The sequence below is a fragment of the Thalassophryne amazonica genome, chromosome 7 (assembly GCF_902500255.1).
Source record: "Thalassophryne amazonica chromosome 7, fThaAma1.1, whole genome shotgun sequence".
Classification (NCBI taxonomy): Eukaryota; Metazoa; Chordata; class Actinopteri; order Batrachoidiformes; family Batrachoididae; genus Thalassophryne; species Thalassophryne amazonica.
Genome location: NC_047109.1, coordinates 78,007,473 through 78,122,419, shown reverse-complemented (window position 1 = coordinate 78,122,419; position 114,947 = coordinate 78,007,473). Strand labels below are relative to the sequence as shown.

The following is a 114,947-nucleotide window of genomic DNA, read 5'->3' as shown; positions in this document are numbered from 1 at the left end:
TTATGCATTCATGAGTTTATTGTGAATCAGTGTGGGCAGAGATTTCAACATGGTGACACCCAGACAAGGGTGTCATTTCGGGGAAGGGTTCACTAGTCCAAAGATTCAGTAGTCTGTGTGCATAAAAAAAAAAAAAGTCCTTTCGGCTGCTCCCTTGTTTGCACTCAGGGTCGCCACAGCAAATCCAAGGTGGATCTGCATGTTGAATTGGCACAGGTTTTACGCTGGATGCCCTTCCTGACGCAACTCCACATTACATGGAGAAATGTGGCAGGGGTGGGATTTGAACCCGGAACCTTCTGCCCTGAAACCAAGCATTAACCTCTTGGCCACCAGCCCTGCAAATTAAACCAAACATCGCAATTCACAGAGTCACTCGTGAAGGTTGGATAATTGCCATTTGAATTAAATGCCAAAGTCTTAATTACGGAATATTATGTATGACATTTTCATTGTACGGTACATCTTTATAACCATCGAAGTTAAAAACAAAGTGACATGATCCATCCATCCATTTTCTGCTGCTTCATCCGAGGTCAGGTCACGGGGGCAGCAGCTCGAGCAAAGCCGCCCAGTCCTCCCGATCCACACACACCTCCCCCAGCTCCTCCAGGGGAACCCCGAGGCATTCCCAAGCCAGCTGCGAGACGTAGTCCCTCCAGCGTGTCCTGGGTCTTCCCCGGGGCCTCCTCCCGATGGGACGTGCCCGGAACACCTCTCCAGCGAGGCATCCAGGGTGCATCCAAAAAAGATGCCCGAGCCAACTCAACTGGCTCCTTTCGATGTGGAGGTGCAGCGGCTCGCTCCTCCCGAGTGACCGAGCTCCTCACCCTATCTCTAAGGGAGTGCCCAGCCACCCTGCGGAGGAAACTCATCTCGGCCACTTGTACTCACAATCTTTTTCTTTCGGTCATGAGCCAAATCTCATGACCATAGGTGAGGGTCGGAATGTAGATCAATCGGTAAATCGAGAGCTTTGCCCCCCTGCTCAGCTCTCTCTTCACCACGACGGTCCAATACAGTGACCGCATCACTGCAGATGCTGCACCGATCCGTCTGTCAATCTCACGCTCCATCCGTCCCTCTCTAGTGAGCAAGACCCCGAGATACTTAAACTCCTCCACTTGAGGCAAAGTGACATGATTATTTTTTTTAATCACAGTGACATTCACTCTCACATCACAGATGAAAAAACATGTTTTAACTGAAATGATAAACACATGTAAGTATACAGCTACTAGTAGTGTAGCCTACTGAAATTTGGCATCAAAATATATTCATTTATTTACCTGAATCTTCAGACTAGTGGGCTGTTCCCCCATTTTAGCTGCATCATGCTCTTTGAGTTGAGAAGTTCCATATAGCGGTAAACAAGACTGTATGTGTAGAAGCTGAAGGCTCAAGGCATAAAAGCTGTTGTTTATTCAAACTGATCCATTTTAATAAGTACTTTTGCTTAAGTGCCATTTTTTTTCTCCTCTGTACTTGTTCCAGGATGAGCCTGGGGCCCTTTTAGATCCTCCTGCTGGTTTGGAGGAGGATCATCCTAATGGTGTTTCGAGCTTCACAGCGTCTGCTACATTATATCACGGAGCTGGACCAAAGAAGAAGAGGCATCGTATTCCAAAGCCAGAAAAAGATAAAGACCAGCTGGTGAGAAAAGGATTTAGTGAAAATTCTCGATTGCTACTTTTTTGGTCAGTTGCTGTAATAACACACAGCTGTGTCTTGTAATGCGATTTTGAATACAAACAGCAAAATGCAAGGAAGAATGCACAGTTTTTAAATGCGTAAAAGTTTGGACAATGTGTGTCCAAAATTCTGACTGGTCCTGTATGTGTCCTTGCAGTAAATAGTAAGTTCTAGCAGCTTCTCCTTTTTCCACTTGAGGTGGCCGCAGCAGATCCTTGCAGTAAATGTCTTAATATTTAAATACCTGCAGAGCAGAGAAACTGTCTTCAGTTTATTCCATTTCTACTTCTTTCCTCAGGTTGAACCAGACATGTCCACACTGACAGATGCACATTTTGCAGAACTGCCCAGCCCAGCATCTCTGTCTCACTAACCACTGTCCTGCCTGGATATGATGAACTACATTAATTTATGTGTAGTAAAACCACAGCAATATTATTAGCATAGTATAAACATATGGTATTTGCAATGTTGATACTTATAGTCTGTGTAAGTGACTTTATGGTCAGTGGGAAAGTGTGCACATTAATGGATACCTTTTGATGGACAGTAAACTTGTATTAGTAATGATTTTTATGACCCATTTCTGAATATTATTGAATTTATATTGTGTAGTTTTAAAGTATGCAAAGAGAAAATATTTCTCAGTTGTGTTTCAGTTTTGTAAACTGTTAATTGTGACTGTACTGTAATTAAACAAATTTGAATCTTTGCAAGTATGTGTACAATTTGTGTGTGTTTGTGTGTGTTGAGCATATCACAAATATGACTCCTACTATGACATCCTAGTACAGTGTTCATGCCTCAATTTTGTAACTTCTGTAGCTTATTTGTGTTAGCATCTGAACATACATCATATGTGGTATACCAATAATCAAAATGGGGGTAAAACTAGAGTGTTGTACATGATAATGCTAATTGACAGGGGGCAAATTGATTGCATCTTTTCAAACTTTCTAGAGATCTGCTGATTTTGATAACTTTATTGATATGAACATCAAACGAAAGATCTTGGTCAATAGTAACCCCGAGGTATTTTATTCCATCGACCTGTTCTATTGATTGATTACACAGAGATAAAATGAGTGAAGATTAGGTTAAATGTAGTCTTTTCTGCGTTGTTTCTGTGAAGGTTCTCAGTTGTCCAGGTGGTTTCAATAGTGGAGTAGCTTGAATCTTCGACTGGACTGGGTTGCTTGACGCGGGGACATTTTGCTTCTAATCGCTGAAGCTCCTCAGCGAAAATTCTTGCTCTGGTAGTCTGACTTGTCTTGACTCTTGCAGAGAAGAATAATAGAAGCCAGCAAAAGCTGGAGTTTAAACCTAACCAGACCCCTCCTACCGAGAGGCAGACTACTATTTGCTAGTAGTGACTAACAATTGCTCTAATTAGCACTTATTGTGCTCAGTCAGCACCCTCCTAAAGACGGCAGCTGTCCATCCTAACGATAGGACTGACGCCTCTCCTGACGACGTGAACGACTCATTACCAGGAACAAAAGACTGGAACTGCTTTGACCTGAGTACCCCATTGTAAACATGGGACAAAGCATGTCTCAGACCCCCTCCCCGGTTAAGGCTGGGTTTCAACTGTTTCACATACAATGCTTCTTTCACTCCCCTCTCAAACCATTTCTTTTCTCTGGCTCCAGGTTTTACTGGCTTCTGTTATTCTTCTCTACAAGAGTCAAGACAGAAGTCAGACTACCAGAGCAAGAATTTTAGCTGAGGAAGCTTCTGCAATTAGAAGCGAAACGTCCTCATGTCAAGCAACCCAGTCCAGTCGAAGATTCAAGCTTCTCTACTTTCTTTTCTGCTTTGTACCTAGCAGCATACAAGATGTTTTGCCAATATGTACCGTGCATCTGGAAAGTATTCACAGTGCTTCACTTATTCTACACCTGGTTATGTTACAGCCTTACTCCAAAATGGATTAAATTCTACACACAATACACCGTGGGGAAAAAAATGTTTTTTGAGATTTTTGCAAATTTATTACTCATTTTATTGTCATTCAGTAAAAAACATTATAGAGTTTGTCACAGAACGAAATATCGATGCACTGCATAAATAAAAAAAACAAAAATCCAAGGTGTGATAGTTGTGATTTTCAAACCCAATTTATCACTATCGATAACTGTCTCTGAATCTGTATATACACAGCATACAATAAATAAATAAAGGACATGTGACGTACATATGACAATGCTACAAGAATAAAGCTGCTATACCCAGTGCTACAGTGTATTCTATATCTTACATTCTGTATCAGTGGCAGTTCTACACTGAATTACTCCCCGGGTGAGACCCCCTCCAAGCTCCCCCCCCCCCCCCCCCCCAAAAGAAGAAGGTCAGAATTGTGAAGAAACAGCCAGTTTTTCTTATTTTATTATTATTTAATATTTTAGAAGTGCCCCTGAAATTGCAATTGACATCAAGACTGCAGGCTACAATATAACTCTAATACAAATATCCATGAATTGGAAATTTGAATAAATGCACCCTCACATGCTAAATGTCTGTCATTAGACACTATATTAATGTCTTTTAGGGAGAAACGATTAGCTCTTTTATTAAGGTGCATATTTGTCTCAACATTCAGCTCAGTATTTAGTTTGATGTTTGTAAAACCACATAAAACAGTTCTACATTTTTAAAGGTTTAAAGTGGTCTCACCATTTTCTTACTTATTTATATTTGTTGTCAACCATCAGTCATATTGACTATGGTGTAGCACCAAAAGGATCATCTTATTTGACTGTGTGGATCAATCTTAAATTTACATCCTCTGTTGGACATTTCTGACATATGAAGACAGACGCCTGTTGTAGATGCCAGTGATTCTGCAGTGCTGACTTCTGCCCTTGGTTTCATCATTATAATTTCTGATGACAGTCCGTCCATTTATGATTCTTTGTGATATTTGTTCCTGAATCTTTTTTGTTTTTTCATCTTTGTAAGTGACTTATCTGATTTCACAGCAGTCATATCACCAGTGATGAAATAGAAAGCAGAATGAAATCAGAACTGAAACTGATCTCTGAGCACATACACAAAGGAAGGTAACAGGACAAACACATAAATCAAACTTGAGATGTTCAGAAGGCTCATAAAACAGTAAGGAGCTCAAATCTCAAATCAAATAATTTGATTTGGCACATTCACACTCTCACCTAATCTAGTTCTGTAAACAACATACCTCGGTTGTTTAAATATTAAACTGAATATACTGTAACATACAATACAATTAATTATTCAAGTCACTTCAGCTAGTAATGTGAATGCAGCTCAATTCCCTGTGTGTCGAAAAAATGCACCCCGGGCAGCTGCCCGCTTCGCCCACATCAAAAACCGCGTCTGTTCTGTATTGCACAGTTCTTTCTATTGATTTGTATTTAACTGTTTTATGGCAGTTGGGTAAAAGCTGTCCCTGAATCTGCTACGGTACCGTCTACCTGAGGGCAGGAGAGAAAATGTTTTGTTAAAGGGATGGGAAGTGTCCCTGATTATCCTTGCCCTGGACCAGCAGCGCTGTTCTGCCAGTTCACCAATGGTTGGCAGCCTAGCCTGAATAATCTTCTGTGCTGCCCTCACAGCCCTCCCCAGTGCCTTCCTGTCTGCAAGGCTGCTACTGTCATGCCACAGACAGATACTACTGGTTAGAACACTCTCTATTATTCCTCTACATAAGGAGATGAGGACAGCTGGGCTCAGATGGGCACTCTTTAACCTCCAGAGAAAGTGCAGTCTTTCAGATTAAAAATAAACTAAGAAATCACATGTGCATAAGTATTCACAGCCTTTGCCATGAAGCTCAAAATTGAGGTGCATCCTGTTTCCACTGATCATCCTTGAGACATTTCTACAGTTTAATTGGAGTCCACCTGGGATAAATTCAGTTGATTGGACATGATTTGGAAAAGCACACACCTGTCTACATATAAGGTCCCACAGTTGACAGTGCATATCAGAGCAGAAACCAAGTATGAAGTCAAAGGAATTGTCTGTAGACCTCCAAGACAGGATTGTCTCGAGGCACAAATCTGGGGAAGGGTACAGAAACATTTCTGCTGCTTTGAAGGTCCCAATGAGCACAGTGGCCTCCATCATTGTAAATGGAACAAGTTCAGATCCATCAGGAGTTTTCCTAGAGGTGGCCACCCGTCTAAACTGAGCAATCAGGGGAGAAGGGCCTTAGTCATGGAGCTGACCAAGAATTTGATGGTCACCCTGCAGAGATGAACCCTACACAGAGATGGCTGCATCTCTGCAGCAATCCACCAATCAGGCCTGTATGGTAGAGTGCCAGACAGAAGCCACTCCTTAGTAAACTGCATGGCAGCCCACCCAGCGTTTGCTAAAGGGCACCCGAATGGCTCTCAGACCATGAGAAATGAAATTCTCTGTTCTGATGAGGTAAAGATTGAATTATTTGGCGTGAATGCCAGATGTCACATTTGAAGGAAACCAGGCACCAACCCTACAGTGAAGCATGGTGGTGGCAGCATCATGCTGTGGGGATGTTGTTTAGCAGCAGGAACTGGGAGACTAGTCAGGATTGAGGGAAAGATGAATCCAGCAATGTACAGAGACATGCTGGATGTAAACTTGCTCCAGTGCGCTTTTGACCTCAGACTGGGGTGACGGTTCATCTTTCAGCAGGACAATGACCCTAAGCACACAGCCAAGATATCAAAGGAGTGGCTCCAAGACAACTCTGTCAGTGTCCTTGAGTGGCCCAGCCAGAGCCCAAACCTGAATCCGATTGAACATCTCTGGAGAGAACTGAAAATGGCTGTGCACTGATGCTCCCCATCCAACCTGATGGAGCTTGAGAGGTGCTGCAAAGAGGAATGGGCAAAATTATCCAAAGAAAGGTGCGCAAAGTTTGTGGCATCACATTCAAGAAGACTTGAGGCTGTAATTGCTGCCAAAGGTGCATCAACAAAGTATTGAGCAAAAGGTGTGAATACTTATGTACGCGTGATTTGTTATTTTTAATAAATCTGCAAAAAAAAAAAAAAAAAACTTTTTTCATGTTGTCATTTTCAGAATTCTGGCTAGAATGTTATCTAGTCCTGTAACTTTGATAGTATGCAGGTTGGAAAGAAGATTGAGAACTTCAGCATCTGTTATACTGTAATACTGAAGGAGAATCTGTTGGATGGAGATTTTACTTTCTGAAGGAATATACTGAAGTCACATGAGGATGTAATTTTGTCAGCCAGTGATTTAACAATATTCACAAAGAAAGAGTTTATATTCATATTCCATTTTTCAGCTGTTGTTATTATTCTGTCACCGATCTTGAGCCCACTGATGTCACTGTTGGGTTTCTGTGGTTGTAAGTTTTTGAGAACAGTCAACATATCCTTGGATTTGTCACCTGCTGATTTTATTTTCTCTTCAAAGTAATTCTTCTTAGCATCGCCGCAGAGACTGTTCATGTGATTTCACATTTTCTTATAAATTTGCCAGTAATGAGAGTCTTGAGTGTCAATAACTTGAGAGTGATATTCATTTCTGATCGTTTTTGAGACATTCAATATCCTCTGAGAGCCACAGGCATATTTGAGATTTGGCACGGAATTTCCTAATAGGAGTATGTGTGTATTGAAAGTTTGGTGAACACGGTGAACATGCTTTTCCAGGTGGATCAGATATCTTCAATATCGTCAAAGATTTCTTCAACAGACCATGCCATTTTAGATCTTCACAAAGCATCTCACAGTTCATACGTTTGTAGTTTCTAGATGATGCATATTTGTGCTGTTGAACAGGTTCCCTCTTCATGTGTATCACAAGATAGTTCATTAAATGGTCAGCTACGGTTACAACTGCTACACCATTTGAAAATTTGCTCTCTTATATTGGTGAATGTCAGATTAACGATGGTGCTGGAACGATCACCGATACAAGTTGGTTCATTGATGATCTGTTTCAGGTTGTCGGAAGATGCTATATTGTTCAGTTGACATGTCAACGAGCCTGGTGTACTTGGCTTGCGATAATTGCAGTTGAAATCACCGGTGGCTCATGTTGGTCTGGTCCATGTTATAATAAGGAAGCTCTCAAATTTGTTCATAAATTCCACTGTGAATGTGGGATGACGATAAATAACAGTTAGTAGCACTGGTTTTCTGTGCATGTTAGTGTGATGCTTAGAGTCATGAGATTGGCAGGGTTAAGATCAGGTTGGCATCCATAAGACCATTTGTTATGGCTGAAAATTGCAACACCTTGTTTACCTACGGAGTCTCAGTTGTCTATTTGCTCAAGTTGGTATCTATGTCTGTATCTTTGTTCAGTTCAGTTATATGGACACTATCACCACAGCGCTCCACACCACGCTGAGCCACCTGGAGCACCAGGGGAGTGAGGATGCTCTTCCTGGACTGCAGCTCAGCCTTCAGCCACATCATCCCAGAGATCCTGGTCCAGAAACTGACACATCTGGGCATCTCCCCCACAACTGCCAATGGATCAAGGACTTCCTCATGAACCGCCCACAGTCTGTGAAACGTGGCCCCCACCTTTCCTCCACCATCACACTCAGCACCGGTTCCCCTCAAGGCTGTGTATTGAGCCCCCTCCTGTTCACCCTTTACACTCACGACTGCTCTCCGACCTATCTCTCAAACACCAGCATCCTGATGTACTGCATTACAGTGTGGTACATGGGGTCATCAGCAGCAGACAGGAGAGAGTTGCAGAGGGTGATCAAAACGGCCCACAGGATCACTGGCTGCTCTCTGCCCAGCCTGGAGGACATTGCCAGGTCTCACTGCCTCAGCAGAGCTGCCAGCATCATCAAAGACACATCCCACCCCAGCAACCACCTGTTTGACCTACTACCCTCGGGCCAATCAAAACTTGGACAAACACTCAGGGACAGCTTTCTACCCAGAGCGATCACTGCGCTGAACAAAAACAAATCACTTTAATCTGCACTTTCCAAAGTTTCTTCTGCAATATCTGTACCCATGTGCAATATTTTCCAGTGCAATATCATTCCACAGTTATACATAATTCTCATTTTACATTTTACTTTTTATCCACATTTTATTTTAGTTGTACATATATTTAAATAATTTATTTTGTTAAATGTCATTATCTTTTATTTAGCTAACAATTACTTGCACCTTGGAAAAGCACCTTTTGGAGTTGCACTCAGATCTTGTTGTAATGTAAATTACAATGACAATAAAGGCGATTCTGATTCTGATATATCATGTGTCTGGTCTATCAAAGTTTGAGAAACACACAATAGACAACACCCTTTTCAATTCATGATGATGGTATAGTACACCTCCATTTCCAGTATTGTTGTGAGTTGTTCGTATTAATTTTAAGTCCTTGATATCCACTTTAGACAGGCCAGGACGACTGAATTTGACATTGTAGGAAAGCAGCAGTAGAATGTAATGCTTCTATTTCACGTTTGACAGCTCTTAATGCAGAAAAAAGATTGAGTTATAGTTACAGAAAGAGAGAGAGAGAGAGAAATGAAAATAGTGTGCATTTGATCTACTCAGTCAAGTCCCTTCAATTCAGCACACATTTCACACTGGATGATCTTCCTGACACAACCCCACATTATGTGTAGAATGGACAGGGGGTGGCCTTGAACCTGGAACCTTCCGCTCTTGAAAGAAGTACACTAAACCATTTGGACTACCCCTGCCCAAATTTATCCCTAATTTTAATTATTATTATCATTTTATTAGTATTTGAAGCACATATTTTTAAATCCTGTGAGTGTCCGGGCCTCATTCAAGCGGATGTTTCGCCGTGACAAGCGTGAAACCTGCCCAATCACATCTGGTAGATTGGGTTGAGGGGCGGGGTCGAATGTGGAGGTGGGATTTCAGCTACCGTCCATCTTCAGCGTTGGTTGCCAACCTCTGTAAAAAGCCAAGAAGAAGAAATTGCTGTTACAGTGAGCGAGCTAGTCGAAAAGAAAACACAATTTGGAAGTAAAGAAGACCTTTTTTGGAATTAGTTGTGGCTTTAATTGAAAAAAGATAAACGAAAGCCCAGACCCTAGGTAAATGTCGTAAACATGTATGAATATACTTGCTTGGGTTGACCCTGTTTCCCCATATCTTAAATTTGGCTAACTAAGCTGCTAGCTAGCATTTTATGCATTAGCTAGATAGTTAACGCTAGCCACATTAGCTAGAAGGCTAATGATTAGAACGGCTTCTGATAATTTTGCGGCTTTCACAACGTAACAACCACAATATATCAGCTATACTGGACCCCTAAATAGTGATGCATGAATATGAACTCGATTCAGCTAGACGCTCCGGAGTACTTGTTTTGAAATGGGTCGGTTATCGTGCGAGGTGGACGAGCTAAACAGCTGTCTGCTATCCATGTTAGCTTGGCTATGAGCTAATTTTAGCTGACAACTCTGTCGCTTAAGTCGGTAACGTTAGCGCGATAAGATGCATTTACGTGTGTGTAATGACAGACGGTCAGGCAAGAGTGAGGTGAGGTTAACATTTGTGCAGCTGACATTAACGGGCCAGCTAGCTGGAGCTAACATCAGTTACACTAGCTGGAACCTATACAAAGATTTCTGTCTGACCTGTCTGTTGATCAGCGTTATGTTTGTTTGTTTTACTCAGCTCCCTTTGTGACAGACGGAATGTGGACAGTGTCGTAGTTGGAGCCATGGCTGACAAGAGAAAATTACAAGGTAAGAAGAGATGGTCAGGCTGCCCTAAGTACTGTGGCATTGAAATCGGCATGCAATTCCTATCTGATATCTATTCTAACACACAAACTCTTTAACGCTTGGCATTATGTTGGTAGGACGATGCACGAAAGGCAGGTATTTATGTAATGTTTCATCTCCTCAGGTGAAATTGATAGATGTTTGAAAAAGGTAGCTGAAGGTGTAGAACAGTTTGAAGATATTTGGCAAAAGGTGAGGTGTCTTTATCTCCTCTGTTTGCATCATACCTAATTAAAAATCTGTGCAAGAAAAACGTAAAGCATCCTGTTACCTACATTACAGCTCCACAATGCAGCCAATGCAAATCAGAAGGAGAAATATGAGGCTGATCTCAAAAAAGAGATTAAAAAATTACAGGTAAGATAAATTAGGCCATAAAGTGAGCTATTCTTTTGTTTTTACTACACTTTTTGACTTTTGCTGTGTGCATTTGAATCTGTTTAACATATCACCATATATATTCTTCCCAGCGATTGAGAGATCAAATAAAGACGTGGGTTGCTTCTAATGAGATCAAAGACAAAAGGCAACTAATTGAGAATCGCAAACTTATCGAAACGGTATGTTCTCTACAGTTTAAGAAATATATTTTGTGTTGTGTCTGTAAAATTATACTTGAGGGAATTGTCACATTTAAATTGTTAGCCTAAAAAGTTATTGGACTTTGTAGCAAATGGAGCGGTTCAAGGTGGTGGAGCGTGAAACAAAAACGAAGGCCTACTCTAAAGAAGGTTTGGGGTTGGCACAGAAAGTTGATCCAGCTCAAAGGGAAAAAGAAGAAACGGGACAGTGGTTAACAGTAAGCTGTTAATTGTTATTTATGCCTACTTATTTTTGTTGGTTATGTTTCTCTTAATAGCCATTTCAGTGTTTGAACACAAGGAAAAAAAATGAGCAGATGGTTTAATTTTGCAATTAAGCAATCTGTAATTTGGTCAAACCTGAATAAATATTTAGACAGTGGGACTTATTAACCACAACAGTTTAATGGAGGTCTTTTAAATATTAAATTCAAAAGACGAATTGATAGTAATTCAGTCTCTCTCTTTCTGACTCCCAGAGTACAATAGACACTCTAAATATGCAGGTGGATCAGTTTGAAAGTGAGGTTGAGTCTCTTTCAGTGCAAACGAGAAAGAAGAAGGGTGATAAGGAGGTAAGTTTAGTGTCGCATCCTGATTATGCAATTACCATATAAACCATGTATAATGTTCACTATTACTGTGTTGTGACAAAGGCTAACATTTTCTGTATAAATCATGTTGTTTTTCTTCCCTGTCTTGTAGAAGCAAGATCGTATTGATGAGCTCAAACGGTTGATTGAGAGACATAGGTTTCATATTCGTATGTTGGAGACCATTTTACGAATGCTGGATAATGACTCTGTGCCAGTAGATGCAATCCAAAAGATCAAGGATGATGTTGAGTACTACATTGATTCCTCTCAAGACCCAGACTTTGAAGAGAATGAGTTCCTGTATGATGACTTAGACCTGGAAGACATCCGTGAGTAGAACGTGAAGGCCTGTGAGAGCATCTGAGTGGTGTTCGTATTCAGTGGTACAGTGGACATCATAAGTGTTAATTTTCAACACCTGAACCCCGGTTACTAATGACATCTGAGTTTAGCATTTGCCTGTCTTGTCTTTCTGTTGTAGCTGCAGCATTAGTTGCCACATCACCATCAGGTCAGGGTAACATGGAAGATGAGATGTATCTTCACTCGAGCAGCACTCCCACTTCCACCACCTCTTCTTCACCTATTCCCCCATCTCCAGCTACATGCACTGCTGTAAGTTTAGCCAATTCGTATGTTGTCTTGTATCATAAAATCATTGGTCATGGTGTTAAAGGGATACTGCATACTAAAAGTGTATTCTGACACAACCTTGCACATACCCCTCTCTCAAATTTACAATGTAGTCAACCCTTAGTCAAGACACATTGTTTTAATCCGCTGGCTCATGTAATGAATTAGCATTTCAAAGGTGGATTGTCATATTAAGGTATCTCCTCCTATAGGAGAACTCGGAAGACGATAAGAAAAGGGGACGGTCGGCAGACAGTGAAGTTAGACAGGTGAGAGGCTCTCTCTGCTGTGTCAGTAGACGAACAGTTTAGTGCCGTACTCTTCATCTGTGGTCCTGGAGAATCACAGTGGATGGAGGGTTTTTGCCACTCAGACACTGAAAGAGGATGAGCCTTTTCTCTGTGGGACCATGGTTGGAGACGTCTGATGTAGTTGTACCACCTTCTGCACTTCTGGGCCTCCATAGCTTACTGTACACTGCTTCTCATATTGGCTTGATTGTCCTCATCAGTTTTATTCAGAAATGTCATTTATGCTTTTTCATTTGCAGTCACCGGTGAAGAACGGCACCCCATCCTTGCTATCTTCCTTCTCTTCTTCAACCGCCTCGGGGTCATCCTCATCTTCCTCCTTAGTGTCCATGGCAAGTGTTGTTGGAGGCATTCCTGTAGTTCCTACGAGCAGCAGTCTTATAGGAAGCTTCAGCAGCGCAGTGCAGCAACACCAACATCAACCTCCACAACAGCAACAACAACCTCAGTCAGCAAATCAATCACAGCAGCAGCAGCCACCTCAAACAAAGTCTTCTGTCCCCTCTAACAACACCCCCAGTCCACCCAGCAACTCCCTTCTCCCAGCTTCCACTGCACCTTCTCTTCAAACAACCAGCACACCCAGCTCATCGGCTTCCAACTCTCAGTCTCAGTCCACACCGGGACCCACCCCACCGTCCAATTTGGGACTTGGGTTGGGGCTGGGATTGAACAAAGGTGGCTTGACAGGAACCAGCAGTGCCAACCAAATGTCTGGTTTAGGCCTGGGCGGCCACTCCACTCCTTTAAACACAATGGCAGGGCTCATTTCAGGGTCCACACCTGCTCCTTACGCTCAGGCTGCAGCATCAGGAGGCCTGGGTTTGAGCAGTACCACCCAGTCAAGCATTTCAGTGGAGAACAACACTATCATCCCCACCTCTGGCTCCAGTGGAGTCACCACCAATGGCGCAGCAACAGGGCTGGGTTTGCTGGGTTCAAGCCCAGCTCACAGCTCTCTTAGTGGGAGCATACTGAGTCTGGTTCCTGGGCAAAATGTAGCCTCTGGTGCTTCTCAGGTGCCCCCAAGTTCTGTCAGCTCTGCCATTGGAGGGGTAGTTAGCATGATGGGAAACAACGGAGGGAATGTCGGTATCGTTGGAGGAGTAGGGGTGAATGCTGCTCCTGCTAGACCACCAAGTGGACTTAAGCAAAATGGAAGCACAAGTACGTTGTTACGTTTGACCTTCTTTGGCCATTCAGTTTCTATTTAACAAAAAAAAGTTCAGCAGTGGTATTGGTTTAGGAGTAGGCTTACTTTTCAACCTTTGTCCTCCTCTACCTCTAGGTTATAGTGCTGTAGTGGCAGAGAGTTCCACAGACTCAGTTCTAAGCACACCAAGCCAGTCACAAAGCAGCCAACCATCATCTCTTAGTTCTTCAACCAGCCAGCCGTAAGTTGTCCACATTATCTGAAGTGCTTCACACATTATATTGGTTTAATCTGTTTAATTTTAGGGTTCTACATCACCACAGAAGATGACAGAAATGCCAACATAAAAATCTTCAATACCTGTATTCTCAAATGTGAACAGTTCAACAATGAAAGAAATATTACAGTAAATATATAAACAAATATATTTCTGTGAAACAACCACAGTAGTGTGCCAAATAACTATGTAGAACAAAATTTAAATGCTCATTTCAGTCAATATTCCAAGAATCGGAGCCCATAAAATAAAATGACATTTTCCCCAGTTCATCGCAGAGGTGAGATAGTTACGCTTCTCTTTCCACCAACAACTTTGTCCTACTTTTAGTTTTCGTCCAAAATGCATCAAAAAAGTGTTCACCTGTAAGCTGTAATCTAAATATGAAATAAAATGTGCTCAGTTTGTAGAGTCTTACTAGATTTGCTCTGCAAAAAGTATAAACATCTAGCATCTTTCAGTCTTATTTACATTTGAGGAAGCACTCAGAATCCAGTTAATTTTAATTTAGGGCCCTTTGTAATTTTTTGCTCTGACCGTGCTTTGTGGTCTCAGGTCCACCACTTTAAACCACTGGCAACCACAGTAATTATTTTAAACAATTTAGGTTTGGAGAGCTTAAGGAGGATTTAAAAAAAAAGGGTTAGCATTGCATTCTTCTGAAATGTATGGTAGTTTCAGAAGTCTTGTGATGCTGTAGAATTCTGATATGGTTCAATTCCAATTCTGGAGTATTTCTGATTCACATGCAACAAGTTGAAGCAGCTGTTGTCCTCAGTACACCCAAGTAACGCTGATGTTTCTGTGCCTGAGAGCAGACACCAAGGGGAGGGTCTTGTTGCTGTTGTCTTCTTGTCTTGTTCATTTACTGCTTTTCAATAAATAAAGCCTAAGCTGCATGATGGATGGAGGAGCTAATAAAGTGTAATTTGAAGTTCACTGGAGTAAATTATACTGATTTGATCTGGAGCAATATGAGCAAAAAAGCTGACACGGCCCATCTGATTGAGGTTTTAAGGGTTTTTCTCTCTCTCTCTCTCTCTCTCTCTCTCTCTCTCTCTCTCTCTCTCTCTCTCTCTCTCTCTCTCTCTCTCTCTCTCTCTCTCTCGTGGTATGTGATCACAGCTGTTGCAACTGTTATCCTACTTTAGAGAGCAAGTGAGAATAGGGGGCTGAGAGAACACTCCTGTGGAAGTGATTTAAAGCTGTAGTACAGCTACCACTTCACATATTCCTTTTTTTATACACCCTGCAAACAAAAATTGGGGGGGTTCATATGGCATGTCTCAATAATGGTGGCACACCATATGAAGATGTACATGATGGAAAGTAATTTTTGTCTGGCATCTTTAAGGGGAAGTGATTCAGATCTTGTTTAATTGATGCATGTAATATTGACTTTTTTGTGTCAGTTACATGGACAGCAGTTGATCACTTTATTCATTCAGCCGCTCCGTCATCAATGAGTAATCCCACAATATATAATGTATGATGTAGTATTGGCTGTGACTGGGTATTGTTTTGTGAGCTTGCTCGCAGCTCCCTAGTTCACCACATTAACTTTGGCTCTCTGTTATTTCCACTGTGACTGGTGTAGGATGGACAATGGGCCCAGTTTAATCAGCTCCATCACCCTGCCTCCCAGTTCTCCGTCCCCATCATTTTCGGACAGCACACCCGTAGGAGGGAGTCTTCTCAACGGGCCCCACTCCTACACACAGGCCTCCGAGGGCCTCAAGGTGAGCAGAACTGTGATAACATTCAGCTAGAGCTGGTTGTCTGTGTTTGTCAGTCTTTTAGTGGTCTAATAAGGATTTGTCATCAGTTAAGCAGATATTCTTTTTTTTTTTTTTTTTTTTAAAAAGCCAGTTTTTAATATGTAAGCAGCAGCTTCTTTTGTGATTCTACATGAAGAAGTTGAGAGGTGTAAGACATAGCTGGTTGAAATTGTAAAGTAAAAGGATTTCTCTACAAATTACATGAATAGGAATGATCTACCTTCATACTGTGAAGAAGTAGAACCACAAACCTCTTTCTTGAGTAAATATCCCCTTGGTTGCTAATATGGAAGCTACTCCATGTGATAGTTTGTTTTTTAACTGCAGTTATCATACAAGAAGATGCAAATTAATGAAGAAACAACAGCAAAGTTGCTTGAGTGGAGTGTTGATACTGAGCAGAATTATACCATTAAAGGATGTAAATCTTGTATCAAGGTATGTTTGTTTGCTACACTGTCAGTGTTAGCTTGTAAAATATGCAACTCATTTATCAATGGCCGGCCTCAAAGTTCTGCTGTTGGTGGCCATATTTTCAGTTAAGTCTATAAATATTTGTAAATTTTTGATCTGGACAGTATAGTGTTGGTGAAAGTGAGCTGGTGAATGGTGTAATTCCATACTTTTTTATGCAGTTTCCTCTTATATAAGTGAGCAATTGTTTGCTCAGATGTTTCGTGACCAGGTGTGTGTCGTTTGCTTATTTAATTTATTAGTTAGCAAATACAAGGTGTAGAGTTTTGTTCAAGTGTTGCATGTGTCTTTGGAATCATGTTTAATGCTAATATGAAGTGTAAATAGCTGCTACTGCTAGCTAAGTGAAGTAAGGCATCATGAGGTTGAGAAATCCAAACACCGCCGTCAGGGTGGCAGTTATATTTGCTATTATTTATTTGCAATTTGTGGCTGACAGTAAAAACTGACAGTTTATTCCCAACCTTTGAATCAGTGATTCCTGTTTAAGGGTAATTTGCTGCTGTCATAATTCCACATAAAATGGTTGAGACATTAAAATGTATTTACATTTGTCAGTTTGTGTTTTTTGCACAGTCAGGTATAAACTAAAAATCTGCACTTTGAGCTTGTATTCATTATTTGCGTTCCACTCCAATATGCTGAGGTTTTAGACGGCTAACCTTGTACACATTTGTGGACCTACCATAACAAATACAGTGGTGCTCAAAAGTTTGTGAACCTTTGACCTGTTACTTGTCTGAATTTTATAATGACATTATATATATATATATAAAAAAAAAACCCAACATAATTTGGCCTTCTTTATATAAAAAAATTTGATCAGAGAAATTCTAGAGACTGTAACATTTAAGTGTTGTGTTACCAGATAAACAGCTTCATAGTGGACTGGCATAGAGAAAGATTTTCTTAAAACCATGTGAAATTTCAGCAACAGTTTGCCTGTAGGCACATGGGTGATGCAAGTGTAAGATTTGATCAGTTTTGTTGGATGGAAATCATTCTCTTTCACTCCACTGTGAAGCTGTGATACACAGACAAAAGTTACACCCTCAACAATTTCTCCAGTCACAGCCGCAGAAGCCTGTAACTCCTACACAGAGCTGATTAGGTGTTTTAGTGGCTTTCCTTGCTATTCTCTTTTAGTTTATTTATGTCATGTTGTAAAGATTAGTTTTCACTGTGAGTTTAAAGGGCATCATTTTTGAAAGTTTAACATAAAGAAGCCTGAATTATGTTTGGAAAATTTGATGTCATTAAAAAATTGAGATATGTAAAAGCTCAGGGGTTCACAAACGTACATGCACTTTAACAGTGGTCCATGTATCACTTTCTAATGTGGTTATCTGTGCTGGAAAACACGCAGTCAAATGCTTAATATGGTCGAATGTGTTTATGTTGTTATATTATAAAACAGATTAAGCGTTCGTTGTGTTGGCATCAGGTGCAGTTTGCTAACTTAAACTACTCTGACATAGAAGGCGTGGTATGATAGTGGCAACCAATTAGTATGTTACACTCGCCATGTACACACCTGCACTTACTGCCAATACGGTGACTGCCGGTGTGTGCATGGCATGTGATCATGGATTTGGAGTTTCTGAACAACCTGATGCTGTCCAGCTTGTCACACAGACTGTGTGTGTGTGTGTGTGTGTGTGCGTGCGTGCGTGCGTGCGTGCGTGTGTGCGTGCATGTGTGCTGAGTTAGTGGCATGTAAGTGGAGACCGCACAATGAGTCTAGTTAAATGGCGAGCGTTTTGAACATGACCAAAACACTCGCCACACCCTGGTGAGTGCCGCCAACCGTGTGACGTGTTTGTGGCGAGTAGTGACATGTTAGTGGCCAATACTGGAGAGTTGGGTGGCGAGTGTTAGCACGTGCCTCTAAACACCACGTATGTGCTTTCTGTGTGAGAGAGGCTTTAGAGGTGATGGCATTGATGATTCTGATGCTTTTCTTTGTTGCTGGAAACATTGTCTTTAACACTGCTGTTATTTTCCCTTGGTAACAAGTGTCTGGTTTCACTGAACTAAAGTTTACTTTGGCTTTAACATTGTCTTGTTTCCCTGTCAGGCTCCTGAGCCTCTGAGCTCTCTGAAGGCGATGGCTGAGAGGGCAGCACTGGGATCAGGCCTGGATGGAGAGCTTCCCAGCCTGCACCTAACAGACAGAGGTGGGAATCTTCACACATTTGTTGAACTGACTTACAAAGGAGTAATCTGTTCATGCTTTTATTCTTTAAATTCATCATCTGTAGACTGACTAGTTAGTGAGTTCCATAAATTCTGGTGAAAGATGGTATCATAGTGCAGCAGATAACAGAATATTTACAGAGGAGTCTTTCAAATAGTGAAATACTACTCAGACATTACACTTTTGAAATAACTGACTGGCCACTTGAATTTTCAATAGGCAGCCAGTTAGGGGTCAACTGAAGAATTACACAAGGGTCAAAACTTAAAAAAGCTCCAATCATATTGAAAGCTATACCACATTATTTGTTTGATTATAAAGATTCCAAAAAGTTATAGTTTGGACTATCTTTGAAGTATGGAGTTATGGGGTAAAGACAGCAAGAATGGTGACAAAGGTGAATTTCAGTTTGTACAGTTATAAAGTTGCTCCAATTTTGATAAAAAGTGATCCAAATTATTGGTTAATAGGGTTTTTAAAGGAATAGTTTGGACCATGTGTCATGCTTAGTTGTCACGTTACAGGGTAACATATATCACGTCATAGAATCCAGTGGATGGTGGCATTGTTTGACCTTTACTTTTCAGACCAAGCACTCAACACAGTCAAAACTATTCAATTTAGTAATCCTAATAAATTAGTGTTAGTGTTGATTGGTTCACTGTCACTGTGTGCTCCTTTACATGCACACGCTTAGTGGAAAAGGGGAAAAGTGAGAGATAGCTATGTCACTGTTTGTTAATATGTGTAAAACCTTTAGAAAATACTAACTGCAATGTTTAAAAATGAGCAGCAGCGGCCACCAGGATCCTGTGATTAGCAACAAGGCTTCAAAAGCAACTTTATAGACCTCTTTACTTTATTTGGCATGTTCAAAGATGAAAACATGTCCCAACATAGGCGGTTGACCGATCCTCACCTGTATACGTAGCTGAATATGCTGTAGTTTTACAATTGGTTACTGAAAATCCATGAACTTCTTGACTGACTTCATTAATCCTCTGCATGTTCTTTTAATGAATTGTTTTTCCAAATTGTAAAATTTGGGTTCAACAGAGCTCTTCACTTATCTCTGTCCTTTTCTTTCTAACCATGTGCTCCAGAATGTAACGTGTGATCGTCAGACCTCATTGTTTTGAGTCTGTGTTTGTGTTTTGTCATGTGACTGAGTCCATTGTGATTAGGGTTGGGTATTGAGAACCGGTTATTTTCGGGTATCGTTAAGAAATGATTCGATCCACCGATATCAATAGCCTTTTTGCTTAACGATTCCATTATCGGTCCTTCATAGTGGCCGTTGTTTTTGAGGGGGTTTGTCAGGAAAATGATCATTTCTCTACGTTGATTACAGACCCTGCAGCGGCTCTGTAATCAACAGCTTCTGCAGCGTGACTCCGCTTTGAAGCGTGAACCAATGAAGCAGTGCTTTGATCCGCTGTTTCGTTGGTTCTTTGATTCGCTGCTCTTCAGAAGTGGAAAGTTCTTAACCCCTCTCAAAGCCATTAAAATATGTTAATCGTGAGTCACTTTTGTGTAGGTTAAAGTCACTAACTGGGGACTCTTGTCTTGTTGCCGACAAGCAACGATAATCGTCCTCCGTTCCGTTGGCACAGCTCCAAACACTGCGCCGCTCTTTGCCGAGACAGTCTGGTTGGAATTAATAACTTCAAAGTGAATCACTGTTTTAAATAAATGACACCTCTTTCCAAATGCTGTAATACAGACAATAAACTACAATCAACTAAAATGTTTTTTCCTACCAAAATAAGACATCCTGCATTCTTTATGAATTACATCCTGACGTGCAGCACAGCCAGCTGCAAGAGTTCAGCTCAGATGTATGGAAAGACATTCATGCCAATAATGTCTGAACAGAAATGCTTTTGACAAAAACTACAGATTTTTTTTTTATTTCTATTTATGTCCAGAGATCAAGGATTTGGCATCACTGGTGTGGAATTTTGAAAATTGATCTTTTCTCCAGTGCACAAGTTGCAACAGCAGAGGTCCACTGTGATCTGTAATGCAGAACATCAGCCAGTAGAAAACAGGCAGGAGATGTCTGAAAGCCGACAGGCTGTATTTGTGTAACTGACCACATCATCTGTTTTGGGTGCTGTAGATATTTCTTCTGGGTCATCTGCAGCCCCGGGCACACCTGCTGCCCCCCAGCCGTCTGTGTCAGAAGTCAGCATTCCCCCCTCACTAGGTGTTTGTCCGCTGGGTCCAACTCCTCTCCCAAAGGACCAGCTCCACCAGCAGGCCATGCAGGAGGCTGCGTGGACTCACATGCCACACCCCTCTGACTCTGAGAGGATCAGGTGAATGTACCCCTCATTTTCTAACCCGCTTCTTCCAGTTAAGGGGGGGTGTGGGGTAGGTAGCCTATCCCAGTGGTCAGTGGGCGAGAAACGGGGTACACCTTTGATGGACCACCAGTCTATCACAGGGCCATATATAGACAAAAACACATTCACACGCTCACCTCACTCACAGCTACGGTCAGAGTTTCCAGTTTACCTTAACTGCTTGTATTTGGATGTGGGAGGAAGACAGCACGCGGAGGGGACGCAGACAAAGAAAGCACCAGGCAGGAAATAATCCCAGGACATTCTAGTTGAGGCTACAGTACTAACCACTCAGACACTGTGCTGCCTGTGAATGTACCATGTTTAATTTTTGCATTTTATTGATAGTACTTTTAAAAGTTTTACACACATTCACACACAATTTCATGCAACTGATGTAAATTGCTAAGCACCAAGCTAGTACAGACTGTTAACCGTTAACAAAATGCACTTGAAGATGGTGTATTATTATCATATGATCAGTTGCAGCAGCAATATAATCTGATGGGTAGAGATAACTTCTGGAAATATTTACAAATTAGGAGCTGCATTTGTTCAGTACCATGCAGTCTCAGTGATAATCAAATTATACATTTTGAAGCTCCCATTGATAAAGCATAGGGCCTCTCAATTCTATAAAGTTGCTAATCTTGCCATTAGTAACAATACTAATAGCCTCAAAGGAAGCTGGCGAAAAGACTTGGGTCATGAATATCAACCTGATAAGTGGGGAAAAAATAGTGTCAGAGTTTGGTAAATATGTGAGAGAGGCCAGGAGTAAAATTACACATTACAAAGTCTTGCACAGGTATTATTTTACTCCATCGAGATTGTTTAGAATGAAACTGTTGGGTGATGATTTGTGCTGGAAATGTAGAAGGGAAAGGGGAACTTTATTCATTGTATTTGGGATTGCTCGCTCATCACACCTCTTTGGGAGAGGGTCATATATATTTTAAATAGCTGGCTTGGTTTAGATATACCACTCCATCCAGAGATTTGTCTATTGGGAGACAAAGCTATCTTCCAAATGTCTCAAAAAATATTTTTCAGTGGTTTCTGTAAGCTTGATTACAACTTGTCGAATTATTTTGAGACACTGGAAGACATTGACTGTACCCAGTATTCGAGAATGAGCCAGTGTAATGATTGAAACTGCTTCATAAGAATGTATGCTAAGAAGGTTAGCTGAGGGTGTGAATGAAAGAGACTGTCTCATTCTGGGACAGGTTTTGGGACTATCTGAAAGTAGAAGAGCCACATGATTAAAAACATTGTCCCCTAGATCAGACTATGTATTCTTGTATTTATTTTTTTTCTATATGTAATGCATCTTTGTGCGAGCACCATGTACCATGATTGTGAAAAGATAATAAATATTTGAATAAATAAAAACAAAATGCCTTTTAAAGATGATTAAATCTGCCTCATTTCTGTTCTGTAGTTTTAAAGTGAATGTCAGAGTGATCATTACATCAGTTTGGTACTGATCAGTAGCATATCGTAATCACGTTTTTTATATATTATATATATATATATATATAATATATATATATGTGTGTGTGTGTGTGTTTTAAAATGCATTAGTCAAGTCCATAAGTATTTAGACAGTGAAATATATTGAAATTTGTCCCTGTACAATTGTCACAATGGAGTTGAAATGAAACAGTTGCGATGTGCTTGTAGTGACAACTTTTAGTTTTTCCCCCACAGAGCTGTTAATTACTTTAAATGTGTTATTCAGCTGAGTAGACAAACCCTTTGATTCTGAACACAGCTAGTTTGTCTCCACAACAGAAAAAAAAAATAGAGGGCACCTTTAAAAGAGGTCAAATTTCAGCACGTGTCTGCCGGACACCTGGGTTTCTAACACCTGAAGGGAACACCATGGGTGTGCTTACAATGCATTTGTAACCTTTTGTGTTTTGTCTTAAAGACAATACCTGATGAGGAATCCGTGTCCCACACTACCCTTCCATCATCAGGTCCCACCGCATCACTCTGACTCCTAGAGAGTTTTACCAGAGACTGTCCACAGAAACTCTCTTTTTCATCTTCTACTACCTAGAGGTAATAATGCAGTCATTCAGCTCTCCCTGCTGCCTCCAGTATTTTGTTCATGCTGTGAAAACATTTTTTTTTTTTGCCTCCCTCAGGGCACAAAGGCTCAGTATCTATCTGCGAAAGCTCTGAAGAAACAATCCTGGAGGTTTCACACAAAGTATATGATGTGGTTCCAGAGGCACGAGGAGCCCAAAACCATCACTGACGAGGTTTGAACAGGTGCCCCTACGCCACACTTTAATTACGATGAATGATTTTGAGGTAGAAACTAACATGAAAACATGCATGTTTTACTTTGTGCAAAAAAAATAAATAAATTCCACGACAACATTGGTTAGATGATTCATGGCTGTTCCCTCCTCCAGGGCACTTACATTTACTTTGACTATGAGAAATGGGGGCCAGAGGAAGAAGGAGGGGTTCACCTTCGAGTACAGGTACCTTGAAGACAGAGACCTGCAGTGACGGACCGAGAAAAGCGCAAGGACAGAGACATAATGTGCTGCTGTTGACATTCCGAGACTGAACTCCAAACTGTGGATAGAGATTGATGTGTAGTAGAAACCCTCTCCTAAAATGGAGACTGGCGTCTGTATAGGCTGCATCTCACGTGAAGCCCCCTTGCTCCTCAGTAGCACATTGCGTTTGATCAAGACACCCCGTGGGTGTGGTCAGACGCGTTGCACTGCGTGAGCTGAGAGGGCTATCATTAGAGATCTGCGTCTGTGCCTGTCTGTGTGCACACTCAGTATGTGGCATTAGGAAAGCCAACCCCATGCATGTTTCTCATGTTTTTTTTTTTTTTTTATTTCTTTTTCCGTTTCAACAAGAATCTGCACCGCCCACCCAACGTGAGCCTGGAAGCCTTCGACTGGACATAAAACTATATGTCAACTGCCCATCGTGTATTTACTGTAATTTGCCACTTTAGAATGGTGGACATACAGTGAACATTTAGTTATGGTGTGTAGGAACGGCTTCTTTTCAGATCCTACAATGCCTGTTAAATGTGGTCACTGTTGGAGACGGTGAGTGGTTATCGATAGTTTTATTGTTATTGTCGTGATCAATCAAACACTGATTGAGCGTGACCACAGGGCCTCTCCCTGTGCCAGGGAAAGAGTCCTTATTGGACATGGATTAAATTGCTATGCAATTGAACTGGTCTCTGACTCCCTCTCTTTACAAATATTTTTTTTTAAGTTAAACTTGTTGAAGATGCAATATTACAGCATATTCCTGTTTGTGACAAATTAATAAACTTGTAAATTAAAAAAGAACTTCAAGAAGTAAGCTTTGAGACATTGAGTTTTACATTATCTGAATTACAGCAGCTCTCTGCAGTGAATGAACCTGTACCAGATTTACCCAGAAAACTTGGATAAAACTGAATTGGTGTTGCAAAATTAAGGTATTCTTTTTGATCTTATAGCTCTGCTCTTCATTTTACCATCTTTCAAGTGAAAACCTGGTGAATGTTGCACCTGAACCTGTTTACATGTAGAGTAAAACAATAGAATCAAAGTTCTGGTGGTGTGTTTAAGTCATGGGCTGACTGTATCTAAATGTCTCACCTGCTGTTGTCCGTATGCTGCCCAGAAGAGTCACAGGTTGAATGGGGAGCACATTAAACTGAATCAGATCCCACAAAAACATAAGAACTGGTATTACAGCTCAAGTTTTTATGTGTAAATGCAGCTGACTGGAAAGCAGAGATGCAACAGGAAAATGTGATCATGAAAGCTGCCTTTTATTATAGATTCTATTTTTTTGGGCTTTTCAGAAAGAAAAAGGTCAGAAAAAGTGCTACAATGTGAATTTCCAGATACATTTACAGTTTTCTCAGTACTGCATGGGAGATGTGAGTAAATGGGTGTGATTATATATAATAAGATTGTAAAATTTCAATAAATACTTTTAAGAAATTACAAGTCAGTGCTGTCATCCTATTTGGAAAATGTGTCTACTGCATTTCTGGCAGAGTGGAGATAAAATGTTAAAATTAAATCTGTCTATAGGCATCATTACGTGACAAGTTATTGTAACCTGATGCTGACCTTCGGGCTCTTGACTATTATCTGATTTGTCAGACAAATAAGTATCACTCTCCATTGAAAAAGTCTAGCGATAAATATGTCTTCTGTATGAACTTCGAGCCCTTAAAACTTTCACGCCAGAAAACATACAACTAAGGTGGACCCTAAAAGCTACAACACATCTCAGAAACTTTGCTTATTATGCATTTTATGACATTTGGGTGTACAAATTACAAGTCATGTCAAAGATGTTTAAAGTGGGGTTATTCTGACCACAACCCAGTCCAAAAATGGTGGATCATAAGACTCGGTGTCACAGACCGACCGGTCCCCCCTAAAAATCGGTCCGCCCTGCCTCTACTGCACATCTACTGCACGTCAGCAGCCGTGGTTCACCAACTATCACCCTCGTTTCTGCTTAAAACTGCACTCGAGTCATCATCTGTCTCAGTAACAGATAGCTGAAGGGTTTGTACAACAATCATTTCCACATAAATTCATCATTATTCATCGTAAAAGATGAAGTAATGTTTCAGTCTCCTGAATGTTTCCGGGTTTTAGGCTCTCCACCTACAATTAATGATTGAGTAACAAAAATAGCTTTTATGTTGCTCCATCAAGCTGTAGTATTACACCCCCCGCCCCCCGGTGACAGAATGCTACATGAAACAAGTACATCATGCTTTATTAAAATGAGAAAAGGAAAAAAAAAAAAAAAAAAAAACTACAACCTGAAAGTATGACAAATGTGAGCTGCTCACATCTTTGCTTCCTTTTTGACTTTGAGGACCTGCCATGTTAGAGAAATATTGTCTGGTGGCTTCAGCCACTTTTTTCTCTGCAGCCTGTGGGTTTACAATCTCCAACCCCTGTAGATTAAAAAAATAAAAACTGTCAGCTGAATACTCTGCCACATACAGAGGACATTCAGAAAAAGTACACATTTTTACCTGTAGAGGAGTGAAGGCCACACTGGAGCTGGTTCCCGAGGAGCGGTCTCTGACGGTGGACTTGCCCCCGACGTCATGCTCTGCTTCTGTAAAGTCCTCTGTTGTGAGAAACACAGCATAAGATGATAAAGAGACAAGTGATTCCTCAGCAGTGTGATAGAGGAAATGTCCACCATTAATGTGTTTACCTTGAGAGATTTAGAGATCCTGGCTTTGGTGGCCTCGTTGACCTGAGCCTGCCTGACACGCCCGCTGCCACTCTTCCCCAGCTGACCCAAACTAAAGCCCAGGTCCTCCTGGTACGCATCATCTTCAATCTGCAACACCATATCACAAATTATGATCCAAGACTGCTCACGCTCTCCATTGCAGAGAATAAAAAACAGCGCAACAATATAAAATAGTAAGTGAAATCACAAACCCAAAAATGTAAGCATTTCTACTCACTTTACCGGACTGTAACAACAGCAGCTGATTTTGCCATCAATAAATGAATCAATGGAGCAAACCAACAGACATTAATAAAGGCCCCATTGCACTTAATATGAATGAGCAAGAGTCCAGACGAATCAGCTAGAATGGGGAAAAAGGCCAAGCTTCGAGACACATTTGGGAGAGACAGATATTCCGACAGCTGTGTACGAATGCCAAATATCCAGAATGTGGGCAGAAGCCACCTCGAATGATTCGCACACATTCCATGTGCTGCAGCACCCGAATGCAGCCGAAAAACAGCACGAATACCCAGAGTGAAGAATGCATGCAGCCAGAACACAGTACGAATCCCCACAATGCCAGCAGAATCCAGCAGGAATATGCAGAATGCATCCCGGATGCTGTAGGACAAGAGGCCTGAATGCAGGCCAAATAACACCCAAGAGCCGCTCGGAAGGTGCCCCGAATGCTGTACGAATGCACCTCAAAGGCGGACAGAACGCCCCTGGAATGTGCGCCAAATATGTAGGACCCAAAGGGAATGCATCCCAAATAACAGGAATGTACCCAGAATGCGACACGAATGTCCCAGGTGTCCCGGATGGCGGCGGAAACGTCTCCACCACAGTATAAAAGCCCGCCTGATATATACCGACATACTAGATGAAACGGACACATAACCAATAATGATATGGGTGAGATAGATCCACTATCAGTCAATAACTGGGTGACAAATACATGGACAACATACCTGCATGACATCGGGGTGAATTAGATCACAAAAGTAATATATCCACACATATTCTTGCACCAAAGTCCCTCGGCTGCCCCTTGTTTGGTCTTGGGGATGACACAGCGGATCCAATGTCACCCTGCATGTCCATCCTGTCGCAATACTGCCGCTGGGTGCCCCCCGACACACCTCCACATAAAATGCTGATGTGTAGCAGGGGTGGGGTTTGAACCAGGAACCTCCCGCACCAAAACCATACGCGCTACCCACTCGCCCACCACCCCAGCCCCGACCCATATGCTACACTGTTGTCCACATGCATCAGGCAAACCCAATATCCTGACCACATACAGTAGTGTTCAGAATAATAGTAGTGCTATGTGACTAAAAAGTTTAATCCAGGTTTTGAGTATATTTCTTACTGTTACATGGGAAACACAGTACCAGTAGATTCAGTAGATTCTCACAAATCCAACAAGACCAAGCATTCATGATATGCACACTCTTAAGGCTATGAAATTGGGCTATTAGTAAGAAAAGTAGAAAAGGGGTGTTCACAATAATAGTAGTGTGGCATTCAGTCAGTGAGTTTGTCAATTTTGTGGAACAAATAGGTGTGAATCAGGTGTCCCTATGTAAGGATGAAGCCAGCACCTGTTGAACATGCTTTTCTCTTTGAAAGCCTGAGGAAAATGGGACGTTCAAGACATTGTTCAGAAGAACAGCGTAGTTTGATTAAAAAGTTGATTGGAGAGGGGAAAACTTATACGCAGGTGCAAAAAATTATAGGCTGTTCATCTACAACGATCTCCAATGCTTTAAAATGGACAAAAAAAAAAAAAAAAAAAAGATGCGTGGAAGAAAATGGAAAACCATCAAAATGGATAGAAGAATAACTAGAATGGCAAAGGCTCACCCATTGATCAGCTCCAGGATGATCAAAGACAGTCTGGAGTTACCTGTAAGTGCTGTGACAGTTAGAAGACGCCTGTGTGAAGCTAATTTATTTGCAAGAATCTCCCGCAAAGTCCCTGTTAAATAAAAGACGTGCAGAAGAGGTTGCAATTTGCCGAACACACATCAACTGGCCTAAAGAGAAATGGAGGAATATTTTGTGGACTGATGAGAGTAAAATTGTTCTTTTTGGATCCAAGGGCAGACAGTTTGTGAGACGAACTTGAGATGTTCAGAAGGCTCATAAAACAGTAAGGAGCTCAAATCTCAAATCAAATAATTTGATTTGGCACATTCACACTCTCACCTAATCTAGTTCTGTAAACAACATACCTCGGTTGTTTAAATATTAAACTGAATATACTGTAACATACAATACAATTAATTATTCAAGTCACTTCAGCTAGTAATGTGAATGCAGCTCAATTCCCTGTGTGTCGAAAAAATGCACCCCGGGCAGCTGCCCGCTTCGCCCACATCAAAAACCGCGTCTGTTCTGTATTGCACAGTTCTTTCTATTGATTTGTATTTAACTGTTTTATGGCAGTTGGGTAAAAGCTGTCCCTGAATCTGCTACGGTACCGTCTACCTGAGGGCAGGAGAGAAAATGTTTTGTTAAAGGGATGGGAAGTGTCCCTGATTATCCTTGCCCTGGACCAGCAGCGCTGTTCTGCCAGTTCACCAATGGTTGGCAGCCTAGCCTGAATAATCTTCTGTGCTGCCCTCACAGCCCTCCCCAGTGCCTTCCTGTCTGCAAGGCTGCTACTGTCATGCCACAGACAGATACTACTGGTTAGAACACTCTCTATTATTCCTCTACATAAGGAGATGAGGACAGCTGGGCTCAGATGGGCACTCTTTAACCTCCAGAGAAAGTGCAGTCTTTCAGATTAAAAATAAACTAAGAAATCACATGTGCATAAGTATTCACAGCCTTTGCCATGAAGCTCAAAATTGAGGTGCATCCTGTTTCCACTGATCATCCTTGAGACATTTCTACAGTTTAATTGGAGTCCACCTGGGATAAATTCAGTTGATTGGACATGATTTGGAAAAGCACACACCTGTCTACATATAAGGTCCCACAGTTGACAGTGCATATCAGAGCAGAAACCAAGTATGAAGTCAAAGGAATTGTCTGTAGACCTCCAAGACAGGATTGTCTCGAGGCACAAATCTGGGGAAGGGTACAGAACATTTCTGCTGCTTTGAAGGTCCCAATGAGCACAGTGGCCTCCATCATTGTAAATGGAACAAGTTCAGATCCATCAGGAGTTTTCCTAGAGGTGGCCACCCGTCTAAACTGAGCAATCAGGGGAGAAGGGCCTTAGTCATGGAGCTGACCAAGAATTTGATGGTCACCCTGCAGAGATGAACCCTACACAGAGATGGCTGCATCTCTGCAGCAATCCACCAATCAGGCCTGTATGGTAGAGTGCCAGACAGAAGCCACTCCTTAGTAAACTGCATGGCAGCCCACCCAGCGTTTGCTAAAGGGCACCCGAATGGCTCTCAGACCATGAGAAATGAAATTCTCTGTTCTGATGAGTAAAGATTGAATTATTTGGCGTGAATGCCAGATGTCACATTTGAAGGAAACCAGGCACCAACCCTACAGTGAAGCATGGTGGTGGCAGCATCATGCTGTGGGGATGTTGTTTAGCAGCAGGAACTGGGAGACTAGTCAGGATTGAGGGAAAGATGAATCCAGCAATGTACAGAGACATGCTGGATGTAAACTTGCTCCAGTGCGCTTTTGACCTCAGACTGGGGTGACGGTTCATCTTTCAGCAGGACAATGACCCTAAGCACACAGCCAAGATATCAAAGGAGTGGCTCCAAGACAACTCTGTCAGTGTCCTTGAGTGGCCCAGCCAGAGCCCAAACCTGAATCCGATTGAACATCTCTGGAGAGAACTGAAAATGGCTGTGCACTGATGCTCCCCATCCAACCTGATGGAGCTTGAGAGGTGCTGCAAAGAGGAATGGGCAAAATTATCCAAAGAAAGGTGCGCAAAGTTTGTGGCATCACATTCAAGAAGACTTGAGGCTGTAATTGCTGCCAAAGGTGCATCAACAAAGTATTGAGCAAAAGGTGTGAATACTTATGTACGCGTGATTTGTTATTTTTAATAAATCTGCAAAAAAAAAAAAAAAAAAAAAAACTTTTTTCATGTTGTCATTTTCAGAATTCTGGCTAGAATGTTATCTAGTCCTGTAACTTTGATAGTGCAGGTTGGAAAGAAGATTGAGAACTTCAGCATCTGTTATACTGTAATACTGAAGGAGAATCTGTTGGATGGAGATTTTACTTTCTGAAGGAATATACTGAAGTCACATGAGGATGTAATTTTGTCAGCCAGTGATTTAACAATTCACAAAGAAAGAGTTTATATTCATATTCCATTTTTCAGCTGTTGTTATTATTCTGTCACCGATCTTGAGCCCACTGATGTCACTGTTGGGTTTCTGTGGTTGTAAGTTTTTGAGAACAGTCAACATATCCTTGGATTTGTCACCTGCTGATTTTATTTTCTCTTCAAAGTAATTCTTCTTAGCATCGCCGCAGAGACTGTTCATGTGATTTCACATTTCTTATAAATTTGCCAGTAATGAGAGTCTTGAGTGTCAATAACTTGAGAGTGATATTCATTTCTGATCGTTTTTGAGACATTCAATATCCTCTGAGAGCCACAGGCATATTTGAGATTTGGCACGGAATTTCCTAATAGGAGTATGTGTGTATTGAAAGTTTTGGTGAACACGGTGAACATGCTTTTCCAGGTGGATCAGATATCTTCAATATCGTCAAAGATTTCTTCAACAGACCATGCCATTTTAGATCTTCACAAAGCATCTCACAGTTCATACGTTTGTAGTTTCTAGATGATGCATATTTGTGCTGTTGAACAGGTTCCTTCTTCATGTGTATCACAAGATAGTTCATTAAATGGTCAGCTACGGTTACAACTGCTACACCATTTGAAAATTTGCTCTCTTATATTGGTGAATGTCAGATTAACGATGGTGCTGGAACGATCACCGATACAAGTTGGTTCATTGATGATCTGTTTCAGGTTGTCGGAAGATGCTATATTGTTCAGTTGACATGTCAACGAGCCTGGTGTACTTGGCTTGCGATAATTGCAGTTGAAATCACCGGTGGCTCATGTTGGTCTGGTCCATGTTATAATAAGGAAGCTCTCAAATTTGTTCATAAATTCCACTGTGAATGTGGGATGACGATAAATAACAGTTAGTAGCACTGGTTTTCTGTGCATGTTAGTGTGATGCTTAGAGTCATGAGATTGGCAGGGTTAAGATCAGGTTGGCATCCATAAGACCATTTGTTATGGCTGAAAATTGCAACACCTTGTTTACCTACGGAGTCTCAGTTGTCTATTTGCTCAAGTTGGTATCTATGTCTGTATCTTTGTTCAGTTCAGTTATATGGACACTATCACCACAGCGCTCCACACCACGCTGAGCCACCTGGAGCACCAGGGGAGTGAGGATGCTCTTCCTGGACTGCAGCTCAGCCTTCAGCCACATCATCCCAGAGATCCTGGTCCAGAAACTGACACATCTGGGCATCTCCCCACAACTGCCAATGGATCAAGGACTTCCTCATGAACCGCCCACAGTCTGTGAAACGTGGCCCCACCTTTCCTCCACCATCACACTCAGCACCGGTTCCCTCAAGGCTGTGTATTGAGCCCCTCCTGTTCACCCTTTACACTCACGACTGCTCTCCGACCTATCTCTCAAACACCAGCATCCTGATGTACTGCATTACAGTGTGGTACATGGGGTCATCAGCAGCAGACAGGAGAGAGTTGCAGAGGGTGATCAAAACGGCCCACAGGATCACTGGCTGCTCTCTGCCCAGCCTGGAGGACATTGCAGGTCTCACTGCCTCAGCAGAGCTGCCAGCATCATCAAAGACACATCCCACCCCAGCAACCACCTGTTTGACCTACTACCCTCGGGCCAATCAAACTTGGACAAACACTCAGGGACAGCTTTCTACCCAGAGCGATCACTGCGCTGAACAAAAAACAAATCACTTTAATCTGCACTTTCCAAAGTTTCTTCTGCAATATCTGTACCCATGTGCAATATTTTCCAGTGCAATATCATTCCACAGTTATACATAATTCTCATTTTACATTTTACTTTTTATCCACATTTTATTTTAGTTGTACATATATTTAAATAATTTATTTTGTTAAATGTCATTATCTTTTATTTAGCTAACAATTACTTGCACCTTGGAAAAGCACCTTTTGGAGTTGCACTCAGATCTTGTTGTAATGTAAATTACAATGACAATAAAGGCGATTCTGATTCTGATATATCATGTGTCTGGTCTATCAAAGTTTGAGAAACACACAATAGACAACACCCTTTTCAATTCATGATGATGGTATAGTACACCTCCATTTCCAGTATTGTTGTGAGTTGTTCGTATTAATTTTAAGTCCTTGATATCCACTTTAGACAGGCCAGCGACTGAATTTGACATTGTAGGAAAGCAGCAGTAGAATGTAATGCTTCTATTTCACGTTTGACAGCTCTTAATGCAGAAAAAAGATTGAGTTATAGTTACAGAAAGAGAGAGAGAGAGAGAAATGAAAATAGTGTGCATTTGATCTACTCAGTCAAGTCCCTTCAATTCAGCACACATTTCACACTGGATGATCTTCCTGACACAACCCCACATTATGTGTAGAATGGACAGGGGGTGGCCTTGAACCTGGAACCTTCCGCTCTTGAAAGAAGTACACTAAACCATTTGGACTACCCCTGCCCAAATTTATCCCTAATTTTAATTATTATTATCATTTATTAGTATTTGAAGCACATATTTTTAAATCCTGTGAGTGTCCGGGCCTCATTCAAGCGGATGTTTCGCCGTGACAAGCGTGAAACCTGCCCAATCACATCTGGTAGATTGGGTTGAGGGGCGGGGTCGAATGTGGAGGTGGGATTTCAGCTACCGTCCATCTTCAGCGTTGGTTGCCAACCTCTGTAAAAAGCCAAGAAGAAGAAATTGCTGTTACAGTGAGCGAGCTAGTCGAAAAGAAAACACAATTTGGAAGTAAAGAAGACCTTTTTTGGAATTAGTTTGGCTTTAATTGAAAAAAGATAAACGAAAGCCCAGACCCCTAGGGTAAATGTCGTAACATGTATGAATATACTTGCTTGGGTTTGACCCTGTTTCCCCATATCTTAAATTTGGCTAACTAAGCTGCTAGCTAGCATTTTATGCATTAGCTAGATAGTTAACGCTAGCCACATTAGCTAGAAGGCTAATGATTAGAACGGCTTCTGATAATTTTGCGGGGCTTTCACAACGTAACAACCCACAATATATCAGCTATACTGGACCCCTAAATAGTGATGCATGAATATGAACTCGATTCAGCTAGACGCTCCGGAAGTACTGTTTTTGAAATGGGTCGGTTATCGTGCGAGGTGGACGAGCTAAACAGCTGTCTGCTATCCATGTTAGCTTGGCTATGAGCTAATTTTAGCTGACAACTCTGTCGCTTAAGTCGGGTAACGTTAGCGCGATAAGAGGCATTTACGTGTGTGTAATGACAAGACGGTCAGGCAAGAGTGAGGTGAGGTTAACATTTGTGCAGCTGACATTAACGGGCCAGCTAGCTGGAGCTAACATCAGTTACACTAGCTGGAACCTATACAAAGATTTCTGTCTGACCTGTCTGTTGATCAGCGTTATGTTTGTTTGTTTTACTCAGCTCCCTTTGTGACAGACGGAATGTGGACAGTGTCGTAGTTGGAGCCATGGCTGACAAGAGAAAATTACAAGGTAAGAAGAGATGGTCAGGCTGCCCTAAGTACGTGGCATTGAAATCGGCATGCAATTCCTATCTGATATCTATTCTAACACACAAACTCTTTAACGCTTGGCATTATGTTGGTAGGACGATGCACGAAAGGCAGGTATTTATGTAATGTTTCATCTCCTCAGGTGAAATTGATAGATTGTTTGAAAAAGGTAGCTGAAGGTGTAGAACAGTTTTGAAGATATTGGCAAAGGTGAGGTGTCTTTATCTCCTCTGTTGCATCATACCTAATTAAAAATCTGTGCAAGAAAACGTAAAGCATCCTGTTACCTACATTACAGCTCCACAATGCAGCCAATGCAAATCAGAAGGAGAAATATGAGGCTGATCTCAAAAAAGAGATTAAAAAATTACAGGTAAGATAAATTAGGCCATAAAGTGAGCTATTCTTTTGTTGTTTACTACACTTTTGACTTTTGCTGTGTGCATTTGAATCTGTTTAACATATCACCATATATATTCTTCCCAGCGATTGAGAGATCAAATAAAGGACGTGGGTTGCTTCTAATGAGATCAAAGACAAAAGGCAACTAATTGAGAATCGCAAACTTATCGAAACGGTATGTTCTCTACAGTTTAAGAAATATATTTTGTGTTGTGTCTGTAAAATTATACTTGAGGGAATTGTCACATTTAAATTGTTAGCCTAAAAAGTTATTGGACTTTGTAGCAAATGGAGCGGTTCAAGGTGGTGGAGCGTGAAACAAAAACGAAGGCCTACTCTAAAGAAGGTTTGGGGTTGGCCCGAAAGTTTGATCCAGCCAAGGGAAAAAGAAGAACGGGAACAGTGGTTAACAGTAAGCTGTTAATTGTTATTTATGCCTACTTAATTTTTGTTGGTTATGTTTCTCTTAATAGCCATTTCAGTGTTTGAACACAAGGAAAAAAAAATGAGCAGATGGTTAATTTTGCAATTAAGCAATCTGTAATTGGTCAAACCGGAATAAATATTTAGACAGGTGGGACTTATTAACCACACAACAGTTTAATGGAGGTCTTTTAAATATTAAATTCAAAGACGAATTGATAGTAATTCAGTCTCTCTCTGTCTGACTCCCAGAGTACAATAGACACTCTAAATAGCAGGTGGATCAGTTTGAAAGTGAGGTTGAGTCTCTTCAGTGCAAACGAGAAAGAAGAAGGGATAAGAGGTAAGTTAGTGTCGCATCCTGATTATGCAATTACCATATAAACCATTATAATGTTCACTATTACTGTGTTGTGACAAAGGCTAACATTTTCTGTATAAATCATGTTGTTTTTCTTCCTGTCTTGTAGAGCAAGATCGTATTGATGAGCTCAAACGGTTGATTGAGAGACATAGGTTCATATCGTATGTTGGAGACCATTTTACGAATGCTGGATAATGACTCTGTGCCAGTAGATGCAATCCAAAGATCAAGGATGATGTTGAGTACTACATTGATTCCTCTCAAGACCCCAGACTTTGAAGAGAATGAGTTCCTGTATGATGACTTAGACCTGGAAGACATCCGTGAGTAGAACGTGAAGGCCTGTGAGAGCATCTGAGTGGTGTTCGTATTCAGTGGTACAGTGGACATCATAAGTGTTAATTTTCAACACCTGAACCCGGTTACTAATGACATCTGAGTTAGCATTTGCCTGTCTTGTCTTTCTGTTGTAGCTGCAGCATTAGTTGCCACATCACCATCAGGTCAGGGTAACATGGAAGATGAGATGTATCTTCACTCGAGCAGCACTCCCACTTCCACCACCTCTTCTTCACCTATTCCCCCATCTCCAGCTACATGCACTGCTGTAAGTTTAGCCAATTCGTATGTTGTCTTGTATCATAAATCATTGGTCATGGTGTTAAAGGGATACTGCATACTAAAAGTGTATTCTGACACAACCTTGCACATACCCCTCTCTCAAATTTACAATGTAGTCAACCCTTAGTCAAGACACATTGTTTTAATCCGCTGGCTCATGTAATGAATTAGCATTTCAAAGGTGGATTGTCATATTAAGGTATCTCCTCCTATAGGAGAACTCGGAAGACGATAAGAAAAGGGGACGGTCGGCAGACAGTGAAGTTAGACAGGTGAGAGGCTCTCTCTGCTGTGTCAGTAGACGAACAGTTTAGTGCCGTACTCTTCATCTGTGGTCCTGGAGAATCACAGTGGATGGAGGGTTTTTGCCACTCAGACACTGAAAGAGGATGAGCCTTTTCTCTGTGGGACCATGGTTGGAGACGTCTGATGTAGTTGTACCACCTTCTGCACTTCTGGGCCTCCATAGCTTACTGTACACTGCTTCTCATATTGGCTTGATTGTCCTCATCAGTTTTTATTCAGAAATGTCATTTATGCTTTTTCATTTGCAGTCACCGGTGAAGAACGGCACCCCATCCTTGCTATCTTCCTTCTCTTCTTCAACCGCCTCGGGGTCATCCTCATCTTCCTCCTTAGTGTCCATGGCAAGTGTTGTTGGAGGCTTCCTGTAGTTCCTACGAGCAGCAGTCTTATAGGAAGCTTCAGCAGCGCAGTGCAGCAACACCAACATCAACCTCCACAACAGCAACAACAACCTCAGTCAGCAAATCAATCACAGCAGCAGCAGCCACCTCAAACAAAGTCTTCTGTCCCCTCTAACAACACCCCCAGTCCACCCAGCAACTCCCTTCTCCCAGCTTCCACTGCACCTTCTCTTCAAACAACCAGCACACCCAGCTCATCGGCTTCCAACTCTCAGTCTCAGTCCACACCGGGACCCACCCCACCGTCCAATTTGGGACTTGGTTGGGGCTGGGATTGAACAAAGGTGGCTTGACAGGAACCAGCAGTGCCAACCAAATGTCTGGTTTAGGCCTGGGCGGCCACTCCACTCCTTTAAACACAATGGCAGGGCTCATTTCAGGGTCCACACCTGCTCCTTACGCTCAGGCTGCAGCATCAGGAGGCCTGGGTTTGAGCAGTACCACCCAGTCAAGCATTTCAGTGGAGAACAACACTATCATCACCCACCTCTGGCTCCAGTGGAGTCACCACCCAATGGCGCAGCAACAGGGCTGGGTTTGCTGGGTTCAAGCCCAGCTCACAGCTCTCTTAGTGGGAGCATACTGAGTCTGGTTCCTGGGCAAAATGTAGCCTCTGGGTGCTTCTCAGGTGCCCCCAAGTTCTGTCAGCTCTGCCATTGGAGGGGTAGTTAGCATGATGGGAAACAACGGAGGGAATGTCGGTATCGTTTGGAGGAGTAGGGGTGAATGCTGCTCTGCTAGACCACCAAGTGGACTAAGCAAAATGGAAGCACAAGTACGTTGTTACGTTTGACCTTCTTTGGCCATTCAGTTTCTATTTAACAAAAAAAAGTTCAGCAGTGGTATTGGTTTAGGAGTAGGCTTACTTTTCAACCTTTGTCCTCCTCTACCTCTAGGTTATAGTGCTGGTAGTGGCAGAGAGTTCCACAGACTCAGTTCTAAGCACACCAAGCCAGTCACAAAGCAGCCAACCATCATCTCTTAGTTCTTCAACCAGCCAGCCGTAAGTTGTCCACATTATCTGAAAGTGCTTCACACATTATATTGGTTTAATCTGTTTAATTTTAGGGTTCTACATCACCACAGAAGATGACAGAAATGCCAACATAAAAATCTTCAATACCTGTATTCTCAAATGTGAACAGTTCAACAATGAAAGAAATATACAGTAAATATATAAAACAAATATATTTCTGTGAAACAACCACAGTAGTGTGCCAAATAACTATGTAGAACAAAATTTAAATGCTCATTTCAGTCAATATTCCAAGAATCGGAGCCCATAAAATAAAATGACATTTTCCCCAGTTCATCGCAGAGGTGAGATAGTTACGCTTCTCTTTCCACCAACAACTTTGTCCTACTTTTAGTTTTCGTCCAAAATGCATCAAAAAAGTGTTCACCTGTAAGCTGTAATCTAAATATGAAATAAAATGTGCTCAGTTTGTAGAGTCTTACTAGATTTGCTCTGCAAAAAGTATAAACATCTAGCATCTTCAGTCTTATTTACATTGAGGAAGCACTCAGAATCCAGTTAATTTTAATTTAGGGCCTTTGTAATTTTTTGCTCTGACCGTGCTTTGTGGTCTCAGGTCCACCACTTTAAACCACTGGCAACCACAGTAATTATTTTAAACAATTTAGGTTTGGAGAGCTTAAGGAGGATTTAAAAAAAAAGGGTTAGCATTGCATTCTTCTGAAATGTATGGTAGTTTCAGAAGTCTTGTGATGCTGTAGAATTCTGATATGGTTCAATTCCAATTCTGGAGTATTCTGATTCACATGCAACAAGTTGAAGCAGCTGTTGTCCTCAGTACACCCAAGTAACGCTGATGTTTCTGTGCCTGAGAGCAGACACCAAGGGGAGGGTCTTGTTGCTGTTGTCTTCTTGTCTTGTTCATTTACTGCTTTTCAATAAATAAAGCCTAAGCTGCATGATGGATGGAGGAGCTAATAAAGTGTAATTTGAAGTTCACTGGAGTAAATTATACTGATTTGATCTGGAGCAATTATGAGCAAAAAAAGCTGACACGGCCCATCTGATTGAGGTTGTTAAGGGTTTTTCTTCTCTCTCTCTCTCTCTCTCTCCTCCTCTTCTCTCTCTCCTCTCTCTCTCTCTCTCTCTCTCCTCTCTCCCTCTCTCTCTCTCTCTCGTGGTATGTGATCACAGCTGTTGCAACTGTTATCCTACTTTAGAGAGCAAGTGAGAATAGGGGGCTGAGAGAACACTCCTGTGGAAGTGATTTAAAGCTGTAGTACAGCTACCACTTCACATATTCCTTTTTTTATACACCCTGCAAACAAAAATTGGGGGGGTTCATATGGCATGTCTCAATAATGGTGGCACACCATATGAAGATGTACATGATGGAAAGTAATTTTTGTCTGGCATCTTTAAGGGGAAGTGATTCAGATCTTGTTTAATTGATGCATGTAATATTGACTTTTTTGTGTCAGTTACATGGACAGCAGTTGATCACTTTATTCATTCAGCCGCTCCGTCATCAATGAGTAATCCCACAATATATAATGTATGATGTAGTATTGGCTGTGACTGGGTATTGTTTTGTGAGCTTGCTCGCAGCTCCCTAGTTCACCACATTAACTTTGGCTCTCTGTATTTCCACTGTGACTGGTGTAGGATGGACAATGGGCCCAGTTTAATCAGCTCCATCACCCTGCCTCCCAGTTCTCCGTCCCCATCATTTTCGGACAGCACACCGTAGGAGGGAGTCTTCTCAACGGGCCCCACTCCTACACACAGGCCTCCGAGGGCCTCAAGGTGAGCAGAACTGTGATAACATTCAGCTAGAGCTGGTTGTCTGTGTTTGTCAGTCTTTTAGTGGTCTAATAAGGATTTGTCATCAGTTAAGCAGATATTCTTTTTTTTTTTTTTTTTTTTTTTAAAAAGCCAGTTTTTAATATGTAAGCAGCAGCTTCTTTTGTGATTCTACATGAAGAAGTTGAGAGGTGTAAGACATAGCTGGTTGAAATTGTAAAGTAAAAGGATTTCTCTACAAATTACATGAATAGGAATGATCTACCTCATACTGTGAAGAAGTAGAACCACAAACCTCTTTCTTGAGTAAATATCCCCTTGGTTGCTAATATGGAAGCTACTCCATGTGATAGTTTGTTTTTTAACTGCAGTTATCATACAAGAAGATGCAAATTAATGAAGAAACAACAGCAAAGTTGCTTGAGTGGAGTGTTGATACTGAGCAGAATTATACCATTAAAGGATGTAAATCTTGTATCAAGGTATGTTTGTTTGCTACACTGTCAGTGTTAGCTTGTAAAATATGCAACTCATTTATCAATGGCCGGCCTCAAAGTTCTGCTGTTGGTGGCCATATTTTCAGTTAAGTCTATAAATATTTGTAAATTTTTGATCTGGACAGTATAGTGTTGGTGAAAGTGAGCTGGTGAATGGTGTAATTCCATACTTTTTTATGCAGTTTCCTCTTATATAAGTGAGCAATTGTTTGCTCAGATGTTTCGTGACCAGGTGTGTGTCGTTTGCTTATTTAATTTATTAGTTAGCAAATACAAGGTGTAGAGTTTTGTTCAAGTGTTGCATGTGTCTTTGGAATCATGTTTAATGCTAATATGAAGTGTAAATAGCTGCTACTGCTAGCTAAGTGAAGTAAGGCATCATGAGGTTGAGAAATCCAAACACCGCCGTCAGGGTGGCAGTTATATTTGCTATTATTTATTTGCAATTTGTGGCTGACAGTAAAAACTGACAGTTTATTCCCAACCTTTGAATCAGTGATTCCTGTTAAGGGTAATTTGCTGCTGTCATAATTCCACATAAATGGTTGAGACATTAAATGTATTTACATTTGTCAGTTTGTGTTTTTTGCACAGTCAGTATAAACTAAAAATCTGCACTTTGAGCTTGTATTCATTATTTGCGTTCCACTCCAATATGCTGAGGTTTTAGACGGCTAACCTTGTACACATTTGTGGACCTACCATAACAAATACAGTGGTGCTCAAAAGTTTGTGAACCTTTGACCTGTTACTTGTCTGAATTTTATAATGACATTATATATATATATAAAAAAAAACCCAACATAATTTGGCCTTCTTATATAAAAAAATTTGATCAGAGAAATTCTAGAGACTGTAACATTTAAGTGTTGTGTTACCAGATAAACAGCTTCATAGTGGACTGGCATAGAGAAAGATTTTCTTAAAACCATGTGAAATTTCAGCAACAGTTTGCCTGTAGGCACATGGGTGATGCAAGTGTAAGATTTGATCAGTTTTGTTGGATGGAAATCATTCTCTTTCACTCCACTGTGAAGCTGTGATACACAGACAAAGTTACACCCTCAACAATTTCTCCAGTCACAGCCGCAGAAGCCTGTAACTCCTACACAGAGCTGATTAGGTGTTTTAGTGGCTTTCCTTGCTATTCTCTTTTAGTTTATTTATGTCATGTTGTAAAGATTAGTTTTCACTGTGAGTTTAAAGGGCATCATTTTTGAAAGTTTAACATAAAGAAGCCTGAATTATGTTTGGAAAATTTGATGTCATTAAAAAAATTGAGATATGTAAAAGCTCAGGGGTTCACAAACGTACATGCACTTTAACAGTGGTCCATGTATCACTTTCTAATGTGGTTATCTGTGCTGGAAAACACGCAGTCAAATGCTTAATATGGTCGAATGTGTTTATGTTGTTATATTATAAAACAGATTAAGCGTTCGTTGTGTTGGCATCAGGTGCAGTTTGCTAACTTAAACTACTCTGACATAGAAGGCGTGGTATGATAGTGGCAACCAATTAGTATGTTACACTCGCCATGTACACACCTGCACTTACTGCCAATACGGTGACTGCCGGTGTGTGCATGGCATGTGATCATGGATTTGGAGTTTCTGAACAACCTGATGCTGTCCAGCTTGTCACACAGACTGTGTGTGTGTGTGTGTGTGTGCGTGCGTGCGTGCGTGCGTGCGTGTGTGCGTGCATGTGTGCTGAGTTAGTGGCATGTAAGTGGAGACCGCACAATGAGTCTAGTTAAATGGCGAGTGTTTTGAACATGACCAAAACACTCGCCACACCCTGGTGAGTGCCGCCAACCGTGTGACGTGTTTGTGGCGAGTAGTGACATGTTAGTGGCCAATACTGGAGAGTTGGGTGGCGAGTGTTAGCACGTGCCTCTAAACACCACGTATGTGCTTTCTGTGTGAGAGAGGCTTTAGAGGTGATGGCATTGATGATTCTGATGCTTTTCTTTGTTGCTGGAAACATTGTCTTTAACACTGCTGTTATTTTCCCTTGGTAACAAGTGTCTGGTTTCACTGAACTAAAGTTTACTTTGGCTTTAACATTGTCTTGTTTCCCTGTCAGGCTCCTGAGCCTCTGAGCTCTCTGAAGGCGATGGCTGAGAGGGCAGCACTGGGATCAGGCCTGGATGGAGAGCTTCCCAGCCTGCACCTAACAGACAGAGGTGGGAATCTTCACACATTTGTTGAACTGACTTACAAGGAGTAATCTGTTCATGCTTTTATTCTTTAAATCATCATCTGTAGACTGACTAGTTAGTGAGTTCCATAAATTCTGGTGAAAGATGGTATCATAGTGCAGCAGATAACAGAATATTTACAGAGGAGTCTTTCAAATAGTGAAATACTACTCAGACATTACACTTTTGAAATAACTGACTGGCCACTTGAATTTTCAATAGGCAGCCAGTTAGGGGTCAACTGAAGAATTACACAAGGGTCAAAACTTAAAAAAGCTCCAATCATATTGAAAGCTATACCACATTATTTGTTTGATTATAAAGATTCCAAAAAGTTATAGTTTGGACTATCTTTGAAGTATGGAGTTATGGGGTAAAGACAGCAAGAATGGTGACAAAGGTGAATTTCAGTTTGTACAGTTATAAAGTTGCTCCAATTTTGATAAAAAGTGATCCAAATTATTGGTTAATAGGGTTTTTTAAAGGAATAGTTTGGACCATGTGTCATGCTTAGTTGTCACGTTACAGGGTAACATATATCACGTCATAGAATCCAGTGGATGGTGGCATTGTTTGACCTTTACTTTTCAGACCAAGCACTCAACACAGTCAAAACTATTCAATTTAGTAATCCTAATAAATTAGTGTTAGTGTTGATTGGTTCACTGTCACTGTGTGCTCCTTTACATGCACACGCTTAGTGGAAAAGGGGAAAAGTGAGAGATAGCTATGTCACTGTTTGTTAATATGTGTAAAACCTTTAGAAAATACTAACTGCAATGTTTAAAAATGAGCAGCAGCGGCCACCAGGATCCTGTGATTAGCAACAAGGCTTCAAAAGCAACTTTATAGACCTCTTTACTTTATTTGGCATGTTCAAAGATGAAAACATGTCCCAACATAGGCGGTTGACCGATCCTCACCTGTATACGTAGCTGAATATGCTGTAGTTTTACAATTGGTTACTGAAAATCCATGAACTTCTTGACTGACTTCATTAATCCTCTGCATGTTCTTTTAATGAATTGTTTTTTCCAAATTGTAAAATTTGGGTTCAACAGAGCTCTTCACTTATCTCTGTCCTTTTCTTTCTAACCATGTGCTCCAGAATGTAACGTGTGATCGTCAGACCTCATTGTTTTGAGTCTGTGTTTGTGTTTTGTCATGTGACTGAGTCCATTGTGATTAGGGTTGGGTATTGAGAACCGGTTATTTTCGGGTATCGTTAAGAAATGATTCGATCCACCGATATCAATAGCCTTTTTGCTTAACGATTCCATTATCGGTCCTTCATAGTGGCCGTTGTTTTTGAGGGGGTTTGTCAGGAAATGATCATTTCTCTACGTTGATTACAGACCCTGCAGCGGCTCTGTAATCAACAGCTTCTGCAGCGTGACTCCGCTTTGAAGCGTGAACCAATGAAGCAGTGCTTTGATCCGCTGTTTCGTTGGTTCTTTGATTCGCTGCTCTTCAGAAGTGGAAAGTTCTTAACCCCTCTCAAAGCCATTAAAATATGTTAATCGTGAGTCACTTTTGTGTAGGTTAAAGTCACTAACTGGGGACTCTTGTCTTGTTGCCGACAAGCAACGATAATCGTCCTCCGTTCCGTTGGCACAGCTCCAAACACTGCGCCGCTCTTTGCCGAGACAGTCTGGTTGGAATTAATAACTTCAAAGTGAATCACTGTTTTAAATAAAATGACACCTCTTTCCAAATGCTGTAATACAGACAATAAACTACAATCAACTAAAATGTTTTTTCCTACCAAAATAAGACATCCTGCATTCTTTATGAATTACATCCTGACGTGCAGCACAGCCAGCTGCAAGAGTTCAGCTCAGATGTATGGAAAGACATTCATGCCAATAATGTCTGAACAGAAATGCTTTTGACAAAAACTACAGATTTTTTTTTTTATTTCTATTTATGTCCAGAGATCAAGGATTTGGCATCACTGGTGTGGAATTTTGAAAATTGATCTTTTCTCCAGTGCACAAGTTGCAACAGCAGAGGTCCACTGTGATCTGTAATGCAGAACATCAGCCAGTAGAAAACAGGCAGGAGATGTCTGAAGCCGACAGGCTGTATTTGTGTAACTGACCACATCATCTGTTTTGGTGCTGTAGATATTTTCTCTGGGTCATCTGCAGCCCCGGGCACACCTGCTGCCCCCCAGCCGTCTGTGTCAGAAGTCAGCATTCCCCCCTCACTAGGTGTTTGTCCGCTGGGTCCAACTCCTCTCCCAAAGGACCAGCTCCACCAGCAGGCCATGCAGGAGGCTGCGTGGACTCACATGCCACACCCCTCTGACTCTGAGAGGATCAGGTGAATGTACCCCTCATTTTCTAAACCCGCTTCTTCCAGTTAAGGGGGGGTGTGGGGTAGGTAGCCTATCCCAGTGGTCAGTGGGCGAGAAACGGGGTACACCTTTGATGGACCACCAGTCTATCACAGGGCCATATATAGACAAAAACACATTCACACGCTCACTCACTCACAGCTACGGTCAGAGTTTCCAGTTTACCTTAACTGCTTGTATTTGGATGTGGGAGGAAGACAGCACGCGGAGGGGACGCAGACAAAGAAAGCACCAGGCAGGAAATAATCCCAGGACATTCTAGTTGAGGCTACAGTACTAACCACTCAGACACTGTGCTGCCTGTGAATGTACCATGTTTAATTTTTGCATTTTATTTGATAGTACTTTTAAAAGTTTTACACACATTCACACACAATTTCATGCAACTGATGTAAATTTGCTAAGCACCAAGCTAGTACAGACTGTTAACCGTTAACAAAATGCACTTGAAGATGGTGTATTATTATCATATGATCAGTTGCAGCAGCAATATAATCTGATGGGTAGAGATAACTTCTGGAAATATTTACAAATTAGGAGCTGCATTTGTTCAGTACCATGCAGTCTCAGTGATAATCAAATTATACATTTTTGAAGCTCCCATTGATAAAGCATAGGGCCTCTCAATTCTATAAAGTTGCTAATCTTGCCATTAGTAACAATACTAATAGCCTCAAAGGAAGCTGGCGAAAAGACTTGGGTCATGAATATCAACCTGATAAGTGGGGAAAAAATAGTGTCAGAGTTTGGTAAATATGTGAGAGAGGCCAGGAGTAAAATTACACATTACAAAGTCTTGCACAGGTATTATTTTACTCCATCGAGATTGTTTAGAATGAAACTGTTGGGTGATGATTTGTGCTGGAAATGTAGAAGGGAAAGGGGAACTTTTATTCATTGTATTTGGGATTGCTCGCTCATCACACCTCTTTGGGAGAGGGTCATATATATTTTAAATAGCTGGCTTGGTTTAGATATACCACTCCATCCAGAGATTTGTCTATTGGGAGACAAAAGCTATCTTCCAAATGTCTCAAAAAATATTTTTCAGTGGTTTCTGTAAGCTTGATTACAACTTGTCGAATTATTTTGAGACACTGGAAGACATTGACTGTACCCAGTATTCGAGAATGAGCCAGTGTAATGATTGAAACTGCTTCATAAGAATGTATGCTAAGAAGGTTAGCTGAGGGTGTGAATGAAAGAGACTGTCTCATTCTGGGACAGGTTTTGGGACTATCTGAAAGTAGAAGAGCCACATGATTAAAAACATTGTCCCCTAGATCAGACTATGTATTCTTGTATTTTATTTTTTTTCTATATGTAATGCATCTTTGTGCGAGCACCATGTACCATGATTGTGAAAAGATAATAAATATTTGAATAAATAAAAACAAAATGCCTTTTAAAGATGATTAAATCTGCCTCATTTCTGTTCTGTAGTTTTAAAGTGAATGTCAGAGTGATCATTACATCAGTTTGGTACTGATCAGTAGCATATCGTAATCACGTTTTTTATATATATATATATATATATATATATATATATATATATATGTGTGTGTGTGTGTGTGTTTTAAAATGCATTAGTCAAGTCCATAAGTATTTAGACAGTGAAATATATTGAAATTTTGTCCCTGTACAATGTCACAATGGAGTTGAAATGAAACAGTTGCGATGTGCTTGTAGTGACAACTTTTAGTTTTCCCCCACAGAGCTGTTAATTACTTTAAATGTGTTATTCAGCTGAGTAGACAAACCCTTTGATTCTGAACACAGCTAGTTTGTCTCACAACAGAAAAAAAAATAGAGGGCACCTTTAAAAGAGGTCAAATTTCAGCACGTGTCTGCCGGACACCTGGGTTTCTAACACCTGAAGGGAACACCATGGGTGTGCTTACAAATGCATTTGTAACCTTTTGTGTTTTTGTCTTAAAGACAATACCTGATGAGGAATCCGTGTCCCACACTACCCTTCCATCATCAGGTCCCACCGCATCACTCTGACTCCATAGAGTTTTACCAGAGACTGTCCACAGAAACTCTCTTTTTCATCTTCTACTACCTAGAGGTAATAATGCAGTCATTCAGCTCTCCCTGCTGCCTCCAGTATTTTGTTCATGCTGTGAAAACATTTTTTTTTTTGCCTCCCTCAGGGCACAAAGGCTCAGTATCTATCTGCGAAAGCTCTGAAGAAACAATCCTGGAGGTTTCACACAAAGTATATGATGTGGTTCCAGAGGCACGAGGAGCCCAAAACCATCACTGACGAGTTTGAACAGGTGCCCCTACGCCACACTTTAATTACGATGAATGATTTTGAGGTAGAAACTAACATGAAAACATGCATGTTTTACTTTGTGCAAAAAAATAAATAAATTCCACGACAACATTGGTTAGATGATTCATGGCTGTTCCCTCCTCCAGGGCACTTACATTTACTTTGACTATGAGAAATGGGGCCAGAGGAAGAAGGAGGGGTTCACCTTCGAGTACAGGTACCTTGAAGACAGAGACCTGCAGTGACGGACCGAGAAAAGCGCAAGGACAGAGACATAATGTGCTGCTGTTGACATTCCGAGACTGAACTCCAAACTGTGGATAGAGATTGATGTGTAGTAGAAACCCTCTCCTAAAATGGAGACTGGCGTCTGTATAGGCTGCATCTCACGTGAAGCCCCCTTGCTCCTCAAGTAGCACATTGCGTTTGATCAAGACACCCCGTGGGTGTGGTCAGACGCGTTGCACTGCGTGAGCTGAGAGGGCTATCATTAGAGATCTGCGTCTGTGCCTGTCTGTGTGCACACTCAGTATGTGGCATTAGGAAAGCCAACCCCATGCATGTTTCTCATGTTTTTTTTTTTTTTTTATTTCTTTTTCCGTTTCAACAAGAATCTGCACCGCCCACCCAACGTGAGCCTGGAAGCCTTCGACTGGACATAAAACTAATATGTCAACTGCCCATCGTGTATTTACTGTAATTTGCCACTTTAGAATGGTGGACATACAGTGAACATTTAGTTATGGTGTGTAGGAACGGCTTCTTTTCAGATCCTACAATGCCTGTTAAATGTGGTCACTGTTGGAGACGGTGAGTGGTTATCGATAGTTTTATTGTTATTGTCGTGATCAATCAAACACTGATTGAGCGTGACCACAGGGCCTCTCCCTGTGCCAGGGAAAGAGTCCTTATTGGACATGGATTAAATTGCTATGCAATTGAACTGGTCTCTGACTCCCTCTCTTTACAAATATTTTTTTTTAAGTTAAACTTGTTGAAGATGCAATATTACAGCATATTCCTGTTTGTGACAAATTAATAAACTTGTAAATTAAAAAAGAACTTCAAGAAGTAAGCTTTGAGACATTGAGTTTTACATTATCTGAATTACAGCAGCTCTCTGCAGTGAATGAACCTGTACCAGATTTACCCAGAAAACATTGGATAAAACTGAATTGGTGTTGCAAATTTAAGGTATTCTTTTTGATCTTATAGCTCTGCTCTTCATTTTACCATCTTTCAAGTGAAAACCTGGTGAATGTGCACTGAACCTGTTTACATGTAGAGTAAAAACAATAGAATCAAAGTTCTGGTGGTGTGTTTAAGTCATGGGCTGACTGTATCTAAATGTCTCACCTGCTGTTGTCCGTATGCTGCCCAGAAGAGTCACAGGTTGAATGGGGAGCACATTAAACTGAATCAGATCCACAAAAACATAAGAACTGTATTACAGCTCAAGTTTTATGTGTAAATGCAGCTGACTGGAAAGCAGAGATGCAACAGGAAAATGTGATCATGAAAGCTGCCTTTTATTATAGATTCTATTTTTTGGGCTTTTCAGAAAGAAAAAGGTCAGAAAAAGTGCTACAATGTGAATTTCCAGATACATTTACAGTTTTCTCAGTACTGCATGGGAGATGTGATAAAATGGGGTGTGATTATATATAATAAGATTGTAAAATTTCAATAAATACTTTTAAGAAATTACAAGTCAGTGCTGTCATTCCTATTTGGAAAATGTGTCTACTGCATTTCTGGCAGAGTGGAGATAAAATGTTAAAATTAAATCTGTCTATAGGCATCATTACGTGACAAGTTATTGTAACCTGATGCTGACCTTCGGGCTCTTGACTATTATCTGATTTGTCAGACAAAATAAGTATCACTCTCCATTGAAAAAGTCTAGCGATAAAATATGTCTTCTGTATGAACTTCGAGCCCTTAAAACTTTCACGCCAGAAAACATACAACTAAGGTGGACCCTAAAAGCTAAACACATCTCAGAAACTTTGCTTATTATGCATTTTATGACATTTGGGTGTACAATTACAAGTCATGTCAAAGATGTTTAAAGTGGGGTTATTCTGACCACAACCCAGTCAAAAATGGTGGATCATAAGACTCGGTGTCACAGACCGAACGGTCCCCCCTAAAAATCGGTCCGCCCTGCCTCTACTGCACATCTACTGCACGTCAGCAGCCGTGGTTCACCAACTATCACCCTCGTTTCTGCTTAAAACTGCACTCGAGTCATCATCTGTCTCAGTAACAGATAGCTGAAGTGTTTGTACAACAATCATTTCCACATAAATTCATCATTATTTCATCGTAAAAGATGAAGTAATGTTTCAGTCTCCGAATGTTTCCGGGTTTTAGGCTCCACCTACAATTAATGATTGAGTAACAAAAATAGCTTTTATGTTGCTCCATCAAGCTGTAGTATTACACCCCCGCCCCCCGGTGACAGAATGCTACATGAAACAAGTACATCATGCTTTATTAAAATGAGAAAAGGAAAAAAAAAAAAAAAAAAAAACTACAACCCTGAAAGTATGACAAATGTGAGCTGCTCACATCTTTGCTTCCTTTTTGACTTTGAGGAACTCTGCCATGTTAGAGAAATATTTCTGGTTGGCTTCAGCCACTTTTTTCTCTGCAGCCTGTGGGTTTACAATCTCCAACCCCTGTAGATTAAAAAAATAAAACTGTCAGCTGAATACTCTGCCACATACAGAGGACATTCAGAAAAAGTTACACATTTTTACCTGTAGAGGAGTGAAGGCCACACTGGAGCTGGTTCCCGAGGAGCGGTCTCTGACGGTGGACTTGCCCCCGTACGTCATGCTCTGCTTCTGTAAAGTCCTCTGTTGTGAGAAACACAAGCATAAGATGATAAAGAGAAAAGTGATTCCTCAGCAGTGTGATAGAGGAAATGTCCACCATTAATGTGTTTACCTGGAGAGATTTAGAGATCCTGGCTTTGGTGGCCTCGTTGACCTGAGCCTGCCTGACACGCCCGCTGCCACTCTTCCCCAGCTGACCCAAACTAAAGCCCAGGTCCTCCTGGTACGCATCATCTTCAATCTGCAACACCATATCACAAATTATGATCCAAGACTGCTCACGCTCTCCATTGCAGAGAATAAAAAACAGCGCAACAATATAAAATAGTAAGTGAAATCACAAACCCAAAAATGTAAGCATTTCTACTCACTTTACCGGACTGTAACAACAGCAGCTGATTTTGCCATCAATAAATGAATCAATGGAGCAAACCAACAGACATTAATAAAGGCCCCATTGCACTTAATATGAATGAGCAAGAGTCCAGACGAATCAGCTAGAATGGGGAAAAAGGCCAAGCTTCGAGACACATTTGGGAGAGACAGATATTCCGACAGCTGTGTACGAATGCCAAATATCCAGAATGTGGGCAGAAGCCACCTCGAATGATTCGCACACATTCCATGTGCTGCAGCACCCGAATGCAGCCGAAAAACAGCACGAATACCCAGAGTGAAGAATGCATGCAGCCAGAACACAGTACGAATCCCCACAATGCCAGCAGAATCCAGCAGGAATATGCAGAATGCATCCCGGATGCTGTAGGACAAGAGGCCTGAATGCAGGCCAAATAACACCCAAGAGCCGCTCGGAAGGTGCCCCGAATGCTGTACGAATGCACCTCAAAGGCGGACAGAACGCCCCTGGAATGTGCGCCAAATATGTAGGACCCAAAGGGAATGCATCCCAAATAACAGGAATGTACCCAGAATGCGACACGAATGTCCCAGGTGTCCCGGATGGCGGCGGAAACGTCTCCACCACAGTATAAAAGCCCGCCTGATATATACCGACATACTAGATGAAACGGACACATAACCAATAATGATATGGGTGAGATAGATCCACTATCAGTCAATAACTGGGTGACAAATACATGGACAACATACCTGCATGACATCGGGGTGAATTAGATCACAAAAGTAATATATCCACACATATTCTTGCACCAAAGTCCCTCGGCTGCCCCCTTGTTTGGTCTTGGGGATGACACAGCGGATCCAATGTCACCCTGCATGTCCATCCTGTCGCAATACTGCCGCTGGGTGCCCCCCGACACACCTCCACATAAAATGCTGATGTGTAGCAGGGGTGGGGTTTGAACCAGGAACCTCCCGCACCAAAACCATACGCGCTACCCACTCGCCCACCACCCCAGCCCCGACCCATATGCTACACTGTTGTCCACATGCATCAGGCAAACCCAATATCCTGACCACATACAGTAGTGTTCAGAATAATAGTAGTGCTATGTGACTAAAAAGTTTAATCCAGGTTTTGAGTATATTTCTTACTGTTACATGGGAAACACAGTACCAGTAGATTCAGTAGATTCTCACAAATCCAACAAGACCAAGCATTCATGATATGCACACTCTTAAGGCTATGAAATTGGGCTATTAGTAAGAAAAGTAGAAAAGGGGTGTTCACAATAATAGTAGTGTGGCATTCAGTCAGTGAGTTTGTCAATTTTGTGGAACAAATAGGTGTGAATCAGGTGTCCCTATGTAAGGATGAAGCCAGCACCTGTTGAACATGCTTTTCTCTTTGAAAGCCTGAGGAAAATGGGACGTTCAAGACATTGTTCAGAAGAACAGCGTAGTTTGATTAAAAAGTTGATTGGAGAGGGGAAAACTTATACGCAGGTGCAAAAAATTATAGGCTGTTCATCTACAACGATCTCCAATGCTTTAAAATGGACAAAAAAAAAAAAAAAAAAAAAGATGCGTGGAAGAAAATGGAAAACCATCAAAATGGATAGAAGAATAACTAGAATGGCAAAGGCTCACCCATTGATCAGCTCCAGGATGATCAAAGACAGTCTGGAGTTACCTGTAAGTGCTGTGACAGTTAGAAGACGCCTGTGTGAAGCTAATTTATTTGCAAGAATCTCCCGCAAAGTCCCTGTTAAATAAAAGACGTGCAGAAGAGGTTGCAATTTGCCGAACACCACATCAACTGGCCTAAAGAGAAATGGAGGAATATTTTGTGGACTGATGAGAGTAAAATTGTTCTTTTTGGATCCAAGGGCTGCAGACAGTTTGTGAGACGACCCCCAAACTCTGAATTCAAGCCACGGTTCACAGTGAAGACAGTGAAGCATGGTGGTGCAAACATCATGATATGGGCATGTTTATATCGCATACCAGGTATCATGGACCAGTTTGGATATGTTAAAATACTTGAAGAGGTCATGTTGCCTTATGCTGAAGAGGACATGCCCTTGACATGGGTGTTTTAACAAGACAATGACCCCAAACACACTAGTAAATGAGCAAAATCATGGTTCCAAAGCAACAAAATTAATGCCTCACAGATGTGAAGAAATCATGAAAAACTGTGATTATACAACTAAATACTAGTTTAGTGATTCACAGGATTGCTAAAAAAGCAGTTTGAACATAATAGTTTTGAGTTTGTAGTGTCAACAGCAGATGCTACTATTATTGTGAACACCTTTTCTACTTTTTTTTTTTTACTAATAGCCCAATTTCATAGCCTTAAGAGTGTGCATATCATGAATGCTTGGTCTTGTTGGATTTGTGAGAATCTACTGGTACCTTGTTTCCCATGTAACAATAAGAAATGTACTCAAAAGCTGGATTAATCTTTTTAGTCACATAGCACTACTATTATTCTGAACACTACTGTATGGGTGAGATGCAGTGGACCCATGTATGGGCTGTAGCACCTCAGCTCCGTCCACGGCCGCGGACCAGGGGTGGGCAATCATGTGACATGAAGGACCTGCAGAACTCTGCAGGTTTTCCTTACTACTAATCACCCCAGCAGGTGATTTCATAAATGATCAGTTTTTCTCAGCAGGTGAATTCACTGACGACCAGGTGTTTATGTTTAGGGGAGAAGCTCAACAACCCACCTGCCGAGGTGATTGGTTGCAAGGAAAACCTGCAGTGTCTCGGCCCTCGCTGCCAACCCCTGGTGTAGATGTTGTGTTGATATCACTTGAACAATCACTCGCTGTGTTGATCTGGATCTTGCGATCGTCAATGCGGGCACTGGTTTGCGTGCCAGCTACAACCCCGGCAATAATTATGGAATCACCGGCCTCGGAGGATGTTCATTCTGTTGTTTAATTTTGTAGAAAAAAAGCAGATCACAGACATGACACAAAACTAAAGTCATTTCAAATGGCAACTTTCTGGCTTTAAGAAACACTAAGAAATCAGGAAAAATAATTGTGGCAGTCAGTAACGGTTACTTTTTTAGACCAAGCAGAGGGAAAAAATATGGACTCACTCAATTCTGAGGAATAAATTATGGAATCACCCTGTAAATTTTCATCCCCAAAACTAACACCTGTATCAAATCAGATCTGCTCGTTAGTCTGCATCTAAAAAGGAGTGATCACACCTTGGAGAGCTGTTGCACCAAGTGGACTGACATGAATCATGGCTCCAACACGAGATGTCAATTGAAACAAAGGAGAGGATTATCAAACTCTTAAAAGAGGGTAAATCATCACGCAATGTTGCAAAAGATGTTGGTTGTTCACAGCTGTGTATAAACTCTGGACCAAATACAAACAACATGGGAAGGTTGTTAAAGGCAAACATACTGGTAGACCAAGGACATCAAAACGTCAAGACAGAAAACTTAAAGCAATATGTCTCAAAAATCGAAAATGCACAACAAAACAAATGAGGAACGAAAGTCATATTCAGTGATGAATCTCAAATCTTCATTGGGCAAGGTGATGATGCTGGAACTTTTATTTGGTGCCGTTCCAATGAGATTTATAAAGATGACTGCCTGAAGAGAACATGTAAATTTCCACAGTCATTGATGATATGGGGCTGCATGTCAGGTAAAGGCACTGGGGAGATGGCTGTCATTACATCATCAATAAATGCACAAGTTTACGTTGATATTTTGGACACTTTTCTTATCCCATCAATTGAAAGGATGTTTGGGGATGATGAAATCATTTTTCAAGATGATAATGCATCTTGCCATAGAGCAAAAACTGTGAAAACATTCCTTGCAAAAAGACACATAGGGTCAATGTCATGGCCTGCAAATAGTCCGGCTCTTAATCCAATTGAAAATCTTTGGTGGAAGTTGAAGAAAATGGTCCATGACAAGGCTCCAACCTGCAAAGCTGATCTGGCAACAGCAATCAGAGAAAGTTGGAGCCAGATTGATGAAGAGTACTGTTTGTCACTCAATAAGTCCATGCCTCAGAGACTGCAAGCTGTTATAAAAGCCAGAGGTGGTGCAACAAAATACTAGTGATGTGTTGGAGCGTTCTTTTGTTTTTCATGATTCCATAATTTTTTCCTCAGAATTGAGTGAGTCCATATTTCTTTCCCTGTGCTTGGTCTAAAAAAGTAACTGTTACTGACTGCCACAAATTTTTTTTACTGATTTCTTATAGTGTTTCTTAAAGCCAGAAAGTTGCCATTTGAAATGACTTTAGTTTTGTATCATGTCTGTGATCTGCTTTTTTTTCTACAAAATTAAACAACTGAATGAACATCCTCCGAGGCCGGAGATTCCATAATTTTTGCCAGGGGTTGTACCTGCGTTCTTATGCTATCCGGTGTTGCTTTCAATTTGGTCCGACCACATTCGCGTTGCATGTGGGTGACACTCGGGGCATTTGGATTCGTGATGCATTCGTGTCCCACTGGAGACATTCTTGGGGCATTCCAAGTGCATTCCAGCTCATTCATGCCACATCTGGGCATTCTGGCAGCTTCTGTGTTCACTGGCCATTGCGGTATGTCGCTCGATCCCGTTCAGAGCATTTCAAAAGCTGTTGGGATGCCGTGTGAATGTTTAGACTACAGTCAGACTGCGCTTCAAACGCCTTTTGACATTTTTCCACCTCGAATGTTGTGAACATGTGCTCTCCATTCAGACCGGCCAAGGGAATGTGTCCAACTGTTTAGAATGCAATTTGATGTTTTCGAATGCACCTTGACTGTTCCCGAATATGGGTTGAATTTTCATTCCGACGGCATTCTGGCTCATTCGCCCTCTACTGTGACAGTGGTATAATAATACTGAACAAGCTTGCAAATGAATGTTTCTAGCTAATCACTTCAGACAATACATCAGATTAAGACTACTGAAAACAGAATAAAGAGGTTAATGGGGAAGGAGCTATTTCCCAAGAAGTTGGCAAAGATGCCCTTCAGCATCCTGGAGTTCAGCTCCAACAAAAATCTCAGAAAAGTGTGGGATGACACTTATATAATCCATACTTTTGAAAACATTCCACATTTTGCTTTTGTGTGATGTGAAATTTGTGTCATTTATGAAATGTGCTCCAAAATAAACTGCACAATAGCACTTTTCATACTACTGAGTAAAAAAATAACTGCACTGCTCTACAAGCAATGAAATATAAATGACAGGTGAAGGGGGGGGGGAAAACCTCTGCGAAGGTCATCCTGTTGGCATGTTTCCTGATCTCAGTGAGTCCAAGACGCTCCTTCATCTTGCGATACCTTCAGGAGGGCAGAAAGCAAAGAGGTCCGTTAACGCTGCACATGTATCTCGAACGTGGCCAATAAAAGCTTACAGTTTAATGGTTTCATTGGTGTATAACATGACATGTTTTTCCTCAACCGAGTCGCACCTCTGTCACAGTGGTTACTGGATTACTGCTGGATGATGGAGAAAAAAACAAAAAAAAAAACAAAAAAAAAAACTGCCTTATTTAAGTATATTTTTTAAACAGATCCCCTTAGTGGAACAGAGCCAGGAACTGTTAGCAACAGTATGTGCTCTAATAAGATCCCTTAAAATCTGTTTGATTTAGGTTAAAATCTTTTTAAGACATCAGCTTGGGACTCCGACGAGGGCGGTCGCATCTCCTCCACTCTCCCTTATCTCTGCTCTCTGCTTTAACCTTCAAGTCCCTACTTCACCAGACTGTGAATTCCTCAAATTATATTGGATACTGGTTCTACTGGACTACTACTGGATTAACCATGGAATTGATCAGCTGGTCTCTGAACGCTATTGACACCATCTTTTCTACAAGGTCAGGACCGGGGGATCCTACCTGTCCAGATGGAATGCATCCTGCGAGCTATTTTCTCGACTCCTGGGGGTCTTGGCGTATTGCATGCTTGGCGAATTTCTCGAGGATTTATTCATATTTGGGCTTATGGTAGCAGGGCTGGTACTTTCTGGCTTAGGTGCTGCCCTGAGCTATCGGAAAACTGGCAAGACGGCGGCATCAAGAACCACGGCCCCTCGATTGTCTGTCATGATTAACGAGGTGGGCAAGGTGTCGCATTCTCAGACTGCGATGAATCTTGAACTCAGACGCAAATTGGATGATATCTTGAAGAAGATGCGTGCCTTGCAGATGAAGTTGAAGATTTCGGAGGCCGGTGAATATTCTTAATTCATAATTGGGATTTGGTTGTTTAAGTGGACCTGTAAAAAGTGTTTTTCACTGCTCAAACCACAACACAGCAGGCTTATCAAGCCTGAATGACAAATTGCCCGACTGTTTTCCTCCAGAGGAATGTCTTCAGGCCTCAGTGATTATTTGGCTCCTTTCTTATCTCAACCCACAAAGACAAACTGCTATTCATAGGACTGAAGCATGCTCCACTCCCTCTCCCTACCCCCCTCCTACCCCCCATCACACACACCTCACTCCGGCTTCTGCTCACTTCACCCCCCTTCCCTTCTGTGGAGGTGGCGCGGTTTTAGCTGCTGCTGATCCCCATCCCCCCCCCAACCTGACGGTGGTGCAACTCAGGGTTGCTGTGCGACCCTTCACCCACTTGCCTCAATTTGGATAACGGACTTCTTCAAATTTAGTGCACATAAACAATGTCAAATGTGTATGTGCTGTCCTTAATTCCGATGTAGGCCATTATTATGGTAAACAAGTAATAATTGTGGACTAATTGCTGTCTGAGGTAACTGGAGTAGAAACATAATTTCTCCACTGTGAGATCAATAATCTCTCTCATATATATATATATATAGCACTTAACTAGTGATTTCATTATTCACTAGGTTTTTTAAATAAATCATTGAAGTGCATATTTTCAAATGGCTTCCACCATCAATGAACAGAAAGGATCAACAAGACAAACCATCAGATAAAAGACCGAGATAAAACAGTGAACTTGAAGATCAAATGTCTCCAAATGACATTCTTCTTCTCTAAATGTGTGGCCTGTTTTGGTCAGCTGATGGGTTCTGCACCTCCTTCCTCCTCTCTTCTTCCTCTGTCCATCCAGCGGAGCCGGCAGTGGTTTGACTTGCTTCACTGGCGGAGGCTCCTGCCATTTATCAAACTTCCTTTCGATCTCTTCTTTTAGATCATAGCCAAACTGCACAAACAACACAAAATTTAGTAACTACCAAAAAAATAAATGACACTTTGATTTAGTTCAAAGGTAAAGGTCTGTCCTTTGGCCTATTAAAACCATTTGTATTTCAATCTAAAGCCCCTTTCACACCGGGCCCACTTCGAGTTGCGTCGTGCAGCATCATGACGACGCCACGTAGAAGCAACCCAGTGCAGAAATGATGTAGCTCAATACCACAACAGCGCGAGGGATGCAAAGGACGAAGCGAATCGGACGCCAAAAATTAAACATGTTTAATTTTTTTTTTTTCCCCTATGCTTGACGCAGAAATTAAGTGGTTTCAGCACAAGTCAGGGCAAAGTGACGGTACTCAACGTGACTGGAAGCCACACCCTCACAATACAACGTTGCCCAACACCAATTTATGATTCCTGCTGTGTTCCATTGTTCCCGAAGTATAACGCACTCTCTGTGCAGAGAACCTGCAGGCTGCATCTTCACCTCCTCTCTGCCCCCAGCTGCTCGCACCAGACGCAGACATTCCTGCGTCATGACGCCACCACATGAAGCAACTCAAAGCAGCGTTGGTGCGAAAGGGGCTTTAGTATCTCTTCTGTTTTTCTTGTTACTTAATGCTGACAAATTACACTGTATTTGTTGTCTTTATGGTGCTTGATTCTGCTTTTTTTTTTTTTCTTTTTTCTCTGTTGGAGGTGCAGCTCCATCCAGAGATGGGTGCGGTGTCTGTTCCAGAAACCGTCCTGTACACCGGCAACATTTCCTGTATGCTCGTTTTGTGAATCGTTTTGTAATTTGTGTCTGTAGCATGGCCCAAGCAGAGGGTCACCCCTTTGAGTCTGGTCTGCTTGAGGTTTCTTCCTCAGAGGACAATTTTCCTTACCACTGTTGCTCTGAGGGTTGGTAAAGTTAGACCTTACTTGTGTGAAGCGCCTTAAGGCAACCTTGTTGTGAAATGAAATAACAAGATGTCAGCGCTCTACTGGGTTCTATTCTTGTTGTTAACATGCTGTCAGAAAAATTCATGTAATCATGCAGAAGCTCCTGTCGAGTGGACATGCACATAAATGATAGAACTGTTTGTCACATCTTCATCCTTTTGTATCGGCAAATTGAAGACAGCGGGGTATTGTTTACACAAGCACGTGCGTGTGTGGAGAAGATAACTCAAAAACAGATGGATTTTCTTTAAATCGTGGGCATATTAAGGTACTTGGATATATACATATCTAGAAGTGATTAGATTTTTGAGTAGTTTGGTCAAAGGACAAGAACATGGTCTGAAAATCACCTGCTTTTTGTACACTTCAACAACCAAAAGGCCTCGATGGATGATCCAAAGCACATATTGATCAGGAAAATTTGTGAATAATTGGTATTAATTACTTCATAATGAAGTCACGTGATTACATGACAGTCAAAAACACCATTACAGAATAAAGTATATTTACATCGTGGTATATATGTAAAGCGCTCAGGGTATGTTCATCCCTCTGATGCCTTTCATATAACTGAGTTTTACCTTCAGATATTTTCTGTAATCCAACACAATCTGAACACACTGATAATAATCACAACACTGTTGACAGGTGGTTTCTACCCACAGTTTCACTTTCTCCCGGGTTAATCCTGGTTCATCTGACTCTGTTGGTTTGTTGCAGAGAATTTACACAAAACTTCATTACGTGATTATTACAGAACTTGATCTAAAACACAACATTTTAGAAAGGCTTCAAATAAACAGGACTATTAAAAAGTGAAATGATTTGTTTTGGAGCTTGGTGGTTAAATGGGCTTTAGCGAGCTCTATTCTCATGTTGTCACATCTCTTGCTTAAACAGTCCATATACCAGAGGATCATGATGTTCTTGACTGTGTTTATGCGTGGTTTAGTACAACCACAAAACTACAGTCATGACATATTTACTCTGAATGCATGCACTGTGTGCTCCTTTTGTCACCTTTCCATCGGAACTCTCATGGAAACTGTCCACTCGGGCAGCCAGTGTGCACTTAGCAGAAACCAGGCGAGCCGCTTTCCTCCTGAGGTCCTGAGGACAAATGTGAATGTTAGCTGCAGTGGTCAGTTAAAATCTATCTACTGCAAAGCACGACTTTATGCTTCCATCGCCTGTAAGTAGCTGTATTTACTGACAGGGGGCAGCGACTGCACTACATCGCAGTGATAGATGAAGCCAGTGTGGGGAAGCAGGGACGTGCTGCTGAATCCAGACAGTGTTCTCCTCTGAGCCCCGAGCAGCATCAGGTTACAGGCAGGCATCTTGGACAGGTTGGTGAGGCCTCCAGCAATACCTGCAGCCACAGCAAAGAAAAGGAAATGGAAACAACAGCAAAAGAGTTGACGTGTGTACTCTCAAAGCGCCGCACAGTGGCAGTTACAGGCTCTGTGTGCATCTCACCCATTATCTTGGCAGCCGTCGACGCTCCGACAATGATGGACAGATTAGGAGCAATAAAAGACATTCTGGACTCTACATATTCATATATCCGATGTTTAGACTGGTTCAGCTCTAAGGCCATGTCACACGCCTCCTCCAGCTGCTTCAGTTCATCATCACTGAGCAATGACCTAAACTCAAAAGACACAAAGTTCACTTTCACTCCACAGGACGCAGCTTGTAATCAGCAGACACAGTGAGTGCCCATCTACAGTTGAGGCCAGATGTTTACATGCAGCCTGGCGAAAAATGTAATTTTCTCCCACCGCAACGTACAAAGTCAATCAGACCACATTTCCAAACAAAATGATTTAAAAAGAATATTATGAGTGAAGCGTCACGCAGCGTCACGAAGCTTACTCATGGCACAGGGCGTCAGGAAGTGGAAGGAAGGAAGTGGCAATTTTCAAATCCACAGTAAAACAGGAAATGTTCAAATGTCAAACACTTCCTGGCATGGGTGGAGCTAGAGCAGAGGCCAGGGTTTCACTGGACTCCCCTGAACTCTGACTGGACACAGATGATTGACATGTCACAGCACCACACGTCCGGTTGAAAGAGCTGCATTTTCAAATTAGTGAGTTACATTGACTGCTAGATTCCTCCTGTCCAGTTGTTAGTGCTGTGTACCACAAAAAGTTCTAATCCACCTTAGTAGAAGAAGAAAAATGTTTGCTCCAGATTTGAACTGAACACGTCATTTAAACTATGGACTTTTAATCACACCAAACTTATATTGGTGAGTAAATGACCGTATTTTATGTCAGAAATGAGGTCCAAGTTGTTAAAAGCAGCATTTCTCCTTTAATTCGGGTTGCCTTATATACACATTTAAATTAACAGACAGCAGCTGGTTCTGTTAGCTTATTAGTGTAGCAGATAACTGAAACAATCCTTCAAATGGTGATACAAGCATCAAATTCAGCACAAATACAGCTGGAGCAAAATTAATGGAGCAACTTTAACTTTTGACCCCTGTACAAACTGAAACTGCCCTTTTGTCACCATTCTTTCTGCTTTTACCTCATAACTCCATAAGATTCAGTCACAGATTGTCCAAACTATAACTTTTTGGAATCTTTATTATCAGGCAAATAATGTGGTGTAGTTTTCTATATGATTGGAGCATCTTTTAATTTCAACCAGGGGTGGGCAACTTGTTGCAGAAAGGGCCAAGAGTGTGCAGATTTTCTTTGCAGCCACTGATTCCACCAGGTGATTTTACTGATTAATATCACTTTGAGCACATGGAATCAGTTAATCAGTGAAATCACCCGGTGGAGTCAGTGGCTGCAAAAAAACCTGCACCCTCTTGGCCCTTTCTGCAACAAGTTGCCCACCCCTGTTTTAGACCCCTGTGTAATTCTTCAACTGATCCCTACCTGGCTGCCTTTTGAAAATTCAAGTGGCCAATCAGTTTATATATATATATAAAAAAAAAAAAAAAGAAAAAAAAAGAGTTAATGTCTATGGATTATTTGTGCTAAATTTGATGCTTGCAATCACCATTTGCAGGATTCATCTCTAAATATTCTCTTACCTGCTGCACTATATATATGAGATGTAAGATGCTGCTCCTCAGTGTTTCTCAAATGCCCTCAAAAGTACTTGAACACTTGGTATTTCACACATTTTAATTTGTTTATTCCATTTCAAATACATTTTTTTCTCAAATTATGTTCCTTAACTCAAACTGGAAGTAAATCTCTACAACCTGATATAAATTAATAAAAATATAAAATCCAGCTTCCTGATGAAGTGGTGTAGAGGAGGATTTTCTTAAAAAGAAGACCTGAAAGTTCAGCTACAATTTGACAGAAAGTACATTGGAGATTAAAGCCAAGATTTGATGTTTTGGTGAAAGAAACTTTTGTATTTCTTCATAATTGATGTAAATAAAGTCCAAGACATATTGTTCATGTTTCCATCCCCTGACTTGTCTAAAGAAAACTGGCAATAAAACTGATAATTATTTACAGGTTTCATCAAATTTTAGAGATTTTCTTTCAGTTTGAGTTCTAAGGTGGAACTCTACTATTGTTTACTAAGGTACACCTAAATATCTAAAAAAAAACAAAAAAGAGAGAGAGTTGAGCCGCTTAGGTGCCTGGTCTTGAGAACCAGGGATGGTAGGTTGAAAAGCTTCTTTAACTCTCCCTGCCCACCAAAGCGGCTCAAGAATATGGACAATATTGAGATACGAAAATTTGGCCATATTGTACAGCCCTACTGTCAACTCGATGAAAACACTGAAAATTAATTTAAATCTACATTTAAAAAATGCTTAAAGTGGCAGGAAGTTAAGAGAGCTGTCATGGGGGGGGGGGGGGGGGTGTCAGCTGAAAAGCAAAAAAAGCAAAAAGCTTAAAAAGGTGGGGAGTATGGGGGGCAGAGCCCCTCCAGAAGATAAAAGGCAAAATAAGGAAAATGCTTAAAAAGGCGGAGATTCTGGGGAAGCGGAGCCCCCCAGAAGCTAAAAGGTTTTTGCCATGCTAATGCTCCCCTGAAGCATTTACTCAAAATAAAGCCCGAAGAACCTAAATGACATGGTGAGATGCTGACGAGCTTCGCTCGTTCATGTCCGCGACATATGCATATTAGTTACACAGATGACAGTGCAGCACGGAGGCCAGTGGTTCAAGCAGTTAGTGCACATGCTTCCAAAGCAGGAGATTCTTGGATTAAGACCATCTGTGCCTAATTCTCCATGAACAAGTGAATTTCATCCTGAGGACACTTGATGCCTCTGCCCCGAATGATCAAATTCGTGATCAGCGTTGAATAAGTAGGAAGTCCTGTGCAGGACTCAAGGCCGACTCATGCCGTTGCTTATCTGCAGATACTGTAGTGTGAAGTGAACGAGAGTCTGCGACTCCCACTGGACAGGTTGCTTCTCCAACCAAGGGGAAGCTGTTTTTGAAAGTGCAGTGTCCCTCAGGCGAGTGTGAATTATCCAGATCAACCCACAAATAGCATCTGCTGTCAAAATCTGACACGTACTCTGCGTCACTTTGTCTGTTCTTCACTAAAAATGCCATCAACCTCCAACACTACAGCATCATAAAAGCTGCACCTGTCCTCCAATTCCACAAAAAGTTCTCCCTGCTTCTCAAGAGAGTCGCCGCAGATGAAGTTTTGTTTGTGGTTAACACTTTTCCACTCTACACATTTACAGCTGGGTGGACTGGGACAATGCAGATGAAGTGTGTGTGTGGTCCAAGGAAACAGATTAGCAACATGACCAAGATTCAAGTCCAGGTCAACATATTGGTAGCCAGACTCCTAACCCACTGAGCTACCTCCTGTGCAAGTGGGGAACCCACAAGAAGTAAGCCAAGGCATCTAGAATGTTTTGGACCTCCACAAGGTTCTTCCTTCAGAACAACAGTATATTCTATTACACCAGATCCTCAATTTAATAACTAATGACCTTAGGGAAAAGTGACATCATCCATCTTTAAGAGGGCACTGCATCATCATCATCGCCTAAAAAGCTTGTTGGAGAAGGAGGAAATTATTAATACAAGAGCTACATAAAAAAGCAAATTTTTCAAAATAATTCCAGCAACCTTTTGAAATGCCTATGCTGTTTAAACTGACAATCACCTCCATGTATGTCAACCTTTAACCCACTGAAAATCTGACAACAACAACAACAACAAAAAATAAATAAATCTATTTTGTAACTTATTTTTAAATATTTTTTTATGGAAATAAAATAAACATAAATGCCTTAACACAAACATACTTTGATAAAATGGAACAGGTGCCAAGGTGTATGCAAACGTATGGCTTATAAACTGGAAACAGAAGCAGACTCTTTACGTCTGTTGACTCACCCCTGTGTGGTGGAGGCTGTGACGCTGACAACCATGATGGTGGCATTCGTGAGGATTTGCTGTAGAGTTTCATTATTCTTGCACTTGTCAAGATTGTTTCCTAGTTCCTGAGTGGGAGCCACACAAAACATTAAATTATGCTCAAACCAAACAACACATTTCAAGAAAACTAAAGATTCTTCTAGTGTAGCAGTTGTGACCTCAATCAGTTTTTAAGACTGAGTCAGAAATACCATTATAGACGTGCAATGTTAGTATAGTGAAAAATAAATAAATAAATAAATCACACCAATATTTAAGTGGAAATGCAAGAGATTAAGGCAGTAAGACAAGGTTAGACCTTACTCGTGTGAAGCGCCTTGAGGCAGCATTGTTATGATTTGATGCTATACAAATAAAATGAGCAATTAAAATTGAGTGTATGCATCAGGTGAAAAATACCCCTACAGTCCAGCTGACGTTCAGTGTGCCAAACATAGGAATTTATAAGCATGTAATTGGTCATATTGGTGCAGAAAATCTATGAGTCTATTAGCCTTTTTAAAACAACTGATATCTACAAACATGCCTTAATTCAATACGGGGAAAAAAACAAACAAACAAACAAAAAAAACAAACGGCACCAAGACATCCTGTGCTGAAAAGCCTTTTATGCTACAAAGACAGAACAAACAGCATTAAATCATCTCACTTTCACAGTGCGAATGTAGTCTAGAGAATCTGGAACCAGTGACTCAAGCTCTGGAAACCTCTTTGAGTACTTATCCCGGGTAAACTTGTGAATAATATCTGAAAGCAAGACAGGAGGAAAAAAAAATACAGGATCAAAAAACAAAAACTCAGGTGATGCAGAACAGAACTTTAAATAGATCACCAAGCAAGAACAGCCAACTCACTGAGTTCATTGTCAATCTCTACTGTGAGGTTATTGGCTGCTACAATCAGTCTGTATTCTGGGTCAGCCTCCACTGGGCCTGAAACTGGAACGGAGAGAAGACATAGAAGCTCAACAAAGAGTTCTTACCAAACACTGGAAAACGCACATGCAGACCACAAGACAAGTGGATCATTCACACTTACCATCCGAATTTTTGCGCTGCTTTCCAATATATCCTGAAATCTTGTCCATGATCTCTGAAAACTGTAAACAGTCATGTTAGTCAGACACGATCAGATTAAATGCACTGCTGTAAATAAATAACAACTAACCTGTTTACTATTGCGGAGCTTGGCAATGGCTGCAACGCTTTCAGCTTTACTGTAGTCCACTTCCATCTCCTCTGGGATATCTTCCAGTCCTCCATCTGTCCTACCCTGGGCGAGCTCTCCATCACTGTCCCCCTCCTCTCCTTCTGTATACAGCCCGTCCTCCCCTTCATCTCCAGCCTCCTCCAGGTCAGCCAGGAGCTCATCTGCCAGAGACATCTGCAATAACCAGCAGAACGTGTGCAAACAGGGAGGAAAAAATGGCTTCATTATGGCTTTTTATCTTTAGACTCTAATTCGATTTTGTTTTTGTGGCTTTTGAAGCAGCTTTGAGGCTCGCCTCAGCCATAGGAAGCTTTAAAAACATCTTTAATTTCAGTGGGGCCCTTCTAGATTTATACTGGGGACATTTAATGAAAAAAGGATGCATCAAATGCAGGCTGACGACTGTTCAAGCGTGGATGCCACAACTATACTGGATCTGGAAGTACTGTGGACATAGGAGTAAAAACACAGTATTTCACATTAGATTCTCCCCCCAAATATATATTTATTTTTTAAAGCCAGAATGCCTGAAGATACAAAGGGTTTTCATTAGTTACCTGCAAGGAGCGCCTTGGGGCAACTGTTTGTTGTGATTTGGCGCCTTATCATACACAAGAGTTTGTTGCAGTTGATTCTCTCAAGGCATTTGAATCTTTCTGAAAATCAGGCAACTTTGTGACAAATCCTGAGAATTGGAGGGATTCTGACTAACCTGCTGCACATGATGGCCAGTCTGTACACAGGTACTGTTAGTGCTGTGCAGAATACAGAAAGAGTCTCAGACATCTCCCCCCATACGTTCTGGGGTTCAGCAGGGATGTTATCTGGTCCTTACTCTGTTCAGTTAGTCTAGTAGATTAATTAAAATATTGGAGGAATTGTAAATTTTTTGGAAGGAAAAAAAAAAAAATCACCAAAAATCTGTTACTAGTAGTTTTTGGGTATTCTTTTCAATAAGATGAAGAAACACTTGAGCCAAGTACCTAACTCTGCCAAAAATTACTTTTTTTTGTATATCTCACCAATCAAGAAGCTGAGACAGATCACATTTGGTGGAAATATTACTTGGATAGATATCTAGAGGTGATTAGATTTTAGAGTAATTTGGTCAAAGGTTAAGGAAAACATGGGACAAAAAAAAAACAAAAAAAAAAACACCTTTTTTATATCTCAACAAAAACAAAGCCTAGATCGATGATCAAAATCATATATTGATCAACAAAATATTTGTGACTGATTAGTGTGAATGAGTTCATGATGAAGTTACACAGACATCATATGGTGAAATCATACAAAGTCAGAAATACCATTACAGACATATGCAATATATACACTTGTACATTTATACTGTGGTGTTTTGAGCGCGCAGAGTATGTATCAGCTCTCACATGCTTTTTATTGGTGATGTTTTAATACAAGATTTGTGTAAAAAAGTGAACACACACACACACATATATATATATATATATATATATATATATATATACACACACACATACATACATACATACATATGTGTGTGTGTGTCTCAGACAGCCATTTAAAAAAAAAAGTGCAATTTAGCACTGATAATACAATTAAAAGATTTGTTCTCTATTTTTTAATCAGAATTTCTAGCCAAAAACAAACAATTTTGACACCAAGGTCAACATTATGCCTTAAGTACTGCCAAAATTACATAATTTTACAGAATAATGCCTGTCATCTTGAAAACAACATATTCAGACCTTTAATGTCACATATTTATAATATCCATTTGACATTAAAATGTATTTGAAAATACATTTTTATGTAACTAAAACATAACTTGGTGTAAACTATGGAAAATGTCTATTTGCAGGTGGCCACTTAGAAAAAAAGTCCTTTTTAACTGGGCTAGAGTGCTCGGAACAAGCGTTTCATCAAAGAACATCCAGAAATCTACTATGAACCAAATATTTTTGATTGGTTCCAAAACTGCACAATTTTTTTCCTAATCTACTTGACTAAGTCATTCCATGGCCTGGGAGATGGGTCAGGCCAGGAAGACCAGTGACTTTGCCAGTGAAGAAAGGTTATACTACTTTGACTTCAGAGATGATGCTGTGATCTTAGTGGAATTAGTGGGTGACCTGACTGCAGAGCTCAAGATCCTTGAAGCTCATCCTATGAACTTCAGAAACACATGGGAAGACCTTATTGAGTAATGACATCGCCCAACAGTCAGTGGACAAAGTATAAGGTGATGCCAATTTTACAGTAACACGAAGGTTCAAGTCTTCTGAAAAATGAAGCTTCTGGTGTATGATTGTGAAACCTGAATATTAACCAAAGGCCTAAAACGATTAAACTACAACCCCTGGCAAAAATTATGGAATCACCGGCCTTGGATGATGTTCATTCAGTTGTTTAATTTTGTAGAAAAAAAGCAGATCACAGACATGACACAAAACTAAAGTCATTTCAAATGGCAACTTTCTGGCTTTAAGAAACACTATAAGAAATCAGGAAAAAAAAATTGTGGCAGTCAGTAACGGTTACTTTTTTAGACCAAGCAGAGGGGAAAAAATATGGACTCACTCAATTCTGAGGAAAAAATTATGGAATCATGAAAAACAAAAGAACGCTCCAACACATCACTAGTATTTTGTTGCACCACCTCTGGCTTTTATAACAGCTTGCAGTCTCTGAGGCATGGACTTAATGAGTGACAAACAGTACTCATCATCAATCTGGCTCCAACTTTCTCTGATTGCTGTTGCCAGATCAGCTTTGCAGGTTGGAGCCTTGTCATGGACCGTTTTCTTCAACTTCCACCAAAGATTTTCAATTGGATTAAGATCCGAACTATTTGCAGGCCATGGCATTGACCCTATGTGTCTTTTTGCAAGGAATGTTTTCACAGTTTTTGCTCTATGGCAAGATGCATTATCATCTTGAAAAATGATTTCATCATCGCCAAACATCCTTTCAATTGATGGGATAAGAAAAGTGTCCAAAATATCAATGTAAACTTGTGCATTTATTGATGATGTAATGACTGCCATCTCCCCAGTGCCTTTACCTGACATGCAGCCCCATATCATCAATGACTGTGGAAATTTACATGTTCTCTTCAGGCAGTCATCTTTATAAATCTCATTGGAACGGCACCAAACAAAAGTTCCAGCATCATCACCTTGCCCAATGCAGATTCGAGATTCATCACTGAATATGACTTTCATCCAGTCATCCACAGTCCACGATTGCTTTTCCTTAGCCCATTGTAACCTTGTTTTTTTTTCTGTTTAGGCGTTCACCCACCCAGGTGTTCTGTTCACCCACGACCAGCTAAAAAGAGATCTCTTCCCATTTAGCCCTATTTTAAACTACATAAATGCCATGAACCTACTGTCAGAGACGTGCTGAACAACACTTTTTTTTTTACCCTTTACATTGTTGCTACGGTGTTATGGTAGGAGACAATTTACTCACTTGCTCATGGTCATGATATGAAAATGTATTACCATATAAGGCACATTCTAATAGATTACAAAATAAAAATCTGGTTTTGTGGACCCTCTTTAAGGACTACTTACTACTTCATGAATCTTAACGGGGGTGAAAGTGTTTTTGGTCCAACTCGTTCCAATATTTTCCTTAAACCAGCGAACTAAACAGCTCCACGGGATGCCAACAAAAATTGACTTCAGCTGATGGGCGAATTTACAGCATCAGACCAACACAATGCACTTCTTTTGTTTATCCGCTCGAAACGACAGCCACATAAGCACGAAGATTTTAGCGACGTTTGTATATATGCTGTAGTCAAAACGCAAATGAATCGGTATCAAACTAACGTGTATACTAACGTTAGCTAGCTAGCATTATGATACAAAATTGTTAGAATAACTTACATCGAAGGCTAAAACTCCTGTCGAGTATAGCAACAAAGATGCAAGCGTTACATAGGCGTCAGAGTATACACAAACTCCTTCGTCAACGATATTTTCCTCTTCTATTTCTGCTCGACTACGCCGTCGTACCGTTTGAAATTGTGGCGCACATTAATTACGCAAGTGCCAAAGGTCTTTCGCAAGGTATGTTGGGTAACTGAGTAAAACAACGTATGCATTGACTCATGGTTTGCCCCGGAAGCGTCTTCTGAATACAAAATAAAACGATTTATTGTCATGAAACAGTTCAGTAAGAGGTTCACATTTTCTTGTTTTTATTATTCCCTGTTATACATGGTTACCCCTTGAAAACCGTACTTTAAACAATACAGGTTTGAAACAAACGTTTAAACAGACTAAACATATGGACCTCGATTGCATGATGAACTGTTATTAGTAGAAAATTAGATAAATGAACAGATACACAAACAAATGGGAGATATTTACTGACGTGAAGCTTAATTTGTTCCATGCTAAGCTACATTAACTGTCATCAAACAAGATAAAAGAATGACAAGATAGCTAAAAGCCATAATGAGAAAATAATGAAACATTACAGGACGTAGTTCCATACATAATGGCATAATATTAACAAGTAAAATTATACAAAATACACTTTTTTGTAGCAATTAAGATGTGTGGGAAAATATTTAATTTATTTGTTAAGAGGAGCCGTCAAAGGTATGACCTAGATACATTTTACCCCAAACAAATTGCAGTTGTTCTTTGTTAATATATGTAAATTACACAAAAACAACAAACAAATAAACAGACAGATAAATAAATAAATAAATGTCAATTATTCAAATATAAGACAGTATTCCAGAACTAAAAGTGTAAAGAAACAGCTTAATTGTTCGTGCATTCTAAGAATACATCTAAAAGTAAATGGCTCTAAAATAACATTGTGTACACTTGTATTATTATGTCTGTACAAATGTCAATGATTTTATTTATTTATTTATTTTATCAAATACAGGAGTCAAGCAATTTCTCTTCCACACTGCCGCCTACAAGAACAAGTGATTGACTGCAGTGAAAAGTTTTAAGAGAGGACTAGAATCCAAGCGTTTACAGACAGAAGAATGAGTAAAGAAAGTGCTGCACACCTGGGGAATAATACAGGAGAAATACACAAAAAGAGCTGGTACACAGCAAAACTCCCACTGCATAGCTGTCAAATCTGTTTCAGATTTTACAAAGCTCCAAGCTCCTCTTCCCCTCGCATATGCTGCTGTTTTGCAAAGACATTTGCAGCCAAACGCTGTGAATACATTCTGTAAACAGTGGCAAGCAGGAGCTCAACAACCCCTGTCATACAAAATCCTGCCGCTGGTAAAACCTGGAAGTGTGTCCAGCTTTTCGAATGGGCATCTTTCGGTTGCCTGTGGAATAAAAAAATAGCCTCTGAGTGAGTGGCTGGGGTTATTGGCGTTAATTCGGTGGCCAGTCTCAGAGCGTTTCAGCTCTAAAGGTTCTAATGATGACGTGTATCATCACACCAAGTGGGGGTCGTCAGCGGGACTAACGGTAAAACGTGATGATGTCACTGGACTGACCCCTACAGGCGTCCTTGGTTTGACTGGTAAATCCTCTTTCCGCTTCGACTCCTTACTTTTGGCGTTTGCTCCTGATGGGAAAAACAAACACAATCCAGTAATGTGAAACACATCAATGCTAAGACATACAAGTATTAAAAACTGACATTTAGTGATGCTCTCGTAACAAATGCAACATATGACAGAGAATAAACTGCTAAACTGTTAAGCAACATATATCTATTAATATAATCTTGCTGCAGCACTGCAAAGTAGCTTTGGACTAAAAATACCACTCTTTCAAAGGGAGCGATGCTGCCTGTTCTTTCAGGACTTTGACGCTTCAGCTAAGGACTATAAAAGATGGTGAAAGCATCTAATTTTGGAGTCAGTGCATTTCTTCATAGGCACAACCTAACCCCATTCTGTAAATGAAGTGATCAGTGTGTGAGACGGAGACCAAGAGACCAAATGTAAGTGTATTGGGAAACACAGCTTAGGCTTTTATTGTTCGGCGCAGGATTTATGTCCCCACTCCATTCCACGTGTCACAGTGCAGGGGGATAGTTATGGGAGATTAATTCTGGCTGCACATTTGGAAATGAGCTCAGCGAACTGAGGGTTTTGGTGGGTGGACTCTGTCAGCTTTTATTACATCACTCACCACGTTAGAATGGCACGTTAGCTCTGGTTTGTTCCTCTAAAGGGAATGAGCTAACCCCTTAGCAGCTAGGGATGTGTATCGAGAACTGGTTCCTTTTGGGTATCGTTAAGAAATGACTCGATCTACCGACATCAATAAGCTTTGTGCTTAACGATTATGTTAACGGTCCTTCAGAGTGGGGGGTGTTTGTCAGGAAAATGATAATTTCTGTATTGATTACAGACCCTGCAGCGGGTCCGTAAACAACTTTTCTGCAGCGCGACTTTGCTTTGAACCTTGAACCAATCGAAGCAGTGCTTCGCAGATTGAAGCAATGCTTCGATTATTCTTTCTTTCTTTTGCTTAATTTTCTCCTGCTAAAACCCTAAAGAGCATACGTCTGTGAGTATTATTTACCTTTTCTATGTTAAACCGACCTGTTATGTTCTTCGGAAACAGTTGATAGATGTATTTTATAACTTAAAAACGGGAGCGATGCTAATGCGTTAGCATGTCTATGGCATTTTCAATGTTAAAAGTTAGCATTGCAGCTGTCATCACATTCGGGTGCATTGTTTTCAAATTATAATATTTCTTAAATTTATTTTTGTTTATATATTAATAATCTAATGATTATTATATACAATTTTAGAGAAAGAGCAAAAAAAAAACCTGAATAGAAACACAACAGAAAATATAAAAGCAATGAAAATAAATAAATAATGCTTTCTTTTCAGTGAGAGCAAGGGCAGCCAATCAAACAACGGCAACCGATCAGCGCCACCTACTTGCATTTCATAATGAGGTTGCCAAATAAGCTCCGAAACGATGCCATTAAGGCAAACGAGGCATTCTAAACCGAGCATAGTAACATAGCTGTTTCAGAGAGCCTTTTAGGAAGGTTCTGAGCCATTACAGACCCAACCAATTTTTTTGGGGGGGCTATATATCACATCACAGAACAAGGATTAATGCCCCATTCAACCTCTCTCTATCACCTTTAACTTACCATGCAAATCCAACTTAGCGTTTTTCACAGAGACTGAGGCTGGACTGGTGGGTGCTGAAGTGCTTAACTCATTAGTTGGAGTTTCCTGTTGCATTGAAATATAATAATCAGGACTTCCTGTATTTTATCTCTTGTGATCGATTATGAATTGAATGGGGAATGTATTAGAAATACCTGATCAAAAAGATAGATGGTGACATCATCAAAAAAGGAGACATTTCTCCCTCTGTCCTTTCCTCTGTCCATTGGTTCCTTGGGTGATTTAAGGAGACTCCTCAGGCCCACACGTTTGTCAATGTCTGTTTCTGTGACAACAATCACCCTTCGGGAGTTTTCGTCCTCTTGGTCATCCTCCTCCTCATCATCAGGGTCACTTCCCGATGACAGACCTCTCCGCCTGCCTAGCCGACTTCCAATGACCCCGTCCCCAAATCCTCCTTTACCGCTGGGGTTGAGGGGAAGAGTCAGAGCGAGAGGAGGCAGGTCAAGAGAGAGGCGAGCTAGTTTTGCTATGAAAATGAGAGCGGGGACAGATTATTAGATGTGGAGAATCCTGAAACATCGCCATTAGTTCCTGTTCTGTTCAGTAAAAGGCTTCAGGAGCAACTCAACATGATCTTATTCACACTGTATCAATCTGCATAAAGAAGTCACATATTTGCCCATTAAGTTTCCATTCATGCCTATAAGAAATTAGAAACAGCAAAAAAAAAAAAAAAAATGGGGGAGGGGGCTGGGGGAGTATTCTACCACAGTACATTGAAGTTGAAAACAAATAAACTTCAACTCAAAGTGCAGACTTTAATTTTAGGGTATTTATATTCAAATTATTTGCACAAGTTTTATATTTGCCTGCTGAAGTGTTTCACTGTCAGATGCTTCTCATTCTCCTAGTTAATTTAGGAGTAAGCTGAAAAAAGATTAATAAAAGATTTAAAGATGACTTTATTTAGATATGGAATCTGTTGCTATTAACTGTGAAATGTGAAGTCTAAATACCTGCCACTGCAAATCAACCATGTGAACACTGGACTGAACTACTAAAACAATCCCATCAGGCACAGAAAAAACATTAGGTGCAGCTAAATCAACAGTTTAATACGTTCATAGAAGGTATTACAGCGGTGAACTCAATAAAACCACAGAGTAAATAAATAAATAAACGAGGACAATCAGGGGGGCGGGGGCGCGCGAAACACACGCACACGTGTTGTGGGGGAGCCGACACTCTGGCACGCCACGAGTACTCGGCAACTTCACAATTGTGGGGGCACTTAGACAAATTTCACATCCAGCTCGAAACAGCGCAAATGGCTACACATTTTCTAAGTGCCAAGTGAGCGGTGTTAGATGTTCATGTGTGTCACCTGGAATTTGGCCGCCACCTGCCGCAGAGGCGTTGGAGGCAGCTCTGATTTTTCACAACTGATATGCAATTCCTCCTTCGTGCACTAGTCGACTTAAATCGTGTTATGTGTGAAGGGGCCGTTAACAATACAATCAATAATACTTTTAACCAAAAACATATTAAAATTGTCACTATCAGTTGATTATTTTTCCCTTAAGTTTATGAACTTTGTCAATAATCTCTTTTTCATCTGTTCCTTTAATGAACATTGAATCCAGAACTGTTTTAATTGTTTTGCTGTAATCCAAAGAGCACGTTTTAGAAAATACAATTAAATTTGCTAAATTTTTTACCCACGTTAACAAAATAACTATTAAAATGATCTGCTAAAGCTTTGTTTTCTTTAACAACTATGTAAGTATTTGTATAAAAATAATCAGGATATTCTTTAACAACTTTTTTCTTATTAATGATTTCATTTAAAAATTTCCAAGTACTCTTTATATTTGTTTAATTTTTTCCAATAAATCACTGTACTGCCTTTTACACAATCGTATTATGTTAATTAATTTGTTTTTATATGTCTTATATCTTCCCTCAGCTTCATTTGTTCTAAATTTTAGAAACTGCTTGTACAAAAAAAATCTTTTTACATGCATTCTGAAGTTCCTTAGTGATCCAAGGTTTATCAATATTTTCTTATTTCCAACTTTTGACACAAGAGGGCAATGTTTATCATATAACTTGGAAATAATAGAAATTAATTATTCCTTAGATTGATCTACATCCTCAATATAAATATCACTCCAGTTTTGCTGTATTAAATCTGTTGTAAGATTTTCCATAGTTACTTATTTATTTTCCTTGTGAAGTTTGTAATGTTAATATGGTCAATTTTATTGACTAATTAGATGGATGAGTAATCACTGGGTACAATCCCATACAAAACACAGAATTTATAGATTCATCTATACGTAAATGACTATGAGGATTTAGGAAATCTATATTAAAGTTTCCACAGATAAACAAAAGCTTATTTTTTAAAAAAGTATTGTACATATCTGTCAATTTATCCACAAAAAATTTTTAGATCCAGGTGCTTTATAAACGCAGTTTATATTATGTTTTTGATTTTTCACACTTAATTTCCACTGTAACACATTCCATGATATTTTCAAGAGAAAAAGACATATTGTTAACAATTTCACAATGATAACTAGAACCAACGTAAAGTGTCACACCACCGCCCCATTTCGTCACCATATTTATAGCAAAAAAAATCTTAAAATTAATCTTAATCTTAATCCAACATGCCCCAATCAGTCTCATATTTGAAAGTGAGGTGCAGACTGGCACTTGCTATCGCCTGGCAAAGTTTGATCCGGATCTGATCCGAATTGTGGATTTTGTGGACATTTGAATTTAATAATGAAAAGCCCATTTGGTGAACTTTTTGCATTATATCTCAATCAAAAGTGCCTCAATCACTCTCATTTATGACAATGAGGTGCAAACTGTCACTCTCAATGAATAGACTAAGTTTGATCTTCATCTGATCCGTATTATGGATTTAGCGGATATTTGATTTTACGTAACATAGAAAAGCCCTTTTGAACTACATTTTGTATTATATTTTAGCTTATGAAACGCCACTTCTAACAGGACTTTCACCTTGAAATTTTTTTTTTCAAGGTAAAAAATTGTGGAATTGGAAACTGGTGTTGGCGGAGGATGGCGCTCTATGAGTGCGGTGCTCTAGTTTTTAAACTAAACATTTTAAGATGATGTCAACTCCAATACGACAATGAGCTGCAAAAATCATCATCAGTGACTTCTTAGCTTAAAATAACAGATACTCATAAAGGTACCTTTCATTGCCTGATTTGCAGTAGGTTGCGATGTCATAAATTCAGGCTGCTCGATCACAGTGATTGGCTCAGTTTTAATTTCATTGGCGTGGTGGTGCAGCTCGGTGTCAGTGATACTTTCCTCCTCGTCTGGGCTACGAAACAAACAAGAAAAAGGTTTAAAATATGAACACGAACACGGACTCTGTTATATTATTCAAAGTCTCACCTTTCATCCTGTTTTTGTTCATTAACTGCCGCCGGCTCCTTGCTGCTCTCTGTGATTTGTTCGCCCCAGGGCTGGAGCTTCGAAGTGTCTTTCACCGTTGACCCCCACAGCAAGTTTGTTTGTACGTTTTCACTGAGTGAGAACTGCAACCTCTCCTCACAAACCTCAAGCAACAAAACAATGAACATAACTTAATGACTTCTTTCAGAAAATGTCATATTTTAAAGAGTCTACAACAACACACACACACCTGCATCATTAAGCCGTCCTTAGTTGGCATCTTAGAAAGCGACCCCTGGTCCTTGACGTCAGACGTGTGGCACGACAACGACTGTGAGCTTTGCACATCACGCCGCTCCTCTTGAGGTGACACTTCAGCTTGGGATTCCGATACTTTATCAGAGTTATTGTCATCCCTCACATCCACGCCGCTCTCCTCTGGCGCGGAGGAGCCGCATGCCTCCTCATGTAAATCACCAGCACCGCTCCCATTCTGCTCAGGTTTCTTCTTCAAAGACTCCAGGAGCTCTAGGTTCCCTAAGAAAAGCTCCCCCAGCGTGTCCTCCTCGTCAGCTGATATGCAACAAAGTTTTTCCAGTTTTTCAAAATCCTCCAGCGGCTCCTCTTCCAAATCTTTCCACTCAGAAATCAATAATTCTGGGAGAGCATTGAGAGGATACTGGGGTGGAGATGAATTGGCAGATGGTGTTTTCTGGAACAGGCTGCTCTCTTCATCCTGATTCCTGATGTTGGTTGTAATGTTGTGCCCGTTGTCGGGCATTATACGCACGGTCGATGGCTTCAGATTGGCAGTAATCCCTTTGTTCTGAGTTGTAGCAGGTGGTGCCTCTTGCAGGTGTGTCTCTGGGACACTTGAGTTGTGAGTTGAGGACATTTGTTGCTCTGTGTTATAGCATGGTGAAATATACGGCTGCGTCTCAGCACTAGCAATAAAATCTTCTAGATTAATGTGACTAATAAACTCCTCTGCCTCTATAACAGATGGCGGTGGGCTTGGAAAGGAGTCATCTAAACTTTCTAATTTATCGTCTTGAACATCAAGGTCTATGCTTGGTGGAGGACTAGGAAAATCGACAGAGCTGAAATTGTCTACCTGTGGGTATGACTGATCCATTTCTTCCTGCAGCCTGACTCCAGGGTCACTGGAAGAAGATGTAGGGTCAGAAGGAAGAGATATCTCTCTGCAATCATCCTGCATGTTCACAATGCTTACAGTTTGATCTACATAATCCCTCACAAGCCACTGGCTCATTTCAGACTCTGAATCAATGCCTGATTCGATACCTTCCAAGCCCTTAAAATTCACTTGAGGAGTTTGAGTAATGCAAACAGATATGTGTGGGCTTTCGCTATCCAAAGTGTGACTGAAGCAGTTTTCTAAACGTGAGCCTGTTCCTTTGCCAACATCTTCCTCCGAGGACTGCTCCTCTTTTTGGACCTTGCAGAGGTCATTTTGAGGCCACCTGTTAAAATTTTGATTTTCTCCCACATCTGTTGGATCTAGCCAACCGTCTGTGTGCATGGTTGCCTCTGGAAGTGATGAAATATGGTTTTCTGATTGGCACAACATCTCTTGCTCTGGAATTTCTATATTCTCTACCTCAATATCTAATTCTATTTTAAGATCTCCATTAAAACTGCCAATTTGTCCGAGGTCCTCAATGTTTTCTTCCTGCTGTATATTAGCTGTCTGTTGGTTATCAGTGTCCTTTGAATCCCACTTCTCCTTCAGAGCCTGTCCCTGGGTCTCATCATTCCAGGATTCTTCACAACCTTCTAAGACTGCAGGATGAGGTTCCCTTCCTGCAAGCTCATCGTTTTCACCCATCTCACAGAACTCTTGACCTACAACAAATCGTTCCTCAACCTCCCGTGTCTTATTGTTGAACCCAGACAACAATTCTGATCCAAGTTCAACATTTTGACATCTCTTTTCTGGAGAAGCCCATTGGTCATTTTCATTAAGCCACAAATCCTTTTGTACAAAACGGTGGCAGTCAAACTCTCCCTGAACCACAACACATCCTCCCCTAGTTTCTTCTTGTTCCAAAACACTCAGTAATTCTTTCGTTGATACATCCAGCCCCTCGGGTGAGTTCTCATCCAAACTGTAATCCATCCCTCTCTGGCCTTCTGCTGGAGCTTCTCTCACAGGTGACTTTTGCTTCATGGCATTACTCAGCTCTGCAGCAGCTAGTTGCTTTTCTCTTTCTGATGTCACCTCAGATTTCTTGTCTTCACCGCTTAAGTTTCTCAAACCCAATTCATTTTGGTCTGCGTGTAGGAGGTCCAGTCCTGAGCTCTCTTCAGGCTTTTCAACACCCTCTCCTGCCCAAATGGGACACGTCAGATTGCTTGCTTTGTCATCTCCCAACTTCTCATCTCTTGGCTTGGTTTCTGACACAGTATTGTCACAAAATGTGACATCACTGCTGTGAATGATGTAAACCTTAGCTAATTTGGACTCTCTGTCATCAACTTGGAATGGTGTTGTGGATTCCCCGGCATCATTTCCACAGCGAAGAGCATTTAGGGCAACAATATCCTTACTGGTCTCGCTAACAGTTGTATAGTCGTTGCTGCTGGGTCTCAACGTGCAATCCTTTGACTGTAATTCAGCTACAGATTCAATCAAAATATCTGTCTCAGCATGATTCTTGGAATTTAAATCCTGGAATTTGCAGTCAGCTATATGAGAGATGATGCCATCTGTGTAGTGGTTGTCTATGGGACACCCTCCACCATGTGGAAGCCCTTTCACTGGCTCACCATCTAAGTTTGAGAACAACTTATCAATTAATTGAGCACAGTCCTTGGCCTGAGGATCATCAGACAATAGTGTTGACTTGACTAACCCATTTTTGTCCTTTTCCTTGCTCTCATTGCAGAAAATACCAGAATCGTTTCTTTGTGCAGATTTTAGTCCTTTGATTAGAATATCTTTACCATCCTCTAAATGAGAGCTATCATTCTCAGAAGGATCCTGATATGGAATAATCTTTTCCTTGCACATCTCAATAACTTTTCTGTCTTCAGGCACCTGTATACTGTTTCTTATCAGGAGCTTGTCTCCAGGTTCTCCATCCTCTTCACTTTCAGTTTTTTCCTCTATGCCTGTCAGCGTTCCCCTATCACCTCCTCGACCGCTGTTTGGTCTGGATACACTTAATCCATCAATGGTCCTCCTGTTCATCCCTTCCCCCTCCAAGTCACTGTCTGAAAAATAGGCAGAATCTCGATGTGGAGTTTCATTTCCAAGAGCACGCCAAGGCCCGCCTCCTACTCCTCCCCCTGTGAATGAATCACTGGGTGTGAGGCAGTCAGCTGAGCTGGAAGTCATCGGTGACAGGACGGAGTCAGTGGGGGTGATTAGTGAGATCTCAGAGGATGGGTCCCAGTCTGGAGTGGTTGGGGTTGCAGCAGGAATTGCTGCATTCTTGGCATTATGATTGTATTTTTCTTGGCTGATGTTAATGTGCTGCAGTAAAATTTCACTTTTTGTCTCTAAAAATGTTTCATCATGACACGAAACCACAGTTTTGGCGCTCTCTGGTTCACCTGTTGTGATGCTTTCTGAGTGCAATGCAGGAGCTTTATCTGCAAAGCAGTGCTCTTTCTCAAGATCACATGATGTCCTGTCAGTCTTTCCAAATGTTTGATCATCTCTCTCAGGGCTGCCAGCTTCAGCATCATCTTTAACTATCTCACCATTCCTTATAACAGCTCCATCACATTTGTTTTCATGCATTACCACAGTGTTGGATTCTTCACCACCTTCAGGGGACTCCATCAGTGAAGAATGTACTGAAAGATATCCATCTGCTTGCTCTCCTCTGGCAGGTAAAGCAGGTCCATCTGACCAGCCTTCTTCTTCTTTCTGGCATGCCAGTGTTTGGCTGTGTAATATGCCATTTTTGGGCATGATTTCTGAAAACACAATCTCACCAGATTGGCAGTGGGAAGCTGAGTTGTCAGCAACATTTCCTTGGCTGACCAAATTAAGAGGATGTTTATTTGATCCTATATGAAAGACTGGAATCTCAGGTTTCATTAAGACCTTTATTTCACTCTTTTTTGCACGTTTAGTCACTTGAGCATATATAGCCTCTGTCTGTGTGTCATCTTTGCCTTTGTTGGATGCTTGTATGGAACTCATTTTCTGAAATCTGATGGTCTGAGCTGAAGTTGGGTCTATGCATATTGATTCATATTCAGGGGTCAGCGGAGTGGGAGAATGAGAAGGTTCTCCTTCCTTTCTGGTTGCAGCAGCATTTTGTCTTGATATGATTTCAGTCAGAAAGGTCTCTGCTGACTGGATTTCCTTCATGAACTCCTCCCTGGTCATCTCCGCTTTCCTTGGCTCTTTCAGACTCTGCTGTGGTTCAGACTCCTGCTTATCCACAGTGACCTCAGAGAGGAGGGACTGGGACCTTCGTATGCCCTTTGAATAGACTTCGTCAGGCTCATTATATGACGGGGCGCTGACGTAGGGCCGCTGTCTGGATCCGGCAGGGTACAGGTATTTTACAGAGTCACTTACAGATCCACCATCCAAATCTGCATCTACCCTGCCTGTGTCAATTTCGGTAAGAAAAAGATCCCTCTGGAAAGATTCATCATTGTTTTCATTTGCCTCCTCTGACGGCGCTATTGATCCGAGCTCAGTGATGAGTGACTGGGAGCGGCGCATCCCTCTGTTTGGCTGGATAAAGTTCCCCCATTTTTCTCCATCTCTTTTCTCCTCACTTGGCTCCCACAAGGTTCCCGACTTGGACTCATTAGATTCGGCCACACTTGATATCTCTGTTAAAAATAGATGCATGGGGGATTTCATGGCATTAGCCACTCGCTCTGCCTGAAGTTCAGCATCTTCTTTCCAAATGGCAGGCAGGATGGTGTCGAGACGGGACTGCGTCCTTCTCATTCCCCTGGAAAATAGCTCTGCCGCAGCTGGATCTGCATCTTCAGACAAGCTAGAATGAGCGACATTAGTTCCACAACTATGCCTCTCAGGAGACATGAAGGGATAGTCATCCTCATCGGAATACGTGGGACTGGACGATGATTGCCTTTCAATCTCTGTGTCGGGCTGGGAGTAGGGTACATTGCGGTAGATCGGTCGCAAGGGGTTTTCTCGACGCACAGGTGATTCAAAGTCTTTTCTACGTGAATGAGACATTTCTTTGGAGGTTTGCATTGTAGCCCCTTGGTTGGTCCCACTTGCTGTGTCACAGGATAACGAGTCTCTATTGGATTGCTGCATCTTACTGTGTTTTGAGTAGGTGTCATTTGTTTTATAGGTGGCGCAGGTTTTCTGAGGTTTGGAGTGGGGAGGGCACATTTGCGGTAGAGGGTAAATGGGATGGCTTGCTGGGGGCAAGGAGGGGGAGAGTGATGGGGATGGGGGAAGAGTCTGTCGGGATCGATGGAGTCCCAGATGATTAAAGGTTGAGGGTGGGCAGCTGCTCATATGATGGGGGTCTGTCTCAACTTTTCCCGACACGGTGTAGTGAGGCAGTCCTCTGTGATATCCTAATGGAGGGGCGGGGAGAGGGCGGGAGTGAAGGTGGTTGGTTGATGACATGGACATAGAACAAGGTTTCGGAGGGAGGACTGGGGCTTCGGAATTTGTGCAGGATTTTGTATCTGCTTCACTACTTCTCTTCTTCTCCTCTTCATCATCATCACCTAAATCAACCACTGAGAAAACAGTCATTCTGCTCGATGTATCTCTGAATTCTGCCACACCAATGTTGGGCACCTGGAGCCGAACCTCACTTGATCGGACGGTCCGAATGCCCTTCCCACCTGTACCTCCACACCCTTCAGAGCAATAAGGGACACGTTCTTTTCCCAACATTCCACTGCGAATCTCCACCAACTCCATATCGCCAGGACAAACTGAATCTGAACAAAAAGATGTCTGTGCCTTCCCTTTAAGAGTTGGCGACTTATCCTGGGGAGTGTGCTCCTCTAACCTGATGTAATACTCACTGGCAAGAGAGGGGCTGCGTGCACTTATCACCGGCACCACAGTGGGAGTATCCAAGGACTGTCTGTGGTTATTGTTCACTGTTGGGATTTGCTGGGGAGGAGGAAGAGGTTTGTAGCCTCGTCGTGCATGGGCCTTCTCCCAAAAATACTCAAAGTTCAAGCCTTTGCTAGTTTCAGTAACTGTCAAAATGTCATCCAGCTCAGAAGAGGACGGAGTGATACAGTTTCCCACAGAGTCCAGTAGGGGATAAGAGTTGTCTCTGTCCTCTCTTCCACGCTCGATCTCTCTGTGCCGCTCATTTGCTGCCGCCTGGAAGGCAGGTGGACGGAGTAAGTCCCAACGTCTTTCAAATGACTCCTCGCTCTCCCCTCTCCTTCCTCTACCTTCTTTGTACACTTCATCCTCTTCATCCTCTTCGCCAACACTCCCCCTTGCCATTGCCTGCTCAGCAGCCAAGAGGGAGGAGAGGAGAAGGAAGACGTCAGCGACAGAAGGACGTTGAGAGGAAGGGAGCCAGCAGGACTGCATGATCTCATACCTAAAGAGAAGAAAGGAGGGAGGACAGGAGGGACATAACTGTAGCATTATCCCTTCTCGTTAACATAACGATGGACTTCATGCATGTATTTCATGTACTTGAGAGAAGTTACTGACCAATAGTCTGCATGGGAGAGTTTGAGTCTCGGCTGAGCCAGTGTGATCCGTCTCTCTCTAATGACGAAAGTGAGCACCTCTTCATCACTCAGGTGTCTGTGGGGATGAGAGCCAAACTCAAACAGCTCCCAGATAACCACACCCAAGGACCTGCAAGAGGAAAACCATGGAAAGATCATGGTGTCATCTTCCATGCAAACAATAAGCACCAAACAAACAAACAATAATAATAATAATGAATTGTGCGACCATTATTTCTCTGAGATCATAAATTATTCTTCTTTTGTCATGTTCCCAGAATGCTCTTGTTGACACCAACACACACACACACACACCACCACTTCTTAAATGTGTGTTTGTGTTTCTAAGCTACCAAATGTATATAATAGATATCACACAGCCCCCAAATTTTGCATAAAGACAGCTGATAGGTTCATTTTTGCCTCTAAGAATTATGGCTTTTTTTCAAGGAATACTGCTAAATTTAAGTACCTACTTTTGATTTTACCTAAATATTACCATACTACATTATGTTTTGTGCCATAAATTAGACCCATTTTCAGTCTTGCAGATGCACAAGATTCATCACTGAGTGCAGCCATCTTTATTTTTATTACTGGGGTTTCCTGTGATATCATTGAGAATTCTCTGACCATTACCTTACTCCCTGCACAGGGAACAGGTGAACACGGCAAAAACAAACAAACAAATAAAACAAAAAGCTCAAAAGGAATACTGTTTTCTTTCTCTAATACTAAAACAAATCATCTTAAAGGCGCAATTTTCCATCACATAGTGCAAGGTGTCAGGATGCTTGTATCTAATATTTTTAAAGAAATGCAATAATAATAATAATAATAACAATAATAGTAAGTAAGTCCCTTCGGCTGCTCCCTTGTTTGCACTCGGAGTCGCCACAGCAAATCCAAGGTGGATCTGCATGTTGAATTGGCACAGGTTTTACGCCGGATGCCCTTCCTGACGCATCTCCACATTACATGGAGAAATGTGGCATGGGTGGGATTTGAACCCGGAACCTTCTGCACTGAAATCAAGCGTATTAACTACTTGGCCACCACCCCTGCAATATTAATAATAATAATAATAATAAATTTCTAAAATTAAAACAATTGTTTTTCACCTTTTAAAACATAATTTCTTTTAGATGGTCTCTTGCATTTTTAAAGAAAATCAGACTCTAAATTCAGATGTCATTATCAGTGAGCCCGTTTACATGTGTACTAAACACCTGTTCATTATCTGATCACTGGTTATTTGATTGTTCAAGTGGTCACGTAAACAGCAAAATGTGATATGCTTTATCGGATAACAACCTTTATCTGATTATGAGAAATCGGATTAATGCCTCTAGATTTCTCTCCAGTATTTAAATTTCTTTGGTACATGTATAGCATTTATCACATTTCCAGAGGTACAGTGGGACACACTGTTGTCTCGTTGGGGTTCATGACATCCTTCATCAGATCACAAAGTTCAGAGAGTCTGTTGTGCGTCCAAACAATTTGCCAGGATGCACAAGGGTGCTTGAATGTCCCTTGTGCGTTGTTTCAGTGTTCTAAAGAGCAAATTTCTTGGTGATCTATGCGGTTTATAGACATATACTGGATTTGAGCAGAGTTTGCCGTTGTCTAAAAGCATGACGTCATATTTCGTCACTCTTTGTGCACCAGGACATCAAACAACTCTGCTGCACCTCCTCGTTGAGAGAGAGAAAAGAGAGAGAGAGAGATAGAAAAGAGAGAGAGAGAGAGAGACCACTGTTTTTCTTCAAGACATGGGGCTGGCCTCCATGATGTTGCGCTGTCGGGCCTTTCTCCTTTTCCGCTTTGAAAGAAATCCCTTTGACTGAATTGATTTACATCATGTCAACCAGGTTTTTCTGATTATTGCATTACTGAAGTGCGTGCAAATGCGTTGGATTAGATTATTACCATTATCTAATTACTCCCAGTTTTCGGATTATGATGATAATGTAAACGGGGCCAGCGGCAATTGTGCTAACCCTAACTAATTCTTTCTTTCTTTCTTTTCAAATTATTGTAAGATGTATATACTGTTTATGTGTCCATATATAGATCACATGTGTATGTACTCAGATTAAAACATACCACACATTGCTAGTCTTGGTTTGATCAGTAACAATAAGAGATCCTTTGTACTCCTCCAGGAGCTCAGGAGCGATCCAACGTAGTGGGATCCATAGCTTGTCTGGCGTGAGATAATAGTCCTCCTTCACATAAACATATGAACAATTATTTGCATACAACAGTGACTTTGCTTATGTACCATTTCAGACAATAGAAAAAAATAAGCATAATGTAAACTTAGGTTTAATAAAATAGCATATTTGTGCTTTTAAAGGCCTTAATGTTTCAGTTCTCAAAGGATAAATCCTCATACCTTATAATGGTTGTGTGAAAGGCCATAGTCTCCTATCCTAACAGTGAGGTCGGAGGTCAGCAGACAATTTCGTAATGCTAAATCACTGCAGAGAAGATAATGATCAGAGGGTCACAACCAAAATGACAAAAGCCTTCAAGGACAAAATCTGCTTTTTTAAAATAACCTAACACATTAGTAATCAGGCATCTGAGTGTTCTGCTGTCCTTTGATGACTGTGTGTAGACACGTGGATGACTTGTGCCTTGAGATGATCCATTTTCTTTCTCTAAAATCCATCTAATTTCCACTCAACCACAAAGCTGGGATGAGTGATGCAACAGACAAAAACTACACAATCCCCAGTTTCTTCGATTACAGCCACAGAAGCCTCTAACTCCTTCAGAGTTGTTATGGGTGTCTTGGTTTTTGATAACCGCCCACTCCAGACATACAGTAACACACTGTTTGTACTTCTTAATAATTTATGTAAATTACGTCCAAGACATATTCATTGACTTGGAAATGTTCATGTGTCCATCCTCTGATTTGTCTAAATAAAAATGTCCAAATACACATGAACCTAACGGTGTGACTAGATTTCCAAAAGGAAATGGACATAACTACAGATATGAACGATGTATCGAAAATGATAGTGGCTATGTGGTGTACTTTTTTTCCAAAGACAAGTGATGTCTTAACAACAAACATGATGATATGCAAATGCCAGAAGATGATTACTATGTTGTGTATTACTGATAACATTTAGCATGTTGTGTGGGCCGCTGAAGAGGAGGTACTGCTGGCCCACCACCAGATGGCGCCCTGCCATGCGGGCACCTTTTTGCCCTGAAGAGGGCGCACTGGCGTGTTGGCCTCTTTTGGCACCACCAGGTGCGCACCGTTAGGCTGTCAGCTGTTTTTCATCATCATCATCCACACCATAAAAGCCTGAGAGAGACACCATAACTCTGCCGAGTTATCATCTTACCTCACAGGTAAACCAACTCAGCCTTTTGTGCCGTACGCACATTCATTGTTACTGTGTATACTTGCAGCTTGTAGCTGGGTTTGTTGGAAGTTTGGAGGAGCTGGCGTCTCCACTCCTCACTTCTTATTTACTAAGTATAACAATTGACACTGCACATTTTCAAGTTTTCCTATGCACTGTGGGAGTTACTGGACTTTTCCCGCAGGAGGATTACTGTGTTTGCTGACTGTTTGCTGGGTGTACACACACCCACGTTAATCTGTTTTTGCTCCTGCCAGCAGTACCGGTCCGGCAGCCTTGAACGGTGGCCACCTGGAGTTTCAGGTCTTGGCGGTTCTGGTGGATTGCGGACCTCCGGCTGGCGGTGGGACTAAGTGGGTCCCGGCTCTTCTCTGGATAGGCGTCTCCTACCCTCGGGCCTGCCCATGTGTCACCATTTAGTACTAAATTGGACTTTGCATATTTGAAACCTTGTTTGCACCTTTGCATAATAAATTGTGATTTATTCATATCCTATTGACCGCTCCTTTACGCCCCCTAACGTGGGTCCGTGCATTCACTTTCCCAACAGGATAACTCGGCCACGTCATGGATTCCGGGGGGCGTTTACCACCAGATGACCGATCGATGGAAGCGCAAGGTGCGCAGAATCTACCGGGAGGATCGCTGGGTGAGCTGCAGCACATTTTGTCTAACCTTTCTGCTCAATTGGATTTGTTAACCGAGCAGAACGCTCTCACCGTGCAGGTAGACACGAGCGCGTCAGGTGCGGCTGCAGCCACTCTCCCTCCAGTAGATCTGCAGCCTAACAGAGGTAATCCAGCGGTCGTTCAGAGGTCTCCCCCCTCGTCGCACGAAGCTTACATTAGTCCCCCGGAACCGTATGGTGGTTGTGTTGAAACGTGCGCTGACTTTTTGATGCAGTGCGTGCTCGTTTTTCACAACGGCCCGTTATGTATGCGTCGGAGTACAGCCGGGTGGCTTATGTGATTAATTTGCTTTGGGGCGAGGCACGCGCCTGGGCTACGGCGCTCTGGGAACAAGATTTACGGATCCTCTCGACTTACACTGGGTTCATAAGGGAATTTCGACAGGTGTTCAATCATCCCAATAGAGGCAAGTCTGCTTCAAATATGCTGCTGTCAATGAGACAGGGATGCCGGAGTGCAGCTGGTTATGCAATCGACTTCCTCGTTGCGGCAGCGAGGTCCGGTTAGAATGTCCGGTTGGGTGTTTTTACTGTGGCTCAAGCGAGCATGTGCAGAAGAACTGCCCCAAACAGTTAAACTTAGAGACTGGGCTAAGGGTGAGCCATACAAACCACACGAGCGTTTCACGCAAATGTGCACGACTCCCGGTCACAATTCTCTGTGGGGATTTAACCCTTACCGCTCCAGCACTGATTGACACAGGATCGGAAGGGAACCTACTGGACAGTAGGTGGGCTAAGGCTGTGGGGCTCCCTCTGGTGGCCATTCCTTCGCCATTGAAGGTGCGGGCACTAGATGGCACCCTACTACCAGAAATCACACATCAGACACGGCCTTTAACCTTGGTCATCTCTGGTAATCACAGGGAGGCGATTGTGTTTTTTGTAACACCTTCTACCTCCAGGGTTAGTTTGGGCTACCCATGGATGATAAAACACAATCCCCGGATTGATTGGCCGTCTGGGGTTGTGGCTCAGTGGAGCGAAACCTGCCACCGGGAATGTTTAAGATCCTCGAGGCCACCTGGCAATGAAGTAAAGAGGAGGGTCAGAGTTCCCCCCAATCTTACGGAGGTGCCGGCTGAGTATCATGACCTTGCTGACGTCTTCAGCAAGGATCTGGCCCTCATCCTGCCCCCACATTGACCGTATGATTGTGCCGTGATTTGATTCCAGGTGCTGAGTATCCGTCCAGCAGGCTGTACATGTACAACCTCTCACGTCCTGAGCACAATCAATGGAGACCTACATCCGGGACTCTTTAGCTGCCGCGCTAATCCGGAATTCTTCATCTCTGTTAGGTGCAGGTTTCTTTTTTTTTTGGGCAAGAAGGATGGCAGTCTCTGTCCATGCATTGATTATAGAGGGCTGAATGAGATTACGGTTCGCAACCGATACCCATTACCTCTCTTAGATTCAGTGTTCACGCCCCTGCATGGAGCCAAAATATTTACAAAGTTGGATTGGTTAGTAGGAAGTAGTAGGAAGTAGGAATGCTTGCCATCTGGTTTGGATAAGGAAGGGAGACGAATGGAAGACGGAATTTAACACCCCCTTAGGGAACTTTGAGTACCTGGTCATGCTGTTCGGCCTCACCAACGCCCCCGCGATGTTCCAGGCTTTGGTTAACGACGTTCTGCGGATTTCCTGCACCGATTCGTCTTTGTATACCTAGATGATATCCTCATCTTCTCCCAGGACTCTGAGTCTCATGTAGGCATGTCCGTCATGTCCTTCAGCGGTTATTGGAGAACCAGCTGTTTGTGAAGGCCGGAGAAGTGCGAGTTCCATCGCACCTCTCTGTCCTTCCTGGGGTTCATTATCTCCCTCCAACTCCGTCCGCCAACTGATCCAGCTAAGGTAGCTGCGGTAAGAGACTGGCCCCAACCGGTAAACCGTAGGAAGCTTCAACAGTTCCTAGGGTTCGCCAATTTTTACAGGAGGTTTATTAAGGCTACAGTCAGGTAGTTTAGCCCCCTTACAGCCCTGACCTCCACCAAAAGTCCCCTTCACCTGGTCGGATTCGGTGCGAAGCCGCGTTTAGGGAGTTGAAACACCGGTTCTCAACTGCGCCAGTTCTGGTGCAGCCCGATCCTAGCTGCCATTCATTGTTGAAGTGGATGCCTCTGACTCAGGGATAGACACCGTGTTGTTCCCAGAGCAGGGAGTCCGATAGTGCTCTCCACCCTTGTGCTTACTTCTCCCGCAGGTTAACCCCCGCCGCAACGGAACTATGACATTGGCAATCAGGAACTCCTGGCTGTGAAAGAGGCCCTTGACGAATGGACACATCTGTTGGAGAGAGCTGTGGTCCCATTTGTGGTCCGTACTGACCACTGGAACTGGAATACATTCAGACCGCTAAGCGGCTGAACCCCAGGCAGCTCGGTGGTCATTGTTTTTTTGGTCACTTTAATTCAAGATCAACTACCGCCCCGGGACCAAGAATGTCAGGTCAGATGCCCTGTCCAGGGTGCACGAAGAGGAACTAAAACTAGGCTGTTGGACCCACCTGACACCATTGTGCCAGAATCCACTATCGTCGCAACCCTGACGTGAGGGAGTCGTCAGGGAGGCCCTGACACCGACACCCGGATCCGGGAGGTGACCACCCAACAGACTGTATGTGCCACCACATGGCTCGACTGCCGGTTGGACTTCTGTCACGGTTCCAAGGCTCTCCTGCCAATCCAGGGGTGCGAAGGACTGTGGCAGTGGTTCGGCAGCAGTTCTGGTGGACGTCAGTCGAAGCCGACACAAGGACTATATCCAGGCTTGCAACCACCTGCGCCAGGGCAAGGCATCCCCATCAGCCGGAGAAAGGGCTTCTCCAGCCCTGCCTGTGCCTCGTCGCCCCTGGTCGCATATCGGACTGGACTTCGTCACGGGCCTCCCTTCGGTCCCAGGGGAAGACTGTCTCCTGACGATAGTGGACCGGTTCTCAAAAGCAGCCCACTTCGTGGCCCCCCAAAGCTCCCGACAGCCCAGGAGACTGCAGACCTCCTGGTCTACCACGTCGTGTGTCTGCATGGTATCCCGACAGACATAGTGTCAGACCGTGGTTCTTAGTTCTCCTCGCAGGTCTGGAGGAGTTTTCTGTAAGGAGCTGGGGGCCACGGTGAGCCTGTCTCCGGGTATCACCCTCAACCAACGGTCAAGCAGAGCGGGCCAATCAAGACCTTGAACAAGCCTTAAGATGCGTAACATCTACGCACCCGACCGGCCTGGAGTCAACATCTGGCATGGATTGAGTATGCACACAGTAGTCAGTGTCATCCTCAACGGCCTCTCCCCGTCAAAGTCTGCTTTGGGATATGAACCACCACTCTTTCCAGCTGTCGAGGGAGAGGTCGAGGTGCCCTCAGTCCAGGCCCACCTCAGGAGATGCCGTCGGGTGGGGAAGAAAGCCCGCTCTGCTCTCTTGAAGGCCCAGACGTGGGCTAAGGACCATGCGGACCGCCGACAAGCCCCAGCCCCAACATATCAGCCCGGAAGGAGGTTTGGCTGTCCACAAAAAACATCCCTCTTCAGACGGACTCACGGAAACTGACCGAACCGTTTCATCGGACCATTCAAGATCATCAAGTGATCAGCCCAGCCGCGGTGAAACTCCACTCCCGGCCTCTCTGCGGATTCACCCGGTCTTTCATGGTCTCGAATCAAGCCCTATCACACATCAGGACCTCTGTTCCCTTGACTGGCGCCACCTCCTGCCCGGATCTCAATGGGAGACCGGCCTGGACGTCAAGAAACTCCTGGATGTTCGTCAGAGGGGCCGGGTGTATCAATATCTGGTAGACTGGGAGGGTATGGCCAGAAGAGCGCTCCTGGGTGAAGAGGAGTTTCTTTGGATCCCGCCCTCCTGGCGGATTTCTACCGGGAGCACCCAGACAAGCCGGGGCGGGGTGCCAGGAGGCACCCCTTGAGGGGGGGGGGGGTCCTGTTGTGGGGCCGATGAAGAGGGGGGTACTGCTGGCCCACCACCAGATGGTGCCCTGCCATGCGTGGCACCTTTTTGCCCTGAAGAGGGGCGCACGAGCCTGTTGGCCCTTTTGGCACCACCAGGTGCGCACCGTTAGGCTGTCAGCTGTTTTTCATCATCATCATCCACACCATAAAAGCCTGAGAGAGAACACCATAACTCTGCCGAGTATCAGCTTACCTCACAGGTAAACCAACTCAGCCTTTTGGGCCGTACGCACATTCATTGTTACTGAAGTCTTTGCAGTTGTGATTTGTATACTTGCCAGCTTATAGCTGGGTTTGTTGGAAGTTTGGAGGAGCTGGCATCTCCACTCCTCACTTCTTATTACTAAGTATAACAACTGACACTGCACGTTTTCAAGTTTTCCTATGCACTCTGGGAGTTATTGGACATTCCCGCAGGAGGATTACTGTGTTTGCTGACTGTTGGCCTGTTTTTGCTCCTGCCAGCAGTACCGGTCCGACAGCCTTGACGGTGGCCACCTGGGGTTTCAGGTCTTGGCGGTTCTGGTGGATTGCGGACCTCCGGCTGGCGGTGGACTACGTGGGTCCCAACTCTTCTCTCTGGATAGGCGTCTCCCTACCCTCGGGCCAGCCCACGGTCACCATTTATTACTAATTGGACTTGCATATTTGAAACCTTGTTGCACCTTTGCATAATAAATTGTGATTTATTCATATCCTATTGACCGCTCATTTACGCCCCCTAACGTGGATCCGTGCATTCACTTTCCCAACATAACAGCTGTTTAGAAGGATAAGTATATACTCTTTTTGCACAGACTAGTTGATAGCATTTAGAAAAACACACCTGATATATTCAAATGTTGTATGCAAAAACATATGCTGTGTGAAAAGTGGGTACTGTTTTTTTAAAAATGCTGTGAGACAAGAAATTGAAATTAAGGGTGAAAATTCAAGTAAAGAATAGAATATTATTTACTTAAATTTTCATTTAGGAATTACAGCCAATTCTACAGCTATCAGAACCTATTTTTTTTAAAGGAAAATTGAATTAAATCAAACGAACCAATGGAAAATTATGATGATTTGGGTTTTCATTTTCTTTTCTTTTAGTTTTTTAAAGACTGGATCAAAGAAAGCTCTGACAGAAGGCTGAATAGGAAGAAAAAAATAGAACAAGACCTGCACCCTGCGAAGCCCTGTGTGTATGTGTAAATTCCATTAACCAGAGTTGAACTCACAAGACCTGTGTACTTTCCAGGAAAGTGATCTCACCAAACCTGGATGCTTCTCAAAAAATGGTATCATCTACAGGTGTTTCTATTGGTGTAAGACTTGCGATATTAGAAAAGACCACCCTTTGAGGAGGAGAACTTGCCCTCTTCACAGTATTTCAAAATGAATGCAAACCAGGTGATTCGAAGCGTGTTCCAGTGTTCTTGATGACTGTGAATTTTGCTTCCTTTGCCTGCAAATAAAACTGTTGCTTTGAGACTTTGATCTTTTTCTGACTTTTCTGAACACCTTTAAGGAGATCTTTTTAAACAAGTGAGAACAGCTAAAATACTTAAGAGTCCCATCTGGTGATCAAGGACTCTGTCCACGACATTCATTAGCACCCCAGACCGGGACGGGTCACTATGTTTCCTCTTTTTAGGAGACACTTCCCAGCATGGCCAGAGGTAGTACTGAGTAGCACTCCAACACTCTGAGCAGCCATGAGACAACTCAGGAGTTTTATTGCACTGAATTATCTTTTTCCAGCACCTGCAGTGTTCAAGAAGTTAAAGATAAACTTGCAGCAACAGCTGAGTCCAAACTAATACTGCCGAGTAAGATGTGCTCATTAAGTTTGACTACATGAGAAAATGTTGAGGTAAAAAAAGAGGTTTTATTTTGAGCAAAGCATAAAGTAGTGACTATCCTAGTGTGACCACCAAAATTTATGCCTACCCTCATTACAGTGCTCCTTTGCCTCTAGTAATAAAATACTGCAATACATTGTTTAGCAAAACAGCTGGGTCTGTCATAGCCACACTGAGCGTCAGTGCACTACTTACTACTGCTGGCCGTGAAAATGGACTACAATGTTGTGTGTGGCCGCCTGAAGAGAGGTACTGCTGGCTCACCACCACCAGAGGGCGCCCTGCCTGGAGTGCGGGCTCCAGGCACCAGAGGCGCTGCCGGCCTTATGGGAGTAGCCTGGGTGACAGCTGTCACCCATCACCAGACACAGCTGTTCCACTCAGCACAGAGGTATATCAGGAGGACGGCGTCTCCACCTCAGTGCCGAGATATCGCCTAAGACTGAGGTAATATTCTCTGCATTTACATTCTGAACAACCAGCTAAACTTGTTAAACCTTTTCAGGACTGTTGACTACTGGTAGCTTCATTGCTTGGATAAGTACTCACCTTCCTGCTGTACATTGACAAGAGGTGGAGGCGGCTTCTCCCCTCTCCGTTACTGGGTGCGGTCGCATCCACACCTGGTGTGTTGCTCTCCCGCCAGCAGTACCGGATCCGACGAGCGGAGGCAGTGGCCACCTGGGAATTCGGGACTTGGCGGTTCCAGTATTTCCAGGGTTCGGTGGCAGAGGAGATCTGGGTGGTTCCGGTTCGACTGAGACGGACGTCTCCTACCTTCGAGCCTGCCACACGACACCAGCGGATTCGACCCCAAATTGTGATTGTTGTATTTATTGTGCTCGTTTCACAATAGTAAACCTTGTTATTCACCTTCTCCATTGTCCGTTCATTGCGCCCCTGTTGTGGGTCCGTGTTCCTACACTTTCACAACACTACATTTATATTGCGCTTTTCCATCTGCATCAGACGCTCAAAGCGCTTTACAATGATGCCTCACATTCACCCGATGTCAGTGTGCTGCCATACAAGGCACTCACTACACACCAGGAGCAACTAAGGGACTAAGGCCCTTACCCAAGGGCCCTTAGTAATTTTCCACTCAAGCTGGGATTTGAACCAAGGATCCTCTGGTCTCAAGCCCAACGCTTAACCACTAGACCATCACCTCCCAGTGCACGTAAATGTCTCGCTCATACTTGTAGCCACTATCACTTGGGATACGATTTTTGTACCTGTAACCGCATTTACTGCAAAAAAGTGAGCCTATCCATGAATGAAACCAGAGGGTGCGGCTTTGCTGACCTGTGGATGTAGTTGTTTTCGTGAAGATGCAACAGGCCTGATGTGATCTCAAAAGCCATTCGCTGTAGCGTCAGTAGATCGCTGGTTGGCAGGTCAGGTGTCATCCCATCTGCCTTTCTTTGGGCGCGCAGGTATCTCTTGAGGTCGCCCTAGTTATCACAAACACCAGCGTAAGAGTGAGTGCCACAGAGGACTGATTTATGTGTGCCAAGTATTTGTACCTCTGTCATAAAACACTTATTTATACGTTACACTGTAGCAGTGGTGGGCACAGTTCAGCTAAACAGCTAACTGCTAATTAGAAAAGCTAACTTTTTTGTTAGTGGAATAGCTTTTCAGCTAACTTTAAAAACCATCAAAGGACATTAGCTTCGACAAAAAACTTTTGTAAACCCCAAAATCATGTGTTTGTTCCTGTTGGAGCAAATACACTAACACACTGAGTAAAATCAACACATCGCACAAAGACAATAAGCATCACCTCAAGGACACAAATGCGTTAGATTATTAAAATTATTTCGTATGTGTTTCTTAATATTTCTTATTCATTGAATACCTTCTGTACTGTGAAAGCTGCATGTTTAATTTCATTTGTTTGTTTAATTATTTATTTACAGCTTGATCATCATCTGATGTTAGCATGCTAAACATTTTTGGGAAAACTCCACGTTTACGCTACAACATATTAAAATTTCAGCTTGTTAGGTCAATTTTTCAGGATTTTAAAGACAAAAAAACATAAGGATAAATTCATAAAATAAAAGTTCATAGTTATCAGGAGCTTCATCTAAATATTTTAGTGGTTTGTTGTTATCATGCAACCAGTCTGCTCTGTCTAAGCCTGATCAGGTCAGATTTCAGAAGCTAAGCAGTGCAGGACCTGGTTAGTACTTGGATGGGAGACCTCTTTGGAACACCAGCGGCTGTGTGTGTTTCTCCAAGTGAAACAAGAATTATGTCAGGAAGGGCATCCGGTGTAAAACTTGTGCCAAATATCAATGCTGATCTGTGTGTATACGCTGTGGCGACCCTGAACAAAAATGGGAGCAGCCGAAAGGACAACAACAAAATTGGTTTATTGTTATCACAGATAACTTTTCAGTTAGCGGATTAGCAGTTAGCAAAGCTAAATTTTAGGGGTTATTATTCAATATTCCGAAGGCCCACTGGTAAACTCAACTCCACATCAGGCTAAATGTGGAGATGGTGTAATGCCTGACCGAGAAGCCCCTGAGCGGAGGAGGAGTGTGGAGGCAGACGCCCGGTGGAAGATTTGAGAACAGACAGATGTCGCTACTGTTTAGAACACTTTTTTTTCCTAGCACTGCTGTTAGCCTGCTAGCTAACTGGCCTTCTCTCGGGACCTTCAGAATAATGATCCATCCCCACCTTTAGGTTACGTTTTCCCAATTCTGTGCTGTAAGCAGAGAATATCTGTAAGTTCTGTCATCCCTTTTTAGACCTTTTTCACTATACTGACTTAAAAATAGTGTGCTGACAGATCATGCAGTCTGCAGTGTCCTCAGGTTTGAATCTAGGCCTGAGTGACCTCTGCCGTGTCTTTACACTGTTTCACATCTGTCTTCACAATCAAAAATAATAAACGTCTGAATAAGCCCCCTAAAAAAGCAGCATGCGATTAGCAATCAGCTGTGGCCTTTATGTTTGTTATTTGTGTGTCAAGAAAGTCAAGGGAATAAAATAAGAATTATTTAAAGGCATGAAGAACAACAGGAGATGTCATAAACAGGGCAACCGGAGAAGGACTCCAGCGTCATATTGCTTCTCTCGCTCTGTTGCTGCATATGGTTGCTGTAAGTGCTTTGAGTTTTGGCTTGGTGTGGGACTGGTGTATGGGGTCAGTGAGTGTAATGTAGTTTCCACTGTCTTCACGGCCACTAGCTACAAGTGACAGCAAGCAACAGAGACAAAACGGTGGCGTGTCATTCATTTCAGAGATTAGATTAGATTAGATTAGATAGAACTTTGTTGATCCCTTGGGAAGACTCCCTCAGGGAAATTGAGGTTCCATCAGCCTTGTATAGCAGCACACAGGGTAAGAAGCACACAGAGTATCAAAGGTGAAAGTAAAAAAGAAAAACAGCAAATGTGGCAAACTGTTTTTAGGTTAGGTTTTTACTGCCAATAAAATATAAATACGACATACTGATCAATACTGGATGTGTGGACATTTTGCAGCGGTAAGAGACAACGGACGCTGTGCCACCAGCTAGGTGAAGCCAAAATAGATCAGATGTCTAACAAAACAAACAAGCAAAAAAGGACAATGGCCAAAATGCATAGGCGCAGGTGATTTCAATCTTTCTGGGATGTTTGATTAAAGGCTTCTTTTTTTTCCTTAACATAGTGCCTTTGTTCTTTTTTTGTTGTTGTTGATAGTTTCCTGTTTACACCCACTACAAAACAGCATCTATGTGAAGTTTTATAGGATTGAAGTCTCCCAGTAGTGCTCTCACAATTTTTGTTGTTGCTGTTGTTGTTGTTTCTAGACCAGAAGTCTATTTTATGCAAATACTGAGCGACGCAACATGGCGACTACCAATCCAAGTGAATAAGTGGCGTAACGTCTGCTGGCTGCTCACTCAAACAAACTAGACCAAGATGGCGGAAAATTCAAACAGCTTATTTCTGTATAAATCTAATATGTTCCTCATATATGTTGTAAAAGGTACGGGGAAAAAAAGCACTTATAAATTTAACAATGCTGTTTAACACTTCTGAAGTAATTTATGAGACATCTTACAGAGATATTATGGTGCATGCCCCTGGAACGCCCATCAAGCGACTGTCAGGGCAGGTGATGGTTTGATACAAGAAGTAGTAGGAGACCAATGCAAACTCGCCGACATGGTTGGTTGTGGAGAATAAGTAGCTTTATCTGAAGACCAGGCAGTGGATTCGGTACACATGAAGTCAGACATACAGGCAGAGGTATCAGACATGGAACAGGCAGAGTCGTGGCCAAGAAACGAGCAGGGTTCGTACCAACAGCATCAAGGAGTATAGCAGGCAGAGCAAAGGCAGAGTCAAAAAACAGGCGGAGTTCAGGGCTACGGTGAGACGGAGGACGGAGTACACAAGCAAGGTCAAAAATACTAGAGCAGAAACTGGACAAGACGAGAGGCCAGAAAGTGATCAAAGTCAACAATCGGGCAGTGAGCTGTGGAACTGTGAGGGTTTTAACGGGAGCAGACTAATCAGGGTGATGTGGACCAGGTGTGTGGAAGGAGGTGTGGTTTAGTGAATAAAAAAGAGGGAAGAAAGGCAAGAAAGTGCAGGAGGGCAAAAGAAAACGGTGCAAAGCAAGATAAGTAGGTGACAGAAAAACTAACTGAATAACGTAAAGTGTTCTATGCAAACAATAATGCGTGAGCGAAACCAAAAGGGGCAGAACTAAGAAATATGGTGACAAGTCTTAAAGAGAGAAAAATCAAGGAACTTTAAATTAAACCAAACTAGGATGAAACAGATACTGGCTGAGACAAGAGAATACAATAACTGACAAAGGCAAAACGACTATGGATTAAACTGCAAATAACCAAAACCCGGAGAATACAGAATAATGCAATAAATAAAACAAGATAACTGATGAACAGAAAATGCCATGAATAACAAATGGAACATAATCTGATGAGCAACAGCAAAGTTAAAAATAATAACGTGACTAAGCATATACAATAAATGTGATGAAACTCATGTTAAAAATAAAAACAAACTGACAGCACAAAACTAGAATGGAACTGAATCATGACAAAGAAATACAAAGTGACAAAGAGACCAAGTGACAAAGCAAAATGGAACACAGAATAAACACATGATGAAAATAATCCACTAATAAAACAAAGCAGGAGCTGAAGGCGAGGAAAAGAAAGAAGGAATCAAAGCCTTGAACAGGGCCAAACCATGACAGCGACAAAGCCAACTGGTTTTCATCAGCATTTGTAGCTAATGTGAGCGTAGCTTTACTCTCTGTTCTGCACCTGTACTTCAGTTCCCATTGTCCATTGTGTCGTCTCCTCACATGTCCAAGGTTTCTCAGCTCACTTTCCTACATAGTTGTCCTACTTTTGCTGTACCACTGAGTCTCTCGTTTCTTACTCTGTTCTGTTTTGTGACTCTATAGAATAGCGAAGTGTTGCACAGACTTGAGTAGAGTACTTTGACGCAGTGCTCTACGCTGAATGTCTGCATCCATTTCGCGGACCCCTTTACCCCTCTACTTTGGACCGGTGTGAGAGGGGTTTAACTCTTGCCCTAGTTCTTCAGTCACACGTGCCCCCTGACACCATCTTCTACACTCAACAAAAATATAAACGCAACACTTTTGTTTTTGCTCCCATTTTGTATGAGATGAACTCAAAGATCTAAAACTTTTTCCACATACACAATATCACCATTTCCCTCAAATATTGTTCACAAACCAGTCTAAATCTGTGATAGTGAGCACTTCTCCTTTGCTGAGATAATCCATCCCACCTCACAGGTGTGCCATATCAAGATGCTGATTAGACACCATGATTAGTGCACAGGTGTGCCATAGACTGCCCACAATAAAAGGCCACTCTGAAAGGTGCAGTTTTGTTTTATTGGGGGGGATACCAGTCAGTATCTGGTGTGACCACCATTTGCCTCATGCAGTGCAACACATCTCCTAATATACGTATGTTCAATGTCACATATCTTCATTCTTTTAGCTTCCTCTTTACGTTCTCCCTTCTGGTGCTGCAAAGCACAATGTTGCCTGTGAAAACACCTGATGCACTGTGCCTTTTGATCCAAAAGTCAGCCATAAAGCTTCAAAGACATCACATCATTGAGGTCAAAGCTGATGTTTTCCGTTTGCATAATTGTACTTATTCATGTGAAAAACGACTCATTTCTACTTACCAGCTGACAGAACTCCATAACCAGGAGGAAAGGGAGGCTCTCGCTGCACTGTCCCAGACACTGAAGGATGTTGGGATGTTTAAGGCTCCTAAAAGAAGATGGCAGGTAGTCACAATAAATAAAAAAAATCTGCAGGTATTCAGAGGTATTCTGTTATATTTATCTCACATACATGTGAAAACACAAACACTGAGTTGTTGACCTATTACAAATATACAGAGGGGTCATTCAGTAGGAATTTTCTTCCGTCAATCTTGCTAAAAATATTCAGTGGAATCAAACTGAATGTTACGGTCCCCGGGAAAGTGAAAGTAAAAATCTGCTCTCTAATTTCAGTTCCTTACAACGGTACTGTAAGAAGGTACTGTACAAAGGTACAGTGAGGAAACATTTCTTTAGGGTTAAAGAGCAAAAACCACACAATTATGAGCCTTTTTCATGCATTGTTGAATTAAATGTAATCAAAACTTGGAGTCAGTGAATAATTTAAAATCTAAATCTCCTCGCTAGTCTCTGTGCTGACTCTATGCTGAGACAAAGCAAGGGTCCTTCCATCAGGGCCAAAGGTCACAACTGGAATTTCTCATCATTTTCAAGAAGAAATATTTGACTGGATCAAATAGAAACTTGGGTTCCCTGAGTAATATAGGCCCACATTCTGCTCTATAGCCTAGTTGTTCCTAGGACACAGAGAGGTGCCATTTAATTGAGTACAAGTGAAAATAGATTTAGAAAGACATTGGAATAGACATTTCAAAAACAGAAACATGGTATTGTTGGGTAATTTGAGTCTAAAAATCTGTTCTGTGACCTCAGTGGGTATGAGGACTGAGTAATGGTCACATTTTGTTGTTTTTGTTTTTGAATTATTTATTTTCAGTATGCAGGTTGTGCATTTGGTAGTTTATGTGGTTAGCTGTCTTGACACTAATGCCCCCATCACACATAGCAAGAATGTGCAGAAAAAGACAACACAGCAAATATGGCCATAATCCGGATGCAGTCGGGAGGGAAAGAAGCGTGTAGACTGTGGGCGGATCCCATCCAGACTACCTCGACCACACCTGCACGATCGCATCGAAAGCGTATTTAGACGACAATTTAGATGACACAGACTGCTGTCAGATGACCATAAAAGGCGCTGAAGACTGCCCGATGTCCAAACGTCTGGATGGCAAACACGAGACTGGAGTGGGAGGCAGTGCTGTGTCCTTCCTTTGCACAGGACCTGATGGTACTGGACATTGGAGAACAACCAACGTATGGACCAGACTCACGCCATATGTGTCAAAGGCAGCACCAGTGCGGTCACTCACACAATCACATCTGCGCTCGTCCTCCACCTTCCCAGCACTACTGACCTCACATGCGTGCTAGAACAGATGCTGAAATGATCACTCTGCTGTGTATGTGTTCATAACGGTTGAATGAGCCATTAAGCGTGTGCGCGGGGCACATGTGCATGCCGCTGCCAGCCACTGGACACCTTTGCTGAAAGTCTGCTGGCAGTGGGCCAAGCAGCCACACCATTCAGCAGACGCAGCCTTTTCAGTGAATTTTAATTACTTTTTCTTTTTTGCTCACTTCAGCAGCACAGCGCAACTCTGTACCGTGATGTCGGTTGGATTATCACATGCGATTTATTTTTGCTGTGGTTGTTTGCAGCACACAGCAGCAGGGTGAGAGGCTTTTTTTTTTTTTTGGATCCTACGCTGTGAAACAATCCTGGTTTCATGCTGGAGGTGAGTTTCATGTTTAATAATGTTGTCATGGCCTGGCGATACAGTTCCACGTCATACCTCCTACAGAGTTTAGATGTTGATCAAGTAATAATATGTATATTACAGCGGTGAGATCCATTCAGCTCTGACATGTGCAATGACACATTACTGTGCATGAGACCATGGGGAGGTGCAGTAGCACACGATACTTTCAGTTTGATTGTTCACACCCACTACACATGACGTATGTGTGCCACATACATGTTATTACATATTAACATTTCCTTTGCCCTCCCTGGCTGGAGTCCAGTGTAGGTGGACATCCCACAACATGCTGGCAGGCTCTGCTGTGACTGATCGATCTCAGAGCTCAATCAACCGCAATCAGATCATTTCAAATTATGATGCCATCAGAATATGTAGAATGAGATCAGATGATGCAGAAACTGCACATAGACCGCCGTCAGATGTGCGTCCCATCTTGATGGCGCCAACAGTGTTTTGAACATGACATGTGCAACACACTCGGGACAGCTGAGCAAATGGGACCAAATACGTAGATGCTCACAGACTGCCGTCCATTGGTCTTCAGACCGCACCTCAATACTTCCCAATTGTGGGCAGATGTGTCATTCTGACACCATTCGGCCTCAATTGGCATATGTGTGACGAGGTTATAAATAGGTACATTCAAATTTTTTCTTCTTTTATGCGTATTTAAGGCTGGGGCAGGCCAGGTCTGGGAGCATGCACTGGCATCCCCAAGCCCTTTTCCAGTTGCTGGGGTCCTCAGCACTAAGACACTTGCATGCTTGATTACCCAGGAAAATACAGAACATGGCCAAAATGTTGTAGCTAATATTCCAACATAATTTAAGAAGCATATCCCATCTGAGTTTCCTTAAGTAATCATCTGTTTGAAACAAAGTCATTCAAGCAGTACCGGAGGAGCCTCCAAAAACACAGAGTACCAAAGTCAGTCTAGCCTGGGGTAGGTCACCAGGTAGCATCCAAGTTTCACAACCGGACAGTAAAACAGGAAGCACTAGGACCCTACAGACATGGACCTCGATTCACCTGCAAAAGTACTGGCATCACCAAACGCCTCTATCCAGCAACCTCCAAACTCCAACAACCCTAAACACAGGAGTGTCACTGCTGCTATAAGTGAAGCTCTCTACAAGTTTGACACTTTCACTCCACCATGTGATTGAAGTCATTCAATTTAATTTATTTATACAGCAGCAAATCACAACATAAGCCACCTAAGGTGCTACACACGCTAACCCTCTGAGCAAGCACATTGGCAACAGCAGAAACACTGCCTCAGGCATTTTTTTTTTAATTATAGGAAGAAACATCAAGCAGACCAGACTCAGTGGGGTGACCATCTGCTTTGGCCATGCCTAACAATAAAAAAATAAAACAAAAGCACAACATCAAGTTGTCAAACATGCAGAGACAGACATGTTTCAGTTAAGCCACTATAGAGTGAGCCAAAATGACCCACCAGTCACTGTATTAAAGGACATGTTAATAATTCAAGGCCATAATATGGCTACATGAGCCTGTTGTTTTTTCCCACCTGTATGGTTCCGACTCTGCCAAAAACTTTCTCTGCTCCAGAGGGCTGGCACTGACACGCAGCTCCTTCACCACGGCCTGAGCGGAGCTACAGTCACACAACACCTCAGCCAGGATCACCTGGGAGAGAGACGGGATCACATCAGCAGTAAAAACATGATATGGATCAAGTACGCTTGAGCTGGTCGTGAATAACAGTTATTTCAAGTTTAAATATCTGTGCATGTGAGAGACTTATCACACCTTTCCAAACCACCCATTTCCTATCTCTTGAAGGTAGTTTAGAGCGTGCCTTTTGAAACAGTGGGACTTGGAATCTGTTATCAAAAAGAGAGAAACTTTTAAAAGATGGGGTCATATAGACGGTTACATCTGATGTTTTGTTAAGAAACATCTCACAGCAGGACAGGGTTATAAATTCACCTCCTGACACCTTACGCTCAGCAAAAACAAGACTTTTTAGGGATGACAGTGCTTACAGACACACTCAATATTTCCAGTAAAGCATCAATCAACAACATAGTGTTGTTGCCGACAGAGAGAGAGGGAAAAAATATGCTAAATTTTCAGGACACAAACCCCTCACTCCATCACTGAAAGCCCAAAAATACCAGAATATTATAACTCTGCGGTTTCCACTTAAGGGAAGTTCAGCGGGGAGCCTGAGGTTTGAGGGTGAGTCATTTAATGGCCTCACAGCTGACAACAAACCGTCTCAGAGGCTCCCAAAGCCAAAGCTGCGACACAGACAACAGCAGGAGAGTTGTTTCAGATGGAAAAACCAGCATTTACCTGCTCCGTCCTGCAGGGGGGGCAGTTGGGGCGCTCTCTGACGGGCAGTGTATAGACCTCTGGGAGGGAGGGACATGAGGAAAGACTGTCCTCCTGGATGGGACTGGAGCCTCCAGAACAATCCTCCCCATCTGCATTGTCAAACTCCTGGAATGGCCGATGGGAAAATTAGGAAAATCAGATCACTGGGGTGAATTAATTTTTTTTTTTAAAGAAGCTCAACTTGTGATGCTGTACTTAAAATTAGCATTCATCATCAAGGGCAAATAATGAGAAAGCAGCTTTTCTCATTACAAGGACACCCGGTCAAAGCAACATCGTTTTACATGTCATAAGGGGTTTAATGCCTTCACACCAGAGGCCCCCTCGTGATGGCGAGTGCTTACCCATGTGGAGCGCTCAGAGTGAGCTCTGTGATTCTGGCATTTTCACATTATGGAATTGATATGGACTATCATATCAACTCTAAATTAAAGATACTGTTGGTTTGTATGAATACATTTGAATTATACTACATTTCAAAGTCAGTGTAATTTGTGCAGTATTTTGAAACTAAAACAAAATAATGAAATATTCACTCATAATCCTAGGTTAATTAACAGCAGACTCTTTGCACATGAGTGTAGCTACAAGGTTAAGCCTTCTATAAGGGCTAAGGCTATGTCCTGGTGCATATCTCCAATTCCATGGTGTGAAGCTCCTGCTGGATGGGAAGTCAGTCTATCACATGTTACTACCCCAGCCAAGGCCAGTACCCATTTAGAGCTGGGTGGACTGACACACTGCAGATGCAGTGTCTTGTCCACGGACACAGGCAGGTAGGGTGACTGGGAATTGGACCCAGTCACTCAGCTTGTGATGCTGTCCTTAAATTTAGCATTCATCATCAAGGGCAAATAATGAGAAAGTGGCTTGTCTCATTACAAGGACACCCAGTCAAAACAGCACCATCAGACCATCACATCAGTGAGACCAGGAGCCCAACTCTGGTCTTACTCAGCTACCTGTTCTACTGCAGGTCTGAACCACTCATAAGTTTTGTTCATACCTAAAAAAAAACAAAAAACACTCAAAATATGAGAAAAGTGATGAATGCGGGAAGTTCTCTTAAATCGCTCATACAAACCATTTACAAACTCGTCTGCTAGTATGACTGGTTTTTACGTGAAGCCCTCTGTTTCTCACACAATATACATAATAATCCTCACACATACACATATTCTTCCTACACATGCATCCACTCAGCAGCCACTTTATTAGGTACACCTGTTCAATTGCTTGTTAACACAAATTGTGAATCAGCCAATCATGCAATGCATTTAGGCATCTATACGTGGTGAAGTTCAAACCGAGCATCAGAATGGAAAAGAAAGGGGATTTAAGTGACTTTGAATGTTGCATGGTTGCTGGAGCCAGAAGGGCTGGACAGAGTATTTCAGAACCTACTGATCTATGGGGATTTTCACACACAACCATCTCTAGGGTTTACAGAGAATGGTCTGGAAAAGAGAAGATATCCAGTGAGCAGCAGTTATGTGGACAAAAAAGCCTCATTGATTGATGTCAGAGGTTAGAGGAGAATGGACAGACTGGTTGAATGGGTGACTGCGTGATGCCATCATGTCAATATGGACCAACATCTCTGAGGAATGTTTCCAGCACCTTGTTGAATCTATGACACAAAGAATTAAGGCAGTTCTGAAGGCAAAAGGGGGTCCAAACCTGGTACTAGCAAAGTGTACCTAATAAAGGGAGTGTATGTTCCTCAGGCATACATATATTCTTCCTCGCACACTGTTTCTCACGTGTACATATGTTCTTCAAACTTACAGTACATATGTGCTCCCTCATACACACAATGTATACGTGAGGATAAATAATATACTCGTGAGTGAGAATACATGTATGTGTGAGTGTTAAGCCCCTTTCACACCAGGCCAACATAGAGTTGCATAATGCGGCATATCGACTACGCTGAGCTTATGCAGCCCAACGTGGCAATACGCTGACAGAGACAAAGCGATGCAAAGAGGTCCACGAAATGGACGCAAAAATTAAACGTTTAATTTTTTGCAGACTTTCGGTGTAGAGCACCGGATACAGTGCTCAACATTTCGCTACTGTAAGTTATGCAACACTGTGTTACTGTACACCTTCGCAATTGTACACAACCGTACGCCAGTCCTGCAAAAAATCCTTTTAGGTTTTTTTTTTATCAGTAAATACCTGTATTTCTAGATTTTATTCCTCCCGCTGGACTCTGCTGGCAGTGAAGCTTCAAAACCACAGAAGGCGGCGGGCAAAGCACGTCCATTATTAGAAGAAGTGAAACATCGACGTTCACACGCACACACACAATAATCCGCCAGGTTTAACCTCCTCACAGATGAACTGCCAGCGAGAGGACATGTCCACGTCCACTCTAACTCCTCACAGATGGATTGCGTGATTGTCGGTTGCACCTCCTAAAGTTCTTTCATGATTGTGGCACATTAAATAAAGTCAATTAACTGCTGAAAATAATGTATTCTGACTTTTTCCAATGTATCAAATCCATCTACCTGTCCAGGCAGTCTGAAAAAACAGCGTCATGGGGCCAAGCTTCTCCCCCCTGCGCGCATTCCTGCCAACCCCCCCCCCCCCCCGCACAACTTTGCAGCCATTCCTGCGTACTATACATACACAGCACAATGCAACTCTACGCAGCTCTGGTGTGAAAGGGGCTTTAGGCTGACCTGTGTTTCGTGCAGTCCCTCAAATTAGGCACTAAACAGTCTTACTAAACAGAAGCAAAGAGAAATGAAATAATCTCTTACATGTTGAAGACTTACATTGAATCCCACTCCTCCTCTCTTACAGCACAGGCAGGTGAGGAGCAGCAGAACAAAGGAGACAAGCCCCGAACAAGAGATGAGAATGACGACGTAGGGTGGAGGAGAGAGGGACGCCACCCTGGACTGAGACACTGGAAGGACGACATACAGAGGAAGAAAGGCTTTAATGCTGCCGCCGGCGGTTGTGCGTCTATCAGGGGACATATTGTTAGGTCTGAGTCAGTGAGAAAGAAAAGAGAACTGATTGATTCAGATTAAAATCTAGTCAAATAGATGTTTTTGTTTAGCGGGAAACCAGTGAGAGTTTTCATAGCGGCAGGTTTGGGACACAGTGGGAAACCCCAATGGACAGCTTGGATCTGGGATTTGGGAAAAGCACACAAACAGTTCAAGATAAATTTAAATAAAATTGCCTGGATCAGAAAAATAAATTGAGATTTGAATTGAAGAATTAAAGTTTGAAAGTGGGAGTGTATACCATTCCAGTCAGGAAAGAAGCATACGTAGGGGGGGGGAGTATCAGAAATGGCATTCCACTCAGGAAACACAGTTAAGAAGCAGGGGAGGGGGGAAGCTGTCGCTTAGGTAAGAGGAGCGCTAAGTGGGAAGGGTTAAGAGAAGTATTCAAATCAGGAAGGTTGACTACTCAGGTGAGAGAGGGAGGAATCGGGACATTTGATATTTGTACCTCAAAGAAGTCGTTTGTGAGAAGTGAACCATCTGTAGAAAAACAGGGGCAGGGAGGGTGGTTAAATCCCCATCAACTATAGCTTTCAATTAGTGTAGCCAAAATCTTTAGCCCAAAAATGTCAAACATTTATGAGAAGATGACAAGAAGTACACCTGGAAACAGATGCAGTTGACCTCATGTGGGCAACATATGAAAGCCACAAATCTCTGATTAGTGACTTCACTTTTCTACATCATGAACATCATCACACTGTGTATTTCATAGAGATTCAACATTTCACTTATTCACAAGGTGGTGATTTCAAAGTAAACTTTTCGTTAGTATAAAAGGACTGAGAATACTAAAAAGATAAACGCAAAGCTACACTTCAAATGGTTGTATTATATCAGATGTATGGTAATTTTTCTCCTCCCATAATCTTCTAATGACGGCATCTTTGCCCCTCCTGTGGAAAAAACCTTGATTTCCTGCATTAGAAATTGAACAGGCCAATCACAGCCCAGCTCAAATGATGATTAGGACTAGTTACACCACTGCCTTTTTCAGGAATTTAATCAATAATTTGTGTGCAAAATGCTATAGAAAACAAATTGGTACTTATGAACAACAATGTATGGTGTATATGCTTTAAAATAACACTGATCTACATCTTTAAATTTAAATAACAACTGATCTATTTCCCAGAGTGCACAACAGAGAGAGAGAACAGAATGTGCATTGGTAAAAGCTAAACAATTAATTATGGACTAAATATTGAGGTAAATGTGTAGTTTGTTATTAGGCTCAGTATATGTGTAAATATTTTTGATAGATGAACCTAAACATTTAGATAAATGTATAATCAATATTTTAGTTAAATATGTAGTAAAACATTTCATTAATGTAAAATTTTTCATTAATGTGTAAGGACTCATTTCTCAAATGTTTAGTTAAATATTTACTTTAATAATTAACTAAACATTTAGCTAAATAATTTATTACTTAGCTCATTATTTAGATTTTCATTAGATCAACCTAAATATTTAGATGAATGTGTAACAAAACATTTAGTGAAATGCTTCTGAAAAAATTTTAATGAAATATTTAGTTAATATTTTTGTAAATGTGTGGTATCTACGACTGATGTTTAGCTACATATTAACTTATAAAAAAATGACTAAACATTTAGCTAAATGTTTAGCTAAACATATAGACATAGCTACATACATTCATTTTAAATACAATTATTAAATTGTTTATTTCATTAAAAATGTTAGCATGAAGGAGTCTTTCTCACCAAAAAGTCAAGGAAAAGTGAGATACAAAATTGTTTTACTAATCAGTGAATCAACAGAAAATCAAAATTTAAATATCCAAATGTGCTGTATTGTGACAAAAATTAAATGCATGTATTTTTCACACACACACAAAAAATGTTTGGGTACAAACCTATTTTTAACAAATGTTTGAATAAATTTAATAACAATAATAATAATATGGTGTCATTAAATGTGAGTACATTTGAACATGTATTTGTTTACAAACAGAGCAGTGAGACAAATGCAGTTGTGTGAGATGTAGCACATGACGGAGAGCAATGCACCAAATTGTTGATGATCATAACTGCAAAGCCTGATTCTAGTGTTCGGTCTCCTAAAAACACTTTGCCACCCTAAAGTAGTGTGTCCACCCTTGATGCCCACCTCCTGTGCCCAGCTATTCTTTTTCATCTTTGCCCAGACAGATGTCCAGACAGCATGCATATAAATAGGAAGCTGACACAGGGCCCGAGTGCCAACAGCTCCAATCAAAACACACACACACACACCACACACACCACACACACACACACAACACACACACACACACACACACACACACACACACAGCACAATGACTGCACACAAACACACTGCCGTGCCAAACGTCACGCCACATTCAAGAACCTCCACCGGCAATCCGAGACTATTTATAGGCTCAGTGTGTCTCTGACCGTGTGGAGGAGGCGGCCTGATCGAAACGGACACACTAATATCTTCATGCACACATAATCCGCGTTACGTTTCAGGCCCTTTCATAAGACCCCCCCCCCCGCGCGCCCCGTCTCTCATTTTTCCGGAGCATCTCTGACAGCTTTTCAAAGCCTCCTCCTCTGCTCACCTTCCCTCTGCGGGGCTCCGAGCGCTCTCTCCGGGCTGAAGTACGACACGATCCCCGCCAGCGCCACCATCACCCAGCAGTGTGGCCGCATCGTGGCGTCATCTAAAAGTAAATGGCTCTAAAATAACATTTGTGACACTTGTATTATTATGTCTGTACAAATGTCAATGATTTTATTTATTTATTTATTTTATCAAATACAGGAGTCAAGCAATTTCTCTTCCACATGCCGCCTACAAGAACAAGTGATTGACTGCAGTGAAAAGTTTTAAGAGAGGACTAGAATCCAAGCGTTTACAGACAGAAGAATGAGTAAAGAAAGTGCTGCACACCTGGGGAATAATACAGGAGAATACACAAAAAGAGCTGGTACACAGCAAAACTCCCACTGCATAGCTGTCAAATCTGTTTCAGATTTTACAAAGCTCCAAGCTCCTCTTCCCCTCGCATATGCTGCTGTTTTGCAAAGACATTTGCAGCCAAACGCTGTGAATACATTCTGTAAACAGTGGCAAGCAGGAGCTCAACAACCCCTGTCATACAAAATCCTGCCGCTGGTAAAACCTGGAAGTGTGTCCAGCTTTTCGAATGGGCATCTTTCGGTTGCCTGTGGAATAAAAAAATAGCCTCTGAGTGAGTGGCTGGGGTTATTGGCGTTAATTCGGTGGCCAGTCTCAGAGCGTTTCAGCTCTAAAGGTTCTAATGATGACGTGTATCATCACACCAAGGGGGTCGTCAGCGGGACTAACGGTAAAACGTGATGATGTCACTGGACTGACCCCTACAGGCGTCCTTGGTTTGACTGGTAAATCCTCTTTCCGCTTCGACTCCTTACTTTTGGCGTTTGCTCCTGATGGGAAAAACAAACAATCCAGTAATGTGAAACACATCAATGCTAAGACATACAAGTATTAAAAACTGACATTTAGTGATGCTCTCGTAACAAATGCAACATATGACAGAGAATAAACTGCTAAACTGTTAAGCAACATATATCTATTAATATAATCTTGCTGCAGCACTGCAAAGTAGCTTTGGACTAAAAATACCACTCTTTCAAAGGGAGCGATGCTGCCTGTTCTTTCAGGACTTTGACGCTTCAGCTAAGGACTATAAAAGATGGTGAAAGCATCTAATTTTGGAGTCAGTGCATTTCTTCATAGGCACAACCTAACCCCATTCTGTAAATGAAGTGATCAGTGTGTGAGACGGAGACCAAGAGACCAAATGTAAGTGTATTGGGAAACACAGCTTAGGCTTTTATTGTTCGGCGCAGGATTTATGTCCCCACTCCATTCCACGTGTCACAGTGCAGGGGGATAGTTATGGGAGATTAATTCTGGCTGCACATTTGGAAATGAGCTCAGCGAACTGAGGGTTTTGGTGGGTGGACTCTGTCAGCTTTTATTACATCACTCACCACGTTAGAATGGCACGTTAGCTCTGGTTTGTTCCTCTAAAGGGAATGAGCTAACCCCTTAGCAGCTAGGGATGTGTATCGAGAACTGGTTCCTTTTGGGTATCGTTAAGAAATGACTCGATCTACCGACATCAATAAGCTTTGTGCTTAACGATTATGTTAACGGTCCTTCAGAGTGGGGGGTGTTTGTCAGGAAAATGATAATTTCTGTATTGATTACAGACCCTGCAGCGGGTCCGTAAACAACTTTTCTGCAGCGCGACTTTGCTTTGAACCTTGAACCAATCGAAGCAGTGCTTCGCAGATTGAAGCAATGCTTCGATTATTCTTTCTTTCTTTTGCTTAATTTTCTCCTGCTAAAACCCTAAAGAGCATACGTCTGTGAGTATTATTTACCTTTTCTATGTTAAACCGACCTGTTATGTTCTTCGGAAACAGTTGATAGATGTATTTTATAACTTAAAAACGGGAGCGATGCTAATGCGTTAGCATGTCTATGGCATTTTCAATGTTAAAAGTTAGCATTGCAGCTGTCATCACATTCGGGTGCATTTGTTTTCAAATTATAATATTTCTTAAATTTATTTTTGTTTATATATTAATAATCTAATGATTATTATATACAATTTTAGAGAAAGAGCAAAAAAAAAACCTGAATAGAAACACAACAGAAAATATAAAAGCAATGAAAATAAATAAATAATGCTTTCTTTTCAGTGAGAGCAAGGGCAGCCAATCAAACAACGGCAACCGATCAGCGCCACCTACTTGCATTTCATAATGAGGTTGCCAAATAAGCTCCGAAACGATGCCATTAAGGCAAACGAGGCATTCTAAACCGAGCATAGTAACATAGCTGTTTCAGAGAGCCTTTTAGGAAGGTTCTGAGCCATTACAGACCCAACCAATTTTTTTGGGGGGGCTATATATCACATCACAGAACAAGGATTAATGCCCCATTCAACCTCTCTCTATCACCTTTAACTTACCATGCAAATCCAACTTAGCGTTTTTCACAGAGACTGAGGCTGGACTGGTGGGTGCTGAAGTGCTTAACTCATTAGTTGGAGTTTCCTGTTGCATTGAAATATAATAATCAGGACTTCCTGTATTTATCTCTTGTGATCGATTATGAATTGAATGGGGAATGTATTAGAAATACCTGATCAAAAAGATAGATGGTGACATCATCAAAAAAGGAGACATTTCTCCCTCTGTCCTTTCCTCTGTCCATTGGTTCCTTGGGTGATTTAAGGAGACTCCTCAGGCCCACACGTTTGTCAATGTCTGTTTCTGTGACAACAATCACCCTTCGGGAGTTTTCGTCCTCTTGGTCATCCTCCTCCTCATCATCAGGGTCACTTCCCGATGACAGACCTCTCCGCCTGCCTAGCCGACTTCCAATGACCCCGTCCCCAAATCCTCCTTTACCGCTGGGGTTGAGGGGAAGAGTCAGAGCGAGAGGAGGCAGGTCAAGAGAGAGGCGAGCTAGTTTTGCTATGAAAATGAGAGCGGGGACAGATTATTAGATGTGGAGAATCCTGAAACATCGCCATTAGTTCCTGTTCTGTTCAGTAAAAGGCTTCAGGAGCAACTCAACATGATCTTATTCACACTGTATCAATCTGCATAAAGAAGTCACATATTTGCCCATTAAGTTTCCATTCATGCCTATAAGAAATTAGAAACAGCAAAAAAAAAAAAAAAAATGGGGGAGGGGGCTGGGGAGTATTCTACCACAGTACATTGAAGTTGAAAACAAATAAACTTCAACTCAAAGTGCAGACTTTAATTTTAGGGTATTTATATTCAAATTATTTGCACAAGTTTTATATTTGCCTGCTGAAGTGTTTCACTGTCAGATGCTTCTCATTCTCCTAGTTAATTTAGGAGTAAGCTGAAAAAGATTAATAAAAGATTTAAAGATGACTTTATTTAGATATGGAATCTGTTGCTATTAACTGTGAAATGTGAAGTCTAAATACCTGCCACTGCAAATCAACCATGTGAACACTGGACTGAACTACTAAAACAATCCCATCAGGCACAGAAAAAACATTAGGTGCAGCTAAATCAACAGTTTAATACGTTCATAGAAGGTATTACAGCGGTGAACTCAATAAAACCACAGAGTAAATAAATAAATAAACGAGGACAATCAGGGGGGCGGGGGCGCGAAACACACGCACACGTGTTGGGGGAGCCGACACTCTGGCACGCCACGAGTACTCGGCAACTTCACAATTGTGGGGGCACTTAGACAAATTTCACATCCAGCTCGAAACAGCGCAAATGGCTACACATTTTCTAAGTGCCAAGTGAGCGGTGTTAGATGTTCATGTGTCACCTGGAATTTGGCCGCCACCTGCCGCAGAGGCGTTGGAGGCAGCTCTGATTTTTCACAACTGATATGCAATTCCTCCTTCGTGCACTAGTCGACTTAAATCGTGTTATGTGTGAAGGGGCCGTTAACAATACAATCAATATACTTTTAACCAAAAACATATTAAAATTGTCACTATCAGTTGATTATTTTTCCCTTAAGTTTATGAACTTTGTCAATAATCTCTTTTTCATCTGTTCCTTTAATGAACATTGAATCCAGAACTGTTTTAATTGTTTTGCTGTAATCCAAAGAGCACGTTTTAGAAAATACAATTAATTTGCTAAATTTTTTACCCACGTTAACAAAATAACTATTAAAATGATCTGCTAAAGCTTTGTTTTCTTTAACAACTATGTAAGTATTTGTATAAAAATAATCAGGATATTCTTTAACAACTTTTTTCTTATTAATGATTTCATTTAAAAATTTCCAAGTACTCTTTATATTTGTTTAATTTTTTCCAATAAATCACTGTACTGCCTTTTACACAATCGTATTATGTTAATTAATTTGTTTTTATATGTTTATCTTCCCTCAGCTTCATTTGTTCTAAATTTTAGAAACTGCTTGTACAAAAAAATCTTTTTACATGCATTCTGAAGTTCCTTAGTGATCCAAGGTTTATCAATATTTTCTTATTTCCAACTTTTGACACAAGAGGGCAATGTTTATCATATAACTTGGAAATAATAGAAATTAATTATTCCTTAGATTGATCTACATCCTCAAATAAATATCACTCCAGTTTTGCTGTATTAAATCTGTTGTAAGATTTTCCATAGTTACTTATTTATTTTCCTTGTGAAGTTTGTAATGTTAATATGGTCAATTTTATTGACTAATTAGATGGATGAGTAATCACTGGGTACAATCCCATACAAAACACAGAATTTATAGATTCATCTATACGTAAATGACTATGAGGATTTAGGAAATCTATATTAAAGTTTCCACAGATAAACAAAAGCTTATTTTTTTAAAAAGTATTGTACATATCTGTCAATTTATCCACAAAAATTTTTAGATCCAGGTGCTTTATAAACGCAGTTTATATTATTTTTGATTTTTCACACTTAATTTCCACTGTAACACATTCCATGATATTTTCAAGAGAAAAAGACATATTGTTAACAATTTCACAATGATAACTAGAACCAACGTAAAGTGTCACACCACCGCCCCATTTCGTCACCATATTTATAGCAAAAAAATCTTAAAATTAATCTTAATCTTAATCCAACATGCCCCAATCAGTCTCATATTTGAAAGTGAGGTGCAGACTGGCACTTGCTATCGCCTGGCAAAGTTTGATCCGGATCTGATCCGAATTGTGGATTTTGTGGACATTTGAATTTAATAATGAAAAGCCCATTTGGTGAACTTTTTGCATTATATCTCAATCAAAGTGCCTCAATCACTCTCATTTATGACAATGAGGTGCAAACTGTCACTCTCAATGAATAGACTAAGTTTGATCTTCATCTGATCCGTATTATGGATTTAGCGGATATTTGATTTTACGTAACATAGAAAAGCCCTTTTGAACTACATTTTGTATTATATTTTAGCTTATGAAACGCCACTTCTAACAGGACTTTCACCTTGAAATTTTTTTTTTCAAGGTAAAAAATTGTGGAATTGGAAACTGGTGTTGGCGGAGGATGGCGCTCTATGAGTGCGGTGCTCTAGTTTTTAAACTAAACATTTTAAGATGATGTCAACTCCAATACGACAATGAGCTGCAAAAATCATCATCAGTGACTTCTTAGCTTAAATAACAGATACTCATAAAGGTACCTTTCATTGCCTGATTTGCAGTAGGTTGCGATGTCATAAATTCAGGCTGCTCGATCACAGTGATTGGCTCAGTTTTAATTTCATTGGCGTGGTGGTGCAGCTCGGTGTCAGTGATACTTTCCTCCTCGTCTGGGCTACGAAACAAACAAGAAAAAGGTTTAAAATATGAACACGAACACGGACTCTGTTATATTATTCAAAGTCTCACCTTTCATCCTGTTTTTGTTCATTAACTGCCGCCGGCTCCTTGCTGCTCTCTGTGATTTGTTCGCCCCAGGGCTGGAGCTTCGAAGTGTCTTTCACCGTTGACCCCACAGCAAGTTTGTTTGTACGTTTTCACTGAGTGAGAACTGCAACCTCTCCTCACAAACCTCAAGCAACAAAACAATGAACATAACTTAATGACTTCTTTCAGAAAATGTCATATTTTAAAGAGTCTACAACAACACACACACACCTGCATCATTAAGCCGTCCTTAGTTGGCATCTTAGAAAGCGACCCCTGGTCCTTGACGTCAGACGTGTGGCACGACAACGACTGTGAGCTTTGCACATCACGCCGCTCCTCTTGAGGTGACACTTCAGCTTGGGATTCCGATACTTTATCAGAGTTATTGTCATCCCTCACATCCACGCCGCTCTCCTCTGGCGCGGAGGAGCCGCATGCCTCCTCATGTAAATCACCAGCACCGCTCCCATTCTGCTCAGGTTTCTTCTTCAAAGACTCCAGGAGCTCTAGGTTCCCTAAGAAAAGCTCCCCCAGCGTGTCCTCCTCGTCAGCTGATATGCAACAAAGTTTTTCCAGTTTTTCAAAATCCTCCAGCGGCTCCTCTTCCAAATCTTTCCACTCAGAAATCAATAATTCTGGGAGAGCATTGAGAGGATACTGGGGTGGAGATGAATTGGCAGATGGTGTTTTCTGGAACAGGCTGCTCTCTTCATCCTGATTCCTGATGTTGGTTGTAATGTTGTGCCCGTTGTCGGGCATTATACGCACGGTCGATGGCTTCAGATTGGCAGTAATCCCTTTGTTCCGAGTTGTAGCAGGTGGTGCCTCTTGCAGGTGTGTCTCTGGGACACTTGAGTTGTGAGTTGAGGACATTTGTTGCTCTGTGTTATAGCATGGTGAAATATACGGCTGCGTCTCAGCACTAGCAATAAAATCTTCTAGATTAATGTGACTAATAAACTCCTCTGCCTCTATAACAGATGGCGGTGGGCTTGGAAAGGAGTCATCTAAACTTTCTAATTTATCGTCTTGAACATCAAGGTCTATGCTTGGTGGAGGACTAGGAAAATCGACAGAGCTGAAATTGTCTACCTGTGGGTATGACTGATCCATTTCTTCCTGCAGCCTGACTCCAGGGTCACTGGAAGAAGATGTAGGGTCAGAAGGAAGAGATATCTCTCTGCAATCATCCTGCATGTTCACAATGCTTACAGTTTGATCTACATAATCCCTCACAAGCCACTGGCTCATTTCAGACTCTGAATCAATGCCTGATTCGATACCTTCCAAGCCCTTAAAATTCACTTGAGGAGTTTGAGTAATGCAAACAGATATGGTGGGCTTTCGCTATCCAAAGTGTGACTGAAGCAGTTTTCTAAACGTGAGCCTGTTCCTTTGCCAACATCTTCCTCCGAGGACTGCTCCTCTTTTTGGACCTTGCAGAGGTCATTTTGAGGCCACCTGTTAAAATTTTGATTTTCTCCCACATCTGTTGGATCTAGCCAACCGTCTGTGTGCATGGTTGCCTCTGGAAGTGATGAAATATGGTTTTCTGATTGGCAAACATCTCTTGCTCTGGAATTTCTATTCTCTACCTCAATATCTAATTCTATTTTAAGATCTCCATTAAAACTGCCAATTTG

General features: G+C 41.7%; 6 protein-coding genes and 1 pseudogene across 9 annotated transcripts in view; 3 read left to right on the top strand and 4 right to left on the bottom strand.

Moving 5' to 3' along the window:
• The window catches only part of tfpt (TCF3 (E2A) fusion partner), a 14,599-nt gene extending 12,197 nt beyond the window's left edge, over window positions 1-2,402 (top strand). The window contains exons 6-7 of the mRNA XM_034174692.1: window positions 1,495-1,653; window positions 1,991-2,402. Of these exons, the coding sequence (XP_034030583.1) occupies window positions 1,495-1,653; window positions 1,991-2,065 (234 nt within the window). The 3' untranslated portion in view covers window positions 2,066-2,402. The remainder of the gene's footprint in view (window positions 1-1,494; window positions 1,654-1,990) is intronic.
• A 7,184-nt stretch (window positions 2,403-9,586) lies between these two features.
• LOC117514306 (CCR4-NOT transcription complex subunit 3-like) lies at window positions 9,587-23,486 on the top strand. Its single transcript, XM_034174695.1, is given in 20 exon segments — window positions 9,587-9,739; window positions 10,326-10,396; window positions 10,560-10,627; window positions 10,718-10,792; window positions 10,906-10,995; window positions 11,106-11,234; window positions 11,496-11,591; window positions 11,722-11,941; window positions 12,094-12,227; window positions 12,458-12,514; window positions 12,796-13,723; window positions 13,845-13,950; window positions 15,584-15,725; window positions 18,316-18,423; window positions 20,557-20,756; window positions 22,720-22,792; window positions 22,794-22,853; window positions 22,940-23,056; window positions 23,213-23,245; window positions 23,247-23,486. Coding segments are annotated over 19 exon segments (2,727 nt in total). The 5' UTR covers window positions 9,587-9,739; window positions 10,326-10,371; the 3' UTR covers window positions 23,313-23,486.
• A 2,214-nt stretch (window positions 23,487-25,700) lies between these two features.
• Window positions 25,701-27,093, bottom strand: LOC117514304 (U4/U6 small nuclear ribonucleoprotein Prp31-like). Its single transcript, XM_034174693.1, has 3 exons — window positions 26,022-27,093; window positions 25,834-25,931; window positions 25,701-25,752 (listed from the first exon to the last, which is right to left on the bottom strand). Exons 1-3 carry the CDS (start codon window positions 26,160-26,162, stop codon window positions 25,737-25,739), a joined length of 255 nt encoding a protein of 84 aa, XP_034030584.1. The 5' UTR covers window positions 26,163-27,093; the 3' UTR covers window positions 25,701-25,736.
• Window positions 27,094-33,592: 6,499 nt separating this feature from the next.
• On the top strand, window positions 33,593-48,154 carry LOC117514286 (annotated as a pseudogene).
• A 768-nt stretch (window positions 48,155-48,922) lies between these two features.
• Window positions 48,923-68,419, bottom strand: prpf31 (PRP31 pre-mRNA processing factor 31 homolog (yeast)). Its single transcript, XM_034174676.1, has 14 exons — window positions 68,263-68,419; window positions 64,346-64,561; window positions 64,217-64,277; window positions 64,033-64,116; window positions 63,828-63,925; window positions 63,137-63,243; window positions 59,259-59,428; window positions 58,994-59,151; window positions 58,800-58,889; window positions 56,714-56,841; window positions 54,915-54,987; window positions 49,403-49,531; window positions 49,213-49,311; window positions 48,923-49,131 (listed from the first exon to the last, which is right to left on the bottom strand). The coding sequence occupies exons 2-14, from the start codon at window positions 64,559-64,561 to the stop codon at window positions 49,018-49,020; spliced, it is 1,527 nt and encodes a 508-aa protein (XP_034030567.1). The 5' UTR covers window positions 68,263-68,419; the 3' UTR covers window positions 48,923-49,017.
• A 140-nt stretch (window positions 68,420-68,559) lies between these two features.
• Window positions 68,560-107,572, bottom strand: si:dkey-40m6.8. 3 transcript variants are annotated; one of them, XM_034174650.1, is made up of 16 exons: window positions 107,473-107,572; window positions 104,625-104,773; window positions 101,809-101,955; window positions 101,260-101,333; window positions 101,018-101,136; window positions 97,712-97,799; window positions 92,804-92,952; window positions 84,007-84,091; window positions 83,715-83,836; window positions 81,586-81,735; window positions 75,166-81,469; window positions 74,916-75,079; window positions 74,708-74,841; window positions 71,666-72,000; window positions 71,492-71,576; window positions 68,560-69,931 (listed from the first exon to the last, which is right to left on the bottom strand). In XM_034174650.1, exons 3-16 carry the CDS (start codon window positions 101,882-101,884, stop codon window positions 69,798-69,800), a joined length of 8,019 nt encoding a protein of 2,672 aa, XP_034030541.1. In that variant the 5' UTR covers window positions 101,885-101,955; window positions 104,625-104,773; window positions 107,473-107,572; the 3' UTR covers window positions 68,560-69,797. The 3 variants fall into 3 exon arrangements, with proteins under 3 accessions (XP_034030541.1, XP_034030540.1, XP_034030542.1); XM_034174649.1 differs by having other exon boundaries at window positions 104,640-104,773; XM_034174651.1 differs by lacking the exons at window positions 68,560-69,931; window positions 71,492-71,576 and having other exon boundaries at window positions 71,753-71,936; window positions 104,640-104,773.
• Window positions 107,573-107,886: 314 nt separating this feature from the next.
• Window positions 107,887-114,609, bottom strand: LOC117514300 (serine/threonine-protein kinase LMTK3-like). 2 transcript variants are annotated; one of them, XM_034174690.1, is made up of 6 exons: window positions 113,533-114,606; window positions 113,284-113,446; window positions 113,076-113,209; window positions 110,055-110,389; window positions 109,882-109,966; window positions 107,887-108,322 (listed from the first exon to the last, which is right to left on the bottom strand). In XM_034174690.1, the coding sequence occupies exons 3-6, from the start codon at window positions 113,110-113,112 to the stop codon at window positions 108,147-108,149; spliced, it is 633 nt and encodes a 210-aa protein (XP_034030581.1). In that variant the 5' UTR covers window positions 113,113-113,209; window positions 113,284-113,446; window positions 113,533-114,606; the 3' UTR covers window positions 107,887-108,146. The 2 variants fall into 2 exon arrangements, with proteins under 2 accessions (XP_034030581.1, XP_034030580.1); XM_034174689.1 differs by lacking the exons at window positions 107,887-108,322; window positions 109,882-109,966; window positions 110,055-110,389; window positions 113,076-113,209 and having other exon boundaries at window positions 113,294-113,446; window positions 113,533-114,609.
• Window positions 114,610-114,947: the final 338 nt, after the last annotated feature.

What these genes read in the sequence shown, in the direction of transcription:
- LOC117514304 (XM_034174693.1), bottom strand. Translation starts at nt 26,162, where the DNA reads ATGGTGTTGCAGATTGAAGATGATGCGTACCAGGAGGACCTGGGCTTT. An exon ending in GGATCTCTAAATCTCTCAAG is followed by an intron (nt 25,932 to 26,021) that starts GTAAACACATTA and finishes TTCTCACAACAG; the next exon opens with AGGACTTTACAGAAGCAGAG.
- prpf31 (XM_034174676.1), bottom strand. Translation starts at nt 64,561, where the DNA reads ATGTCTCTGGCAGATGAGCTCCTGGCTGACCTGGAGGAGGCTGGAGAT. An exon ending in GACGGCTGCCAAGATAATGG is followed by an intron (nt 59,152 to 59,258) that starts GTGAGATGCACA and finishes CTGTGGCTGCAG; the next exon opens with GTATTGCTGGAGGCCTCACC. An exon ending in GGATCTCTAAATCTCTCCAG is followed by an intron (nt 49,312 to 49,402) that starts GTAAACACATTA and finishes TTCTCACAACAG; the next exon opens with AGGACTTTACAGAAGCAGAG.
- si:dkey-40m6.8 (XM_034174650.1), bottom strand. Translation starts at nt 101,884, where the DNA reads ATGTCCCTCCCTCCCAGAGGTCTATACACTGCCCGTCAGAGAGCGCCC. An exon ending in GAACAAAAACAGGATGAAAG is followed by an intron (nt 74,842 to 74,915) that starts GTGAGACTTTGA and finishes TTTGTTTCGTAG; the next exon opens with CCCAGACGAGGAGGAAAGTA. An exon ending in CGCTAAGTTGGATTTGCATG is followed by an intron (nt 69,932 to 71,491) that starts GTAAGTTAAAGG and finishes TTTTCCCATCAG; the next exon opens with GAGCAAACGCCAAAAGTAAG.
- LOC117514300 (XM_034174689.1), bottom strand. Translation starts at nt 114,555, where the DNA reads ATGAGCCAGTGGCTTGTGAGGGATTATGTAGATCAAACTGTAAGCATT. An exon ending in AGGACGGCTTAATGATGCAG is followed by an intron (nt 113,447 to 113,532) that starts GTGTGTGTGTGT and finishes TTGTTGCTTGAG; the next exon opens with GTTTGTGAGGAGAGGTTGCA.